The sequence below is a fragment of the Arvicanthis niloticus genome, chromosome 11 (assembly GCF_011762505.2).
Source record: "Arvicanthis niloticus isolate mArvNil1 chromosome 11, mArvNil1.pat.X, whole genome shotgun sequence".
NCBI lineage: Eukaryota > Metazoa > Chordata > Mammalia > Rodentia > Muridae > Arvicanthis > Arvicanthis niloticus.
The window spans coordinates 78,423,849-78,568,027 of record NC_047668.1 but is presented as its reverse complement, the minus strand read 5'-3'; the positions used below and the strand labels follow the sequence as shown (position 1 = coordinate 78,568,027).

At 41.5% G+C, this 144,179-nt stretch overlaps 2 protein-coding genes and 1 long non-coding RNA gene across 5 annotated transcripts; 2 read left to right on the top strand and 1 right to left on the bottom strand.

Moving 5' to 3' along the window:
* The first annotated feature begins 43,762 nt into the window (after nt 1–43,762).
* Msh6 (mutS homolog 6) lies at nt 43,763–60,268 on the top strand. The gene is made up of 10 exons (XM_034514465.2): nt 43,763–44,222; nt 50,164–50,363; nt 53,074–53,243; nt 54,203–56,738; nt 57,917–58,185; nt 58,813–58,930; nt 59,124–59,213; nt 59,557–59,711; nt 59,798–59,997; nt 60,100–60,268. The coding sequence occupies exons 1-10, from the start codon at nt 43,978–43,980 to the stop codon at nt 60,179–60,181; spliced, it is 4,065 nt and encodes a 1,354-aa protein (XP_034370356.1). The 5' UTR covers nt 43,763–43,977; the 3' UTR covers nt 60,182–60,268.
* Fbxo11 (F-box protein 11) lies at nt 60,235–133,721 on the bottom strand. Of its 3 annotated transcripts, none has more exons than XM_034514466.2 (23): nt 133,330–133,721; nt 85,597–85,721; nt 85,409–85,490; nt 84,544–84,688; nt 82,857–82,986; nt 81,679–81,762; nt 81,304–81,436; nt 79,549–79,655; nt 79,355–79,466; nt 79,164–79,270; nt 78,945–79,082; nt 71,832–72,049; nt 70,585–70,670; nt 69,231–69,325; nt 67,143–67,265; nt 66,949–67,034; nt 65,863–65,939; nt 65,636–65,779; nt 63,048–63,158; nt 62,470–62,577; nt 62,201–62,309; nt 61,604–61,702; nt 60,235–61,522 (listed from the first exon to the last, which is right to left on the bottom strand). In XM_034514466.2, the coding sequence occupies exons 1-23, from the start codon at nt 133,577–133,579 to the stop codon at nt 61,393–61,395; spliced, it is 2,799 nt and encodes a 932-aa protein (XP_034370357.2). In that variant the 5' UTR covers nt 133,580–133,721; the 3' UTR covers nt 60,235–61,392. The 3 variants fall into 3 exon arrangements, with proteins under 3 accessions (XP_034370357.2, XP_034370358.2, XP_034370359.1); XM_034514467.2 differs by having other exon boundaries at nt 84,544–84,685; XM_034514468.2 differs by lacking the exon at nt 133,330–133,721 and adding an exon at nt 132,957–133,241.
* On the top strand, nt 133,452–135,560 carry LOC117717180 (uncharacterized). The gene is made up of 4 exons (XR_004607868.2): nt 133,452–133,592; nt 134,238–134,317; nt 134,742–134,831; nt 135,122–135,560. It is a non-coding gene; the product is annotated as an uncharacterized LOC117717180 (long non-coding RNA).
* Nucleotides 135,561–144,179: the final 8,619 nt, after the last annotated feature.

Below are 144,179 nucleotides of genomic sequence, written 5' to 3'. Positions count from 1 at the left end.
CTGTTTCTTCCTTCCCTTTTCAAGGTATAATGAAGGTCCTGAATCATGTTTGAGCCTCTGAGGACCTCCAACTCTTATTTTCTTGCTGGATCCCACCCACACCCCTCACTCCAACCCATGGCCCTCACAGTCATCATCCGTGGTCCATTTATGGGTTTGTAAGTTCTGGGAATGCCCACAGCCAGCAGGAAGCCAGTTCTGACTGCCTTCTGGGTGGATAGAGCTGGGCCTTGGCCCCACTCTGCTCAGGCACTGAGAGACTGTCACCAGCTCATTCCTGACAAAAGTCCAATGTCCTCATCCGGGAAATGGGGTTAGTCAGTACAATCCCTGCACAGAGCAATCCTGTATAACTATAATGAACTGCCATCTGTAAACTCTAATACAACTTGCTTACCTTGATTTTTTTTTTGTGTGACAGAATGGTGTACACAGTACAAATACGGACTTTGGAGGCAGAGAGCTGAGGCTTGTTTGGTTTGGTTGGTTAGTTTGGTCTGGTCTGATTCCATTTAGAGACAAGCTCTCATATAGCTCTGCTGGCTCCAAACCTGTTCAGTCTATTGCTAATGGTGACCTGCATTCCTGACCCTCTGCCTCAACTCCTCAAGTGCTAGGATTACAAGTGTGCACCACCATGCCTGGCAACACAGCATAGGGTTGACGCTCAGCTCTGTAACTTACTGTGTGACTTTCTGCAGATTATCTAGTCTCTCTGGGCCTCAGATTGCTCATCTATAAAATAAGAAATATGCTTGACAGGCCTGTTGCATTATAAAATATGTGAATTCATATAAAGTGTCCTATACAGGATCTCAAATACAGGAAATTTTATAAAAATCTTAATCATTCTTATCTAGCTTGGGGTTTGGGGCTTTAGGGTCCAAGAACCACTGAAGGAAGACCCCCCAACTCAAATAATATGCAAAGGCAAAGAGTGTTTATTCTGTAGAAATTACCAGCATGCAGGGGTCAACCATCAAAACGGTGACAACCCAAGGGGCTCACAGACTTCTTTTATGCAGGGCTAGGAGAATTTTCTAGAAGGGTTAAGTAACCTCTAATACGATTGGTAGGGGCAAAGCAGTGACATTAGTACAATTCTGATTGGTTGCTATGTTAGTTCCATTATTTTTGGTGAGACTGTGAAGATTCTCAGAGACCAGCTCAGCTCTGCTCCTGTTATCTCCTTCAGCTAGATGTCCTAGAAACTGACTCAGTTTCAGACTTACCCTCCCTAAGTCAGGGTAGCCACCGACTAAAGACCCACTGCCAGTGGCTCCCTCTCAGAAGCCCAGTCTGCCTCCCAGGAATACAACTTTTTTATTCCCAAGATATTTGGACCTCTCAGGGTTTGTACAGGTAGCAGTGGCAGATCATAAGGCTTTTGGTGAAGTCAGCAGAGTGGTCAGAACCCCCACTGGGGGGTCAGAGTTCTAATTGAGTGTTCCCCCTGCCAGACAGTGCCTTCATCCCTGGGTCTTAATAAAAGAAATTAATTCCCTAAACAGAAACCAGTAAGGCAATTTCAGGCATATAGTCTGCAGGGATGTGCAGTGACAAAGCAGATCTGTAAGGCACACTCTGGAGAACCCCCAATGCATGCCAGCATGCAGGAATGCCATCAGCCTGGTAACAGACAGATCTTCAAATTAGGTTGGAAAGGTGGGCTGCTAAGGGGAGGGGCATAGTTCTGTATTGTTGAGGCAGGCAGAGTCCCATTCTCTGCCACTCAACACGCCAGCTCCTTGCCAGTGTTCAGCAGGGTGGCAGAGATGGACTCGGTTCTTGCTCAACAGTCTCAGTCACTTCAGAAACATCAAATATTCATGCTGAGAAAGCTCTAGGAAGCTTCTGCAAATGTTTCCCTAGGCAGCAACTTTGCCAGTGCCTGGGATCAGGAAAAATGTCACCTCCTTTGCTTAGGAAGCTGTGCTGAAGAATAGGACACAGCTCTCAGGAGGAGAAGCAGCCTAGAGGCCTCTGGGAAGTGGCTCCCTCTAAAGGGGCTAAAGGGTGGCTCGGCTCAGTGTTACAGGAAGGACCTGCAACCCTCTTAGAGGGCTCTTATGAGGTCTGACATCCATGAGGACCTGGAAGATCTAAAAATGCAAAAGTGGAAGATGAAGTGCCTCCAGGGGAGCTAACCTGTCAGGTGGACCAGAGAAAGATGGGGTCAAGAGTTGGAGAAAGCATACGGAGTCAAATGAGTGGAGTGGTATACCTGAAAAGCCTCCACCTTGGGGATGGAGGCAGGAGAGTATAAGAACTATAAGGTCGTGCTTACCTACAACTAACCAATCAATAAATCAATAAACAAATAAAATTCAAGGCCAAAGCCACAGCTTTAATTCCAGCACTTGAGTCAGGGGGATCTCTATGAGTTCAAGGCCAGCCTGGTTTAGATGGCCATGTATGACCTTGTCTCAAACACACAAACCAACAACAAAAAAGGAAAGATGTTGGACTAGAGTTTACTGTGTGGAAGTTCTATCAGTTTCCTTTTCAGTTGTTTAAACAGTTGTACTAGCCATGAGGATTGGAGAGTCAGAGGGAAAAAAAGATGAAATAGGGCCAGGCAGTGGTGGCGCACGCCTTTAATCCCAGCACTTGGGAGGCAGAGGCAGGCAGATTTCTGAGTTCGAGGCCAGCCTGGTCTACAGAGTGAGTTCCAGGACAGCCAGGACTACACAGAGAAACTCTATATTGAAAAACAAAACAAAAAAAACCCACAAAAAAACAAAGAACAAAAACAAGATGAAATAGGTAGCCCATTTCATCACCAAATAAGGGAATCATTAAAAGCCCCTGGGGCACAATAGGAGCTCAAGGTGATGGATGAGAATAAGATCAAAACAAAAAAGCATCTAAGGTCAGAGCTTCCAACTGTAGCCCTTACAGTAACCTTTGGAGACAAATAGTAGGGTTTGGGCTTTTGTTTTGTTTATTTTGTTTTTACAGTGCTAAGGACTGAGCCCAGTGCCATGGGCATACTGGACAGTGGTTCCCGACTCAGCCACAGGTGCTCTCCCACTCAACCACCTTTCCAGTTGGCTAAACTCAACTTAAAAAAAAATATTTTATAGTATCAGTGTTTGGTCTGCACTCATATCTGCCCACCAGAAGAGGACATTGGATCCCATGGGGCTAGAGTTGTAGACATTTGTGAGCTGCCCTGTGGGTGCTATGAATTGACTGTGGGTCCTCTGGGAGAGCAGCCAGTGCTCTTAACCACTGAGTCATCTCCCAAGTCTTCACTTACATTTTTTACTTGACATGATTTCTAAATTCCTGATGTCCTTTTACTCTAACTTGTTTTGATGATGTTTAACATCTACTGTCTCCTCAAACATTAGTTGAGACCAGCCATGCTTGGAATGATTGGCATCAGACTAACTTTCCTGTCCTGAGCAACTGTTAACCTAGACCAAATGCATAAGGCAACAGGAAGGATTGAACTATGATCCTAGAGAGTAAAAGAACACATGAGGTCAGCTATAGGGACATGCTTAGAGCCATAGGCAAAGAGAGGACTTCAGACACAAATGTAGGCTTGATGAGCTAAGAGGGAGAGAGGAGAGCTTGGAAACACTTAGGAAGTGGTACCTGTAAGACAAAACACCAAAGAGAAGTGATGCAGAGGGGACGTGTCCAGGAGTTCACAGAGAACATTTCTGTCCTTGGCTGGAGGTTGGACTGAGCTTGAGCAAGGCTCTGGTGAGAGACTCCATGAAACTCAGTGCAGAGTTTTTGTGTGGGCCAGAGGTTGAAACAAGGCACCTGAAGGTATATAGATTTCAGTCAGACATGTTGAATATGGCCTAGCCATATTCTTGAGGGGGGAGACCTCAAGAACTCACTTAAGAACCATGAAAGCCATGTGTGGAATTAAGGATCCTGCACCTGAGTAAGGGTCACGACTGATATTAAGGATAGTTAAGGACAGCTGCACTGTTAGACACCTATTCTGTATCTGGTCTATAACCTGTTTTGTGACACTATTACAAGGGGATGTGAAAACATGCTTGTTTGCCTAAGGTAAGGAATTAGCCACAGACTAAAGTTGCCACCAAAATCCACCACCAAAGTCCAACTTGGTGAACCAGTGGGTTTTATTGCAATTACTTACAGGAATATGGGTGCGGGGTTACTTGCAAGAGCAGAAATGACTCAATAGATATGTATGTAACTGAAGTCCATCCCTCATGTGTGTCAGCTCACAAAAGCTGGAAACCTGGAGCATCTTGTACAACCCATAGGCAGCTTGGGATGGTGGAGAGAGCCACTGATCTCTGCTTCTTCTAGAATGTTTGGCTTGTCAGAGCCTCTTCTAGGTAGCTCATCTTATCTGAGAATGTCTTTCAACAGTCCTTACTGCTTATATGCACTTGGAGAGGGAAGTGCCTAGTGGGTCAGTTTTAGGCACTTCCTAAAGCTATTTTGAGTTGTTTACTTGATGGTGAGCTTAAAGAGTATAGTGAGAATTTTAGTTTCTTTAAAAACACAGAAATAGTATTAAGAACATGTTTTTATTTTAATCCTGGGTGTGGGATGTGAGGCTCTTTCACACTGTCCACAGCAGCTGACTATGATTTGCCTCGTGCTCTAGCAGGGGTGTGATTTTGCCTGCTGCAGATAGCTTTTGTGAGTGTGTAACATTTGAAATTCTGGGAACTTTTCGAGGATGTATAAATGCTAGAACCCTGATAGTTGGTGATTGTTTGACTGTATGGCTGGTTGACTAATTGGCTGACTGGTGATTGGTTGATTGGCTGGTTGGATGCTGTTGTGGTTTGTCAAGTAGTTATGTATGAAGAGACAAAAAGAAATTCCATATCCTGATGGTGAAGATCAAACTTGCCCCAAGGAATTCCACAACCCTAATCAGCAGGAAGTAGTTTAATGATATCTTCACCCCCATTCCCCTTTCATCCCCATCCTTTTTCTCTCCTACCTAGTGTTAGAGGGTTGAAAGGATGGATGAAGAGGGGTGGAGAAGGGTCGGGGGAAAAGGGAACCAAAAAGTAGCCAAAAGTCCATCTACAAAAGAGCTCCCTGGCAAGATGGAATGTTTCACCTCCCTTGGAACATTCTGTTGATTCACTTCCTTGTAAACATTGTCTTAAAATATAATGAATCACCAGGTACCCATGTAGCCTGAGGCCCAAGATAGAGGCCAATCATATCAAGAGGGCTACAGTGATACAGTCTCTGGGCTGAAACCAGGCTCACACCTTGCCAAGGAACGTTAGACATGGTATTGGGAGTCAGCAATCAGGCAAGCAGAGAGGAAGCACTGGGTCCAGGAAAACGTCATGTTCCTACAAAGTGCCCCCAGACTCCTCTGCTACCAAGGGTTAACACTGCAGCCACCGCAGAGGAAATAGCTTAGAGGATCTAGGCCAATATCACAGGGATGAGCACAGAATGTTGATTTAGCACTAAGACACAACAAATCAATAACCAACACGGCAGACTTTAAAATGGCTAGAATAATCAGGCCAAGGTGTAAAAGCAGATACAAACACAATGAACAAGCAAATGAGGAATCTCAGCAGAAAAATAGAAATCACAAAAACCAGAGTGGGATAGGGCTTCAAGATAGAGAATGGCAGGCCACTGACTTCAAGGGCTGGCCGACTGATTTCTGACAAAAGAGCAAAACAACCCAAGAGGAAAGGGAAACTTTCCAGCAAGTCCTACAGAATAAGCAGGGGCTAGGGGTATGGGGAGTGGAGCCTGAGTCACTGCCACACACACAAGTTAACTGAGATAGTTCATGAGCCCAAACAGAAAACTAGAACCTTCTATTTTCTAGGAGAAAATCTTCATGATCTTAAACTAGGCAAATATTTCTGAGGCAGAATTTAGATAGAGGTAGCCAGGGGCTAGAGTGACAGTTCCCAGCACTCAGCAGGCAGCTTACAACCTGCAGGGGATATGATGCTTCTGGCCTTCACGGATACCTACAGACATGCAGACTCATACAGACACACACACATAGCCACACACACACACACTTAAAAAATAAAATAAATCTTTTTTGCTTTTGTTTATTTCTTTATTTGTTTGTTTGTTTTAAGAAAGCAATCAGTAACCATAAAGAAAGTTGATAAACTTTAACCTCTGAAAAATTAGAAACTTCTGTTTATCAAATGACATTAATAAAGCAGACATGTGGTACAGCACATGGAGGCAGATGGGTGAGATATCAAAGGTAATATCAGTGATATGGTCAGTTAGAGGTCAGCTTGAACTATGAGACATCTATCACAAAAACGAAACAAAAAACAAAAGAAGAAAAAGAAGATGAGAATAGGGTATACGGTAAACCTTCACCCCACCCCTGTGCTGCTTCCTGTACCTAAGTGTGAACAGCATGGACTAAAAATAAAAAAAATGAAAAAGTCCAGAAATAAGTAATTTATAAGTTTTGTGGTTGTTATTTTCTTGTAGTGCTGGAACTCAGGGCCCAGTACATACTAGGTGGGTGTTCTGCAGTCTATCTATCTGTCTATCTGTCTTTCTTGAGACAGGACTTTAGTTTGGATTTTATTGCTGTGGAGAAACACCATGACCAAGGCAACTCCTGAAAGGGATAACATCTAATTGGGGCTGGCTTACAGTTACAGAGGTTCATCATGGCAGGAAGAATGGCAGCAATCAGACAGACATGGTGCTGAAGAAGGAGCCAAGAACTCTACATCTTGATCTGAAGGCCGCTAAAAGACTCCTGTATCTCACAATGGGCAGAGCTTAAGCTATATATTACCCTCAAAGCCCTACCCCAACGGAGACACACTTCCTTCACAAGACTACACCTCCCAATACTGCCAAACCATATTCAAACCACCACATCATCTTACTCTGTATCTCTGTATCTGTGTTTTTGAGGCTGCCTCAAAATCATCACAGCAACTCTCCTGTCTTAGTCTTCTGGGATCAGACGTGTACCAACATGACCAGCAGGTTGCATAGCTTGAGCTATGAGACATCTATCACAAAAGACATATATCCTTTTGAGACAGGATCTCACCGTATTACCAAAGCTCATTGTAACCTCCTAGATTTAGCAATCCCTCCTCATTTCCTTTGTAGCAGCTGGAAATTCATGGTCACACCACCAGGACCGGCTCAACTTATAAACTGTGAATCGCACTTTTTTGAAGTATTGTGATTCATGTCTCTCTATCCTACTTCATATTGTTCAGAATCCCTCCTGTCTACAGTACAGCATATTTACTGTTGATTACTTAAGCTCTCAAAGGGATCACATGACTATGTTAGCATCACAATGCTTAGGTGCAGATATCTCAGGTAACATATTCAGACACTTAACTTAATGGTAACCCCAAAGTACCAGAGTAGTGATGGTTCAATTGGTTCTGACTAAGTGTAGGTCTGCAACTGCTCAGATGCACCTGGGGAGGTGGAAGGGGAGGGAGTGAGAAGTTTGACTGTGTTTATCCCATGCCACCACCTGAGTGGCTAACGCACCAGGGATGGGAAAGTGCAGTCTGAGATGTGGGAAAGCTGGAGTGGCTCAGGGGTCCCCAGGCCTGCAAAGAGGCCAGGCCATGGAGTTCTCAGACTCTTGGACATACAGGCACTGCTGGGAGTCACAGAAGAGCAGAGAATGGAGTTGGGGGCTTGTGTGTTGGGGCAGCATCTAGTCCAGGCCAGGGGAAAAAGGGGAGCTCCAACTTGTCACAGCAGTGATTGTCCTTAGCTTGTCAGAGGCAGGCTTGGTGAACACAGAGAGGCCATCTACAGGAGAATTAAACTACGGGTCTGTAGTAGAATGCCTTCTCCATGCTCCCCACAGCAAATCTTTATGATAGAGACAGTCCATGGTTCTAAACAGTTTATTGGTTATTCATGGCAGAAAATGGATGTATACTATACCATACAACTTCTCAGAGTAGGCCTGAGATTAAATATCTTTTGCAGGGAGGAATAGCTAGGAAGGGAGCTTTTTGGCTAAGCCCTCCTGGCTTTAGGTACCTCATTAGCATGGGGAATTCTGTTTGGGGCTTACATCACCATAGGACATGTTTCTTATATGTGGGGAGTGTGTTATGTGTTCCAGGCCAAGAGTCTGGGAGGGAGCTGGGAGTCACCTAAGCCTCAGATGTGTGCCCACCAAGTCTCTGAGTCTCAACCTGCTCTACCTTACCAAGTTTCCTGGTATGGTTTTATGTCCCACAACCATGGAAAGCTGCAAAGTACTTTTTTTGTGAGTGAAAAGGTGAAAGTTCCAACTTGATATGGGAAGGGAAAAGTTTGCATGTTCATAAGATCTATGGCAAAGTATTGTTAATCTATGGCTAATTTATAAATTAAAATTTATTGTAGAGCTGAGTATATAGGACGTACACAGATAGATGCAGATACCTCTCAGGTGAGCACACTGTGAGGAAGGATGCTAGTTGGAATGTGCATTAACGGGTTTGCTTTTAAAGAGTTATTTAACTTTTATTTTACATATATGGATGTTTGCCTGTATGTATGTCTATGCACCATGTATATATAGTGCCCACAGAGGCCAGAAGAAGTTATCAGACTTCTTAAGACTTAAATTACAGTTGAGAACTGCCATCTGAACGCTGGACCAAGTCCTCTGAGTCTTCTCTACAGCCTGGGCCCTTGAGAGAAATGTGTTTCCTGTTTCTGTTTCCTGACTGCCTGACTGGCCTCCTGCCCCTTCTGCCTAGCCTTCCTTTCAGGATGGACTCTATCTCCTCTGGGACAGTAAGCCCAAAACAAATCCATTCTCCCCTATTTTACTCTAATAGGAAAATTCTATCACAGCAACAGAATTGTAATTAAAAGAGATGTGCACATGCTGGCTCCAGAGAGCAGGAGCTGTAACTCTGGATGCATATTTAGGTTCTCCTTAATAGTGCAGTGTGAAGTTAGCTGCTGCAGTAGGAGGATAGAGAGCTGTGTGAATGCAGACCGGGTGGACTCATCCTCTCTTAGGTGTAAACAGCCTACACAGACTTCCCTTTACAGGACAGCTTGGAAGAAGCCGATACAATAGGCTTCCAGCAAATGTGTAGAATTCACAGAAATCCAGAGTCCCAAAGAAACCTTATATGCTCTGTCTATGAGCTAAAAAGAAGCAAATCTGAACCCCAGCTCCAAAGGCAGACTAGCGCAACCTGTCCACAGCCTTCCATTTTCCTATCCCCAGATCTTGGGGTTCTACTTCCTTCCCCGAGATCATCTCACTTACTCTCAAAACCTTCAGCTCTTAGTTTTCCTTCCTCCTGCCTGCTGAGAACTACCAAAACATTCACGCTTTGACCAGGCCAGCGAGGTCAGTCAACAGACTTTCCAGGGCAGGAGTGAGGATTAAAAAGAAAAAAGACAGCCGGCAGCGGTGCACACGCCTTTAATCCCAGCACTTGGGAGGCAGAGGCAGGCGGATTTCTGAGTTTGAGGCCAGCCTGGTCTACAGAGTGAGTTCCAGGACAAACTCTTTCTCCCTTGAGTTGCTTTTGTCTGAGTATTTTATCACAGCAAAGGGAAAAAGGTTCTGTGGCTCCTATTTAATCTTCTTTGTATTACATATGAACCAATGGCTATCAAGGAAAACAATTTTAAAAAGAAGAGACAAGGAAATTAGCAGAGTTCTTTGCAGTAGAAAATAAAGATCAACTGATAAGAACAAGCAAGTGTGTTTATACAGAGTTTGCTATACAGGGGATCTCCACCTTCGATTGTGTTTGGCAGTGACTCAAAGGCAGACTGAGAGTGGGGATAAGTTTGTAATATAGAAGAAGGGGCCTAGATGGGTCCTGTTGAGGCAGTTGGCTTGGGGAATGGACAGAAGTCTTACTAGAACTGGAGCAGCCTGTGTGATTGATTCTAAGTTGGAAACAGGTACAAAAGTTGGGGAAGTGGGCTTGGGAAATGCTTAGGTAGCCAAATGCCAGCTTCAAAAGCATGAGAATCTAAATTCAGCTCCACAGAACCCATGTAGAAAACTGACACACTGACAGGTAGCGATAACCTTAGTACTGGGCAGGAAGAGATGGGCAGATTCTTTTCCTCCTACTTGGAGCCATCAGGCATGTCAGCAAAGGCAACTGGTGAGTTCAGAATTCCATGAAACACAGTCTCAAAAACATTAGGAAATAGAGAAAGATGACCAATGTCAATTTTTGGTTTCCATATGCATACATGCGTGTGTGTGTGTGTGTGTGTGTGTGTGTGTGTGTGTGCACGCATGGGTGTACACACACACACACACTTTTAAAAAAACATGGACGCTGCCAGTGTTTAGCCAAGTCTTGATTGCTGTGGGGCAGTTACACCAGGAGCCGTTGTTCAGTTTTCTGAATTTGACCGTTGTAACAGCCTGATTTCCTTAAGTCTGAATCACAATGAGCAATCCTATGTCCTGGGCCAGTTGCTGGTTACTATAATAGTCCATTTCCTGTTCTGCTGTTTGTTTGCTTTGGGTTGTATTTCACATGATTTTAGACTGGGTCTCTTGTGTCCCAAGGCAGCTGCAACTTCCTTTCATGTTAGGGATGACTCTGACCTCCTGTGCCTCAAGCGTCCACTTCCCAAATGCCTTAATAACAGGTGTGTGCCACCATGACCTGCCCAGAAAACATTTTATGTATTGTCTATAGGTTATAGACTCTAACTGCTGCTTTCTTCCTTCTGAAGCATCTCCCTCTACACACAGTAAGTGAAAAAGCAACACAACATTGTCTGGCCATTGTGTGTTTGTATCTAATCTCTCACCTGAACAAGTTTGCTTATGCCTGCACTTAAGATTACATATACAAATGAGTGCGTCCCTTGGCAAGCTTCTCAAGGCTTCTGTGCCTTTGTTTCTCATCTATGGATAGAAGGTTATTAGAGTTTCTACCTTACAGAGTTTCAGAGACATTAATTTCAACATAGAGCCATGGCACACAGTGAATGTCATTCGCTGTATTGTAATTTTCCTCAAAACTTAGAGAGAGCTCCCTCAAGGCAACCTCCTCTCAATGACTTTTGTCCTATTAATTTTTATTTCTATCACAGACTCGGGAACATAGTAGGTGTTCAGCAAACAATCTGGTTAATGAACAAATAAATCATGGAACATCAGAGCTTGAGGGCATTTGATATTCCATTTCAAGGAGAAAGCACTCTCTTTGACTATTTACAAAAACTCAGTAAGACAAATCCAGAGACAAGTTAGCAACAGCAAAAGCCTAAGCTTGTCCCACTTTTTCCACTTTGGAATTCAGTCCCCACCCTATCTTAAGGCTAAGAGAAGTCTTCTTCAAAGCCATCCACCAAAAGAGGCTTTGTCAGGGGTCAGTCTCTGACTCTCAAAGATACCTGGGTATCCTGACTTTGCCAAATTATTCCAATGGTGTCTCCGTTCCGCAGAGTTCCATTGGTTCCCTGTCTTTTGGGAAGCATTGCTGCTGCTGCAGTAGGTCCTATGGAAACCAGTGCCAATGTTTATACTCTGACTCAGTGGTTTTCAAGGCTGCAGTGATTTTTCAAGTTAATGGAAAAATAACAGCAGGGCAAGATGTCTCTGACCAGTTTCCTTGACCTTGACCAAGCCGGACCTGCAGAGAAGTGGGACCCTGGGGCCTGGGAGATGCTTTAAAGCTCCCAATCTCTCGTTGCTCTGCCTGGGAACAGCACTCTGTCCAAAGCCCATGACCCCCAAATTCTTCTTTCCAAAACACTCCCCAGAATGTAGCCCCTGCCTCCAAAACCAGAAAAACAATCTTGCTTCTGTTCCTAGAAGAGCCCACCTCCCTCCAGCCCTCCTTCCTCCTCGGTATTTAGGACCCCATAACTTCTTCCTATAGCTAAAATACTGACTCTCAGACAAAGTCTCATTTTATAGCCCATATTGGTCTGAAATTCACTATATGCATAGCCCAGGTTAGCCTCTTGTGTCAAACCTTTTGCCTCAGGTTCCCAAATACTGGCTTATAGGGGTACACCACCAGAGCCTTCCTGACGTCAGTCTTCTGGTTCATGGGCATGAACCCTTGTCACTTTTCAGTGTACAGCCCTATAGAGTCCCATCGACTGAAGTAAAACACCTCTAACACAGTATCACAGCCATCCACACACAGAAAGGGTTGTTTGTGGTATAGGGTCTTGTTATATAGCAATGGTTGACCTGTGACTCTCTGTCTTCCCTCCCAAGCCTCCCAAGAGCTAAGATTATAGGCATATACCAGCACAGCCAGTCGATACTGTGAATGTTAATGACAGCTCTCTAACGCAGCAAGACTAAGACTGTGGCAAGTGAATTGGCTGTGTTTTCTTGCTTGCTGGGTTAGAAATTGTGTATGCACAGAGGCAGAACTTGTCTTTGACACTGCTGAGGTCCAGAGGATCACAGGCTAGGCTTATGAACCTAGAGGCTTATAACTCTGAGCTTTGAGCATTAGGGGCTTCCATCCCCAGTTTAAAGCTGGAGGCTCATTGCTCTAATGTGACAAGCTGGAGTGTGTTGCTTAGAGTACTAACATGCTGACTAGCACCGTAGCTATTCCGGGCATTTGGCTCTTGTACATCAACATATTAAAGCGAACACTGGCCACCGGGTTCTCCCTGCACCCCTTAGTCTCTACCTGTTATAGGGTATGCTTGGCAAACCCTGCTCTTTACCCTGAATTTCTCCGCCCCAGGGGCTGGGTTTCCCTTCCTCCAGCTCCTCTCGTCTCTACATAACTCAACCATTCTGGCTATGCCAGTCTCTTGGCCCAGGTTGTCCTTGTTGGTCTGAGGCTCCTTTCACCTCTCCTCTACACGCCCCCCTTCCTCACACGGCTCAGCTCAGAGTCCTGTTCTCTCTGGACTCTCCCAGATAGCCTCTGGCTATCCCTTTTATTTACAACGAGCTTTCTTCTCCACCATTCCTGTTGTGTTTTCGAAAATAAAGAGAGAAGGAATATGTTTGGTGGATGTGTTGGGAAAAGGGGTGCTTCTGCGGGCCAATGGTGAGGCATCCCTTCCCCCTGAGGGACCAACCACAAGATGGTAGAGTATAGAATAGGGTTTATTCAGGGCATGGGGAGGGGAGTTGAAAGAAAGGCAGAGAGAGAGAGAGAGAGAGAGAGAGAGAGAGAGAGAGAGAGAGAAAGAGAGAGACCGCAGAAGAGTAGGGAGTAGAGTCTGCCCATAAGCATGTGAAGAGGGAGGGGGAGGGGAATGGGTAGAGAGAGAGTAAAGAGCAGGAGCAAGAGAAAGAGGAGGGGGCAAGCAGCCCCTTTTATAGTGAGTCAGGCACACCTGGCTATTGCCAGGTAACTGTGAGGCAGAGCCTAGACTAAATGCCAACAGTCCCTAGGAACAGTCATGTCCCTCCTTTTTTCTGATCATTCTTCTAGCAACTAGGCCTTTATTATCCTTGTAGTTTGGTAGCCTTTGTTGCTTACAGAATGCTTTGGTCATTCTCTGGAACTCTTGAGATGTGTCATTGTGTCAACAGCTCAGAGGTTTGGGTATCAGAGTACCCATCTCTTGGTAGTTGTTTGATACTCTTAGCCACCTCTTAGTGTTACCACTTTGGGCTTTGGGTACCTGAGTACTCAGATCCTGGGGATCTCCTGGAATTCATCAGCTGCCTCCTCATTGCTGCCACCAGGGCTAGAAGCCCTGGGCCTTTTTTTTTTTTTTTTTTAAATTGTACTTGTTCATTTATTTTTAAAGTGTGTGTGTGTGTGTGTGTGTGTGTGTGTGTGTGTGTGTGTGTGTGAAGGCTAGGCTGATTCCATGAAGCCTTTCAAATGGGCAGTTATGGAGACTAGGCCTAAATCTGTTTCCAAGAGCTGGACAATTCCAGGCAAGTCCAGACCTCAGAAGCTGCCCCACCACCTGCCCTGAGGCAAGGACAATGGGTCAGCAGCAGTTCCCAGACCTCCTCAGCTCACGGTCGGTCGGTCCAGTATCGGAAAGTCCGTAAACATGGACCCAACAGATTAGCATAGAAGTTACTTACCTTGGAATTCCCTAATGTGTTTTAAATCAGGCCTGAGATCTCACTTCGGGATCGCTCTACCTTTAAAGTGGGGAGACCCCAGCATGCTGGACTTCTGCAGAATAAAACACTCTTGCGTTTACATATTATTGAGTACACGGTATCGTTCTTTGACGAATCATGGACCCGTGTGTGTGTGTGTGTGTGTGTGTGTGTGTGTGTGTGTGTGTGGTGTGTAAGTTCTCTTTCTGAGGCCAGAAGAGAGTATCAGAGTCCTGGGAGCTTGAGTTACAGGCAATGATGAGCTACTTTAAGACAGGTGTTGGAAACTGAACTTGGGTCTAGAAGAGCAGCAGGTGCTCGAAGCCATCTCTCCTGGGCTTTTGTTGGCTCTCCATGCAATCTGCTCAGACCGCTGTGCAGCCCAGGACGGGGACCACAGGCTGATCAAAGAATATCCCTTTCTTTATGAGGCCTAGTGCTGCTGTAGAGTGAAAAATTATAAAGACCATTTTACGAAATATGTGTGGACTTTTTCTTTGCCCTTAGACCTGGGCAGAAAAAGTACCAGAATGCGGAACTGAAAATAAGATTTCAGGCCTTCACTGCCACAGGGCACATTCTGGGTGGAGGACATTATCCCTGAATCAGAGGACACTTGCTGGATTACATTCCTCAAGCCTCAGGCAGTAGGCCCACCTGTGGGTGGGAAAAGCCCAAGGCAGGAAGACACATTCCTGACCACAGAGAAAGATGCAAGCCATCTAGGTGGGGCTATAGCCGGAAGAAGTGAAAAATAGTTTACCTGAAATAGTTGGTAATGATCATTTAGGGTAGGTTCCTCTGAAATGTTCCACTGTTCTGGGTTACCCCCCAATCCCCCTTGGTCTTTCCAGTGTTACAACCTGTTGGTCTTCAAACTTTGTAAAGCAACCAATCATGTATAACTGTGGGAAAATTCCTCCCTTTCCCTATAAAAGAAACCCCTCAGCTTGCTGGCCTTTTGTCAAAATTCTGTTCCTTCGTGGATAAGCAGTTTTGACCTTGGCTAGCCAACTCCCCAATAAACCTCTGCTGATTGCATCCAGGTATGGTTTCTTGTGATTCTTGGGTGGTCGTGATTTCCTGAGACTTGAGGAAGGGTCTCCTGAGTTTGGGGGTCTTCACTGCAATACCAGGAGACAACACACAGAGGAGCGGCTTCCCTCACTAACTGTAGAGTGCAAACAGCCTTCTTGCACAGCCAGAGAGGGGCATGGTGTGCTTGTGCAAGGATCATAGTTTCACCAATCACAGAGCAGCAGGTGCACAGCTTCTAGTTCCACCAATGACAAGCCAGGACTGAGCACCAATTACTAGCCTAGAATCTGCCTGAATGCCAGGCTTTGTGCTGAGTCATGGGGAGGTGGCACTCTCCTAGTCCTGAGTAAGAGTAGCTCCAGGGTAAATAGGGCCAGCATGAGTGGGAAGGGCCAGTACTAGAGAGAGGGCACAGCAGTCAAGAGTGTATACTGCTTGCGCAGAGGATAGAGTTTGGTTTCTAGAGCCAACCTGGGCAGCTTGCCTAAGTGGACTCTTCCAAAGCTGGTACAGTTGCCTGGGTGGTCTGTACCTGAAGCAAGGCCTCCTGAAGCAGCAGGTGTTTCAGAGGTAGCCCTGGTTACAGTGGGTAGAATATGGTTTTCAATCTTCAAGGTGTCTGGAAAGTGCTAGAAGCAGGCAGGAAGTGATGGTAGTCTAGCTGGTTACCAGAAGAACTGTGAGTGGTTGACAGGTGTGTGTTCTAAGCAGCCAAGGACAAAGGAAAGGAAAGCTGTCTGTCTGAGAGCCAAGGGGCATAACTCTCTATCTGAAAGACAAGTAAACACTAACTGGTGTCCACAATAAAGATCGACTATATTAGGAATAGAGAGACAGCTTAGCAGTTGAAACAGGAGATAGTGCTCTCATAGAGAGCCTGAGTTTCCTCCCCAGCATCCATGTTAGATGACTCGCAGTCTCCTGTAACTCCTCTTCCAGTAGATCCAAAGCCTTCTTTTCTTTATTCTTTCTTTTTCTTCTCTTCTCTCTTCTCTCCTCTTTTCTTTCTCTCAGTTCTTAGAGACAGGTCTTCACTGTGTAGCCTTGGCTGTCCTCTGCCTCCCAAGTGCTGTGCTGGGATTAAAGGTGTGTCACCACTGCCTGCAATACCTTCTCTGGCATCCTTGAGTACCTGTCTGTATTCAGAGATACATGCTCCCACACAGATACACACAAGAACATAGTTAAAAGATCTATTTTTAAAGCTATTTTTGTCTTATGCATGTGAGTGTTTGGCCTGCAAGTATACCACATGTTAGCATTCTGTCTAAACTCCACCCCCACAGTTATGTGGCAACAGCCAGGTAGGCCTGACCCACTATAAAAGAGGCTGCTTGCCCCCTCCTCTCTCTCTCTCTTGCTCTCTTGATCCCTCTGTCCCCTCACCCTTTCCCCATCTCTCCACATGGTCATGGCCAGCTTCCTCTACTTCTTCTCTTCTCTTCTCTTCTCTTCTCTTCTCTTCTCTTCTCTTCTCTTCTCTTCTCTTCTCTTCTCTTCTCTTATCTCTCTCTCTCTCTCTCTCTCTCTCTCTCTCTCTCTCTCTCTCTCTCTGTATGTGTGTGTGCCTCTCTCTGCGTCTACTACCCTCTTTTTTTTTCCCACGAGACTCGGGAGGAGACAAGTGGGAGCAAGCAGGATGAGAGAGAGAGAGAGAGAGAGAGAGAGAGAGCGCAGAGGGCCCCACGCCCTCTGCAGGCGGCTCTACTACCCTCTTAACTCCCCTCCCCATGCCCTGAATAAACTCTATTCTATATTATACCATCGGGTGACTGGTCCCTCAGGGGGAAGAGATGCCTCAGCATGGCCCCTTCCCTCATACCTCACCACACATCCGTAGAACAGATCCTTGTCTCTTTATCTTTTTATAAATACATTATCACATGCATCGGAAGAAGACATCAGATGCTTTAGAACTAGAGTTATTAGTGGCTTGTGAGCTGTTATGTGGATGCTGGCAACTGAGTCCTCTGCAAGAGCAGCCAGTGCTCTTAACCACTGAGCCACCTCTCCACACCCACTCCCAAAGATCTATTATTAACATTAACATTCTCAACGTCTTCAGTAGTCCTTAACTCCTAGCCAGATAGGTTTGGGACGAGTTCGGTCCTTCTGACTCTTCATCAGCCACAAAACAATCCTTGTGCCAACCTCTCACCCAACCTTGCCCCTGCTAATCAGTGCTCTATACTGATCTCTCCCGTCTTATCCCGCCCCCCAATGTCCTATCAACAGGAAAGCACAGTATAAAACCTGCACTTTCCTTCACTCAGCTTGAGGCATCTGAGATCCATCTGCAAGGTTCTACATACCAATAGTTGCTTCTGTTCCTTTGCTGAGTAGTATTTCAGTATCTGAATGTACCATGCATTATTTATGCTCTAGTTGAGGGACATCTGGGTCATTTCCATATTTGGTCAATTATAAATAAAGCTGCTATAAACATAGATTTCATTTCTCTTGGGTAAACACCTAGGAATGGAAATTTGAGGCTACATGGTAAATGTAACTGTTGAACTATCTTCCAAAAAAGCTGTGTTTTTACACTCCTAGTGATGTAGGGACTTTCCAGTTGCTTCTCATTCCTGCCAGGATTTTTTTAAAAGCTATTCTGATAGGCATGTGGTGGCATCTCATTGTGGTCTCAGTTTGTGTGTCCCTAATTACTAATTATGTTGTTCATATCAGCACGCGCTTATTTCCCCTTGGGAAAGTATTTAATTTTTTCCTCAGCTTCAGAGTCAAGCTTACTTTTTTTGGAATCTGAGGTTTGTGAGGTCTTATGTATTCAGGAATCAATTCTTTTATTACCTATTTTTTGCAAAATTCTTCCAAAGTTTTGTGGCTCATCCTTTCCCATTCTGTCCCCCCTCCCTCCTTCCTCCCCTCCCTTCTGCATATGTACACACATGTGGTTACAAGAGTTGTGTATGCATATTCCATACACTGTGGAGGCCTCCTGTTGGCACGCAGTAGCTTCCTCAGCTGCTTTCCACCTTGTATATTAAAACACAGTCTTTCCTTCCTTCCTTCCTTCCTTCCTTCCTTCCTTCCTTCCTTCCCTCCCTCCCTTCTTTCTCTTCTCCCTTCTTTCATATTCCCCCTTTAGCCCTGGAGTAGCAGCAGTGGACCCTGAGTTTTGTGTGCAATGAGCACACACCCCACACCATCTGAATCATCACAGCCCTACAAGAGACCTTTATTTTTGTTCAAGTTAATTATTTTCTTTTGTGATTTGTATTTTAGTATCTCATTTAAGAAAGCTAGCTTAAACCAAATTCCAAATTCACAAATATTCTCTATTAATAGTTTTACCATGTAATGTTTTATATTGTTTTTATTTTCTTTTGTGTTTGTTGTTTCCCTGTTTTAGCAACATGAGGATTGAACTCAGAGCCTTGTGCTAGGCTCTGCCACTGCACTGCATCCTCAGACCTTTTACATTTATTTTTGCGAACCATTCTAAGTTATTTTATATAGGGTATGGAGCAGAGATTGAGACTTTCTTATATATGATATCTATGAGCAGATCCAGTTCCCTGAAAGAGTATATCTTCTACACTGAGTTATTGTCAAGGCTTTGTCAGACATCAATTGCCCTTATGCATCTGTTTATGAACCTTATTCTACACCAGAGACCAGTAGATTTTTATGTCTCTTCCATACATACTGTAGGTAAGGATACTTGGAGTCACTATATAGCTCAGGCTAGCCTCTAATTCTTCACAATCATCCTGTCACAGCCAGACGGGTAGGATTACAAGTGTGACCCACCACACTTAGTTCTCTACATGTACATTTTAGAATCAGATTGTTTTGGGTTTTGGGTTTTGAAGCTGAGTCTCATGTAGCCCAGAATGGCCTTGAACTCACTATGCTACCAAAGATAACCTTAAACTTCTAATCTTCCTTCAAAGTGTAGGAATTACAGGCTTGTCTCAGCCCAGACTCTTCTCTAAGGTACCCCAATGCTTATAGTGGCTATCAATTGAAATCATGGTATACTACAAAGGTAAGCTTAGCTGGTTACTCCTGTAATCCGAATACTGTAGAAGTTAATGTAGAAGGATCACATGTTTAAGGCTACCCTGATCTACACAGTCAAACCCTATCCAAGAAAAACAAAGGCAGTGCTGGCATAGCGATACGGAAGTGTTGCTGTCTGAGGGTCTTGATCAGGTTGGTCTTCTCTGCTAAAGAATTAAAAGACATAGTGATAGGGACACCAACCCACACACCAAACTTTCAACCCAAAATTTATCTTGTCTACAAGAAATGAAGGGATAGGGGATGGAGCAGAGACTGAGGGAACATCCAACCAATAATCAACCCAACTTGAGACACATCCCAAGGGCAAGCACCAATCTCTAACACTATTAATAATACTCTGTTATGTTTGCAGACAGGAGTCTAGCATGGCTGTCCTCTGAGAGGCTTTATCCAGCAGCTGACTTAGATGGATACAGACACCCACAACCAAACAGTGGATAGGGTTTGGGGACTCTTATGGATGACTAGGGGAAAGGATTGGGGCCCTTAAAGGGGATAGGAACTTCGAGGGAGGACCAACAGAGTCAACTCATCTGGACCCTTGGGCCTCTCAGAGTCTAAACATACACAGGCTGAACGTAGGCCTCCCTACACATATGTAGCTGATGTGCAGCTTGGTTTTCATAGGGGTTCTAAACAACTGGAGTGGGGGCTATCCCAAAAAGCTGTTGTTTGTACATAGGATATGTTCTTCTAGCTGGGCTGTCTTATCTGGTCTCAGTGGGAGAGGAAGCATCTAGCCTTAAAGATATTTGAAGTGCCAGAGTCAAAGGGTGGGGGGGGGGGGTGGCTACCTGCTTAGAGGAGAAGAGGAGGGAGAGGGGGAAGAATTGTGGGAGGGAGTGACCAGGAGGGGGGCAGTAAGCAGGATGTAAAGTGAATAAAGAAAAAAAAAAAAAAGAAAAAGTATTAAAAGGCAAGATAACTCTCAAGCCCCAACAGGCATCAGCAGAGAAAATCTCAAACACAGCAGACATAATCAGTCCATAAAGAAAAGCTTTTAGTAGGGATGAAGAAATACAGCAAGATACACCAAGGCAAGGGCCCTCTACAAAGCAGGAAGGAGACTTTAGTCCTATTTCTCCTGGAGAACTGGGAGTTTAAGAGTATTTAAGGGCTTTCCTCCCAAATTTAGTGTAAATCAGTATTAGGTCTCAATCCCTGGCATACCCAGCCCCCTACCCTAAACTCCAGCACAAGGGCTGGACTCGGCTGCCCTTCCCTATATAATCAGGCCATACTCTGTAACAGGTAGAGACTGAGGGATGCTGGGAGAACCTGGTGGCCAGGTCTATCCATTTTGACATGTTAAATATACATCTCATCCCTCTGTCTCAGCTTTGAGACCTAACAGTCAGTTTGAACACAGACAGAGTGACTGTTAGGTCTGCTTTGATCTGGTTTGAACTAGACCTCTAGTTCAATCAATAAGGGGCCCTACTGGAGAGAATAAAAGCGAAAAGGCCATTTGTTTTAAGCTGCCAGGCTTTAATCTCAGGCCAGCCATCTTGGAAGTTTGCCATGATAATTACCTAGACATGGCCTCTGTCTCTGTCTACCTGTCTCCCCAAATCCTAGCTCTGGTACTTTCTATAACTCAAAGAAGTTACTTGACAGTCCTAAGCTCAACTCTCTGCTCTGTAAAATGGTGGGCATGCAGTATCTGTTTTTAATAGGATTTTGTGTATACTCCACTAACATATTAAGTATGGAACAGGAGCCATTGGTGTAGCTTGGTGATAAAGCACTTGCACAATAGGCAGCAGACACTGGGTTTGGTCCATAGCACCACAAAGAAACAGAAACAACAATAATAAGCACATAACTGGCACATAATAAGCCAGTGATAAATGTCAGTTGTATCATTTTTGTCTTAGTCTTTCTCCTCTCTGAAATCCTATTAAAGCAGGTGCTGGACTGATTTTCCCACTGAACCCTCTAGAGGCTTTGAGGCTTTGAAGCCAGACTGTAGAGTAAAAAATTATAAAGGCCATTTTATGAAATATGTGTAGATTTTTTGCCTTAGACCTGAGCAGGAAAAGTGCAGATTCCAGAACGAGGAACTGAAAATAAGATTTCAGGCCTTCACTTACCTGCAGCACATTCCGGGTGGAGGACATTATTCCCTGAATCAAGCCTCAGGCAGTAGGCCCGCCTATGAGTGGAAAAGGCCCAAGGCAGGAAGGCATTCCTGACCACAGATAAAAGATACAAGCCACCTAGGTGGGGCTATAGCCGGAAGAAGTGAAGATAGTTAATCTGAAATAGTTGGTAAATGACAGGGTGGGACACAGTGACATGGCTATTAACCTTTCAGGGTGGGTTTCTCTGGAATGTTTCACTATTCTTATGTTATGTGTATCCTTGGCAACCCCTCACCCCCTCCCCACTCCCCTGGTTTGTGGTTTTGCTCTTTAAAAGACCCCTTACCCATCTCTCTAGGCCAAACCTTGCTCTTGAGAGAGAGGCTTGTGGTTTGACCGCCAGCCAATTTCCCTAATAAAGCCTCTGCTGATTGCATCTAGGTATGGTTTCTTGTGATCTTTGGGTGGTCATGATTTCCTGAGACTTGAGGAAGGGTCTCCCGAGTATGGGGGTCTTCAAGACCAGCCAACTTATCAAATTGCCATGGCCATCTTGAATGATCAATAGACAGCTACTCTTTGTTTAGCCTCTCCTCTCCATAACCACACTTTATAAACCATGTGCTTTGTGGGCTATGAGGTTTGACTGGTGATAAAGGACTAGGCTGAGCTCTGATTGCTGTGTCCTGTGACACCAGGAACATCTGTGACCTCTGAAACACACAAGCAAGGCTGAACTCTCCTGTTGTACTGGGTATGGAAATGGTTCACCCCACAGTACCAGGGATTATCTGAGAGAATGGCTCCAGTGTCCCAGATCTACCATGTCCTCTGTAGGGAGGCTCGGATTCATCCACCTCCATGAAGTAGCTGAGTGGCAGGGTTGAATTCAATGCTATATACTTTTTTTCCTAAATATTTTAATAATTTGTTTCCAAAATGGCCTAATCCAAGCCCAAATTCTTAGTAAATCCTTGATGTATAGCTCTGTGAGCTTGGAGGTTCAATGCCTACACACAGAGAAAAGGAAGCAATGTCAATATGGAAATCCAGCCTGCCCACGAGAAGCTGCTTTGTCCTTCAGCTCTCAAGCCTCTGTAGAAATCTGTACTGAAAATATGTGTGAACAATAATCTGAGAATCCCAGTGACATATTTTCGACCAACATAAAATCCCCCACCATGCCTTCCAGACTAACCCAAGAGGGCAGTTTGCTTAGTTATATTTTGTTAAGGAAATAAAATGCAAACATTAAACTGCTCACATAATTATTGGTAGACCAATGTCTGTCAAATATATTGCCTCATTAACCCAAAATTGAATGAACAACAATAAGAACAACAAAAGCTGCTGAGATAGCTGAGTTTATTTCAGCAGAGTTTTTCTCAATGCTTAGAAGACAGAAACACCAACTTTGTTGTGAGTGAGTAGTTTTACTTCCATAGGGGAAATATTTCTCATTTAACCCATTTCCATTCTCTTATAAAACAGGAAGACACTTTTGGAAAATAAGAGCATGTGGGAAGCGGCTCCACTCTTGCCATTACAAGGTGGCGCTTGGCATAGGCATTGCTTGAGAGAAAAGACAACTCCATATATGGAGTTGTATGCACTGAGAGGTGTGGCCAATTAGTAGTGACATCGTGGCAGCTGCTGATAGGATTAAGGCAATGCTTATAAGGGGCTGTGGGAGCTGGGGAGAGGAGAGAGAGAGAGAAGAAGCTCGCTGTACAGGGATAGCTGAATAAACCACTTGAAGAAGAACATGGTTGCCATTGCCTTATTCCGAGGGTCGGACATGGGTAGCAATAGCACACGAAAAAATGTGTTGGAAGCTGGGCATTGGTGGCACATGAGTTTAATACCAACACTCTGGAAGCAGAGACAGGTGGATCTCTGAGTTTGAGGCCATCCTGGTCCACATGAGACCCTCTCAAAAAACAAAAACAAAACCAATCTGCTTCTAAAATGTAGGTGAAGAGAGGTTAAGTGTAGTGACTCACGTCTGCAATCCCACTACTCAGGATCTAAAATCACCTAGAAACAAGCCTCTGGGCTTGTCTGTGAGGGTCGTGTAGATTGGGTTAAAGAGTTGGGAAGACCTGCCCATTGTGGGCGGCACCATCCCATGGGCTAAGTTGAACAGAAAGGAGAAAGCCAGAAGAGCACAAGCTTTCATCTTTCTCTTCTTCCTGATTGTAGCTGCCCCAAGCTTTAGTGTCACCCTAGACTGACTGTACCTCAAACTGTGAGCTAAAGAAACACTTTCTTCACTAAGTTGCTTCATCAAGCATTTTGTCACAGCAGGACAAGTGACTAGCACAGCATCTGAGCTCTGGCACCTACTGGACTGAAAAGATGTGGGCAAATCTTCACAGCATAAGAACAGAGCATGAAAAGCATCCTGTGTGTTACTGTAGTCTTCCATTTCCTGGTCTGATTCAGAAAGAAGTGTACTGTCAGCAAAGTGAGTGTGCATTTACAGTGTTCTGAAGATGGAAAGAGTGTGCCTCACAGCAGGGGCCCTGAGCCCAGGGGATTGGGATGGAACCTAACTGGGAACCCACTGAGCCTCTCCATCCTCCTGGAGCCCTATTTCCCTCCAGTTGTGTCTCTGCAGCAACCCACAACCGCCTCTAGTGGAAGGCAATCCTCGTTTTCTCCTGCACAAACTGTTTCTGTCTTCATTCCTTCCCAAGTTATCATTAAGCCAAGGAATCGTCAGGGGAAATAACTGTAATCTCTTAAGGGATGTGCTACAAGCTCCTGAAAGTGATTCAAGTGTGCCCAGGTAATACTTCAGCGCTGAATTAGAGAAAGAAAGAATGAGCTGTTGTAAAGCTCAGTTGTTTAGCATGAACGTGCATCTGTGCACCTCTCCAGCAGCGAGCATGGCAGCAGATGCCTTGCTGACAGTCTCAGCCTCCTGCTCTTCTGGTGAACCATACTCACCTTTGCTCTGAGCAAACTGCTGCTGGCTGAGATGTCACCATTGTGCCAACAATAAGTCACAATGAGGCAGTGAAAATACCAGATCAAACTGAGATAAGGGTTTCAATAATCTGTCTGCTATTAAACAGGCATAAACACAGCAGGCCAGTTCTCAAGGAGAGTAATTCTGCTGAGAAGGAGGTGGGGGGTCCTTTTGTGGCAGTTAAGAAAAGCAACATGGCTTTGTTATGGGACATTTGAGTGGGTAGAATTTGAATAGCTATAAGGAGGGCAGCTCACTATCATATTAAGTGGTGTCTTAGCGTTTCTATTGCTGTGAAGAGACACCATGACCATGGCAACTCTTATAAAGGACCACATTTAATTGGGGCTGGCTTACAGTTTCAGAGGTTCAGTCCATTATCATGGTGGGAACATGGCAGCATCCAGGCAGACATGGTGATGTAGGAGGAGCTGAGAGTTCTGCATCTGGATCTGCAGGCAGCAGGAAGTGACTGTGACATGCTTCTTCCAACAAGGCCACACCTACTCTGACAAGGCCATATCTCCCAAGGCAAAGCCCAACCAACCCCATTTTTGAAGAAACTCCATTTAGTGTGAAACTAGGGGCTAAACTTCAATTCCAGGAAAAAAATCACAAAATCCACCTGTGACAAGCCCTGCCTCTTAGCCACAGCCAGTCAACTAGAATAGCATAACCTAAGACATATAGATAACCTAAGACATCCTGAAGAGAACATAACTTAGGCATCCTGTTCATCAGGTGGTTTTGTCCCCATGTTCAGTTCCTGCAGCTTATGCTAGAACTGCAGTTTTTAAAATACTAACTTGCTGACCCATATGGAAGTTCTCCAAGCTTGCTGTAACTGCAATAAATACCCTACATTCCTAGACTCTAACCCACTGCTTTGGGGACAGAGAGACTTTTCTCTCCAGCTTGTAATAGAGACCCTTATGTGTTTACATCAGACTTGGCTTCTCAGTGGTCTTAGGGTCCCCACCACTTGGGAATGACACTAACAGTACCACTTCCTATGGGCCTGTAGAGTGAAAAATTATAAAGGCCATTTTATGAAATATGTGTAGATTTTTCACCTTACAGAACGTGGAACTGAAAATAAGATTTCAGGCCTTCACATTCCAGGTGAAGGACACTTGCTGGATTACATTCCTCAAGCCTCGCCCAAGGCAGGAAGAAACATTCCTGACCACAGATAAAAGATGCTGCCACTTAGGTGGGGCTATAGCAGGAAGAAGCAAAGATAGTTAATCTGAAATAGTTGGTAAATGGCAGGATAGGACACAATAGCATGGTAAAAACCACATTTTTGAGAAGAATGAGTGTGCAGAGTGATTTCCACACGACTCTAGATCATTTGTGCTAGATTCCTCTGAAATGTTCCACTGTTCTTGGTTACCCCTCCCTTGGTCTTCCCAGTGCTATGTTCAAAATTTGTAAAACAACCATTCATGTGTAACTGCGCAAAAATGCAACCATTCATGTATAACCACGCGAAAATGCAACCATTCATGTATAACCACGCGAAAATGCAACCATTCATGTGTAAGCATGTGAAAATACCTTCCTTCCCCCACCCCATGCTATAAAAGACCCTTTAACCCACCACTCGGGGCCAAAACCTTGCTCTTGGAGCTAAAGAGCTTGTAGTTTTGACCACTGGCTATTTTCCCTAATAAAGCCTCTGCTCATTGCATCCAGGTATGGTTTCTTGTGATCTTTGGGTGGTCACGATTTCCGGAGACTTGAGGAAGGGTCTCCCAAGTATGGGGTCTTCAGGCCAAGCATTCAAACACATGAGTATATGGAGCCATTCCTATTCAAACCAAGGTAGTGAATATTAAAACCCTTTTTGTCCTTCCTCCAGATTGGCCATTTGGGGCAAGGCACCAGGGGCTTTGGGAGTTAGTCTCCAATTGTTTGCATGAGACAATTATACAGGTCAGAGTCAGTGGGCTCCAAGCAATCCATGTCTGCTTGTTAGAGAGTGGAGGATGACGATCATGATTTTTAGCCTTTAAATTTGTCTTTTCATTTGCTGTTGCCTTTATCAAAGGCTCGGGAAGACCTCCTTAGGACAATGGATCCTCCTTAGATCCTTGTTAGGGTTCTTACAGGTGTCAGAAAATCCTGTAAGAAAAATCAGAGATGCAGGGCAGTGGTGGCTTACGCCTTTAATCCCAGCACTTGGGAGGCAGAGGCAGGTGGATTTTTGAGTTTGAGGCCAGCCTGGTCTACAGAGTGAGTTCCAGGACAGCCAGGGCTACACAGAGAAACCCTGTCTTGAAAAAAACAAAAAACAAGAAAGAAAGAAAGAAAGAAAGAAAGAAAGAAAGAAAGAAAGAAAGAAAGAAAGATCAGAGATGATGTTCCTTTGGTGGGGGCAGGCGGCAGGAGTGGGTAGCTGGGCGGGGTGCTCTAAGAGAGGGGCCGGCTCCCTCTTGCATTTCCTGTTCCTGCTTCCAATCTCAATGGCTTTGTTCACTTGCTTTGTTTTTTGTGGCCATCTCCTGTAGATCAGGCCTGGCCTTGAACTTGCTCCTCCCACCCTGCCTTCACTCTGTAAGTGCTTTTAAATTTTCAGGTTCTCTATTTATTCCCACCTCACTGAGATGACTCCTGCACAAAAAATACTCATGGAGTGGAATTTCAACAAACAAAACCTCAACAGCAATAGAGTTCCCTAATGTAGATCCTGCTGGCAGCTGGACTCCATGCTGGTTTTGGGTGTTTTCTTTTTCACTTTTTCCAACTGTTAAGTGGAAACGTACTTGGGGTAGGTCCACCTTTAGTCTAAACAAGTCATAATAGGAAGAACAAAAGAAGCTATGATATTTTCAAGAGAAAAAGAGGTTTGTTTGTTTGTTTGTTTGTTTTTCACAGGGTTTCATGTATCCTCCACTGACCTCAAATTCACTATGCAGCCACCAATGCCCAAATGATGATTCCCTTGCCTCCACCATCCTCGTACTGGGATTCCAGATATGCACCTCAATATCTAGTTTTTAATGCTTTGCTTTCTCCTCTCAAGAACCCAGAATTGAACTGTACACCCCTGGAAGTAATTAATGAGCTCTACGTTCCCAGAGCAATAACAAAGAGTCTGTAGTTCATTAAACTTGCCTGATCTGAGCTAGCAGTTACTGAGACCTGGAAATAACACAAGTCTCTCTGTTACTAACTGGGTTGTTCTGTTTGTCAACTGAAGGGATAAGTTATTGGAGCAAGGAGACAGATTTATTTGAAAACCAACAAACCAAAGATGGAGTCTCTTAGAAGGTGTTCTATTGCTATGACACCATGACCACAGCAACTCTCATAAGGACAAAATTTAATTGGGGCTGGCTTACAGGTTCAGAGGTTCAGTCCATTATCATCATGGCAGCATGCAGGCAGCTGTTGGAGTAGTAGCTGAGAGCCACATCCTGTTATGTAGGGAGAGAGAGAGAGAGAGAGAGAGAGAGAGAGAGAGAGAGAGAGAGAGAGACAGAGACAGAGACAGAGACACTGGGGCTGGCTTGGGCTTTTGAAATCTCAAAACCCAGCTCCAGTGACATACTTCCAACATGATCGAACCTACTAATTCTTCTAATCCTGTCAAATAGTAACCCCTTCCTAGTGACTAAATATGCAATACATGAACCTATGAGGGCCATTCTTATTCAAACTACCACAAAATATATGTTAGGGGATCCAGAGACAGAGAGAGCTTGTATTGGGATGGAAGGGGGAACATGGAAGCAGACATGAAGGACACTTGCTGAGTGGGTCTACACCTTCCACAGCAGACATCCTTTCCTTCCACCAGAATGTCCTGAGATAACAGCTGACCTTTGTTGCCCAAGCCACTCTCTATAATTCTTTAAAAAAACACATCATTTATTTTCCTTCGAGTTAAATGTCATTCTACTTCTAATTAAAAAACGTCACTGCGGAATGCTCAGCCCATTTTCTGGTGTTATTGAAGACCATTACATACATACCAGGTTCTGTAAATCTAGAGAAAATTTACTAATGAGTACATTTTTATCATTTGCGATTGGAGTTTCAGGAGCTTGGGTTCTGGCAGCCCCAGAAAGCTAGGACAAATCCCCTACCCATCATGTCAATTAAAGGAACATGATAGAGAAAACAGACTGAAGAAGTTTATTGTTTGTTTTTGTTATCCTTTTGTTTTATCTCTGTCTTTCCCCGCCCCCACTCTGTCTGTCTGTCTCTCCCCCTGCACTTCTCTCTTATGAGACAGAGTCTCACTATGTAGCTCTGGCTGGCCTAGAATTCACTATCTAGATCAAACTGGCTTCAAAGTCACAAAATATCAATCTGCCTCTACTGCCTAAGTGCTAGGATCAAAAGAGTGTACCACCATGCACATCCAAGGAATAGACAAAAAAAAAAAAGCCCAATGACCCACACATGCATAAACAACACACATACACACAGAGAGAGACACACACACATACATACATACATACACAGAGAGAGAGAGAGAGAGAAAGAGAGAATGAGAATGAAGGGATGTCAGAGGACAACCTGGAGGAATCACCTCTTTCCACCACATGGGTCATCTGGCTTGATGCAAATGCCCCTATCATCTAAGCCATCTAAGCGTTTAGGTTTAAACACAGGATGGATTCTGGCAAGGGTCAAGGTGCAGCACTGAGTAGACCTAGCTGGGCTAGAAGTCACTATCTAGATGAGGCTGGCTTCAAACTCAAAAGATAGACTCTGCCCATCACTGTCTCAGAATGGGTCCTGCAAAAGTGGTCAGACGGTCTTATCTGAGGGACAAGTTAGTTCTTAGGTGATGGTTATTCCTGCCTCCTCTGGGGGTGGGGGGTGGGGGTCTTCCTGCTGGGTTTTGCTTTTCCTTAGAGCCAGGATGACTGCAGGTTTAGGAGCTATCTCAGTGTCCTCTGTTAAGGTAAAGGGAATGGAGACACACGCAGAGATGGTGTCCTGCTTCCGTTGTTGGTGGGCTCACACAGGAAGTCAGGGCTTCTCAACAAAAGCAGCTTCACAGGGGCTGTTTCAAAACCAATACAGAGCAATACTGAACATAGCATTCAGCTTGCTCTCACAGGCGAGGCTGAAGGGCAGAGAGAAAAGCCTGATCTATAGTAGCTATTTCAGTGGGGACTTGATGAGCTCTACCCAGACTAAAGGCCACAGCTTGAGGGTTTGGAGGCCAGAGGTTTGAAGCTGTAGGTTATAAGCATTGTTTCTTTGTTTTTAGTTTATTGTAACTGGGCATGGTTGCACATACCTTTAATCCCAGCCCTTGGGAGGCAAAGGCAGACAGATCCTTGAGTTTAAAGTCAGCCTGGTCTCCAGAGTGAGTTCCAGGTCAGCCAAGGCTACACAGCGAGACCCTGTCTTAAAAACAAAACAAACAAACAAACAACCCCAACAAATATATATTTTTTATTTTGTATGCAAGTGTGTATAACAGAAGTGAGGGGGGGAGATGAAGAATTCAGATGTAACTGTGTCCCTGAGGTTTATATAACAGTCTTACTTCCATACCCCAATTTTGACCTCACATTTCCCTCTGGGAGCAGTGAGATATGGGGGTGCCAGCTACTTCAGTAGGATGGGGTCCCAGGAGCCCAAACTGAAAGATCAAAGCTGAGCTTCAGACGTAGCTGAGTCTCTGGGTTCACGGCCTGGCAAAGGCTGACCCCTGGTGGCTGCACAGGGCCTTGCAGCTGCAGCCTGCTTTGCCCAGCTAGGCTCTTGCAAACCTCTACCAAGAGCTGGTGGTTGTAGGGAAAGAAGACAGTAAGTGAGGCAGGTTCAGAGCCACATGATGATTTTCAAATCTGTCGGCTAGACAAGAGACAAACATCATAAACTCAGATCACTTTGGGGCTGGGATTAGAGCTGCCCAGTGAGGGCACTCTGCAAGAGCAGGAACTGCTAGGAACTGCTAAGCCTCTATAACTTTAATCTTTAAAAGTACAACTATATTATTTTATGTGAATGGGTATTTTGTCTGTATCCATATCTGTGCACCATGTGTGTGCCTGCTGTCTGAGGAGACCAGAAGGAGCCATTGGAGCCCCTAGATTTATAGCTGTTTCTGAGCTGCCGCCACGTAGGTGCTGGGAATTGAACCAAGTAGAGCGCAGCCAGCGCTCTTAACCACAGCACAACCTCTTCAGCTCCATTGTCACTCTTATACAGGGCCTTTCTCTGAGACTTCCAGCACATAGGCTAGGTTACATAACATGAGATGTGCTGCCCCACCCTCAAACCTATAAGACAGAAATTCCCTTTGTGTTGTAGAACTAAATGAAGGGTGTGTCTTTTCCCCTTCAAGACATTAGGCACACTATCTGCAAAGGCCAGCTCTCCTAATAAAGCTTGTTTTGGACTGGACACCTTGCTTTCTCATTTCAGGCTGTATGCAGGTGGGGGATCTGTGCTGGATAGTTTTATGTCAACTTGACACAAGCTATAGTCATCTGAGAAGAAGGAGCCTCAATTGAGAAAATGCCTCCATAAGATGGGGCTTCGTTTTTTTAGTTATTGACCAATGTGGGAGGACCCAGCCCACTGTGAGTGGGGACACTCCTGGGCTTGTGGTCCTGAGTTCTATAGGAAAGCAGGCTGAACAAGCAATGAGGTGTAATCCAGTAAGCAGCAGCATCTTCCATGGCCTCTGCATCTGCTCCTGCCTGCAGGTTCCTGCCTTGTTTGAGCTCCAGTCCTGATCTTTGATGATGAACTGAGATGTGGAAGAGGAAGCCTTTCCTTGCAAGTTGGTTTAGTTGTGGTCTTTTTTTCATAGCTATAATTACTTTAAGACAGGGTTCCAGGTGCTACGTGGTTTGCTGATAAAATGGAGTTCTAGCTTATCAAATTATCAGTTTGTCTGCCTCAGATATACAGCAGCAAGACAAAAAGGAAGGTAGTGGCTATAGGTGTCACTCTAGACCTGGGGCCTCCATTCTGGACTGTTGCCACCAACTCCTAGCTTCCTGCCTGGCCAGAGAAAGCTGTACAGCTAACATCCCCAGGGAGCACTTCACATGGGATGTACACAAAGGGAAATCTCCAAGGTCCAAAGAAATCACCTACCTACTGTCTACAACTCCCACACATATCACCTACCTACTGTCTACAGTCCAATCCTTATGCATCCAGCCAGTGGGTGAATGTTAAATCGCAGAGGCTGCCCCTGTGGAGTGGATCAATCATGCCTTATATCCTATCCATACAGTCCCTAACTGCTAAAACTCTTAGCATGTGACAGCAGCACGGGAGGATGGAACAACAGCATTAGCTTCTGAGAGTACTGCCTGATAGCCTATCTCCTTCACTCCTTAGAGACCCTCACTCTCTAAGCTCAGAAACCTATACACTCTAAGGATTATGAATATAGTAAGTTTCCTTTGTTCTATAGGTTACTGTTGGATCTCCTGGCCTTCCTCCTTCCCCAAGCTACAAGTACCAGGTATTATTAAAGAGTCTGATCACCTGAAGTCCATTTCACCACACTGCTCCCCTGAACCTGGAAAGAATCTTCAATATTGAAAACATCAAGGACTAACTGGTTGTCCACTCTGATACCAATGCTAGGTGATAACTCACATCCGGTGCTTTGGTTTCAATGTTCCCCTCCTCAAATCCATTTGCCGAAGATGTAATCCCTACAACAACAGTATCTGGGAGTAGGCTTTGGGGAAGGTATTGGGTCTTGAGGGTTCTGGCCCCTTAGTGGGTTGATAAAATGAAGCTGACAAATCGGCCAAAGCAGTGTACATCTAGGCAGGAGTATTAGACAAGTCGGTGTGCATCTGCGGGGGGAGTATCAGTCATGAGGTGGTGAGTTCAAGACCAGGATGGGCAACATAACAAAACTCCATCTTAAAAATGGGGACAGAAGGGGCTGGAGAGATGGCTCAGCAGCTAAGAGCACTGACTGCTCTTCCAGAGGTCCTGAGTTCAATTCCCAACAACCACATGGTGGCTCACAACCATCTGTGGTGGGATCCAATGACCTCTTCTGGTATCTGAAGACAGTGACAGTGTACTTACATAGATAGATAGATAGATAGATAGATAGATAGATAGACAGACAGACAGACAGACAGACAGACAGACAGGGCAGATTTAGAATCAGTGGCGTTTGGTTGGTCAATGTAAATGAAGGCACAGTAAAGATATTATTGAAGTGGCTGTTCTGTGAGTATAAAATAGAAAAGAAAAGTTAGTTCCAAACTGCCAAGGTGTGTGTGTGTGTGTGTGTGTGTGTGTGTGTGTGTGTGTGTGTGAAAATCATGCAGGTTATAAATAGAAGTACCTGGTGGGGAGGGAGCCTGTGAACTGGAACAGTCGGGGAGTTTAGGGTAGAGGAGTGGGTAGAATGAAGGCCAAGTGAATAGGGCTGCCCCGACTCTGCTATGCACCATAGGTACATGTCCGTCAATAGAGAGCAAGCTGCCTCATCTGCAGGAGAGAGAGGGAAGTGGCTCTCTGCAGACAGAAACCATTTCACAGGTTCCTCAAGAAGGCTAAAGGTACTACCAACAATTCTATAGTCCACTGTGATCTGAGCCTGACTGTCATCTCTGTACATATGCACCGTGTTTTGGGATTTAGACCTGACAATCAGTATTGGGTCCCCTTCCCTCCCCTTCCCTCCCCTCCCCTCCCCTTCCCTTCCCAATATATTTTGGTGTGGTGCAGTGAAAAGGGATGCCTCAGTGGGCCCATGCTGAGGCATCCCTCCCCCCACAGAAGGTACTCTAAGGGTCCATGATTCACCTGAGATACCCTGGACTCAAATAGTACGTAAACACAAAGTGTGTTTTATTCTGCAGAAGTCCAGCAAGCTGGGGTCTCCTATTACCAAGACAGAGAGACAAGTGAGCTCATAGGCCTGACTTAAAGCACATTGGAATTCCAGAGTAGATGACCTCTATGTTAATCTGTTGGGTCCATCTCTATGGACATTCCATTACTGGGCTGTAGAGACTGGAAACTTGCTACGGAGGTCTGGAAACTGTTACAGAGGAAGTCTGGAAACTGCTGCTGACCCATTGCCCTTGCTTCAGACCAGGAGGCTGGGCAGCTTCTAAGGCCTAGACTTGCCGAGTTCTGAACTGCCAATTTGAAGCCTGTCAGGGCATCAGCCTAGCCTTCTCAGTACAAGCCATACTATGGGTCTGGTATAGAGCAACGTTTATTTGGGGACATGGGAAGGGGACTGAGAAGGGAATAGAGGCAGAGAGAGAAAGGGGACAGAAAAGGGCCTTTACATGCTGAGCCATCTTGCTGGCCCCCAGTCATTCCAGGAGGGAGAAGAGGAGCCTGACCAGAAACACATGAAGGGGGGGGGGAGAGAAAGGGGTCAGAGAGAGAGAGAGAAAAAGGGTCCGAGACACAAAGGGGTCAGAGAGAGAGGGAGGCCAAACGGTCCTTTGTATAGCAAGCCAGGCTTACCTGGCGTTGCTAGGTAACTGTTGGGCAGAGCCTAGAAGGAATGTGTATACTTCCCTCTTCTCTTGTTTTTTTTTTTTCTTTTTCCTCCCCCCTCTTCTTTTTAAATTTTTTGGGACAACTTTCTGATGAGTTATTTCTTTGTCAGTAAAATGAGTTAGTTCAAGCCAAATGAGAATATATAAGCAGGTTTATTTGAAAACTGCTCTCGCCGGGCCGTGGTGGTGCACGCCTTTAATCCCAGCACTTGGGAGGCAGAGGTAAGTGGATTTCTGAGTTCGAGGCCAACCTGGTCTACAGAGTGAGTTCCAGGACAGCCAGGGCTACACAGAGAAACCCTGTCTCGAAAAACCAAAAAAGAAAAAAAAGAAAAAGAAAAAAAGAAAACTGCTCTCGGGCAGGTGAGTTTATTGGTCCCAAGAAACACTGGGGAGGAAGACAGAGAGGAGAAGGAAGAGAAAGAGAAGGAGAAAGAGGAAAAAGAGAAAGCACTCAGGGAAAAAGAGAGAGAGAAAGAGAGAGGAGGAGGAGAAGGAGGAGAAAGGAGAGGAGAGAAGAAAGAAGAGAAAAGGAAGGGAGAAAGGGAGAAGGGGAAACAGAATCAGAGAGAGACCAGAATGTCTGGATTATACAGCAAAGAGCCCCTGGGGGAAGGACAGTCCAACTTCTAGGCTGAAAAGTTTAGGGTGGAGGTGAGTGGGTATGCCAGGTAAGGACTGAGGAATGCTGGGAGAACCTAGAAACCAGGTCTGCTTCCGTATGCAAAATATGCACCTCAGTCCTGTTTCCTGGGTCTGAAACCCAACAGTTCCAACTGTATATCCTGGCTAGTCTAGAACTTGATATGTAGACCTAGAACTCAGAGATCCATCTGCCTCTGTCTCTTGAGTGCTGGGATTAAAGGTGTGGACCTTATATACACACACACACACACACACACGAGAGATAGAGAGAGAGAGAGAGAGAGAGAGAGAGAGAGAGAGAGAGACAGAGAGAGACAAGATAATCTTTAGGAGTCAGTTGTCTCTTCCCATTGTAGGGGGTTCAGGAATTGAAATCAGAATGTCAGGCTTGGCAGCAGACACCCTTACATGCTGAGCTGTCTTGATGGCCACAGTCATTCCATTTTATCTGAGGAATCCCAAGTGTAGGGCCCAGCAACAATTCCTTTTCTTCCCCATTCCTCAGTCTTGAGGGATTTGGGACATTGTATCATTGGGTTGGCTGTTTATTGCTTGACTTAGTACTGGAGTGAGAAAAACATATTTGCTAAATGCTGACTGGACCTTGGGCTAAAACGTAAGTCAGCCTGACCCTCAGACATATTTGGTAATTATAGAAACATTTGCTAGCCTGTATGGTTCTGATTCTGTAACTGCAAGGCTTTCGGCTCTTCCATCAAAGTACTGAAGAGCTCCAAACTCCGGAGACCCTTCCTCAAGTCTCAGGACATTGCGGCCGCCCAAAAATCACAAGAAACCATACCTGGATGCAATCAGCAGAGGTTTATTAGGGAAAGAGCTGGCAGCCAGCAGTCTGACCAGGTACTCTCGATGGAGTCAAGGTCCAACCCTCTCAGCCAGTCCTTGGAGGGTTTTAAAGGGAAAAACCACAAACCAGGGGAGTGGGAAGGGGGGTGAGGGGTTGTCAAGGATACAAAACATGAAAACAGTGGAACAATTCAGAGGTACTCACCCTAAATGATTAACGTCATGTGGAAATCGCCCTGTATTCTTCTCAAAAATGTGGTTTTTACCATGTCATTGTGCCCTATCCTGCCATTTCAGATTACTATCTTTACTTTTTCTGGCTATAGGGCTATAGCCCCACCTCGGTGGTAGCATCTTTATCTGTAGTCAGGAATGTCTTCCTGCCTTGAGCCTCTCCCACCCATAGGAATGGGAGGAATGTCTGCATTTTTCCTGCTCAGGTACTCTTGAGAAAGTGAGTTTTTCTAAGGCGAGAAATCTACACATATTTCATAAAATGGCCTTTATAATTTTTCACTCTACAGTACCATGGTGACATACCTGCCCTGTTCTTATTGAAACTTCATGTCCTGTCAGCTTTAGTGTTGGACTCTAAGATCCAAACCAGGGGACTCGCTCCTGCAAACACACACAGACAGGGGATTTGCTGCAAAAACATGAGGTTTAATAATAACCCAGTGCACTGGGACTCCCTTGATTGCAGGCAAGAGGAACCCTGAGCCAAAGCTGAGAGCAGTTTTTATACAAGGGCATTTTCATCTCTTAAACAATAACCGCAAAGGCTGACCTTAACAGCCATTCCCAGGGTTGGTCTCTAGGTGACTCAGACTTGCACAGTATAACAATGAGTGTCAGCTAGGTGGCTTCCGTTTGCCCAGGTTTACTACATTAAGGGCCCAGCTTCCTGATTACCTCTTATCTTGGGCCCTTCCCCTGGAATGTATGTGTAGGTCTTTGGAATGTGCTCCTCCCAGGATGTGTCCTGGGGCAGTTAATTTTTAAGTTTAAACCAAAACCTGAGATTCTTTTTTATTTTAAGTTTAAACTAAGACCTAAAATTCCTACACTAGCAGCTCTCACTGCTACATCAATGGAGGTATCAAACTTGTGGCTTTTACCTTTAGAAACCTGTGCCATTCCCCCAGCCCTGAGCAGGCCTGAAAGACCTTGTTTACCACAATAGACCAAATAATAGGACTTAGGTGGAGTTACCCACCTTGGCTACGATACAGCCTGCTACAGGAACTTAGAATAACTGCCTGCTGAGCTTGCCTTGAGATATCTCCGGCAGTGACAAAGGAGGGGTTCCTCCACCCATCTCCAGCTGAAGCAAGAAGGGGTTCAGTGGTGGGGCTTTCCCTTTAAATCGAGAGCTGAACATTAAACTTCAAGCCTTGATCAGAATACTTTGTCTTGGCTTCATTTTTTCTCACCCTCTGCCCCTTTCTTCATTTCTAGCCCCCCTTTCAAGGAGAACCTGTAAGGCTCCCACAAAGGGAGGACCTCACCCAAGCCTCAGGAATTCTCAGCCACCCATTAACTCACAAGACACCGAACTTGATGCAATGAGCAAGAGGTATATTTTGATCAACATGTTGAGGTCAAGATCTGTAGCCCACACAGGGGCTGAAGACCCCCAAACTCTGGAGACCCTTACTCAAGTCTCGGGAAATCACAACCACCCAAAAATTGCAAGACACCGTACCTGGATGCAATCAGCAGAGGTTTATTAGGGAGAGTTGGCCGGCCAAGGTCAAACTGCTTACCCACACAGGAGCAGAAATTTGACAAAAGACCAGCAAGCTGAGGGGCTTTTTATAGCACGAGGTGGGGAAAGGGAGGAATTTTCGAGCTGTTACACATGATTGGTAGCTTTACAAATTTTGAACATCAGTAGACTGTAACACTGGGAAGACCTCAGGGTGGGGGGGGAGGGGTAACCAAGAACAGTGGAAAGTTAGCTAGTTCTTGGAACCACCCAGATGACTTGCATCTTTGTGGTCAGGAATGTGTCTTCCTGCTTTGGGCCTTCCCCACCCACAGGAGGGTTTTCTTCCCTGAGGCTTGAGGAATGTTAATCTAGCAAGTGTCCTCTGGCTCAGGGATAATGTATTCTTCCCGGAATGTATCCTGAGTGCTAGGATTAAAGGTGTGCATCACCAAACCTAGCCAAAACACATACACACATACACACACACACACACACACACACACACACACACACACACACACACACGAGGTAGCTTGCATGCAGGATTGCTCAACCTTGCCCTTGCAGGTGGAGTGCTGAACCATATTGGCCCAGAGTTAATGGAGGAAGGATCAAGAAGAGCTTCAACCCCGATACCTCAGATGAGGGTGGCAGGCATTGGCTCCCTTCCCTCTCCCAGTCCAACACCAGAAACTGGTGGTCAGCTGCCTCACCATCAACCACAGCAAGAATTTACTACCCTGACAGGTATCAGGACTCAGTCCTTATCTGATCTTATAAGGTTTTTTACATCACCATCCCCCACAACAACCCCGAGCCTCTAAGTGTGCAGATGAAGTATCTTTTAACACCTGTGCCTGGTCAATTGTACATGGCCACAGAAACCTTGCTGCAGAGACTCTGTCATCTCCCCGGAGACCCTGCTCTCCACCCCAGGGGTATAAACAACCCCTTTCCCACCAGTAAACTTAAACAGTTCTCTGAAACTGTTCTCAGGTTTGTGTATTCTTTGCCTGAGCAACTCACTGCTGGCAGAGCCCTGCATTCCCCACCCCCCCCCCCCGCCCCCAGTGCACAGCAGCTGGCTACGCCACAGGGGCTAGCAGCAGTGAAAAGGGTGTGACCAGGCTGAAACAAAAGTCCACAGCATTTAACAAACTTCAGCTTTAGTGTAGTTCATAAACTGCTCTATATTATTCTAGATTCTCAGGAAAAGGAGGATGGCCTTTGCACTGGCTGGCCTCCTTTTCTGTATATGAAAGCAACAGTAACTCTGTTGGCAGCTAACTGTCCAAAGTTTCCTGCTTCTCAGTTGGCAGAGGCTTCATTCGGACTCCAGAGAACTTCTCTCTTTACATCTTCACGTCTCAGTGCAACAATACACACTATTGTTTTGATGTTTAAAACACGCTAAATAACTTTTTGATGATAACCAGCTTAATTATATAAAATCCTTTTCTTGAATGATATATCATCCATAAATAAATCTCTTATAATAGTGTAAAACTTCTTCTGCAACTTCTGTGGAATCACAGTCCTTATTTTATCATAAAGAGATATCATCCCAGAAATGAGGGATCCCATACATACATAAAATGTATCACATACATGTTATGTGTGTTAAGCTCTAGGTAACCTGTCTAGCCTGCCATTTCATGCTGTTACTAATGTCATAAGGAGATGTTCTCTTGTGCTGTTCCTGCTACTAGGATGTTCTGTGCTTTGGTGTTCTTGGAAATGAATCACAATAGAAGTCAAAAGAACTGCTTTGTATATAGTTAGCCAGAATAAGCTTGGACTCAAACCAACCACCCAGCAGCACTTCCTGTACCCATGTATGAGCTTTTATGGTATTTACCTTTATAAACTTCCCCTGGGATGGACCCCAACATAAGAGAGACACCTGTACTTATTTGGAATAAGACTTGTATTTTGAGTAGTGGTCAAGTAAAGTGTAAGTTCCCAAGACTTCCCTGGGAACTGACATCCTACTTGGCAGAAAAGAGACATGCGCATGAGTAACTGACATCCTAGTTGGCCAGTTAAGACATGGATGTTAGGCAAGGCAAGTCTCCCACCACAGATGAATACCCCATCAATGGGAGCAGAATAAATGTATAACAAAGACACGTTCCTAAGGAAATCCCACATTCCTAAATCCTGATTAGTGGAATAACTTGGCATGGATGTTTGTGGATTTTAGGCTTAAAATCTCTAAAGGATTCTAGCTAGGAGATACAGTTCAGTTTCTGAGTCTGTATTGTGTCCTTGATTGATCAGTCTTGGGATGTGGCATTCAATAAGCTATCCCTGTTTGACTGAGATCAGTGTCTGAGTAGTTTGTGTGGTAATCTTCAGACCCCAACAATGTGTATGAAATATATATGGATACATACAGTATGTGTGTGTGTGTATGTATGTATGGTGTTTGTCTCTGTGTATGTATGTGTCTCTGTGTATATATCTCTCTGTGTATATGTATATATGTTTATATGTATATGTGTGTGTGTGTGTATGTGATATACTTCCTTCAACAAGGCCAAACCTACTCCAACAAGGCCACACCTCCTAATGGTGCCATTCCATGGCCAATTGTATTAGTTAGGGTTTCTGTTGCTGTGAAGAGACATCATGACCAAGGTAACTCTTATAAATGCAAACATTTAATTGGGGTTAGCTTACAGTTTCAGAGGTTCAGTCTAATATCATCATGGCAGGAAGCCTGGCAGCATCCATGCAGACACAATGCTGAAGTCAGCTGAGAGTTCTCTATCTCAATCCAACTGCATCTGAGAGAGACTGTCTTCTGTAAGCAGCTAGGAGGAAGCTCTTCCTCCACATTGGCCAGGGCTGGAGCATAGGAGTCTCAAAGTCCACCCCCACAGTGACACACTTCCTCCAACAAGGGCATACCTCTGAACAGTGTCACTCCCTGGTCTAAGCATATTCAAACCACCACAACAAGTATTCAACACATGAATCTATGGGGCCGTTCCTATTCAAACCACCATACATTCTTACAGGTGTTGGTCCTCACTTGCACCTTGTTTGAGACAAGGTTTCTTGTTCTTGTATTTACATAGATGCAAGCCCTAAACATTTACTAATAACATATCTGTGTAGATGAGAACTCCTGAAAAGAAACTGTGTCTGTAGAACTGATTGATTAGAATTGCTGTACTATGCTGAGATTGGGATGTTATAGGTCCAGAGGCTAATTACTTCATCTTTGCCTAGCTTCAGACTCTGAACAGCCATTTCTTGCCCATCTCTTGTGCTGGAACTTACCTGATAAGCCAGCCTGCCTCCACATTGAGCTTGAAAACAATCTTATAGCAAAGTCAAACTAGGTTCATTCTTATATCTGTTTTTCAACGATTAAGCTGTGCTCCAACTGTTACCTTAACTGCAAAGGATTCTGTACTGCTGTTCCAGGAAATGGCAACCATGAGTTTGTTTCAGGAGATTGTTATGTCCACCTTGTCATGACCTTTTTTTCACAATTCCTTTGTCATGGCCACATTGATATAACCTTGTTTTTATGACTACCCTGTTACAACCAACTTGTCATGCCCACTTTGTGATGCCCATGTTGTGATGACCCTTTGTCATGACTCCTCTGTTGTGAGCATTTTGCCGTATCTCCCTTGTTATGACTCCTTTGCTTTGATTCCCTTGATAGGATCACCTTCTTATGGTCATCTGTTGTTATGACCACCTGTTGGTATGACCACCTCATTATGATCATCATATTACTCTTGTTTCAGGAGATTTTTATGATCAACTTTTATGCCTATGTTCTGGTTCTGTGACCTCTACTTATATGCCTACCAAATCTCCCATTTGGAAACTCCTTACTTCTGAGCTATAAAAACCTTATTCCCCATGTCCAGTGCTGATCTCTTGAAACCCGCCTTAGGGAGAGACAGCCCATGTACAATAAAAAAGCTTTACAAATAAAGCTTACTTTAATTTAGCCATGATTTGGGCCAGTGGCCTTTCTCTTCATGTCTGTGGGATTAACACTAACATTTTGTAACTAATAGATAAAAATCTTTTGGAATCAATTAACTACTTCCACCAACCTAAAAGCAAGATTATTATCAGACAGGCCTAAGGAAAAGCTCCCCTGACCCCTGGGGGTGGAGAGATGACTCAGTGGTTAAGACTGTTCGTTCAGAGGTCCTGAGTTCAATTCCCAGCAACCACATGGTGGCTCACAACCATCTGTAATGGGATCTGATGCCCTCTTCTGGTGCTCATATACATAAAATAAATCTTTTTTCTTTCTTTCTTTCTTTTTTTTTTTTTTTAAAGAAAAGCTCCCCTCATCTCACTGCACCTGACTCTTTGTATTTTAAATTTGTCTTGATTTTTGACTATGTTAAGTAAAAAGATAAAAAAAAAAGTATGAAACTACTTCATGTTGAAACACAGAATTTGGGGTAACCTAAATCTGATTCCCAGGCCGTGGCCACTTAAATGGCTCCAAAGTAAACCATCTCTTATTCCCTGTAAGATGAGAGCTCTATTTTGTCTTGATGTCTGGGACATAAAAATTTCAAGATTTTTTTTCAAACCTTGTAAAGTTTCCTTCCAGAAACAACAGAAGTAGTCACCTTTTTTCAGGCTTTATTTTTATTTATGTGTGTCTTCAGAGGCCAGAAGAGAGTGAGGACGGCGCCCTGTGGAGCTTGAGTTATAGGAGTTGTGAGCTCTCGTACATGGATGCTAAGCACTGAGCTCTCCTCTGTAAGAGCAGCAGCAGGGACTTAATTGTCAAGCTGCCTTCCCTAGAGGTTTGTTTTAAAGTAAGAACATTTCAAGACAGCTGTTGTCACATGCCTCTAGATCTAGGAAAGCTGAGGTCAGCCTAGGCTACACAGCAGGAACTTGATTCAAAACAATACAAGAAAATACAAGGTAAACTGAGAACATATATAAAAGCCTAATTAATGTCAGGAACTGATAGGTCAGAGGGCAGCAGACGCTCACCTACCACAAATATGCAAAGGAAAACCAGGGCTGCCCAAACACAGCAAATCACTGACTCTTTTTTAAAAATTAATGTAGTTACTTATTTATTTTGCCATAGAACCTTACTGCATAACTGTGGCTGGTCTGAAGTCATTATGTAGACCAGGCTGGCCTCTGCCAGGTCCAAAGCACCACTCCCACAGACAGTGCAGGTGACATTGTCCTAAACAGAAGGACTGTTATTGGGTGAACAAGCCTAAAGGTTTCTGTTTACTAGAAGAGCAAATCTTTTAAGGCAGTTTCTCTTCGCCAAGAACCTCCCTTAAGGTTCCTGAAAGGTCAACTACCTCAGGCAATGCCACCTAGTCTAACCTACCAGAATAACAGCCTGTATCAGCTCAGATTCCCCACCCCCACCCCCACCCCCACCCCACTGTCATAAAGTCTGTTTGTTTTCCCAACAGTTTGCTCCTATCTCTGCTCCAAGAGAATGGCCTTAGCAGTTTGATCCCAAATAAATCTTTTTGTCTATGTCTACAGAGTGGTCTATTGTGGGAGTTTCTCTGCGCCATCCCTTATAGCCTCAAACTCACAGAGATCCATCTGCCCTGTCTCCCAAGTGCTGAGATCAAGGGTGTGACCTACCATACCAAGTTTCTTTTGTTTTTAGTTTTTGACGTTTATTTAGACTGGGATGGGTGTGTGTGTGATGTACACGAGTGCCCACCCCAATTGTATGGAGCCCAAGAGTGGAGGTCAAAGGATAATCTACAGGAATCCTTCACAGTGTGATTCCAAGGATAGGATTCAGGCCACCAGGCTTGGCTCCAAAGCACCTTTAAATGCTGAGTTGTCTTTTTACCCTTTTACCAAAGTGAAGGTGTTGCTAGCTAGAGCTAATTCTATACTTACTTAGAGCCGAATTAAGTCTCCCAATCTTTTTTTTCCGTTTTTGATTTAGATTTTTGAGTCGGGGTTTCTCTGTGTAACAGAACCCTAGCTGTCTTAGAACTGTATCCAGGGCTGAACTTGACCTCAGAGAGCCACCGGCCTCTATCCGGAGCCATGGATTTCTTGAATTTGAATAGGAGCTTTAATTTTCTAAAAGTCTGGTAATCAACTTGGCAGGAAGACATTCTGAGGAGAGACACTTGAATCCCTTCCCTGTGGAATTGGAATTTCTCCAGGAATTTCTTGGCGGGGAGGGGTTAGGCAAAGCTTCGAGTTAATCTGAGGAAGAGCTTGGTTTCCGGAGATTTCACACAGATCTGAAACACGTTGAATCACTTTGTACAACAGTCTGGAGCAGAGATGATGGTGGGTCAGATTAACCCTTGCCAAGACCACTCTGGCTCCTATTGCCCTGTTTAAACCTAAACCTCATGCCAGTCCCCAAAAGATGAACTTTGAGGGGGTGGGTCTGAACTTTTTTTTCCTCTTGTGGCCCTTTGAATAAATCTTTCTCTGATTTTTGCTACTGTCTCTTTTATTCAATTATTGAGGATGAGTGGGAGAGTCTAGCTTGTTAGGGTTGCTTAGGGCCCGGGCTTTAACGCTAAACATTACTTTAGCTATCTCAGTTTCTAAAATATAAGAAATTCTGCATATCTATGCCAAAGGGCTCAGATAAGACTGTTAACTGTCCACCTCATATAGTGAGGCATAAACTAGTTGAGGCAGTGACGGGCCAAGGAGAGTTTTGTGCCTAGTTTTGCACTTGGCACTTACAGGTGCCTCTCTGCAAACTGCTCTGCGAACGCCCCGTACGTGGCTTACGGTAACAGTCAATTTCCCAGCTCCATTCAGTCCAACCGCAGGACCGCCCGCAGCGCCAGATGTTTCCGGAGCAGGTTCGATGCGGCTTCCCGCAGGGTTCACCCCGCCGTTCCAGCAGCCGCGCGAGCCACTTCGGTGCAGACCGGGCAAGGTAGGCACCGCGCTCTCAACTGCTTTCCAAAGGCCCCGTTTCAAGGCCCGCCAACCCGAGCTTAAGGGCGGGGCGACGTGGGCACGCCAGGGCACGTCGGAGGCGGGGCCCCGCCTACTGCGCAGGCCGAGACGCCTGCGGATTGGCCGTCGGCCTACGGGCGCTGGGGTCGGACGCGCCTCCCCCGACTTTCCCGCCAGCAGCGGCCGCGCGGTGCGTTCGCTGTCTGTAGGCGCTCGGAGCGGTGGCCCGGTCGGCCGGTCGGTCAGCCTTCATCATGTCGCGACAAAGCACCCTGTACAGCTTCTTCCCCAGGTCCCCGGCGCTCGGCGACACCAAGGAGGCCGGGGCCTCACGCAAAGGCGCTGCCTCCTCCGAAGCCTCTGCTTCCCGCGGCCGGGATGCGGCCTGGAGCGAGGCTGGACCTGGGTCCCGGCCCGCGGCTGTATCCGCCTCGTCGCCGGAGGCAAAGGACCTCAACGGAGGGCCGCGGAGGTCGGCCGCGCCGGCCGTCCCCCCCAGGTAGCCGGCTCGGGGCTAAGGCGGCGCGCGGCGGGCCCGGAAGGAGGGGGACGCTGCTTAGTGCCAGGCGGCGGCGGGAGGAGGGGCGGCCTGCCCGGGAGCCGCGGGGCTGGTGCCTGGGACTCTCCGGGGACTTTGCGAGCGCACTCCCGCCTTGGGGGTGGGGTGGGTCGGGAGGCTCGGGTGCGGAGACACCCTCCCCCGAACTGGCCGGGTCCGGAGTGTGTCCCGCTGTGGTCCCGGGCCCGAGGGGGCGGGGCGGGGAGCTCGTCGCGGTCGTGAGCCTAAGGCGAAGACGCCTGGAAGGAAACTCTTGGGTTGCAGGTGGAAGTTTGTCTGTAGTGTGAGCGGTGTTCCGGTTTGGGACAACACCGTTTTTAATCCACGATTCCGCAGGAAGGAAGAGTGCGGAAGGTTTTTCGCAGTTTGTGGGTATTCGGGGTGGAGGTTTGCTGGGGTTGTACTCGCACTTTCTGAAGCCCTCTTTCTTTTGTTTCAACACATCATATAATGGTGGCCGTTTAAATGAGACTCAAAAAGAATCAGATCAAATCGCTAGCTAATAGTTCTTCGCAGCGATTTCTGATGGGTGTCCTACAGGAAATGTTCAATTTTTCAAAATTTATAATTGTAGGGGCAGCCTCCGTGTGTTGGGGGTGTGGCCGTGTTTTTGTGGTACTGGACCTGGAGCATAGGACTTTGCATGCTGTATGTATCACCAAGCTTTCACATCTAACCTGCAGTTGTGTATTTAAATACCAGAAAAGGTCACTTGAGTAGTCTAGGGTTGGAGGTTATAACTGAGAGCACTTAGAGTGTCCAGGCCTTCTAGAGAATTATTAGTAGGTTCTGCTTGGGGGGGAAATTTATGATTTGGTGGGAAATACATACTTACTTGGATGTGATTGCTTTTGTGGTATCCAAAATAAAGGCACGCACTTACTTTATTGTACCTTATGTAGTTTAATGTATCCTGATTAAAAACTGACTCAAAGCCAGTTCAAGAGTGCAAGTCGATTCCATCCATACTACTAAGTCCAAATAAATGTCTTTGGACCCATCTCCTGGGATTACAGGCTCTGGCCATTTTAGTTTCAGTTGGAACCCCTCCCCAACACACACACACACACACACACACTCAAAATAGTATTAGAAGTTTGTCTAGAGAATTTATTAATATGGCATCCATAACTAGTTTGAATTTGCCATGTCTTGCTTTGTAGACCACATTGGTCTTGAATTACAACCCTGTCCCCAGTGTTTCTGAAACATGCTCCCACTGCTGCCCTGGAATGCTGGAATACAGCCATGCAGCATTTGAACTTCATACTTAGGTGAAAGTGACTTTAAACTCCTTTTTCGCCTCTGAAGTGCTAGGATTACAGGCCTGTGTCTCCATGTCTAGCTTCTTTTTTTCAGAGTCAGTTAAAATGTTTGATGATGGGTTAGTTTTATAGCTAGTAGTTGGTCCCACAAGCACTAAGTGTAACCCAGAGTCTCCCAAATAACCAGGAAGTGCTTTGCTTGTGACTGAGGTGCTATCATGTTTTACTTCTTAAATGCTTTTGAGGTGCCTGAGGTAACAGCAGCTTGCCTTGACTCCACTTTTGTGTCCCCCTAGATCACTCACCCTCACTCACCCAGTAACCATGTGGCCTTGGCAACACTTTCAGGATTGTCACCCTGACCACTGGCCAGATGTAGTAACCAAAGTAATGTTTGCGCAAGCTAAAATACAAAATAGCTAAGAAGGGTAAATAGAAAACACTGCTAAGGTTTGCAAAAAGACAAATAGTACAAAGCTCCTCCGAAATCACCCTGGCCCTGCCTCCTTCAACACTGATTTAATTGTGGTTTTGTGCCCCTGAGCTTCAATACTAAGAAACATTTTGGAGGCCTTAGTATACTCTTGGTCTGGGCATTATTAAAGGACTCTTATGCTCTTAATTGGCTTAAATAACATGGTTGTTGGTAACTATTGTACTTATTAAAGGGTAATACAACCCTTTAATCCCTGCACTTGGGCAGATGGATCTCAGTAAGGTGGAGGCTAGTTTATTTGGAGAGTTCCAGGCTAGCCAATACTACATATTGAGACTATCAAAAAAGTAAAGTTTATTTTGTATTTATGGGTGTTGTGTCTGCATGTATGTCTACACCACAGGTGTGCCTCATACCTATGAATGATAAAAGGGTTACAGATAGGTATAGTCATAGGTATAGATGAAGGGTTACAGATAGTCATGAGCTCCTTCCTATTTGAACCCAGGTCTTCTGGAAGAATAGCCAGTGCTCTTCATCTCCTGATTGATAGTTTGAGATAGTCTCATATATCCTAAGCTCGCCTCAAAACTTGGTGTGTAGCCTCTGATTCCCCTGCTTCTGGATATTCGTTTTGGGTTTTCAAGATAGGGTTTCTCGGTACAGCCCTGGCTGTCCTGGAACTCAGAGATGCACTTGCTTTTGCTGGGATTAAGGGTGTGTCCTGCCAATGCCCAGTGACTTAATTAAAATTTAAAAAGTTGTGGAGTCCAGTATTCTGGCATTTCAGCTTAGGCATCAGGAAGAGCCAATGGGGCATATACAGTAATTTTGGCTCACTTCTTTCTCTCTTTCTCTTTGGTTATAAAGGACACAGTTCAGCAACAGGTAAACACAGAGGTGTATGTTGCCTCCATGTGTGCATGTGTATCCATGTGCATACCTGCTGCCTGAAGGAGGCCAGGGAATGAGCTCAGCCTCTGGAGTTACACACAATTGTAAGCTGCCCTGTGGGTGCAGGGAATTGAACCTGGTTCCTTTGGAAGAATGCCAGAGACTTTTAACTGCTGAGCATCTCTCCAGCCCCATCATCTCTTGACTTTTAAAAATTATCTGTTAGTGTGTATATGAGTGCCTGCATGCTATAGTAGGTTGTGGGAATCAGAAGGCAACTTTTAGTTGGTTCTTACACCAATTGTTGTGGAGATAGAACTCAGGCCAGCTATCCTTTGAATCATCTCCTAGGCCATATCTTGACTTTGGTATCTTTTTAGACAGGGTTTCTCTGTTTAGCCCTGGATGTCCTGGAATGCACCCTGTAGACCCTGTAGTCTCTGGCTCCCAAGCACTGGGATTAAAGGTGTGTGCTACCACACCTGGATGCCTTGATTCTTCTTTAAAGTAATTACATTATTTATGGGTGGGTGGGTGGGTGGGTGGGTATGGGAGATGGGTATGGCTGTGTAAATGATACAGGGTGTGTATGGAGTTCAGGACAATTTGTGAGAGGCACTTTTTACCCGGGTACTTCAATTTGCTGAGCCATCACTCTGGCTTAGTCTGAATTCTCCCTCTCCCTTCCCTCCCTCCTTTTCTTTCTTTCCCTTCCCTTCCTTCCCTTTCCCCCTCTCTCTCTGTCTGTCTCCTTCTCACTCTCACTCTCTTTCCCTCCCTCCTCTCTCTTTCCCTTGTCTGTCTGTCTGTCTGTCTGTCTGTCTGTCTGTCTGTCTTTCATTAAGTAGATCTGCCCCTGTCTTCTAAGTGCTGGGATAGAAGCTGTGCATTCTATCATACAGGGACTGGGGAGACTGGATGGATTGCAAGTATGAGGATTTTAGTTCAATACACAGAAGGAAGCCACCTAAAAAAATAAGCTGGACATGGTGACAGATGTCCTTGGCACTGGGGAGTCGGATCCCTGTTTGGCTAGTCTAACCTATTTGGCAAGTTTTAGGCCAATGAGGGATTATGTCTCAAGACAAAAAAGGTGGCTGGTAACGGAGGAATGATACCTGAGGTTGACCTCTAGTCCCCATACCCTTGTGTTTATATAATTTGCACACCTGCACGCACACAAAGCTAAGCTTTTAGTATTATTAGAAAAATCTTGAGACTGGCAAGATGCTGTATTCGGCAAAGTGGCTGCTGCTAAGCCTGATAACCTGAGCTTGAGTCCTGAAAGCTGCATGATGGAAGGAGAGTTATCCTTTGCCACCACATCCATGCCATAGCACTTAAGTACCCAAACACGTACTAAGGAAAAAGTAAAAAGAAGCCTTATACTTGCATGTATCAAACATCCATTTTATTGTGCCACTCTTGGAAAATACCAGCCAGGCTTGGCCCCATTGACTTCTTTCCCCTGCGGCATAAAAGTCTTGTCTTGGCTGATACACAGGTTAAATAAACCCTGAAAATCCCTCCATGTGGGGAAATATAGCCATTGACATTTAACGGCATAAAGGAGTGCTTAGAAAGCTTGTGTTCTCTTCCCTCTTAAAGATTTAGAGAACTTTGTGGGTGGCACTTGCCTTTAATCCCAGCACTGGAAGACAGGGGCAGGCATCTCTGGTTTGATGCTATCCTTGTGAGTTCCAGAATAGCCAGGACCTCACAGAGAAACTCTGTCTCTAAAAAACAAAACAAAAACCCCCAAACAGAACAAAACAGGATGTAGAAAACTTGTCCTCCAGATGTGATAGGCTTTGTGGTCAAGCAGCTAGAAGGGAATATCTGATAAAATTGAAGGTCAGCCTCTATTTGACCCTGAAGTTGACCCTTGACCCTGTTAGTGTTAAGGACTAGGCCTTACCCTGAAGCCCTGATGTATGGAGAAGGAACTTACTAAATTTTCTTGTCTAAAACCAAGTATTTGGCATGGCCAGTAATATCCTGAGAACAGGGCTTTGGGGAAGCTTTTAGGGTCCTACCTCCTACCGCCGCTGCCCCTCCCCCCCGGGCTATAGTGTTTAATTTGGGAGCAGTTTTGTGTACCTGTACAATTGTGTGGCTGTCTGAGTTGTACAGGTACAGCTTCTTAATGGTGACCCATGAAGTGAGCCTGAGGTGTTCATGAACTATTGTGCTGGTCCTTCTAAACGGGGGTAGGTGTGGGGGGAGGCAGTATAAGAAGATGGTGCTCATATTACAATTGTAGTCTAAAAGTAATTTTTCCCCTATTTGAGTGGGTATGGTAGCCATACTATGCCCATGTTAGGCAAGTGCTGTCCCATTGACTTGTCCCCAAAAGAGTGTGTATTTGCACATAGACACATTTTTGATAGATCTTGTAATTAATCAAAGATAGCCTTAAGAATAATCATCGAATTCCTCCTGCTTTTTGTGTGCCATGGCGCCACGTTGGCGATGTTATTTTCTGAAGCAATTACTACGTCGTGATTGAGCCTAAGGCAGTTGACTTGAACTGACTACTCCAGAAATGTCTTGAGTATTCTTGCCGTAGGAGTGTGCTTAATGTTGTAAGGTGCTGAGAAAAACTTTTGAGTGAACCCAGAGAATACTGCTATTGTTATTTAGTGCACTTGGGCAGGAGTAGTTGTTAGTGGTTTTTCTATTATGGACAGGGTTCTTGTATGTCTGGTTCTGAGTTCTGTTTCCTTTCTCTTCCTTTCCTCAGAGACAACCCACAAAAACTGAATCAAGTTTTGTGAAGAATAAGCCTTTGAAAACATTTTCATAGGCATGTGTACTCAAGTGTTAGGCACTTGTTAAGAGGAGAGACAGCTTTGGATATACAGCTGGAACAACTCCAGGCTAAATTTAATGGATCAGATAATATAATTAGCAAGCTAATAATCATGACTTCAGATCTTGTGGATTCTGATATGTGCTGATATGTAGGTATGACTCATACTGTGTAAGTCTGTTTTGTGACTGACAGGATACAATTTGAATTTTGCCATTTTAAGACCAAGAAACAGTTGTTCATCAAGTACTAGTTTATTGTTGGCTTGTTACATAAGCACTGTCTGAGCTTGCTCATGTCACTAGAAAGTTCCTGGAGCCTTCTTCTGATTTGCCAGAAGCCTCCAAAGGAGACTTACTTAATGACTTCCCTAAAACTGTTTATTTGTGGTTAATTGCCATTGAAGTAAGGTAGCCAGATATTAACTGGTGTGTGTATGTTTTTTTGTTTTTTTTTTTTTTTTTTTTCCAACAGTTCTTGTGACTTCTCACCAGGTGATCTGGTTTGGGCTAAGATGGAAGGTTACCCCTGGTGGCCTTGCCTGGTTTATAATCATCCCTTTGATGGAACATTCATCCGGAAGAAAGGAAAATCTGTCCGTGTTCATGTACAGTTTTTTGATGACAGTCCAACAAGGGGCTGGGTTAGCAAAAGGATGTTAAAGCCATATACAGGTAAAAAATAAACAGGGATGGGGTGATTCATGAAATTGTGTGTGTGTTTCCTTAGCAAATTGCAGGGATAGCGGTTGTAAGGTTTCTTACATGCTAAAGAGGCAAGATGCAGCTGGTTTTGGCTACTTTGTTTTGTATGGAAATTTTATTTTTGTCCTTTGACTTACAGCAGTTAAAGCCCATTAAGGAAAATTGGTCTCTTGATTGGGAGTTAGGTAACTGTGCTATGAAACTGAGAGATGAGAAGTGTAAAGAGTTAAATAGCTCTATTTTGAAGTATGTAGGTGACATGAACAGTGACGTTCTCTGTCATAGTTCTGTCATTATCTCATAGCCTCCAAAATTGTAACCTATGAATATATTTGAGTTGTGTTTCACATCAGAACTCTGGTACTTTAATGCTTTTTATAAGCCCAGCTTTATCTGCACAGACACTGATGGTACTGCATATTTAGCCTCACATTAGCCAAGAGCATCCTGTCTCTTGTGTTACATGTAACATATGCACACTATAATTGCAGGATAGAACACACATTGGGTATGAACAAGGCCACATCCCTTATTCCCAGACAGCCTAGGCTAGTGTGTTGAACTCTGTGATATGGAACACAACAGGGTCAGTTTCCCAGAACTCTTCTTAAGAATCATACCTTTTGGTTAGTGTGCTTGTCCTGCAAAAGGTACATTCACTGAAATATCATGAATGGAAAAAGAACCAGGAATTTTATTATACTCTTTACTTACCTGCTGTTTAATCTTGGTGAATGATGCTGTCACTCATATATAATATGACCTCTTATGGCATCTGATGATAAATGAGTTCTTCAGGATTAAGTTTAACATTTTAAAACTGCCTGGGCAAAATAAGAGGTCAGGAAAATATTTATATTGTCACTGTGTATGTGAAATGTTGTATCTTGGTCTTTAAAATTCTATCCTCTGTTTTTTAAAGTTCCCATTTATTGGGCTGAAGGTATAGTTTGGTGATAGAGCTCTTGCCCAGAATGTGCACAAGTGCAAGACCTTGTTTTTTCACTTTCAGTGCAGAGTGGGGAGTTGGGGATTGGGGATGGGGGGCACTGGTAGGCAAATTGGGGAGAGAGGACAGGACACACCCACTCCCCTTGGCTACCCCTGGCTATCTTCCATATTATGTTGACTAGGCTAGTTTCAAACTGACAAGAGAGTCACTTGCCTCTTCTTATATTCCAGAGTGCTGAGATTAAAGGGGTGAAGCCTTTTTTTTTTTTTTTTACTGTTTGAGACTAAATTGTATAGGCTACCTTAAGCTCATGTTGTAGTCTAGGCTGGCTTTGACATTTTTTGTTATCATGTTTTTGAGTCAGCGTTTTCATGTAGCCCTGGTGGAAGTTGAAATAATGCATGTTTTAATGCATTAGCCAAGAGCATGGATGGAGGGAAAGGCCTCTTGTTCAAATTCTGTCTTGTAGTTATTGGGTCAAGTGTTTCTGAGGAGAGTGGGTGTGGTGTGCTGTGGTGTGTAATGATAAATGCTTGTTGCATGTTGCAGCCTTTGCTCTTTAGAGAGATGAGAGGTTGTACCTTCAGTTTGTTCTAGATGCTCCATAAAAGTAGTTTCGCTGAAATTTAGGTAGTCCTGTTAGTTTTCTTATACAAAAAGAAGGCCATATAATACTTTTGGATCTGTTTAATTTAGACATTTGGCTTCTTTTTTTTCCAGTTATGGTTATATTTGGGCAGAAGAATATATCAGAGAGACTTCTATTTCTAGTCTCTTAGAAAAAAAAAAGTTTTTTTTTTTTTAATTATCTTTTTTAATGTGTATGAGTGCTCTATCTGCGTGTATACCTGCTTGCTAGAGGGCATCAGAACTCATTGCAGAGCCACCATGTGGTTGCTGGGAATTGAACTCAGGACCTCTAGAAGAGCAGTTAATGCTCTTAACTGCTGAGCCATCTCTCTAACCCCAAGAAATAGTTTTTAATTTGATACTATGCTTTTGAATAGAAAGATGTATTCTCACTTACGATGTTGATGAGAAACGAGTGAGGGGATTGGTCCCTGGCCATGTACAAGATAGCCAGCCATCACATTACATTCACATAAAATAATTTTTAAATGAAAATGAGTTTTCTTTTAAAGCAGGGGTCTTTGAAATGTTGCCTTTGTATTATTAGGAGGAAAACATTTTTTTTTAAATAATAGGCCCCTTGTTAAATTTGTTTTTTGTTGTTGTTTTTTCCTGAGACAGGATTTTATGTAGCCCAGGCTAGACTTGATCTCTTTGTAGCTGAATATGGCTTGAGATCCTGATTCTCCTGTCTCTCCCAAGTGCTAGAGATTATATTTAGTATTACCACTCCTGTTCAACATAGTGCTGGGGCTAGAACCCAGGGCCTATGCGTGTTCAGCAGGCACTCTACTGAGTTACATTCCTAGCCTGGTTATTCAGTTGGGACAATTTTAAAAGAGTTCCTAAACTACACTTGTATCTGCTTTGAGGTTTTTCATACCTTAACCCATGATTCTGAGACATTAGAAGAAAGACGACCTTGGATGACTAAACGGCAAATTCAAACCAATAAAATTGTCACTGCTACCTTTTCCTTGATCAGCTTTTGATCTATGCATATGAAAAAATGGGGCATTAAAAATGATTGTAACTTATTGTTCATGTTGTAAATTGGCCAACTCTTCAGCCACCTGGTTCTTATAAGTATATTTCTAGGTTCAAAGTCAAAGGAAGCCCAGAAGGGAGGTCATTTCTACAGTTCAAAATCTGAAATACTCAGAGCAATGCAACGTGCGGACGAGGCCTTAAGTAAAGACAAGGTTAAGAGACTTGAGCTGGCAGTGTGTGATGAGCCTTCAGAGCCAGAAGAGGAGGAAGAGACAGAGGTCAGTCATTCCATTCCCTTGGGGGGTGACGGGAGAAAATGGTGTGTATGTGATGAAGTAAGAGAAAATAAAAAATAGTAATTTTACGTGAGGTACCTGAAGCTGGCCTCAAGCTTAGTCTTCTTGCCTTCTGCCTTTCAAATGTTGGGATTACAGGCTGTTACACATGTTGTCTCCCAGTTCAGGAGATTGAACCCAGGGACTCAAGCGTGTTAAGCAAATGCTCTTCCACTTTGCCCACCCACGCCCTTAGGAAAGTGCTACTTTTTTTTTTACTTGAGACAGGGTATCACTGAGTTGCTCGGGCCGGCCTAGAACTCTGCCCATAAGTAGTTGTGATCTTTCATACCACGTTCAGTTATATTTAAAGTTAGGCTAAATTGAAATCTCTTTAGGAAAGAAGTTTCTCAAGGTGTGTGACATTGACGCACATGGGTGAGATTGTACAGGGCTCATGTAGCACATGCTGGCCGTGAATTCAACAAGCAAATCTCATGCTTTTGCCACCTAAGGGCTGGAGTTAGAGGTGTATGTCAACACTCCTGGTTTATGAATTGCTGAGGATCAAACCTAGGATCAACTGGGCTTCATCTCTACTGTATACTGACCTTAAAATACTACAGTGGTCTTTATGCCTCAGTTTCTCGAGTGCTGGGGTTACAGGCCTGAGTCACAATGTCTGGGTTTCACAGATGTAGTTACCAAATCTTGCTTTTTTTTTTTTGGTTTTGTGAGACAGGGTTTCTCTGTGTAGCTCTGGCTGTCCTGGAACTCACTCTGTAGACCAGGCTGGCCTCGAACTCAGAAATCCACCTGCCTCTGCCTCCCAAGTGCTGGGATTAAAGGCATGCGCCACCACTGCCCGGCTGTTTTTATTTACTTATTTACTTTATTGGTGGCACCAGAGATTGAACTAAAGGCCTGTTTTATATTTACAAAACCCTTTGTTTGTCTGGCAGGTGCCTGAGGCTTATTTATCTGATAAGAGTGAAGAGGATAATCAGAATGAGAGTGAAGAAGAAGCACAGGCCAATGTTCAGGGGCCTAGGCGAAGCAGCCGGCAAGTCAAAAAGCGAAGGGTCATCTCAGACTCTGAGAGTGACATTGGTGGCTCTGATGTAGAATTCAAGCCAGACAGTAAGCAAGAAGGAAGCAGTGACGAAGTGAGCAGTGGAGTTGGAGACAGCGATAGTGAAGACCTGGGTACCTTTGGCAAAGGTGCCCCAAAGCGGAAGAGAACAGTGGCTGCTCATGGTGGACTTAAAAGAAAAAGTTTGAAGAAGGAAACAGGCTCAGCCAAACGAGCAACTCGAATTCTGTCAGAAACCAAGAGTACCTTGAGTGCTTTCTCTGCCCCTCAGAATTCTGACTCCCAAACCCATGTCAGTGGAGGAGGTAACGACAGCAGTGGACCTACTATTTGGTATCACGAAACTTTAGAATGGCTTAAGCCAGAAAAGAGAAGAGATGAGCACAGGAGACGACCTGATCACCCTGATTTTAATTCCTCCACACTGTATGTGCCTGAAGATTTCCTCAACTCTTGTACTCCAGGGATGAGGAAGTGGTGGCAGATCAAGTCTCAGAACTTTGATCTTGTCATCTTTTATAAGGTGGGGAAGTTTTATGAATTGTATCACATGGATGCTGTTATTGGAGTCAATGAGCTGGGGCTGATATTCATGAAGGGCAACTGGGCCCATTCTGGTTTTCCAGAGATTGCATTTGGCCGATTCTCAGATTCCTTGGTGCAGAAGGGCTATAAGGTAGCACGAGTGGAACAGACTGAGACTCCAGAAATGATGGAGGCACGGTGTCGGAAGATGGCACACGTATCTAAGTTTGATAGAGTGGTGAGAAGGGAGATTTGTAGGATCATTACCAAGGGCACACAGACCTACAGTGTGCTGGATGGTGATCCCTCTGAGAACTACAGTAGGTATCTTCTTAGCTTCAAAGAGAAGGAGGAAGATTCTTCTGGTCACACTCGTATATATGGTGTCTGCTTTGTTGACACTTCACTGGGCAAGTTTTTCATAGGCCAGTTTTCGGATGACCGCCACTGTTCCAGGTTTAGGACTCTGGTGGCACACTATCCTCCAGTAGAAATTGTGTTTGAGAAAGGAAATCTCTCAACAGAAACCAAAACGGTCCTGAAGGGCTCACTGTCATCTTGTCTTCAGGAAGGTCTCATACCAGGTTCCCAATTTTGGGATGCCACTAAGACTTTGCGAACACTCCTTGAAGGAGGGTATTTTGCTGGAACTGAAGACAGTAGTGCAATGCTGCCCCCAGTGCTTAAAGGTATGACCTCGGAGTCAGATTCTGTTGGGTTGACACCAGGAGAGGAGAGGGAATTGGCTCTCTCTGCTCTAGGTGGTTGTGTCTTCTACCTCAAGAAATGCCTAATTGATCAGGAGCTTCTCTCAATGTCTAATTTTGAAGAGTATTTCCCCCTGGATTCTGACTTGGTCAGCACAGTAAAACCTGGTGCTGTCTTTACTAGCACCAGTCAGCGAATGGTGCTAGATGCAGTGACATTAAACAACCTGGAGATTTTCCTGAATGGGACGAATGGCTCCACTGAAGGGACTCTGCTAGAGAGGCTAGATACTTGCCATACCCCCTTTGGCAAGCGGCTCTTAAAACAGTGGCTTTGTGCCCCGCTTTGCAGCCCTTCTGCTATTAGTGACCGTTTAGATGCTGTAGAAGATCTGATGGCTGTGCCTGACAAAGTCACTGAAGTTGCAGACCTCCTAAAGAAACTCCCAGATCTTGAGAGGCTACTGAGTAAGATTCACAATGTTGGGTCTCCCCTAAAAAGCCAGAACCATCCAGACAGCAGGGCTATAATGTACGAAGAAACGACATACAGCAAAAAAAAGATTATTGATTTTCTTTCCGCTCTAGAAGGATTCAAAGTAATGCGTAAAATTACAGGGCTTATGGAAGATGTTGCTGATGGTTTCAAGTCTAAAACCCTTAAGCAGGTTGTTACTCTACAGACAAAAAGTCCTAAAGGCCGTTTTCCTGATCTGACCACAGAACTGAACCGATGGGATACAGCTTTTGACCATGAGAAAGCTCGGAAGACTGGACTCATTACTCCAAAAGCAGGGTTTGACTCTGATTATGACCAAGCACTTGCTGATATAAAAGAGAATGAACAGAGCCTCCTGGAGTACTTAGACAAACAGCGCAGTCGGATTGGCTGCAAGAGCATAGTCTACTGGGGAATTGGAAGGAACCGTTACCAGTTAGAAATTCCAGACAATTTTGCTACCCGTAATCTACCTGAAGAATATGAGTTGAAATCTACTAAAAAGGGCTGTAAACGATATTGGACCAAAACGATTGAGAAGAAATTATCCAATCTTATAAATGCTGAAGAACGTAGGGACACATCTTTAAAGGACTGCATGCGGCGTCTGTTCTATAACTTTGATAAAAAGTACAAGGACTGGCAGTCTGCTGTAGAGTGCACTGCAGTGTTGGGTAAGGCTTTAGTAACCCTTTGTGTCTCAGCTATACATCTCTAAACCTAACTATATTTAATATGGGTGTGTGCATCAAACTGACTACATTGCACAAAACAATTTAAGTAACTAAAACATTGACATTTTACAGTCTTGGAATAGTTCTGAATTTTATCATTGAAGGAAGATTTATTTTAAAGTTTCTTTTTAAAAACCTTTACTGGTAGTAGGTTTATTCCCTGATTTGTTTAAGAATCTCTAGCCCAAGCTGTCCTTGAACTCCTGGCAATTCTCCTGCCTCAGATCCCCAAGTACTAGGATTACTTAAGAGGACTGGGCTACTATTTCCTAGCTTTTGGAGCTTTGTGCATGCTGGGCTGTTTAAACACTGCCGCTGAGCCAAATTCTTTTATAAGAGTAAATTTGGTTTTATTCTTTGTAGTTCTTCCTTTTGTATTTGTTCGAGTCAAATTTGCATGGATATAATTTGGGGGCACTTTATGTGAGCCCTTTGCCTTTATTAGTGTACTTATAATTTGGTTATCTTTAAATATCAAGACTAGTGCCATTTGGGCTTTGTTGGTGCAAGGGATTGAACAGTGTTGGGGATAAATGTAGTGCTTCAAGCATAGGCTCTACCGTGCAGCTAAAGCCCTGGATGATCACATGGAGGTCTGTATCAGAGCTCTCATCTAGTCAGTGAGCAGATGCACTACAGAGTAGAAGCACAAGGTGCTCTAAACTGGCCCATTCGTCTGGTTCCCTAGCTCCTTTTAATGTCATTGTCAATCAGATGAACTGCTTTGAAAAATTACAGTGAAGACATGGAAAACAGGCCAATAAGCTTGTTTTCAGTCACAGCATTTTGTTATTCTGAGACTGTGGCCTTAGCTGGCCTGGAGCTCACACAGATGCCGCCTCGGCTTTCCAAGTGCTGGGTTAAACATGTGTGCTATCATGCTGGCACCAGCAGCACTTTAAGATAAAACAGAATAATGTTGCTTTTTTGTGTGTTGGGAGGTTGGGCATGCAGTGGTCTCTCCAACATCCTAGGGATTGAACTTGGGTCACTGGGCTTGCTGGCAAAGCACCTTTGGTCTGCTGGTCAGTTTTTTAAAAGACATAGAAGCAGGCACAGGTAGTGGGTATAATAAGTTTACCCAACAAAATGATTCATTTTGTATCCTCTTTTGACAGATGTTCTACTGTGCCTGGCTAACTATAGTCAAGGAGGAGATGGTCCTATGTGTCGCCCAGTAATTCTGTTACCAGGAGAAGATACACATCCCTTCTTAGAGCTTAAAGGGTCACGACATCCCTGCATTACAAAGACTTTTTTTGGAGACGATTTTATTCCTAATGACATTCTAATAGGCTGTGAGGAAGAAGCAGAGGAAAATGGCAAAGCCTATTGTGTGCTTGTGACTGGACCGAATATGGGGGGCAAATCTACACTCATAAGACAGGTGATTTATTCTTCACATTCTATTAATTAGAAAGTAATTGTAAGATGAAGGGCAAATGATACATGATCTAGTCCATTTTTCAGAGAGCAGAGTCACATAAGAGAAGCAAAAGGAGAATCTCCTTATATAATTAAGCTAATGTTAAGGAAAACTGCTCAGTGCTAGAAAACACATGATTATCATGAGAACCCTGAGACCAACAAAGGAGGGTATGGAGGTTTTAGAATAAAATTAGCGATAATGATAATGGTGCCAGGGATTGAGCCCAGGCCATTTTTTACTGCTAAGCTACATACCACCAGCTATACTGTCCTCCCCCAGTACTACTGTTAAAATTAAGACTTGTTTTAATGTTCCCTGATGTGGTCTTTTAGAAGAAACAAGGCACCATTTTGACAAACTTATCTAATTTGCTAACAAAATTGGCCGTATTATATATTTTTTTTTTCAAACAAGTATGGGGGTTATGTAAGATCCAGGATTCGTTCCAGGCATTTGTAGTAGTTATAGCCCAGAGAGGTCTTCGTTAGCTAGGCTTTACTTGTATGGATTCTTGAATCACATGTGTATTGTGTACAGATAGGTTTTTAAATACCAATCATAATACCTTTCCTCCCATCTTCACAGGCTGGTCTGTTAGCTGTAATGGCGCAGATGGGTTGTTATGTACCTGCTGAGAAGTGTAGGCTCACACCAGTTGATAGAGTGTTTACTAGACTTGGTGCCTCAGATAGAATAATGTCAGGTGAGTTGCTTTTTCCTCCACATCTAAGGCAAAGATAAAGATAATCTGCCTTTTGTTTTAAACTTGTTATTGTAATTCCTATTGTAATATTGTAATTCCTGTTATGTTCCTGTTACAGCTAAAGCATACATGTTTTGTAGTTTAATTGTTGCTCATATTCAAACAGGATATAATCAGTTGTTTCTTTTTATAGGGGAAAGTACATTTTTTGTTGAGTTGAGTGAAACTGCTAGCATACTTAGGCATGCAACAGAACATTCTTTGGTGCTTGTGGATGAATTAGGTAAGACAGGTTTTTGTTTGAATGCCATTAGAGTGGAAAACCTATGTCCCCAATAGCTAGCTATTGACTGTGTTTTCCCCCTCTCTGGCTGGCTGTCCTGGGATTTCCTGTCTTGTCTGGTCGGCAAGAGCTCTCTCCCCTTCCCATTCCTATATATGCTCATCAAGAGCATGGGAGGGAGGCATTTGGACCTCCTGCCCTTTCTTTTATTTTTAACCTGTTACAGCTAAAGCTCTTTCCCCATGTACTGGGGACCTGTTGCATGGTGCCACTGAGTGTTCCCATTCTGCCCTTCTGTACCTGAATTGTAGGTGTTTATTAACATTTAATTTCACTTCCACAGGAAGAGGTACAGCAACTTTTGATGGGACAGCAATAGCCAATGCGGTTGTTAAAGAACTTGCTGAAACCATAAAGTGTCGTACACTGTTTTCTACACACTATCATTCATTAGTAGAAGATTATTCTAAAAATGTTTGTGTGCGCCTAGGACATATGGTATGTGGAATAAACCAGGTATATTTTTTTCTATTGGCAGAAGGTAAACGGTAGAACTGTGATAAATGAACTCTTCTTTCTTGAAGGCATGCATGGTGGAAAATGAATGTGAGGACCCCAGCCAGGAGACTATCACTTTCCTCTATAAATTCATTAAGGGAGCTTGTCCTAAGAGCTATGGCTTTAATGCAGCAAGGCTTGCTAATCTTCCAGAGGAGGTTATTCAGAAGGGACACAGAAAAGCAAGAGAATTTGAGAGGATGAATCAGTCACTACGCCTATTTCGGTAATTATATCATTATAATCTTCTTATAGCTGCCTTGGAAGGCAGAGACAAAATGAAATGAAAAATGAAATAATTTTTTTTCTTTCTTTTTTTTTTTTTAAGGGAAATTTGTCTTGCTAGTGAAAAGCCAACTATAAACAGTGAAGCTATCCATAGGTTGCTGGCTTTGATTAATGAACTGTAGACTACATTGGAAGCTGAGTTGACTTTTGAAAAAGGTGGTGAATTCAGACAACATTATGATCTAATAAACTTTATTTTTTAAAAATGACCATTTTTTCCATTTTCTTTCTAGGAAATTAAACCCTTTTAATTCTTACCTACCTTCTACATAATGGTTATTGAGTACTCCACAATATATTAAGTCTAGATGGTATGGTACATGCATACACTTTCAGGCTGTTTATACCCACTGTCACCAATACACATAAATGGGGGGGGGGGGGGGCGGCGCTATGAAACTGTATAGAGCTGTATATACTGGTCTCAGCTTAATGCAGGAAATTGCTGTAATTTCCAGCTGTTTTGTCTAAACTGTTCAAATAAAAACTATGAACAGAGTTCATACAGGGCTGTTTTGAAGAGACTTTCACAAAACTGAGATACAAGAATACCTTTGTTTACAGTGCATCCCTTCCTAGGAAGTCTCATGAAAACACTCACTTTTTCTAGGGGTGATTTTTGAATGCTGCACAGGAAAGGGAAGGAAATAATAGTCTTAACTTTTCTTAAAGGATACCAGAAACATTGCTGGATATAATTTAAGATTAGTGTTTTTCTCTTTCATAGAAAGAACGTACATACTGGGACATGAGTACAGTTACAGCAAGTCTAGGTGTGCTAACAAAACAGGGCACATTCAAGTACAATAAGATTTGCTTGAAATTAAAAACAAACTATATGAGATTAAAGCATTAAAATCATATTCTCAATCTGAATACATGTTAAAAAAAAATCAATGCAGAAGTGCTAGCTCACATTTTTACCATATTACAAAAAGCAATTGGTACCCATGTCCATAAAGGCAGCAACAAAGCTGCTTGTCTATTTGAAGATTCCTACTGCAAATCAGACTGCATTCAATGCTAGCTGTCAAAACACCAGCTTTTTCAGAAGTTGGTATCTGTACAAAATTGCAGCTTATTTCTTTACTTCTGTCCCTTCAAAAAGTCTTTACACAGTAATGCTAAAATACCCAGCTTTGAGATCCTGAGTCATTATATTGCCACTTTCTTTTTGGTAGCTTGAGCTTCATAGTGTCAACTGACCTTGTGTATCCATTTTTTTTTTTTTTTCCAGTACAGTCTCTTTCTGTAGCATGGGCAAGTATTTTATCTTCCAAAAGATGTTTTAAGTTATGTTAGAATGGCAGGACTGTTTCTTTAGGGAAGGAATTCAATTGTGCTGCAACGTATTAGATTCTATAGGTGGAGCAGAGTCATATAATGTGTCTGTATCGTGTGTAGGCTCACCAGCTAATGTACAGGGATTGGACAGTGTTCCAGCACCACAGTCACAGAAAAACCTAAAGCAAAATGAAAATCCAAGAATTAGCAAAGTGAAGGGAAGTAACTGGGTAACAAGCGATACGCATACTACTACGTACCTATCATGTCTAATGAACTCTACATCGTGTCCCTGATGGCACTTCTTAATGCAGTTCACACATATGGCATTTCGATCTGTGGTGTTACAAGTATGACATCTAAAAAGCAAAAATCTTGGATTATTGAACTTGTCAGGAATTCACAGCACTGCATTTTATTACTTTATGATTTTATTTGTTTATTTATTTATTTAGTGGCTGTGAAAGGGAACTATAGTTTTTATCTGCTCAGGAAAATCTGGGTTGTAAATACAGGCAGCCATGCCTTTGGTCCCAGCACTTGAGAAGCAGAGACAGATGGATTTCTCTGAGTTCAAGGCCAGCCTGGTCTATTTATATAGCAAGTTACAGGACCACACAGGAGGACTTTGTCTCAAATAGTTCTATCATTTTGGGGGTGAAAAGAGTCAGAACTAAAGGGCTTGAAAATTATATATATAAAAATAATTTGATTACATCCCCCACCCCCGGTATTTAGTCTTTGATTCTAGAGCTCAGTGCAGACAATAGAACCAAAGATGTGGTTACTCAATGACAATTTAAAGGAATCACTAACTTCCACTTTTCTATATTCAACTTAGTAATTTAGAAATATACCTGTAGAAGTCATGCATGGGATAGCTGGTATAACTTGATATTTTATATAAACATTGTCCTCTACTAACAGCCTTTTCTATGGCATCTTGATTGTTCATTATTTTGTTATCTGTAAAAACAAAAAAGTATTTTCAATAGCTAGCCGAGGATACAGTTGTATGTAAGAATAGAAATCGATTTTCCTTGTATAAAATATTGCACTTAAGTTGGAAAGTGACAGAAGGAACCATGTTTCATGGTCACTAAAGAACTTAAAAAGAACAACATACCTTTCATTGTCACATTAACACCAGATGCTAAAAATAAGCCTCCGAAGCGGTTGTTAAAGATCTGATTGCCTTCTAGTGTTGCTGTTGCATGGTTTGTAATTTCAATGCCTGAAGTGAGATTTACAAATAAGCAGATGCACATCACTTTATACCATTCTCAAACTCTCTCCAAGCTGGGGCTTTTACATGTTTGCTAACTAGCTAAAAAATAAACTGCAAGTATTTTGATCAACAATATTCAGTTTTGACTGCTGACATTCTATACAGTCAGACAGGAGAAGTAAACTAGGGGGATTTTTAAAAACTTACTGGAAAGTGCAACAGATGGAATGAGACTGGAATAAAGGATAAAGCTAAGTATAAAGGGGAAACTACCCAGAAGTATGCTGAAATCGTATAATTCCAAGTGGTTATTTACAATAATGAAAATATTTCTTGTTTTTTCCTTTTAACATCTAGAAGTTGTCAGAGGACTCATTTATCTGTATTTCCATCTAACCACAAACTTACTCTAGTTCATGTTCAAACTCTAGTTCATGTTATAGGTTGTAAAACAAGCCAGATAAAGAAATACAAACCTGCAGCAAATCCGTCAAATATTCTGTTTTTTCTTAAGACTGGATGACTATTAGTGCTGATAAGAACACCTGCTTGAGCGTTCCTGAAAATATCATTTTCTTCAAGGAGACCTACAATTAAAATAGTTAGATTAAAGTTAGTATACATAGCAGATATTGTTGAACCAGGGTCTCATTATGCAGCCTAGGCTGGCCTGAGTGCTGATAATCTCTTGGTCACAGGATGCACTGCCATGCCTAGTGCATGCAGTGAGTTCTGCTAGGCCCTTTTATTTAGCTTCTTGTTTCTCACTGCATTATAAGTTGGTCCTTTAGTTCAGAAGGTTTTAGTAATTTGCAGAACTATGACCATTTTCCTTATTTCTGTCTCCTTTCATCTGAATCTCTTATATTCAGTCTTTGAGGGTTTTAAAAATCAATTTGTATCTAAAGTCTTAAAAGTATTCTAGTTTATAGACAACCTGTTTTTAGGTGCTGAAGTATTGGCTCAGTGGTTAGAGCATTGGCTAGTTTTCCAGGGGGGCTTGGGTTTGATTCCCAGCACTACTTGGTGGCTTACAACACGTTTAACTCCAGTTTTAGGGGATCCAAAGCTCTCTTCAGCCCTCTGTAAGTATTAGGCATGCAAAGTGTTACACAGACTTTAATAAAAATAACAATAATGAATAAAACCACTACTGCCTGTTTTTAGTATCGTAAACATTTTACTTGGGTGTAGACATTTCAGTAAACATCTGACCTCAGGCAATTCTGGACATTGCTCACTGCAATGTTCTCTCTCTCATCCTCTTGCATGGTAAGAACCAATAGACAACTGAGCACCAGCCCCAACACAGTCCCATCTATTTATTTTCCATGCATGTTTGTGCACCATAGGCAAGCCAGAGTCTAAAAGAGGGCATTAGGATTCCCTGGGACTGGAGTTAGGTAAGACTGTAAGCTATCATACAGATGCTAGTACTTGAACTCAGGTCCTGTGCATGAACAGATTAGCACCACTGAACCATTTCTACTGCTCCATTCCCTCCCTTTAGGCATTCAACCATTTCCTTGTAACTATAAATAACTTCTTGCCTACCTTATAGCAAGTCCCTGCTTCTAACCAGCTTACTTGCTTGTCTTCCTCATTCTCATGCACACATGAATTCAGGTATGCATGTATGGAGGTCTCTGGCTACTTTGTGAGACATGGGGACTAAATTCAGGTCCTCAGGCCTGTGCACAGGCACCTCTATACACTGATCTAGCTCATGGTCCTCTAATGCAATTAGGACAGCTAAAACCCCTGACTGCACATCGAAAACCTTGCCCAGCTTCAGCTTTGTTAGCCTCTTACACGTTTCTAAACATTTTCAGTTTCCTTCACATTCTATTAACAACGTGCCATTCCATTTTAATTGTAGATTTTATGGATGTCACACTGTTTTATTCACTGTTTAGTTATCTCTACCATAGTGTTGGTACAGAGATGGTCTACCAGCTATTAAAAAATAAATAATAGGCAAACCATTATACTTGGAAAGCCCCCTACCAGTTGACTATCTAGGGACATATCCAAAGTTATTTTATTGTAGATATTTCAATACCCTGCAATGAAAACCACGCCCTTTGTACTTTGTCTTGGAGTGGTGGGGGACGGGGAGCAGTCTCACACTGAGCCCAGATTGGCTTTACACCCACACCACTTCCCCAACTTTTTTTTTGGGGGGGGGGGGAGTTCGAGACAGGGTTTCTCTGTGTACCCCTGGCTGTCCTGGAACTCACTCTGTAGACCAGGCTGGCCTCGAACTCAGAAATCTGCCTGCCTCTGCCTCCCAAGTGCTGGGATTAAAGGCGTGCGCCACCACCGCCCGGCCACTTCTCCAACTTCAAGCTTCCAGGTACTGACATTAGGTGTGAACCTCTACACTTGAGGTATCCTCACTATATTTTGTAAAGACTATGAGCTATGTTACTTAGCTTTTATTATTAAAAATCTAACCTCTTTGAGAGTTTCCATAACTGATTGAATCATCACTGTTCTGAGGTGGTAAATTATTTCAAGTATTGATAGTTCTTCATGTGTGATAATACAGAGTCTTGGGTTGCTGACACAGTAGCAGCTGTGCTTTGCTCTCGGCACTGTCTCCCAATCTATGAAAGATAATCACTGTGGGCTAATGCCTTAAGGCAGACTGGGTGGGCTTTATGGACCAGGATCAAGTTGGCTATGTTTAGTTCTCTAACAGTTACAGAATCAACACTTGTTTGCTACAGAGTTGCATGTGTTTACACAACCATTAATTCATCACATCTTCTGTAACTTGATTTTAATGTTAATTAGAGTAGTGAAAGAACCAGAGTAAGGTGTTACTCTGCCTTCAAAATGCTTTCCTGACAACTGACAGAAGATGGAAACAATAAATATATTCATTTGTCTGATTCTAGGCACTCATTTCCTTTAAACTATCTAAGGATGCTAGTGATATGATATGGACAAAGTTTCAAATACATCTGTAAATTTTAGTTGGTGATATCACTGATCATTATTAAAGGCATAGAAGAGCAACACAAAACTGGGTTTTTCACTAATGCAAAATTAATGATACCTCGACCCCCATTAAATATACAGATGCCACCATCTCTTCCATCATGGATTTTATTTCTTCTTAGCGTAGGATTACTATCTGTTTTAATCCAGACTCCAGCCATTGCATTGTCAAATATTTCATTGTCTTCTATACAGCCTAGACCTAAAATGTAAAATTTAGGTATTATTTAGAAGGCGTATTCCTAAAGTTTATTAACATAGAAAAAATTAATGGGTTAAACATACCAGAATTATAAACTAGAATTCCACCATTCTGTCCTCCCCAAATTTTGTTGCGTCTAATTTTGGGGTTGCTTCCAGTCCTATGGGTGAGAAAGAAATCAATACCATTTCAATCACTCCCATTTGTATATCATCTTTTACAACAACAAGCCACACTCATGGAAGAACTACATAGGGCCAGTGAGATGGCTCAGCACTTGATAACATGGCTGATGACCCGAACTCACATGTTAGAAGAAATGAGTTAAAGCTGTTCTCTGAACTTGACATCTGTACCTTTGTACACATACCTGCCCACGTGCATACACAAAACAAAAACTCTTAAGAAATGAACGAGTACTTAAAAGTCTGATTAATCCTGTTTTCCCCACAGAACCACACTTTGTATCATTTTGCTATAGATTATGTATAGAGCCGCTATAAGCTACGTTAAACAACTTTACATCTCTTCTCATATAGGAAGTTACATGTTGAATTTATAATCATTAAGACTCTGAGGATTCCTGGGCCAGGTTTGGTGAGTGGTATATCCCTTTAATCCCAGAATCTGGGATGCAGATCTCTCGATTTGAAATCAGCATGGTCTAAATAGAGATCCAGTCTCAAAGAACAAGTCAAAAACCCTTCTCCCCCAAAACTTAGAATTCCATAAAATATTTAAGAGTAGATCTAAATAGTCATTCATGCTATAGACATGGTACTAGTGTACATATTTAATTCCAGCATTGAAACTGTGGAAGCCGAGTCTAAGTCAGATCTCTGTGAGTTCCAAGCCAGCCTGGGCTACATAAGTAACTTAAAAAGTTTGTTTACTAACTACAGCATAAAAACAGAAGTTTCCATTTTAAAGAATGCCAATGACCATGCCAGGAATAGGGTAAGGGTAGGTAGCCACTGAACTACTCTGGCCCACACAAGAGTGAACTGAGCTCTTCTGGCATATATCATTAACACTTGAATAAGAAAAGCTACCCGTGCAAAGAGAAATGAATACACAAAACAGACTGATTGCCCATTAAATACACCATTTTTATAGTCTGCATACTCTTAAGTCTTTCTCAAAAGCAGGCCAAGTAAGAAAGCACTTACCGTATCTGAACCCCTGAATACATATGATTGTAGATGTCATTATCTTCTAGAACACCGTGTCCATTGTCGTAGAAGTAAACACCAACCTACATTTGAAGGGAAAGAAAAGAACTCTTTCATGTCATACTTTTTTAAAAAAAAAAAAAAATAATAAAGTATTACCGATTCAAAGAAGACCAAGTAAGCAATCTTGCCTGCTTGCCACTGTGTATCCGGTTTCTTCTTAGAACTGGCGTGCTGCCAGTTGTCACCCAGACGCCAGCCAGAGTGTTGCTGTAAACTTCATTCTCTTCTATTACGCCTTGTCCCTTTTCATGCTGAATACAAGTTAAAACTGGTTACTGTACATGTTGTCCTAGCAAATAGTCTTTACGTGTACTCCTTCCTCAAACAGTTCTGCCAACAGCTATAGTGTTTGGGTTTTTGTTTTTTTTTTCCTAAGGAAATGGTAAGGAAATGATGACAACTTTCTTCTTTTCTAGTGTTGGTAACTGAACCTAGGACTCGTGAATTAGGAATATGCTCAACTACTAAGCATATTCCTTCCAACATTGTCTTCTCTCCTGGTCTTCAAGTGCTCAGCTATTCTGCAGGCCTTTCCCTGCTCTTTACTAAGGATGGTGCAGGACCTAAACTGCCCTTCCCCCCTTTAAGACAGCCTCACAGTGTAGTTGGGGCAGGTTGGAACAAGTTAGGTAGACCAGGCTGATCTCAGAGACCTGCCTGCCTCTGTCTTCTGAGTGCAGCACTACACCCGGGCCAATTTTGAGTTTCCTTAGTTCTTTCATTTTTTTAGACAGGCTGACCTCCAACTTCTGACCCTCCTAACTCTTCCTAAATTGGGGTCACATACCGTCATAACATTTATTTTAAGGTAGCTTTTACTTGAGTTTAATCTTCTAAAGTTTTTAAAATACCCATTGTATAGTTCTGTACTTTAAATACATCACACTAAGAGAAGAAGCATTTTTTTTAAAGCTAAGGAACACTTCTTAAATGTGTAAACATTAAAAATGTTTCATTTAGCAAAGTTATTAAAACTTTTGTTGTGAAACCACTCCAAAATAATAAGGTCTCAATATCAATTTTTTTTACCACATTCAGAAAAAAATTTAAGATCGAGGTTGCTGTTTCATTTTAAGGTTTTGAGAGCTTTTGGGGGTGGCAGTGGTGGTTATGGTTTATACATTGCTTTTATAGAATTCCAGATTCACAAAGTAGTCACACTGACAAAATTCCAGTGTGACAACACAAAGCAGATACCAAGTCCAGTAAGTAAGCCTTTAAGGGTAGCTGAGATGGCTGAGCACGCGCAGGCTTGGCTCTGAGCTTCAGGACTTGACTGTGATGCCTGAGACCCACATGGTAGAAGGAAAGAACTGATTCCCAGAAGAAGTTTTCTGACCTCCACACTGAGAGGTGGTGTGCATTGCCCTACCCACAAACACACATTTAAAGAGGTTCTATCTCTTATACCCCAAAGTACTCAGCTACTTTACATATCAGAACTAGAAATCATTTATATGTTCAAAGGAAGACTAACACTAGTATTTAGTCTACACACTAATTCATAATCTAGAAGTTTATAATATAATCTTGTCATGTGTTTCTGTTTTCAAGTCAAGCTCATTATGCAGCCAGGCTAGCTCGCCTCAAGTCTGTTCTTCTCCCTGTGGTCATTGATCACTGCAGGGACCCTCCTGAGTACATCCTCAACAGCTACCACATCTTTTTTTTTTTTTTTTTTTTTTTTACAGTGGGTTCTGGACCACCATGCCTGTATGGCAAGCGCACTGCCAACGAAGCCACCATGCAGCCCAGATCCATGCTGGAATCCTGGCCCTTCCTATCTAGTTACCCTACCTCTTTTTATAACAGAAGGAAGAGTCAGGAGTTTAACAGATATTTTAATATAAGGCTTGAACATGAGAATTAAGAGAAACAGGTGCTTAAGAAAGATACCGCCAAGATCATGCATATAAGTTTTTTAATAAGTCACTTTCTGTAGTTTCTCCTTCCTTCCCTCCCATTTCTTGAAGACAGGTCTTATGTTGTCCAGGGTAACCTTGAATCTGCTTATACAGCCTATGATGACACTTGGAACTTCTGATCCTCCTGCCTCTTCCAAATCCTGGGATTATAGGCTTGGGCCACAAGGCCTGGTTTAAGTGGTGGTGGGAACTGAATCTACCCCAGATAAGCACTCTACCAACAAGACACATCCCTCGCCTTGGGCCTTGATTTTCATGCAGGAGCTTACGTTATTACATTCATTAACTTACCACATAAATCCCACCATGTTGTCCATCATGAATTTTGTTATGTCGAACAATAGGACAACTGTTTGTCCTAATCTGAATTCCTGCTAACGCATTACCTATTTAAAAATAAAGTTTACAAAGCCAATGTTTAGAACCTAGTAGCATGGAGTAATTTTACATCAGGCAGTAGTAGCAATTCATGTACCACAATTTTAGTGTTACAAGACACAGTTAAGAGGACTAGAGTATAAGCAGATGTAGAAACACTGTGAGCAGATTAACAGAGATCAAGCTAGGCTGTCAAATGTCCTATTTGTTTCCAATATGACTTAGAGCCAGTGTTTTAGCCTCTTCATGCCTGTTTTCTGATTAACAACTAGAGATATTAGTGTCTATCTCATGGAACTGATGTGAATACCATGTGTCCAGTACATCAGTTTGCTAAATTAAAGCTTTAGTAAGGGGTACTTCCCTTATTTACTGAGCTCAAAGTAGACTGAATTTCAACCAACATTATTAGATATTTAGTGAATGCAAGAAAAATCAAACACAGTCCTTAGGTCTAGGGTCTCATTTACATTTTCCTGAGATATTTGGGATAATACCTTGTATACATAGCATTGCATAAATGTTTATGTATCAAAGAATAATCTTTGAAATTTTGTATTCTTAAGTTTTACCACTGTGCTATGTATTATGTTCTCATGAATGTTTGTGGATTGTGGACTCATGGGCACCCTAGAACTGGAGTTACAGATGGTTGTGGGTGCTCGGACTTGAACCTGGGTCATCTCAACCCCTAAGCCATCTTCTAGCCCTTTATTGAAGCTTTTAAAAGAACTAGATCACTTCTCTCATTTAGATAATTTCAAAACAGAGTACTGTTAACATCAAGAAATTAGGCTAGTCTTACTGTTGTGTTTTCCCCGCCTCCCCAAAAAGCAAGAGCCACAGATCTGCACAATCCCTGGGCTGTGGGCCACAAAGTGACTGTGTGAGCAAACAGAGGCACCTCAGCAAACACACCATGTTTATGTGGCATACGATCCAAAAGGTATGTGATTCCATGCTCTAGTGTGCTATAGAACTGATCAAGGTCTCCAAGAATAAGCAGGTACTCAAGTTCATCAAGCAGGGGTGTGGGGATACACCCAGAGGAAGCAAGAGGAGCTGAGCAATGTACAGGTAGCTATGAGAAAAGGAGAGGCCAAGGACTGAGCATGCCCCACCTGTCTCCTCATTCAGTAATCTCTATGTGTCGCATTTATATGCAGGCGCGCACGCGCACACGCACACGCGCACACACACACACACACACAGAGGAAAAAAGGACAGGCTAATGTGTAAGTTTTACACAACAAAATCATATGCTTACCATAAATGTCATTTCCTTCTATAAGGCCCCGTCCATCACCAAAGATATAAACCCCTCCTTGATTTCCATTAAATATAGAATTCCCCCTATAATGTGAAACAATTTTTAAAAATCATATACTTAATAAAGCTTATTTTACCATCTGTGGTAATATGAAAATCATTTAGCTTCTTTGGGCTTAAAAGTTTCTTAACTTGCAAAATGATTAGACATTTCTAAATTCGCTTTTAGTCTGTTCAAGCACTAAGGCTTTGAAAAAAAAACAAACCACCTATTACCTAAAATGAAAAAGCATTTATTTACGTCTACTTTTGCAATACTGAACTAATACAGAGACCTGGCTAGTACTGGGCAAGCTCTGAGCTATGTCTTCAGATCCTGACTAATATTCTTTTTGCTGTTTTAATTTTGTTTTGTTTTGTTTTTTTAAAGAGTCTCACTATACAAGACCAGGCTGGCTTCACACTTGTGGGGTTCCTCCACCCTCTGACTCCCAAGTGATAGGAATACAGGTATTTGCTATCACTCCCAACTTCAAAATAGTATTTCAAACATTACCTTGAAACACTTAAAACCATTTCTTTAGTTGGCTTAGAAACATATAATGAAAGTTTGTAATACATTTTCATAAAGCTAACAGATAACTTGACAATTAAAACTAAATCAGCTGAGCATGGTAGTGTATGCCTTTAATCCCAGCACTCAAGATGCAAAGGCCAAACAATCTGTTCGAGGCCAAACAGATAACAAAGACCAGGTACCCCATTAAAACAAAACAATGAGCAACACAGCATTTTTAGTTGCTCATAAAAGAACAGAACAACATTTAAAAAGTGTAATAATTATTCTCATTTAGATGCATTCAGAAAAACCCATTTTACAGCAATCAGATGTTTAGTGTGTGTGTGTGTGTGTGTGTGTGTGTGTGTGTGTGTGTGTGTACTGTGCAGTTGTTTTTATTACTTTTTTTTTTTATAGATTTTATGTGTTTTGCCTGCTTTTATTTATGTCTGTGTGTAGGTGTTGAATCTCCTGGTGGTAGGGTTATAGACAATGTGAGCTACCATGTGCGTGCTGAGAATTGAACCCGGGTCCTCTGAAAGAGCAGCCAATGCTGTTAACCACCATTTCTCCAGCCTCACACACACAAAAATATTTTAAGAGCTAATGTTCAGTATCTTCACTTTTCTCGGAAGTAAAAACAAAAACAAAAACAAACCAACCTGTATTTGTAATTATGCAAATACCTTATTGTTGGGTCACTATTTGAGGTAATCCATACGCCTGCGAAGTTGTTTGCATAGATTTTATTCTCTATAAATTGTCCTCTTCCTTTCTCATGGACATATATTCCTCCCGTCTGCCCATGGTGAATCTCACATCGGACCACTGTGGGATTAGCATAGGCTTTTACCTCAAAGCCTGCTATCCTGTTTCTGTGTATGTTGCAACTTTCAAAGTAGCCCTGAAAAAAGTTAAGATCTGTATGTAAAGGCTACTTTCTAAATAGAAATGAAACAAAACAAAACAAAACAAAACAAAAAAAAAACAAAAAAAAAAAGACATTAAAGCTCAAATGATAATACAGAAACAATACAAATCTTTTTTCTTTTTTCGAGACCGGGTTTCTCTGTATAGCCTAGGTTGCTCTGGGTCTCACGCTGCAGACCAAGTTAGCCTGAAACTCAGAGACCTGCTTGCGTCTGCCTCTGCCTCTGCCAGGATTAAAGGCATGTGCCACCACTGCCCAGCAAATTTTCTAGTTACTATAAATGCAATCAAAAGTAGGAAAAAAAAAAAAAACCATATAAAGTTGTACTCAACAAATGTAATTATGTACTTAAAATGTATTATCCTTTACCAAAGAGCTGAAGTCATTAAAAAAAAAAATACATGTTGATTGTCTTTATAAATACCAACAAACTGGGGCTGAAAAGATGGCTCAATAGCTAAGAGCGCTTGCTGTTCTTGCAGAGAACTTAGGCTTGGTTCCCAGCCTACTTCAGTGTGGCTCAGCACCTACTGAGTGGCTCACAATCATGTCTTTAACTCAAGTTCCAGGAGAGCCAATAATGTGTTCTGGCCTCTGTGGGCACCAAGCATGCATTTGGTACATACATGCATGCATACAAACAAACAAACAAAACACTTATACAACCAACTGCAACAGATTGGTTGGAGGGTGGGAAAAATAAAATGCCTACAATTGATCCTCAAACGATCCTCAAGAGCAGAAAAAAAGAAAAAGAAAAATAGTTCCAATCGATCAACTTGTAAAAGATGACCTACAGTTAGGCACAATAAGCACGACACACAGGCCTAGATGCTCTGGAGGCTGATGCAGGAGGATTACATCAGCAGCAGTTCCAGCTAGCTGGCACCACAGAGGCTTAGTTTCAAAACAGTATTGATGAACAAAACACTGACCTACAGACAACCGAAAAGTATGGTGGCTTATGACACTAGCACCTGGAAAACAAAGGAGAGGCAGAGGCAGGAGAATGGAGAGTTCAAGGCCAGCCTTGGCTATATAAGATGCTTGAAATCATCCTGGGTTATGAGAGATCCTGTCTTAAAAAAAAATTAGAAATAAACCAAGGTTCATTCATCCTAACCCAAGAAACTAGACACATTTTGCTTTAAAATATAGTGTAAAGAACTATATCTATTTTGTTAAGATATAACTCCAGTATAAATGTAAAATGATTCAGTAAAGCCAAACTGTAATATGAATTTATATTCATTGTATACCACTTTGTAATATAAAACTATAAAACCTCTTATAAGTTTTATGTAGTCATCTTTATTAATTACCACAAAGTAGGAAGTACAAGGGACTCATCATGAAACAAACCTTTCCAAATTAAAGAAAGAGCCTAAACATGCTGGTGTGTGTTTGTATTGCAGACCGCAGAAGAAGACAGGAGGGGTCTTAAGTTCAAGGCGAGCCTATGCTACATAGTAGAACCTCAACTTTAGTAAAATTGGAGGAAGAAAAAAAAAGGAGTATTCTCATTGAAATCAATGTCCATCACCCAAGTTATAAATTAACTTACAAAGCACCTGCCAAATGTTGCATACTCTGAATAAAGAGCAGAATAAGTTAACGTTACCACAGAATGTCCTAGAGTGTAATTCTCAAGTAACAAATGTCACTAAGTCAAGCAGAGGATCTTCTATTGAAGTTAAACAGATATCTGGCTTGTCTTTCTGAAACTCCCATTGGCAGTTATTAAGATTTAGGGTAGGGTTGGAGAGATGGCTCAGCAGCTCAGAGCACTGGCTGGTCTTCCAGAGAACCCAGATTCGATTCCCAGAACCAACAAAGTACTCACAACTGTCAACAAATGTAATACCCTCTCTTCTGGATGCCAAGGGCACTACATCCACATAGTACAGACATACATGTAGGCGAACACACACATTATATGAAAATGAAGTGGGGAAACAGACTTGTGGGACATGAGCTGTTGATAACTATTTATAGGTAGGGGCCTCTTATGTGTGCACTAAAACCAACCCAACCCAAAAAATACCAGAACACACCTCTTCCCCAAACCAAATCAAATCTGTGTTTAGAGGCAAGGTCTCTGGAAAGTGACTAGGACTAGAAAGGATCACCAATTGGAGCTTCTGAGACTGAATACAGGCTGTTTGCTTAGAAGACCAGGGTAAAAACACTCGCACTCTTTTTCAGCCCATGTTATGCTCTAGGTCATTTTGGATTTCTTTTCACAAAACAGCTGTTATCAAATGCAGCAACTTCATCCTATACCAGAACCATAAGTCAAAATCAGCTTCCTCTCCACTAGCCTGTGATAACTATTCTACCAACAACAAAGAACAGGCTAACACAAATAGTACAAATGGGCAAACAGGACAGGACAGTATGGAATACTTTATCAAAGGAGAATTTGGAGACATTTTTATGCAGCCCTGGCTGGCCTGGAACTATAAGATGGTAAATGTTTTCAACATTTACAAAAGAATTTCTAGGGCTGGAGAGAGAACTCATCCATTGAGAGCACAAACTATTCTTGCAGAGAACAAGCATTCAATTCTCAGCACACATATGGTTCATAACCATGTGTAACTCCTGTTTCAGAGGATGATGCCCTCTTGTGGTACTATGTGTGCATGTGCATAAACACACACACACACACACAAAGGAGGCAAAACACCTATGCACACTAAGAAAAGGCTAGGCATGTCAGTGTACAACCTTAAACCCAGCACTCAGGACATAGAAGCAGGCAGACCTTTGTGAGTTTAAGGGTCAGTCTGATCTGCATTGTAATTTCCATGCTAGTCAGCACTACATTGTGAGATTTCATCTGAAAAAGAATCTCCCAAAAAATTTATGAGTGATGGGATGAAGCTAGTTGAAAAGTTTATTTATTTCTTTATTTTTTAAAAAATAGGGTACTCAAACATACAACTAACAATAACAAACTCTGAAGTTGTAGCATAACTTTTCATTTATTTATGTCTCTTATTTTCTTTTAAACCATAGTTTTTAAAAGAAACATTTTTTTTTAAATCCCATTTGGGTGTTTCTCTACATCACATTAAGTAAGTACATGTATGTGTATGAGCAAATAAACACTTATCTGTACACAAGTGTAGGCTACCATGTTTTCCTCTATGTGATTCACCTCATTTTTTACAAATGTGTTTTGAATCATGTGTTATCAGTGTAGGTGTTCTTGGGTCTCTCTGGAGCTGTAGTTATAGATGAGCATGAGCCACTGGGAGCCTGTGAGGAGGATGTATTCCTACCCTCTGAGGTGGCTTTCTCTCCAGCCCTCTTCCACCTTATCTTTTGAGACAGGGTCTCTCATTGAGCCTTGAGCACACTGATTTGACTAGATAAACTGACCAATTGGCTTCTGGTATTACCTCTGACCTCCTTAGATCTGGGATTACAGGTAAGTAACATAACACCCAGTGTTTTAGATGGGTTCTGGGGATCCAAACTCAGGTTCTCATGCCTGTGAGGCATCCATTACACACAACGAACTACCTCCCAGCCCTTAAAATCTTTTATGATTCATTTTAGGATTATAGGAATTTAAATTCTAGGAACATAGTATACACAGAAAAAGATAACTTTAAAAAACTGACCAATAAATATGAATGTTTTTAAAGATAAATAATAGACAAGTGTGTAGTTTTAGTGTTTATTTTGCTATTCTTTGTAGTTCTAGAGAAAAGCAAAATTTTAGAAAGGCAGTCCTGAGTGAAGGACATGACTTCCAGTAATGACGTGCCACCAGGGGACAAGCTGGAGTAATGCTGGACTGGACGAGCACAGCTCTAACAGATTCTCAGCACTGTGTCACAGCGCAGCACAGCGCAGCAGCAAACCCACAAGACACGCTGGACGAGCACAGCTCTAACAGATTCTCAGCACTGTGTCACAGCACAGCGCAGCACAGCAGCAAACCCACAAGACACGACAGGCCAAACAGACACTTCTTTCTCTCCTTTTCCCTCACTGATTTGTAATTTGCTAGAAATCCTTTCATTAACCTTAAATGGAACTGTCAATCTACTAACACTGTGTTGAGGTTTTTTTTTTAAATGCTGTTATAAGTACCTCACTGGTACAAATAGGAATAAGTATGCTCTAATTGTATTTTGAGAGAAAAGTTCTACTTTAACAGGAAGAGTGATATGTAGGAGGAGCTAAGTGGGAAGGAGTACTGAGAGGAAGAGATGGAGTAAGGAGAGAAGATGAAGGAGAGGAGAAGCTAGGCGATGAGAGAGAGAAAGAGAGAGGGGGCATGGAGGCAGATGTTCACATGTCTCCACCAGTCAAAGATAGTTTTTATATCTAGGTTGGGTATTGGGTTACACTTCTGATCAAGCATTATCAAACTTATAAATCCTTTGATTAACATTTTAAAAAAATGTATAAAAGCAAAAAAGGAAAGGGGGGACATGGGACAGGGGTTTTCTAGGGAGGGGAAATGGGGAAAGGGAATGGCATCTTAAATGTAAATAAAATATAAAATAAAAATTTAAAAAATGCTGTTATAGTACTTGTAAAGCCTAATCTGTGGACACATACCTATGGGGTGTGAGACAGAAGAGCAAACGACTAAAGTGACTTTACTAACTAAGCGTAGGTACTTCATAATGAAGACTTGGTAGTCAGGCTACAATTACCTTTGTGCATCTAATCATTTGTGAATGCTATAAAAGTATTCATAAATGATACTTGAATTGTATATAACATCTGATTACAGCCTAAAGAAAACACAGGCAGAAACACAGAATGTAGAGTTTTATTTAGGACTTATTACCAATAAGTGTCTCCAACAGAGAACAACTTTTTTGTCTTTTTTCAAGACAATTTTGTCTTATGTATGTGAGCACACTGTCGCTGTCTTCAGACCAGAACAGGGCATGAGATTCTATATCAGAAGGTCGTGAGCCACCATGTGGTTGCTGGGAATTGAACTCAGGACCTCTGGAAGAATACTCTTAACAACTGAGCCATCTCTCCAGCCCCAAAACAACTTTTTTTTTTTTTTGGTTTTTCGAGACAGGGTTTCTCTGTGTAGCCCTGGCTGTCCTGGCACTCACTCTGTAGACCAGGCTGGCCTTGAACTCAAAAATCCGCCTGCCTCTGCCTCCCAAGTGCTGGGATTAAAGGCATGCGCCACCACCACCCGGCCCAAAACAACTTCTTAACAGTCTTATTTCAATATGCTTCTAATAATTATCTAGACTCCCTCTCATCTGCCAGTAAAAGAGCTCTATTATTCAGTAAATATGGCCCCCATCTCTTGCTCAGCTATGAAGGTTGGTCTTGAGTTTGTGGTCTGGAAAGCTTCTCCTTCCTGCATGCTGACATTATAGGAGTCAGCAGTGCGCCTTCCCTCTATTCTGTTCATCTACACAGACAAAACCATAGTCTGAACATTAGGTGTACTGGTTTCTCAGGTTACAGGACTCAGACTGGCTACGCTAATGTAGGAACTCGGCCTCTGACCTAAACTCTTTAGATCTAAGCAACATCTGAAAGAAAGACGGTATTCATCATGGTTTAGTTCATCTGAGATCTATATTGTTCTTTGCCGTGGACCCGCTGCGGTCAGGCAGTATAACTAAGACCACAGAGGTCAGCTCTCCTCACAGTCCTATTTGTCAGCACGTTTTCCCATGTCTCTGATGCCTACAACATAAAATGTTGGCAAATGTTGTGTGAGGACTAGAAAATTACCTCAAGGGAAATCAGATACTAAGTCAAAAAAAAAATCTAAATGATATCTATCTATCTATCTATCTATCTATCTATCTATCTATCAATCAATCAATCAATCAAACAGAGTCTTTTGTGTAGTCCTGACTTGTCTGGAACTTGCTATATGGCCCACATTGGTCTCAGACTTGTGGTGATAACTCTTGCCTCCACTGTGTTGGGATTACAGGCATGTGCATTTATCACTATTAACACTATTTTGGAATAATGACCTTAGAGAACTCTAAAAGTTTAGAAAATTATGTAAAATAAACAGCCAAATCAGGTGCTCAATAATCTCTGCCTGTTAAAGGACGGCTTGGTAGTTTTGTCGTGTTTCCTTAGTACTGATTTAATATATCCGAGGTTGGCCTTGATTCTGTACCTTCTTGCCTCTACCTAGCAAGGTTGGGATTATAGACTGTTTTAATATACCCGAGGTTGGCCTTGATTCTGTACCTCCTCGCCTCTACCTAGCAAGGTTGGGATTATAGGATATTGGCATATGGTCACACAACTGTAAGGCGAAATAAAACGGAAATCAAATTAACAATGAGAGGCTGGATAGAACACTTGCCTACTGTTTTCCAGGTCTGAGGCTTGACTTTTCAACACTGCTCCCTACCAACAAAACAAAACAAAACACAAAAGAACAAACAAAAAAACCCCTCAGCAATTGAGACTATTATTTGCAAAGTATAAACACTACAGATAGATAAGCTGTATTAGACTCACTATAGTGCTAAGTAAAAGTGCTTTTTTTTTTTTTTTTTTTTTTTGCCTCATTTTTGGAAATTCTTATTGTACCAGCTATGGAAATAGAAATAGACACAGACACACAGACACATATCCTTTCCCCATGAGATTTCTACATACATTCAGACATGAGAAGTATTGGGTCAGACTTCAAAGATCATTATCAATTCGATGAATTCTACCATAAACATTTTACTGGATATGATGCTTTGGGCATGTGAATTCATAGAACAAATACTATAGGACTTAAAAATATAGTAATAACTCTTCAATTCAGATAAACTGATACAAAATAACACTGAAGTATGAAATGTGAATTGGCAGAGCCAGCTTTTATCACAAGACTAAATCTTACCATGCCATGATCAAATGTGAACACACCAACATCACGTCCATGATGAATGTGATTCCGTCTAATAATTGGATTTCCATGATTTTTAACCCAAATCCCAGCTAATGCATTATTAGAAATTTCATTATCTTCATATATTCCCTACGAAAATGAGAAATAAACATTAGTGTAGCTTCAAATATATTAATAAAAAGTAGTAAAAAAAAAGTCCAAATTAAGTACCTGGGCATGATCTGTTATATAAAGTCCCACATTTTCACAGTCACTGATGTTACAATGCTTGATAGTGGGACATGCTCCCTGACCACTGACACATACTGCAGAACCAACTGTAAGAAAAGTATTCATTAGAAAGCCTACTAAGGAACAAGATGGTGGGTCCACTGTACACGAAACATAAAGAAAGCACGAACCTGTGCATGTGCTTCGGATGATACAGTGATCAATAATAGGGCTGCAGTTGACTGTGATCTCTAAGCAGTGGTGTGCGTTGTGATGCTGAGCAGATTTGTCATCAGGGTTGAACTGAAAAGTAGAAATTTTATTTGAAATAACAACTACTGAATTGCCTAATTCAAAAGGTATTTCACAATGCAAATGTTCTTACTCTTATTGTCATATATCCAACGTAAGCATCTTCAGAGCCTTCCATAAAAACAAAAGTGGAATCTCTAGTGTTTTCAATGATAACCTTGTCTGCAACTTTCCCAGGTGCTGTAGAAGACATTTGAAATATATAAACTTTATTCTATTCAGTCAGTGAGGTATTTATAAAGAGAGGATTTCTATCCTCCCCCCTCCCCCTACCCCCCCCCCCCAAAAAAAAAGGATAGGGCTCAAGATGGCCTCAAATTTGAGATCCTCCCAATTCCTCTTCCCCAGTGCCAGGCCCACATCACCATGTCCAGCTGAGAGGGGCATTTAAAGTAGTAGTGAGTACTGGACTGGAGGCAGCTCAGTGCTTAAGAGTGCTTCCTGCTCTTCCAGAGGACCTGATTTCAATTCCCAGCTCCCACACCATGTGGCTCAGAACTGCCTCTGACTCTAGCATCGCACACACATGCATACATTAAAAAGAAATCAATGTTAAGTAGTAGGACTAACTTTTTGTTATCTATGTTTCATCAGTATCTATGACAAATAATCATATCTACTGGGAATATTGTTTATTAACACTGCACACAAACTCAAAGTAGAGTAATACTTCTAATAAAAGTCAACTATAAATAGTATTAATATCAAATGCATATTAGGAAGTAACAGTTGTGGCTAGAGAGATGGTTCAGTGGTTAAGACCACTGGCTGTTCTTCCAGAGGTTCCGAGTTCAACTCCCAGCAACCACATGGTGGCTCAAAACCATCTGTAATAAGATCTGATGCCCTCTTCTGGCACATGGATGTACATACAAACAGAGCATTCATATACATAAAAAAAAAAAAAACAAAAAACAAAACAAAAAATCTATCGGCCTATGGGGAGTGATCTCTTTATTTATATTAATTTTCAATAGGACACCCATTTTTAAAGTTGTAAATTTAAACTTAAAAGAAGCAAAAATTTTCTCTTGTTTTTGGGGAATGCTGGCACTGGGGCTTGAACAGGCCCTCAGACATGCTAGACTAACAATGTACTTTCAATCCCACTCCTCCTCTGTATGACAGAGATGGGGAAAGGAGCAGAGAGGCAGTAAATGCAAATTTCATCAGTAAATAATATTGCTAGCTACCTTTAAGGTAGTCTGTTTAATGTATTCTCAAAAAATTCAAATATGGAATCAATTCTTGAGATAACTTACCAATATTTAATAACTATCTCATTGCATTTAATGTTAGAAACGTGACTTTGTAAAAAAGCACATAGAAGTTATTAAAGTCATCTTTAAAGACACGGGCAGAGATAGAAAGCTGACCTCTGCAAGCACTAGGCAAGCACATGGTGCACATATATACAAACATAGAGGAACACATGAAATAAAACAAACAAATCTAAGAAACAAAAGCATTAGTGCAAGGGAGAGCACTTGGTGGTAGAATGCTTGTATAGTAAATATACAAGGTCCCTGCAACACAAAAAACAAAACCAAAGAACCCAGCATGCTTGTTTTCAAAGAAAAATAACATAATCTATTTTTCTTGCGTAACTGAAGGCATTTGGAGAAACCAGTCACATCAAAAACCACGTGCATCTCTAACTGTTTCTGCTTTCATTTCTCTTATATAAAGTAATCAAAGTATCTCCACTGCTATGGTTTCCTATCAGTAAGGTATTAGCAAACTCCAACCAGATTTTAAGCCACTAACACTAAAAAAAGACCCAATATGTAGATAAACTAAGTGCTAAAATTCTAACAATAGTTTATACCTGCACCAATCATAGTGATTGGAGATTCAATATATATCCATTCATCAGTATATATTCCAGAATGAACAAAGATAAGCCCATCAAAATGTGCTTCTTGTACTCCACCAAGGGCATCTTCAATAGTATCATAATACTAGAAAAAATAAAATAAAAATGTCAGTCCAGAACAGTTGCTATGATACAGAACAAAGTAGTTACTGTCTAACATCATAAAAATACAAATGACAAGACTAGATGTGTTCACAGAAGTACAGGATAATGTCACATAACAATGACAAGGGAAACAAGGAGGAAGAGGTCAACAAAGACACATTTTATTTGAAAAACAGTGTAACAAAACCCAATATGCCAATCACAAAATAAAAACAAACATACCAACATATTTTCTCTTCCTTTGTATCTTGCAGGATTACTATAGAAATGTTCCGCAAATCCCGGCTTTACATGTGCACCTTTATACTAAGATGTCAAAAACAAGACAAAACATTGTCTACTGTCATAGAAACACTGTATTTTTAAATCAGTGTACCAAAGTGTAACATTCATTAAATATAAAACAATTCACAAGTCTTCCAACTAATTTCCAGTCATACAGTACAATGAAGAAATGTATTCATTACCATACAGTAGGACAGCAGACTTTCAGTTTACCACTACTATCAGTTTGGGCCACAGAATTCTTTGACATCGGAGCTGTCCCATGAAGTGGAGGGGTTCAGTAGTATCTGTGGCCCCTGCCAAACTTAATACTAAAGGTAAGTGCCCTCTTCTGCTTTGTTGTCAAACAAGTACCTCAAGAATGTCCACCTTCTGACATTTGAGAAAGCAAGATCACCCCTAGCTGAGAACCACTCAAACTGATGGACTAGAACAAAGTTCAACTATGAAAGGCATGGTACACGTCTACAATCCCAGCACAAGTGGGGGTACAGACAAGTGGGTCTTTGAGTTGTAGGCCAGCCAGAACTACACAGTGAAACCTTGTTTAAAAAAAGAAGAGAAAGAAGAAGAGGAGGAGGAGGAGAAGGAGGAGTAGGCAGTGGCTATATGTAGAATTTTTAAATTACTAAAACCTCCTCGTTTATGTACAAATTTAAACAGATCCACTGGAATCATTACTCTCCATGCTACTGGTGCTCCTTACATGTTTCTTTTCTTTAACACAGTCTTATGATGTGACAGAGGCTGGCCTTCAGCTTGTGTATGGTCTTCTTGCCCAAGTCCTCCGTGCTGGGATTACCGGTATGTGCCACTGTGTCCGCAACTTATACTCACTCTAGTCTTGGATATGCTTATTTAACAAAAAGCTTTAATTTACGTATAGTTGTGTGTGGTTATGTGTATGTGAGTGCAGTTGACCAGGAGAAGGACATTGGATGCCCTGGAGCTAGAGTTATAGGAAGCTATGTGGGTACTGGGATCTAAACTCAGGTCCTTTAGAAGAATAGGACATGCTCTTAACCTCTGAGCCATCTCTCTCTGGATTACTTCATTTATTTTTTTAAAAAAATGTATCAACAAATACATAAGTCTATATTTTCTGTATTTCATACCAACTGTTGAAAACTCTCTTTCCATGGATTTGGATGTTCATATTCTTCTGGATTAATCTGGTAGAATTTACCAGGTTCAGGATGCATCAGAGGCCGGGTATATTCAAATACTTCCATATATAATCGTTTCCTGAGGGGGAAAAAAGAATCGAAGAGATCCTTATAAAATATCCTCTAGATTAATAAAATATTAAATATAAGTTAACTGAATGACCAAAATTTCAATAAGGATAGCCAAATTAAATACCATAATACAGAAATTAATTAATGTACTAGTTCCTCAGATGGCACTGGCGGTGCAGGGTCTTCTCTGTTGCCCAGGCTGGCTCTAAACTCCTGGACTCAAGAAAGCTTCCTTCCTGCCTTACCCTTCTGAGTAGCTGGGACCAGATATGTACCAGTATGGAGAGAAAATATCTTCTTTTTCCCTTGCAGACAGGATCTCACTATGCAGTCTTGGCTGTCTTTGAGCTCATTCTGTAGACCAAGCAGCCTTGAAATAACAAAGATTCATGCACCTACCTGTGCCTCCCAAGTACTGGGAGTAAAGGTGTGTGGCACTATACTCAGATGACGAGATTTTTTTTTTTTAATTACTAATTTTAAAAATGTGGGCAGTGGTGACACCTCTTTAATCCCAGCACTTGGAAGGCAGAGGAAGGCAGATCCAGACTCAAGGCCAGCTAGGTCTACAGAGTGAAGTTTCAGGACAGCCTGGGATACACACAGGAAAACTCTCCCTCAATCAAACAAACAAACAAACAATAAAAAATTTAAAAATTAAAAAAATGTGTGTTCTGCACCAAATATATATGCACCAAATATGTGCTGTGCCTGCAGAGACTTGAAAAGATACTGGAACCCTACAGCTGGTTGTGCTGGTCAGCATTAGACCAGTAAATGCTTTTAACCATTGACTAGCCTCTCCAGCCCAGAAAACAGATTCTCGACATACAAAAAGTGTGTAGTCTCACTATGTAGCATGGGCTGGCCTGTAACTCTTTGTAGAGCAAGCTGGCCTTGAACTCTGCATGCCTCTGCTGGGGATGGATTAAAGGTGTGTGCTACCACACCCAACTAGCTCTGCTTTTAAAAATGAGGCAGCACTCTCTGGAGAAGCCTATATTAACATCTTCTATATTAACATATCTTCACCTGACTCTTCTTCGGTAAGGCTACATCCATGCTCCTGGCATGTCCTACTTTCCTCTGAGCATCTCTGTCTTCATACAGACACAGGCTATATTGAAATATCTTTGTTAAACCCCAACTCTGCTTCATAAAAACAAAAAACAAAATGTAAAACGAACTGAGTTGGGAGCAGTAGCCTACAGCAGCATCCTAAGTTCAAACAGGAGAGTCAATAGTTTAAGGGCAGCCTGAGCTACAGTCATTTTAAGGCCAGCCTGTGCTGCATTCTGTCTTCAATACTCTACCTGACTCCATAAATAAAAGGAGTTTTTCACAAATCACTTGGCCATTATAAACTTGTAAATGACAGAAATAATTCCTGGTTTACAATATTTCTTGGATTAACAGGTTCTCCACATATATGATAACCAGACAACAGGATTTTTAAGGATTTTAATTACTTAGTTGTAACTAGAAGCCCACATTTCCGCTTCTTCCCTGAAGTTTTGGCATCACATACCATCCTTCAAGGTAACAAGGAGTAGGTCTCACTCACCATAAAATGGGATCATTAGCAAGTTCACTGAAGCGTTTACATACACAGGCAGCTCTACAAAGATCTTGTTCCAGCAAGTAAGAGAATATTTTTAAAACTACTTCATCTGGTAGCTTCTCCTGAAGATATTGTTCAGCAGGTGCTGCTAAAAGAGATAACAGACAGAATATATGAGTCATTTAACAGGAATGACTTCCTCACTAAAGAAATTATTTTATCTAACAAACAGCTTGTATCTTTACTGATATATATTCCTTTTATCTTACATATGTGTTCACACACACACAAACACACACACAGCTGGTCTTGAACTCACGCTATAACTTCTTTTCCTAGCCTCCAGCCCTTTAGCCTCCCAAGTAGTTAGGGTTACGGCTATACCACTTGGCTTGGCCTGGCCTGGCCCCTCCTCCCTCCCCCTCTCCCCCTCCCTCCCCCCAATCTATATACTTCTATATAAAAATAAGACAGAGGCTTGACAGATAGCTCAGCATTTAAGTCTGTACTGGTCTTGCAGGCCATTTTTGCAGATCACATACACATAATTAAAAATAAAACTAAATTTTAAAATAAGTTAAAGAGGGAAAGATAAAGGCTCTAAAGTACTTTTAATAGTAACTACTCAATATATTCAAATATTTAATTTTCAGTTTCAGTTACCACCACCACCACCACCACCACAATAGAGTCTTAGGTGGCCCTGACTGTCCTGAAACTCTCTAGACCAGGATGGCCTTGAACTCAGAGATGCCCTGCCTCTGACTCCTGAATGTTAGGATTAAAGGCACGTGTCACTATGCCTAGGCTCAAATATAAACTTTTAAAACTCATTTTGCCTTATTTCTTGACTTCCCATTTAAAATACCTGATAGATCTTGTGACTTTCCAGACACTCTTGCACGTTTTGCTCGATGACCAAAGTTTTCTGTAGTTGAAGTAGAGGCACCCTTCAAAACCAAGAAGAACACTTAGCAATCAAGTATTTCTACTGTATGTAATTTTCAAAAATTGTGACCCATTTTTTCATTACAAGAACAATTACAATTAACTAACCTCCATACTGCTCTTTGTAGGACACGCTGTTCTTTTTGGCAAAAGAGTTTTTCTACGAAGTTGGTATGGACTATTTTGTGCACCAGGACCTGATTCTTCTGCAACCATATCTGCAGGAACTTCATCTGTAAAAGATAAAAGAAAAATGGTGTCTATCTTTTTACTAAAATCTCCATCTGGCAAGAGAAGGGAAGAACAGAATTTTGTATGGAATCCAGCCAGTTGGATGACTATCTGAAAGATAGTCCACATCTTATAGAACATGGAAAAACTAGAAAAAGGGGGGGGAGGGGTGAAGAGATGTCTCATTACAGAGAAGAGCAGGACAGAGCAGAGTGAGGTGAGCCAAGCTGACAAGCAAGCTGTCCCACTGCAAAGCCATGTGGAGGCTCACCCATGCAGAGGGACGGCTCAGTTCTGTGTACTAGGCACCAACTGGGGAAAATGTACCCATAAAGGGTGGTCTGAGAGATGGCGCTAGAGATAAAGAGCGTGAGAGAAATTTGAAACAGGGAGGCAAAGAGAGTGGCCTCGGGCTGAGCAGGAAGAGTCACACAGCTGAGGTGACAGCAGAGATGGGTTACACATATAGATTAAAATGAAGCCAAGTAAGTATACAGGGTGCTGGAAACACAGGGTGTTTTCTGTCCAAGAAAACAGCTGTAAATATATATATATAAACAAACAAAAAAATAAAACAAACCAAACAAACAAAAAACCAGAAAGCACCAATACACATTTTGACATTGAGCCTGGAATTAAAGGTATAAAGTGTGAAGTTACGATTTTCAGCCACAGATAAGAAATGTAGATGTAAATTCTTAAGGGTGCTTATCAGCGTCAGTTCTCTCCACATCTAAGAACACAAAGCTTCCCAAAATAATGAGCGTGGCTAGCAGTGGGATCCTGCTTCTGAATAACATTTTCTTTTCTTTTCTTTTTTTTTCCCCACGAGACTCTGGAGACAAGCAGGAGCGAGCGGGATTCGAACCCACGGGTCAGAGAGAGAGAGCGTAGAGGGGCCCGCGCCCTCTGCAGGCGGACGCCTTACGGGCTGCGCCACCGCCGGTTCACTAACATTTTCTATAAAAGGAAATTTTCATACTTGGAGAAATGGCAGATCCCAGGGCGGTAGGGCAGGAAAGTACAAAATAAACCTAGAATATCTTGTGGCAGAAAGAAAGTGCTATAAATAAATAAATAAATAAATAAATAAGCGAGTGAGGTTGAAAAGGCAAAATTATGCTAGCGCATCAAATAAAGCAAACCAAGGTATAGTCCAGAAACCAGCACCATGTAAATTCACTGAGAAGTGTAACAAGTAAGGTATATAGTTACCTGCCCACAAATTAGGAGGAGAAACAGAATAAATGCCAACTGTGTTATGAGCTCAAAGTTAACATCAATAATAGACAAACTGAAACTGCACCACCTGACAGCAGAAAACAGCATTTCTACAAAATTCCTGACAAAGACGGACAACATGAATCAATTATGAAGAATCAAACAAATCTATTAGAGCACAAACGTTGTTCTCTAGGATTTGAAGAGAGACGGTGAGACTAAATGCAACCTCTGCTGTGGCTCCCTTGAAAAGAACACTCCCGCCTCCCACCACCCCAGCATGTGAAAAATCTAGAAACCTGGAGTAGAAAACCAGATGTATGAGTGTTGTTAACCACATGGCTCTTTAGGAGACGCTTTTGTTTGTAGGGTACACACAATCACATACCAGGAAGTAAAAGGCAACTTAGCTCTTGCCTTTAATGTCAACACTGGGGGGGGGGGGGGGTAGAGGCAGGGGCTCTGTGAGTGCAGGCCAGCCTGGTCTACAGAGCAAGTTTCAGGACAGCCAGGGCAACACAGAGAAACCCTGTCTTTAAAAAAAAAAAAAAGAAAAAAAAAAAAAAAAAAAAGAAAAAAACCACACACATTAAAAACCCAAACAAACAAGCAAGGAGAGACAGAGACAGAGACAGAGAGACACTGTTCATTGCTCTCTAGAAGGCTGTATGGCAAGCTGTCACTTAGCTGTCCCATTTCTGACAACTGATCCTACACCCATGCCCACACATGTGAAAAATCAGTAGTACATATCAAGACATTCATTGCAGTAGGTACACTACTACAGAATAACCACCAAAATAACGGTGGTCAACCAGGAACTATTTTGTGGCTGTTACAAAATATAAAGCAATTCTATACAGTGTGAAAAAGAACTACTTCCAATATAAAGGTTAGTAAACAAATCAGGGCTGAGAATTATAGCTTAGTAAGAGTGCCTATTATGTATAAAGCCCAAACTGCAAAACACAGACAAAGAAATCAATCAAACAAATAAAAACCCTATATATATATCTATATATGTAACTTGTTTAGAGGACACATATACACATACACTCTCCATAGTTTAGGGAGTCAATCTGAAGAGGCTCTTTGTGTTAGTTAGGGCTTTACTGCTATGGACAGACAACATGACCAAGGCAACTCTTATAAAGACAACATTTAATTGGGGCTGGCTTAGAGGTTCAGTGGTTCAGTCCATTATCATCAAGGTGGGAGAACGGCAGTGCCCAGGCAGGCATGGTGTAGGAGGAGCTGAGAGTTCGACATCTTGTTCCAAAGGCAAACAGGAGAACATAGCTTCCAGGCAGCTAGGACAAGGGTCTGAAAACCCACACAGTGACACACCTACTCTCAACAAGCCCACACCTACTCCAACCTCCTAACAGTGCCACTCCCTGGGTCAAGCTTATATAAACCATCACAGTCTTATTCGCTAACAAAAAGATGGGATCACTAGAGAGATGGCTCAGTGGTTAAGAACTCTGGCAGCTCTTCCAGAGGACACAGGCCGGGCAGTGGTGGCACACACCTTTAATCCCAGCACTTGGGAGGCAGAGGCAGGCGGATTTCTGAGTTCGAGGCCAGCCTGGTCTACAGAGTTAGTTCCAGGACAGCCAGGGCTACACAGAGAAACCCTGTCTCGAAAAAACAAAAACAAACAAACAACAACAAAAAAAAACCCAAAAACCAAAACCAAAAACAACAAAAAAACCCCAAACAAACAAAAAAAAGCTTCATCATGCTTTACTCCTTCTTTAACCTCTTAAAATGTTATTTTTTATTTATGTTTTATTTATTTATTTTTGTTTCTTATTGTATGTGAATTCACAGGCCAAGTTCCGGAGTTATCTCTTCTCAGGTTTGTGCAGCAAGTCTCTTACCCATGAGCTGCTTCACCCATCTTATTATTGTATAAACACTGTACATCATCTTTAAGATTTTTCTATCATTGAGGATTTTTTCATGAGTATTTGACTAGTAGGTACTTTTTCTAGTCACTATGTACAATTAGGAATGTTTTAATTTCTTTTCTATCTAAGCTGTTTTTAAAAGTACCAATGTCACACTTTTTTAAAAATAATTTTATGTGTCCAAATGTATGTGAACCATGTGTGTCTGTGGGAGTCACAAGTGGGCTTCGGATCCTATGGAACTGGAGAGAAGGCTGTGTGAGCTTGGAATTGAACCCAGGTCCTCTTCAAGAGAAACAAGTATGTTTAACCACTGAGCCACCTCTTCAAGCCTCAATGCCACACTTCATGTCCCCATGTATGTACTGAGGTTCAGCCTGAGACCCATATCACATATAACCAGGGCCACACAGCACTGTCTACTCACTGATTTTGATTTCCAGAACCCCTGACTTGCTTCTTTATTTCTTAGGGTTTAGCTACAATTCTGCTATTTCACTCTAGTATGTTTGCAGTGTGTGTACACACTGGACTGTATTTCTACCAGCTTAGTCATGCTTACAGTAATTCTTAACACTCCAACGTACAGTATATCCAATGTGTTATTCAAACCTCCCCTTCCTGCACTTTGCCTGTTAATGAGGCAGCCAGCCAGCCATCGACCCCAGAGTTTGCCCTCACTGTCAGCACAGAAAGCATTAAAGACTTACAAGAAGCTAAGGAGGAAGCTTTTTAGTCATCAGTGAATTATCTGTATTTTGCCTCTGAAGGGGGGAGCAGCACATCTTTCTTTCCTGCTGCAGTTTTGCTGGTCTAAGGTGACCACTACAGGCTCATGTCAATGACTGCTCAGAGAGAGAAACTCTTTGATAGAATTAGAAGGATCAGGAGGTGTGGCCTTGTTGGAGGAAGTGTGTCACTGGGGGTGGGCTTTGAGGATTCAGAAGCAGAAGCCACACCCACTGACTATCTCTCTGCTTATAGATCAGAATGTAGCTCTCAGCTGATTCTCCAGCACAGCACTTGCCTGCCACCATGCTCTCCACCATGATGATACTGGGTTAAGCCTCTGAAACCATAGCCAGCCACAATTAAATTTTTTCTTTCATAAGAGCTGCCTTGGTCTTGGTGTTTCTTCACAGCAATAGAGCAGTGACTAAGACAATAACCTTAACTGTTTTGACCTTTGCTGTCATATTTTAACAGAATTACAACCAGGTTATAAACAAGGCAAGAGCCTTGTTTCACTGTTTCAGCTCAGTGCCTATTAAAGACTCAGTAAATGTTGATTCCTCTCTATAGAGAATTGCTTCACTTCCATAACTAATGAGAACTATATTTACTTAACAAATCAAATGATATTAGCTAAAAAGAAATAAAAGAAACTGACTTAACTTTTCCTACCTCCAAATTTATAATTTTTTAACAATTGTTTTTTGTTCTCTCTGAAATTATAGAGAAGTATTCTCCAAGACAGCTCTGGCATTCAGATGCAGTAAAAATATGATTTATTATATAAATAACCAGAATAATAAATAAAGCCAATGGTCAATGGTAGCTTCCAAAATACTAACTGACTAATTCAATCAGGGCTTTGCTAGGTAACCTACACACACACACACACACACACACACACACTCACTCTCTCTCTCACACACACACACACACACAGGAGTGCGCAAGAACAGCAACAAGTTATGCAATTTAACAGAAATCTATATATACATATGTAATATACACACATATAACCAAAAATTATTTACATTTCTAGACTTTACTTCAAACATATAATATATACACACACTACAATTTTCATTATGAATTGGAACCACTAGGGCAAGGAGGGCCTTAATAAACAGGTTTCTTAATTTAAAAGTAAATATTTAAGGACTTTATATTTATAATTAAGTAGCAATGAAAATGTATTAGGATACAAGTAACAATCTGGTATCTATCTAGCATAAGGGTAGAATATCTTGACTTTTTATACATACATACATACATACATACACACATTTGTAACCATCTAAAGGGTTTGCAGAATACGGTTTATGGAAATTCACAGAAGTTATCCCTTCCACACACAAAGACTATCTATATTCCAAATTACTTACCAGAGACACAAATCAGACTGAAAATAGTCATGTCTGTGCTGGTTAACAACTGTATGTTTAGAAACAACTCCAAGTATTACAGTGCAAAGAACTAGTACCTGACAACTGTTTCTGACCTTTTCCCAATAAAAAATACTCATGAATAAACTGATATAAAGACAACACTTATTTTAAACTTCCTTTTTTTTAACCTAAAGCAGAGGTATTTTAAGATAGAGAATCCAAAAGTAAGTATTTTAAATCTGCTTTTGAAAAGCAGATTTGACCTGATATACAATGTGTAATCAGATCATTCTGGTTATATTTACAAAATTTCAAAATTTAACCATTCATAAGTACAATGCTATATATATAATACTCTGCTATAATATATTTGTTTATATAAACAGGTCTGTTAAATTTTCACCATCACATATCTGTAAGGATTAACTTAATCCTTCAAAAAAATACATATTTTTTGTAAAAGTCAAAATTACCAAGTGCCTTCAAAGAACATCCATTCCAGAACTGATTAAACTTTGTAGTTTTAACTTGAAAAGTAAAACCATCTCCCTCTCCCCTTCTCCCTACTTCACCTGCCTCTCTCTGGGTTTCTGAGATAGGGTTTCTCTGTGTAGTCCTGGATGTCTTCTAACTCAGTGACCCTCCTACCTCTGCCTCCTGAGAACTTGCTGAGATTAAAGGCATGCACCACCATGTCCAGCAACTTGCATAAGTTTTAATTATTTCCAAGTTCAATCTGAGATTAGCTAGTTAAAAGGGTAATTAAAAAGCAGTGCTATACATCTGTGTAGCAGGTGATATGACCGGAGCGTCAAATTTACCATAATAACCACTAACCCAAATCAACAATCTTAACTTTAGACTAAGATTTGAGGAAGTCAATTAAATGCTGATTATCTTCACCTGTAGCCCTCACTGTAACTACATTTTCAAACTTCCACCACAAAATTATTCAGGAGACTAAAACCTGTAAAAGCTGAAACAGGACCGTGAGTGCTCTAGTGAGGTCTGGGAGCTGTCACCAACGTGGAAAGGGACACACAACACAGCTTAGGAAACAGCACAGCCTGCCTCCACAGTTCTATTTTCACATAAAATGTAGAAAATTCCAAAAATGTCTTTTACTGATTTATATTTACTGGAGAAAGAATAACCAAGATCAGGAAATTATGAGGCACAAGATGTGAATAAGGCTTTCTTATACTTTTCTTTAAAATTAAGATTATTAGGTAAGGGTGTCTGTTTGGTATGTAGTTACCTACTGAGGTCAGAAAAGGGTGGAGGATCCCCTCAAACTGGAGGTACAGGTGGTTATGAAGGATATGGTTGCAAGGAACAGAACTCAGATCCTCTGCATTAGCAGCAAATGACTGCTGAGCCATCTGTCTGGATCCTATTTTATTTTTACAAGCATTAAATATTTAACTGAGGCTGGAGATGGTTTGGCAGTTAAGAGTACTTGTTCATACACTGGACCCAAATCCAATTCCCAGCACCCACACAGCAGCTCACAAGCATCTGTAACTCCAGTTACTCCCTTTGGCCTCCTCAGGGACCAGACATACAACTGATGTACAGACACATATGCAGGCACATCACCTAGACTATATACATGAGAAAAGATAACTGCCAATGCCTCTTCCCCATCTGTTCTCTTTCTTCCAATAAAGTAGTTGTCTATAGTTAACTATAACCACAGTACAATGTCTAGTAATGTTTCTAAACAAAACAAAACAAAAACTAAACCCCAAAATACCAGTTTCACCTAACAAAGCAGTCATAATTGTATAAATCAATTTATGACCAACTAAGGTTTTATAGGTTGAATTGCTAACTAAGGCACTAAATACAAACTGTATTAAGTATTATGAAGTACATGTGTCGCTAGTAGTACACTTTAGAGGCTTGTAGAAAAATACAATGCAATGGGGCACAAAAGAAAATCAGTATTAACTGGAGATAGTTCAGTACAATGTAAAGATGTAAGTTCTAGAAAGACTGGCCTTTGTTTATAATCTGGTATTAGTCCTGCTCTGTTCAGAAATTTCTTTTGTGTTTGTGTGTGTGCACACATATGGAAGATATACAGTAATGGCCTCTCTTTTTCAAACTGTTTAAAACATTTTGACAGTGTCTCCCTGACTTTGGAGCTCAGTGGCTGGCCAGTAAGCTGCCGGGGTCTCTCTGTCTGCTTACAGACCCATGCTGCTGGGCCTAGTTGATTTCCATGGATACTGAAGACCTGAATTAGGTACTTTACCAACTGAGGCATCTCCTGACCTCAGTTTCTCATTCTTAAACTTGAACTCTACTTACTAATTTTCCCTTTGTCTACAAATGGAAATAACTAAGTAGACCAGCAAGTTGGCTCAGTAGATGACAGTGTTTACTGGCTGATAATCTGAATTCTTTTAATGCTCAGAGCCCATGGAGGAAGAACTATGAAAAGATGTCCTGACCTCTTACACTTACACACACACACACATACACACACACACACACACACACACTACATTTTTTAAAATGGAGATGTGTCAGGGCTGGAGAGATGTCTCAGAAGCTAAGAGTACTGTCTACTCTTCCAGAGGTCCTGACGTCAATTCCCAGCAACCACATGATTCATAACCATCTATAATGAGACCCAGTACCCTCTTCTAGCATGAAGGCGTACATGCAAGCAGAACACTGTACACAAATCTTTTAAAATTTTTTGAGATGTGTCATGTTTACATATTTTAGTAATTACTATCCAACTGATAATCGTGCCTGGTAAAAAACAACATCTTAATATTAGCTACTTTTATAATCGAGGTGGGACACTGAAAACTACAAAAATAAATAGAAAATTTATTTCAAATCCCAGGTAAAGGATTTTTTAAATATTACCCCATATAATATCTGGAAAATCCTATGGGACAGAAATAATGATTACAAAATACATCTATCTCATGGTAAGTCTCAAAGAGCAAAAATTACAGAATTAAATTCATAAATGACAAGGGCTGACTGACTACAGGTAAAAACAAATACTGTCTCCTTTAACTACAGGTAGTCATCTTGGGAGGCTGTGAAATAGCCAACAATGTAAGGCATTTGGTAAAGCTGTAAAAAGGCCAACAACTTGCCAGTTAGTGTGATTATTTTTTTTTTTAACTATAAAACAAAGAACAACTGTCACTATAGACATCAAAGCAACGGCTTTCACTGATGGTCACAAAGGAAGTAAGGCTCTTCATTAAACTATCAAACACAAGGGAAGGTACAATAAAAAACATTGCAGACATACAGACTTAACTCAGCCAAACTAAGTAATAAATACAGACATAAGATGAAGACAGGATCCATCAAGCAATGTAGTCATGTAAAGAAGCAAGGAGAAAAGAAGCCCCAAGATAAAGAGTAGCCACTCTATCTTTGAAGAATCAGGCAATTTTTTTCAAGACTAATAGAAGGATAAAAGCAGCACAAAGTACAACACAGAACAACCCACTGGTACTGAAGAAGGCTCAGAGGTCAAACACACAGGCTGCTCTGCAAGGACCTGGGTTCAATTTCCAGCACCCACACAGCAGTTCAGAAATGCCATAACTCTGATCCCAAGGGATCTCGTGCCTCGTACTGGCCTCTGAGGTCACCAGGTACGCCAGTAGTGCAAAGATATACATGGAGGCAAAACATCTATACACATTAAATTATTTTATTTTAAAATAAAGGCAACAACAGTCCATCAAAATAACTAAGAACAATCTCTTTTGAGTGGCCAGAGATAGAGTAATACTATGTACTGGAGAAGGAAATACACTTCTGGTACGTATTTACCATTACAAAGTTATTACATACATTCATATTCTTAATAAGGTGAACACAAGTATATTTTCAACTTCTACGCTCAACGCACACAGAAATCACTGAACAACTTGAACAGTTTGCACACATCACCAATATAGACATCCTTAACCTTGATAATGCAAATGCACAACTTAATCCAGGACAGTGTTTCAGTGAAAAGTAAGGACTATAATGTCATCATTATGTTAAAGACAGGATCTACAGTTATCAACCACAAAGGCTTAAGGAAATTAAGTTGATCACCACAGTAAAACTCAATAGACAATATCTAACAGTAACACAGAAACGACTGGAAAAGCTCTGAATGGCCAAATTCATCTACTTTACTCAAAACCTACCACTTGGAGCCATCTCTTTATGCACAAGTCTTTCAATTAAGACAATTATGCCTAATAGTACATGCAATTTTCTAAAGATCATGCTGCTATATTTGTGGTTGAAATGACTTATATAAAAGAAGCTATACATAAGCATATGCTGTCATAGAAGAGATGTGAGGGCGATTAGGAGTTAAAGCTACATAGCTGGGAGTTGAGACCTAGCCTGAGGTAAATGAAGACCCTGTTTCAAAGCTTTGGAGAGATGACTCAGCTAAGTTAAGAACACTTGTTGGTCCTGCAGACTAGCTGGGTTCAATTCTCAGAAGCTACATGATGGTTCACAGCCATCGGTATTCCAGTTTCAGTGCACTTCTTCCGCTCTCTCTGGGCACCAAACAAGCACATGGTACACATACCTACATCTACACAACACACACATAAACGTAATTATAATTAAATCAATTTTTAAAATTAAACAAAACAAAAAAAAAAAAAAAAACAATCCTGTTTTGGGGTTGAGGAAAAGGTGTTAAGAAATAAATGCAGTTTAGAATAATGGGGTAAGTAGGTGTTCATTAGAATGGACAACAGTGGAGCTTTACAGGTAAGAAACAAACCTATGTAAGATGAAAAACTAGACGTTCAAAGACAAGAAGAGGCATAAATACATGACTGGAGGTACGGGGACCAATGAGCCTCCTTTTTCATGGAGATTCCAAAAGCAAAGTCTTCAGGAACTTAAAGGCACTGGTTGAATATTCAAAACCAGAAGAGGCAAGAATACAAAAATATTTGTATGCAAGTCTATAGTCTCTGTCAGATGGGAGACAGAAATCAAGGCAGATAAAATCAATTTTGCGCTTATATGGGCAAAAATATGAAATAATGTATTTTAATCTACTTACAAGTTTTATCCAAAGTAAATGGAACTCACATTACAGAACAGCAGATGGCGCCAAAATGTCATTTAAAATACTGTTTTGGGGTTACTATAAATGAATACAATTAACTGAAACTGAAGGTGGGACCCAGGACCCATCAGGGTAAAACTGAAGAATGTAAGTTAGAAGAATAAAATATTAAAATTTCATGTGATACTGTTATTTTAAGAGAGACCCACATTAGACAGTCTGCCTGTCGCCTAAGTGCTGGGATGCTCTTTTTCTTAATGTCCACCAACAGTATAGAATCTCTCTTTTCTAATAAATCAACAAAATAAAACATCTACATCTATTTTTTAAAGTAAACAGACACTTAATGGGAGACTTTGTGTTGTTCTCCCCAATAATAAAGAATATAGGGGTTAAAACGTTAGGTTGAACAGAAGTCAGTATTGTTTCTGTTTCTTGGTGTTATGGGATTTCTGAGCACTTAATTCCAAATAATTACAGTATTTTCTGGATAGGCAAGAGGTTTAGAGTTAAAGGCACTTGCTGGGCAAGACTGGCAAACTCAGATCTTCTCAGTTTGGTTCCTATATTTATTTATTATACGTACACACAAACCCACGCACTTGTCCTCATACACACATTTAAAAACTTCTACCACTGTTCCAATTGGTTAGCTCCTGCCAGAAACCACATAACCAGGATATTAAAAACTGACCATTTCACACTGATAGCTAGCTAATGTAAACGTCAATTATCAATATTATGAAGATTTTAATCCTTATCCTTAATTAAAAATTTTACCCTGGAATCCAACCAACATTAATCAAAACTTTAGCCTTGGGGTCAACAAGACAGCTCAGTGGATAAAACGCTGCACAAGCATAGAGGATCTCGATACCTGGAATCCATGTAAAGGTGGCAGGAGAGATCCAGCTTCAGAAAGTTGTGCATTCTCTGACGGCCACTGGTACCACGGCACCACCTCCCACCCACACACTAAAAACAGAAAAAGCTACGACAAACAATAACCACAAAGTTACTTCGCTCCACTGGAGAAATGAGGGGTTCCCCACCCCATTTTTTAAGCTTGAGACTGGGAAATATGGATTGCCTCAAACTCAGGCGCACGCTGGGGGCCTGCAGACGGTAAAAGCATCAGATTAGCCACTGCAACTGACCTCACACACTCACTATACCACCACAGGGTAGGTGAGCCAAGCCCAGCCCAGGCAGCAGCTGTCTATTTTACAGACAGAGGGGAGGAGGAGGAGGTGTGAGATGGCTGAATCAAAACCAGGTGAGTGCGGCTCTGGGCCAGACTGTGGGAATCATCTCAGCTCCCCGAGGGCGGAAAACTAGACTGCCATGCTGACAAACTGACAAGGGCAAAGCTGCAACTGTGGAAAATCAGAAAGAAAACTGGCTGTATGAGATTTTTCTTATGTTTAAAAACTGGATCAGATTCCATTTATACCCAAAAGTACCTTGAGTTTTGAAAAAGCTCACCTGTTTTTTTTTTTTTTTTTCCGCTAATGTATGCTTTCCTCTTTTTATATATTCAGTCCTTAAGATAGAAAACAAGGAGTAATAACACGGATCCAAGGTATTAAAGAAATTAGGCAACTTAGGAAAATGTGGAGAACTAAGAGGAAGAGTGAAAATCAAAACCTAGTGTACAGGGCAGAGAATAACAAGTCAAGGCCAAATCTCAAAACATGCACAATGTAGAAGTCTTTCTTTGGACCCTACCATAACAGCAATTGTCACAGTATCAGACACACTACTGCTAATTAACAACTAAGACAATTCTAAAACAACTGTTCCCAAGACTTTACATTAGTTTCGAATATAAGATTTTTTGCCGCATTCGAGTCTGTGTCAATGTATGAAATAAAATCGAAACTAAGATTTTAGTGACTCTGCTCTTGTTATATTAGCTCAGTAAGAAGAACTGTCAAACTACAGAGCAGACAATAGTGGCCAGGCCAGCAGAGGCATGGCTGTAACCCCCAGAACGTCAGTAGTCAGAGAATGAGGCAGGAGAAGAGCAAGGTCTCAAAGTAAGCCTGGGCTATAACACAGTGAAAACTCACCTTAAAAACAAAACAAAATAAAACAACTCCCCCCAATAAGCTAATTATTAAATAAGAATTCTAGTTAAGCCTCTTTTTAGGGGAGGGGTGTCCTGAAATAATCAGTCACGGGTTTTATAGAAGAAATTCTAATTCAAGGCTGGCAGATAACACAGCAAATAAAATATATTTTATTTTGTAGTTAAATAGCTCATTTATATGGGTCTGAAACAATTTAGTTACAGAACACTACGGTGTTCTCTATACACTCAGATCATGAAGGCATCAGCTTAGCAGGATGTCCTAAATATGATTTATAAGTGGCTTTACTGTGATTTATAAGTGACTTTTATAAGTGATTTATAAGTGGCTTTTACAAGAAGTGTAAGTTAAAGATTTTATTTAAAGTTCCATTATTCCTATTAAACCTAACTGGAGTTATAGTACAAACCTTTTCAAAAGTAAAGACTAATTTTTAAGAAGAAATACAGCATCCTCCACACAAAGGTAAATCTAAAACAAGACTTACAGTTTTGTTTGCTATTTAAATAAATAATTAACAAACAACGGTCTAGGTATATTTGCTGGAATCTTAAGCTAACCTCTATTAAAAAGTTATCAATTTGAACATGTTTACAAAAACATGTGAATATAATTTGATTGTTACTCAGTTTATAATACCAAACTAATTATAGTAAATAGAATCCATAAAAACTATTCCTATTCATAAAATAAGTTAGTTGGATACTAGGTGTGTTAGCATGTGCTTATAACCTCAGCACTTGAGGCATAGGCAAGCAGATCACTATGAATCTGAGGCCGACCTGTCACACCAGGCCATGACAGTGAGACCCTTTTACAAAAATAAAATCGAAGCACAAAAAAATAGCGTGTAATTTATAAATAAAAGTGGCTTCTGTCAAGATTGAGTATAGATCCATAAAGGCTAGGTAAATAACTAGTCTATTCAGTAGGTCAATGGCAGATTAGTGATTTTAACACATAAGAATGGAGGATGGACATAGAAGAAGCACGACTTTGGGATTTAATTTTGTTTTTCAGATCCTAGTATGAATCCTCATGTTGTTCTATTAATCTCTACTTGCTATCTGAAACCAGAACACACTTTCTACCTGTTTTTGCAAAGTGTTTTTTAAGGGAAAGTAACACATGATGAGATATCTAAGTGAAAAAAACACCCGTGTACTTTATAGTTTCATGTCAATTTCCCTAACTATAAATGAACACAAGCATACAGCTCTCATTGTACATATGAACCACCATACTATCAGTAAGAAATGTGAAAACAAAACATGCACAAGTGTGGCAATGACTGCTGTGGTGTGACAGACCTCACGTAGGAGGTGAAGAGCATCTAGAAACCCTCCGTGCTACTGAGCAGACTAGGTCCTATGACCTCTAGGACACATTCTTAAGACAAAGAATGCCCTCCTCATTGTTTCCTGCTAGACGGAGACATGGAGGTGTATAGATAATTTGCAACATAAAATTCACATTTAACAGAGTGGAGTGGACTGATGAAACAGGAACCTAGGCCTCATAACGGAGTTTTCATACCAAATGTAGGTGCTGACTTATCTCCAATTCTTCATCCGAGAGGGAAACCTCTTCCCTTTCCTCTGCCCTTCTGTATATGTGATGCACGCCTGTATGTATACACACAGAGCCCAGAGGGTCAAGGTTGGATGTCCTGCTCTATTGTTCTCCACCTTGTTTTCAGAGTTTTTTTCCCCCATGTGCATGTGCTTGTGGGTGGGCGCATATGTGGGAGGTACGAGCAGAGAGGACACTGGATTCCCTGGAGCTGGAGTCAGAGACAACTGTGAGCTGTCTGCTGAGAACCAAACTTTAGACTTCTAAAAAAGCAGCAAGCACTCTTAACTGCTGAGCTATCTCCGCATCTCAAGCTCTCACTGAAATCTGGAGGTCATCAATAGACCCAGAGATTCCCCCATCTCTGTCCGTCTTCCAGGTGCCATCAGGCTTTCTGTGTGGACACTGGGACTCACGCACTATTCTTCCAAGTCCCTGAATCTTTTCAAAACTTGTTGGGATGGAGGGATCATTACCAATTTGACAGATCTATTTTAAAGATAGCTTTAAATTATGTGTACATGTATATTTGTGTGTAAAACTGCATTTTTTGCAGAGTTTAAAAACCGTATCTCCCGGGGCTGAAGTTACAGGCACTTATTTTGAGTCACTTTATGTGGATGCTGTTGTCCTTTGCAAGAGCAGTAAACTGATGAGCCACTTCAGCCCCAAATTAATTCTAATGAATAGTTACACAGAGTCAAAGAATTCCCTCTGTTCGTATACAAACTGTTCAAACAGACTGTACTTAACATAGTGGGACTCATCTGTAGCCTCCCTGAACCCACTCTTCACAACTATAAGATCGCAGCAAAATACCATGTACTGGAACTACTTGTGAGGACTGAATATAAAAAAAGAGGAAAGCATACATTAGCCAAAAAAAAAAAAAAAAAAAAAAAAAAAAAAAAAAAAAAAAAAAAAAAAGGTAAAAAGTATTAACTGGGAAACAAATCAAGATGGTCATTTTAAAAGCTAGAAACAAGACCTAGAGAGATAGGTCAATGGTAAAGAGAACTTGCTGCTCTTGCAAGCATCCAAGTTTAGCTCCCAGTGCCCACAGGGCAGCCCACACCCATCTGTAACTACACTTCCAGGGGATCCCTCTGGCCTCTGGATGATGCGCACACATATAAGCAAGCAAATGCTCCTTAACACTGTTAATTACTAGCTGAGGGGCAAAACAAGAAACCTCTGAAAACCTCATATTGAACACTTAACGATTATACTAGAAATGACAAACACATGTTTATTTACATCTCTTCAGTCAGAAATACTCATGCAGGCCAATGACAGTGGACAGGTGAAGGGCAACAGCAGCAAAATGTGTCTTTAAATGGCAGTGATACTGTCCTGTGTGCCCAAGGAAGCCCTAAGGCACAGCAACTTAGATGAAATGTCTCCTGATGATCCTAACTCCTGCTGTATCCCCCATCCCCAGCTGCCCATGTGACTCAATGGGGAATTCTCTTCAGTTGACAGCAGAAAACTAGGCTTGCTTTTACAGGCTGTTTCTGTATAATATATAGGAACCACTTCCAGATGGATAGACATACGTAGTATTGCAACTCCATTCTTGGCACCACTGAAGGGCAGTGATAAGGAACATAGCCAGATATATACAATTACATACCAATCCAAAAACTGTGGTCAGTGGTTGGTCAGGAATTTGATATGCAACTCAAAGTTGGGAATGAAGAAATCTGGAGAAGAGGTATATGGTTAACCTGAGTGAGCAAGCCCCAAGATGTTTGTGTTAACATATAAATAAATACCCACCAAAGGTGGCATCAGGAGAGAAGGATTTTAATAAATACTCAAGTGATGGCCTTCCCTGGTAGTGACCAATGGACTCATAAATAAAGTATCCATAAAAGTAGCAAGCATAGAGGTTATATCTGGGCTCAAAGGGGAGAAGGAATGCTCGTTTCACTGTGGGTGCCGCTGAGTGTCTGTCAGCAGTGGAGACCAATATTTAGTCTGGCATGGCACTGTTGCCTAAGGTGGAAGGTTGATGTCACTGGAGCATTTTCATAATAGAAGAGCAGCATCTTATCTGCCAGACACACAACCTCGCAAACGCTTGTGAAATTCACTGAATACATATACTTCATAGAATAGTAGTCTTTCAGTGTTGTAGAGATGGTTCAGGGTAAGAGCACTGGCTACTCTTCCAGAGGACCTGGGTCCAATTCCCAGCTCACAACTGTTTGTTACTCCACTTCTAGAGGATCTGGTACCTTTACAAGACATATATACATGGAAAATGCCAACGCATATAGAATAAAAATATATAAATCTAGGCCAGGCGGTGGTAGCGCACACCTTTAATCCCAGCACTTGGGAGGCAGAAGCAGGCAGATTTCTGAGTTCGAGGCCAGCCTGGTCTACATAGTGAGTTCCAGGACAGCCAGGGCTACACAGAGAAACCCTGTCTCGAAAAAACAAACAAAAAAACCCCAAGGATTATTTACGAGGATTATCTCTAATACAGCATGCCAAGTATGGTAGTGTATGCCTTAAATCTCAGCAATCAGGAAGCAAAGGCAGGTGGATTTCTGTGAGCTGGAGGACAGCCAGAGATTATATATATATGATTTAAGAAAATAAATTTGGGCCGGGCGGTGGTGGCGCACGCCTTTAATCCCAGCACTTGGGAGGCAGAGACAGGCGGATTTCTGAGTTCGAGGCCAGCCTGGTCTACAGAGTGAGTACCAGGACAGCCAGGACTAAACAGAGAAACCCTGTCTCGAAAAACCAAAAAAAAAAAAAAAAAAGAAGAAGAAGAAGAAGAAGAAAAGAAAAGAAAAGAAAAGAAATGAAATTTGGGTACCAAGTTGAAAGGGGGTAGAGTTGTAATGGCTAATTTTATGTATCAGTTTGGAGAGTGTCTTGGGATAAAATAAAAATTTAAACCAGCAAACTACTGAGTAAATAAATAGCTCTTCATAGTGCTGAATGGAGCTCATTTCAGTAGCTAAAGATTTGAATGGAACCAAAAGATCTATAGCCTCCAAACTTCATCTGTACCATCAACTTTTCTGGGTCTCAAGCCTGCTAGACCACACACAAAATTTTATTTTTTTATATTATTATTATTATTATTTTTGTTTTTTCGAGACGGGGTTTCTCTGTGTAGCCCTGGCTGTCCTGGAACTAACTCTGTAGACCAGGCTGGCCTCGAACTCAGAAATCCACCTGCCTCTGCCTCCCAAGTGCTGGGATTAAAGGCGTGCGCCACCACCGCCCGGCCACAGAAAATTTTAAATGCCATAGACCACATAACTACATGAGCCAGTTTCTTAGTAATAAATACATGTATTAATATATATATGCTTGGTAATAATAGAAACAAAAATACAGAAGCAGATAAATACTTGTTGAGTTGAACAGTGATTCACAAGATTATAAAACAATGTTACTATAAATGTGTTCATGGAGAAGTTAGTCTATTACTTATTTTTCTCATTACCATGACCAACCCCCCCTCAAAAAAACAAAAACAAACAAAAAAAACAACCAACAGAAAAACTTTAAAAAAAAAAAAAAACTTATGGGGGGAAAAAGATTTATTTTAGCTTGTGACTTCAGAGGTTATAATCCATAATGGTAGGGAAACTATAGTGAAATATCTCTGTGGCAGATGGTTGCTCGTCATGTCTGATAAAAGCTAGACCAAAACCAGGGCTAGGCTATACCTTCACACAGCCCAGTTCCACTTTCAAAAAGCTCCACACCCTTTCAAAATAGTACCACAGACTAAGAACTGAGCACCCAATAAATACATAAGCCTGTAGGAGAAATTTCAGATTCAAAGCATTACTTTTCACAGAAAGTATGCCATACTGACATTTAAGTTTAGTACTAGAGTTTCTAAAGAACTATTTTCATTTTTACATTTCTCTCTAGTTTTATATTTGTGTGTATACATTTTTGTGAGGAAGTCAGGACAATCTGCAAGATTCCCTTCTTTCCTTCTACCACCTAGGGATCTAACATGGCAACAGGCTTGGCAACAGGTGCCATTGCCCAGTGAGCCATCTTGCTTACCCCTGTTTTATGCCACAACTACTGTATTAATAGCTATAACCCCTTTTAATGTGACTGGGGTGCCTTGATAACTTGGAAACAATTCTAAGTATTGAAATAAAAAAAAAAAGCTTGCTACCACAGAGTAATAAAACAGGGTCATAACTAAGGTTCAGTATAAACACTGGCAAATTTACCACTTTCCTTGTAGGCTTTACTGGGAGGAAGTTACAGGGATGCTGCCAACTGACTCCAGGGCTGTGTGGATGATGGCAAATGCTCTAACACTGAGCTATAGCCTCAGATCTCACTTTGTGTCTAAGCATGTCATCCTTGGGAAGACACTTCTAGAAAACTAGTATTTAAACAGTGCTTGATAACTAGAGGAGTCTACTGGAGTAGGGCTTGGAGATAAGGTGTCGCCGCTAAGGGTGTTTTCCTGTATAATAGGAACCAAGCTGTATTCATGGACATTTGGGAGGGCACAAAATGGGTGTTTGTCACCCAAGAAACTCGAGTGCAGAGTCAAAGAAGAATTTAAAAGATAACCCTTTGAGACATGGCATCTATAAGCTACATGTCATGGTAGTTAAAAAAAAAAATAGCTAAAATCTTCTGAAGAGAAATTGTGCTAACCTGCTGATGATATGAAGAGTTAGTTATCTGTAGTAATTAAAGACCTCATTTCTGGGATGGAAGTTTGGGTTTAGAGGGGGCAGCAAATGAAAAGTTGTTAGAATGGGGTAAACACACCGCCCATCTCTCAGAAACTTTGCTGTAGTTGATTTGCAAAAAGATACAAGGAAACAGGGGCTGGAGAGATGGCTCAGTGGTTAAGAGAGCTGACTGCTCTTCCAGAGGTCCTGAGTTCAATTCCCAGCAACCACATGGTGGCTCACAACCTTCTGTAATGGGAATCCGATGCCCTGTTCTGGTCTGTCTGAATACAGTGACAGTGTACTCATATACGTAAAATAAACAATTCTTTAAAAAAAAAAAAAAAGATACAAGGAAACACTAACCCTTTTTAAATATTATTTATTTAATGGATATGAATACACTGTTGCTGTCTTTAGACACACCAGAAGAGGGCATCAGATCCCATTACAGATGGTAATGCAAGAGCAGCCAGTGTTCTTGACAGCCGTCTGTAGCACCGAAAGCTCAGCCTATCACACTATCTGAAGTTATATGATTTTACTTTTTTTAAACACAGTTTTTAATCTCACAATTCCATATGAACATCTTTGATTTATAGTCCCAGTCTCCTGGAGGCAGAGGTAGAGGGATCATGAGGCCAGACCAGGGTTACATACTAAGCCTAAAGAAAAAAAAGAGAGATTTATAAATAATAAAAGGTATACTGTGAATTTTAGTGATCTTATTTTTCCTATATGTTGAAATGCCTTGCTATTTAATTACAAAAACTTGGTCATTATTCATACTATGCAGGAAAATGACTAATATAAAAAACTAAGAATGATTAGAATCTTCTAAAAAGAAAATCTGATAAGGAATATCCAATAGTAAAACAGTAATATTAGTTTTTTTCATTGCATTGTTCAAATATTGCAACTTCCTTCCAAAGAGATACAAAAGAAATTGAGGGACACACAAGTCAGTAAAATGCAACAAAAGAAATAGCACTCTAGGCCTGAGTTTTTGGTAGCCATTTGTCACATGTGACTTTATATTTAAATCAGTTAAAATGAAGTTTAAAGTTGTACTCCTCAGCCATGCTGGCTGACTGCATTTGAGGTAGTTATATAGAAGGACATAGCAGGCATTTTCCCCCCGTGTTACTGTGTTAAGTAAGATGTACAGATAGGGAAGGTTTTTACTGTAGAAACCTTTCTGCTTTTTATATGAGGTATCAGATATATCTCAGACTGGCCTCCACTTGCTGTGTAGTTAAAGATGAACTTGAACTCCAGATCTCTCTTCCTTTCTAGTTTTGGGACTGCAGGTGTATCCCACCATGCCCATTATACGTGGTACTACTGGGCATCACACAGGGCTTCTTCATGCTTGCTAAGTGAGCATTTTACCATAACTGAGTTGAATTTGCAATCCTCATATCAAATTTTATTGGATACTGCTACTCTATACTCTGATGTTGATAACAGTAAGGTCAGTTGTGTAAGTGAAATCTCAGCCTATAATTCTGGTTTTTAAAAAAACTTACTGTTTGAGAATTTCATACATAAAGTGTATTTTGGGCATTCTTTTGCAAATTCTCTTTTGCAAATTCTTTCAATTTGTTTGAAAATTTATATGTATACAATGTATGAGATCACAACATACATAATTAATGTGTTTTAATCAAATCTATACCCTTCAACACATCTCACAGCACTCTCATATATTACTCAGGCTTTATTTTTTTTGTTTTCATACAAGCAAACAGTGCATGTTGATCATTTGCACATTCAATACTTTTTGACATACCCCAGGAATCCTAAATGTCTCCTTCCCACTCTCCCTAGGAACCCCAACATTCCCTTTCCCCTACAGGCTAGAAGTCTTTTCTTTGTTTTTTGAGACAGGGTTTCTTTGTAGCCTGGCTGTTCTGGACCAGGCTGGCCTCAGACTCAGACCTGTCTTTGCCTCCAGAGTGCTGGAATTAAAGAAAGGTACATGCCATTGTTCCTGGTTTATGAGTCTTAATATTATATCCTATATGAATTTTTTTGAGACAGAGTCTTACTATGAACTCGGATCTGAAATTAAATTCTAGAATTAAAGGCTCACACCACCACACCCAGTCCATATAATATGTTTCTAAGAATAAAAATAATCTAGTTAGTTATTCAGAAATATTTACAACATAGAACATTAAAAAAGCATAAAACACATTTTAATAAAAACACAGAAAAGATGTTCTTTCACTTTTTATGTTTATGTGAAAAGCTTTACTTAGTACAAGAGACATACTGTGTTTAAATCCTTACTACTAATTTTCTTACAGCCAAGTATGGTGACACATACCTATAATCTCGGTCTCCAGGACAAGGCAGCTAGACTGAGTTTGAGGCCAGTCTGGGCTACAGAGTTGGTATCTTGTTTCAGAGAAGATAAAAGAGGGAAAAATTCAAGATGTTGTTATTTGTCTATAAAATGAGAGAAAGCTTTCCCTGCGGAGGCTCATTTGCACACAGGTAGGTAGTAAGTGATGTGCTGTGGGCTTAGTGTGTGAGGAGCAGCAGGAAGGGGGCAGCAGTCGGAAGCTGACCAGCTGTACTAACAAGGTAGAGAAGTATTGTCAGTCACAATTAGTGGACTAGCAATGTGTACTTAAGAGTTCCAGGAAGGGTCCTTTATAAAAAATACAAGTTACAAGTTGTAGCTGGAAAGTTGGCTCAGTGTATAAGAGTACTAGCTACTGCTGCCAGAGGACCTGGGTTCAGTTCCCAGCACTGCACAATTCACAACCCTCTGTAATTCCAGTTCTAGGGGTGTGTATCTTTGTTTCCTCCTGCTATCTCTCTGTCTCTCTGTCTCTCTCTCTGTCTCTCTCTCTGTCTCTCTCTCTCTCTCTCTCTCACACACACACACACACACACACACACACACACACACACACACACACAATCACTCTGGAAGTAAAAAAGGTGTAACAAATTTAGTGTGCCCAGGAAAGTTGAAAGTAAGCTTGTATGGAAGCTACAGGGAACAACTCAAATCTGTCAAAGAATCCCAGAAAGATGATTTAGAGGTACGAGTCTGGGTCCATAGCAGGAGTAAGACCTAGAGTATGGTAGGTAAGACTTTGATAGGCATAGGTTTGTTTCTAACTGTCAAGGCAGAGCTGGGGAAAGATTATGGGAAGTAGCTAATACATTGGCTCTTGTTTTTCTTTTAAGCCCAAAATGATGGCTTACACCTTTGATTTGTTCGTTCAAGCTTTGAGCAAGTAAGTTTCTTAGAATTAATTATCCCCTAATGATAGGGCACTTGAGGGTGTTTCTAACCTTCTACTACTACAAACCATGCTACAAAATAATCTGCTTATATATGTCATGTGGCAGATGTGTAAGTTAAGTTTTAGGAAAGATTATCTGCTGGGTCAAATATTGAATATTATCTTACTTGTAGAAAGTATTGTTCAAATGATACCCACGGGCACTACTGCAAGTTATATTCTTACAGGAGTATATCACAGCCTCACTACAGCATGGAGCTCAGCAGGATCTGCCTTTTTATAGGTGGCTTGTTTCACTTAGCAAAACATCTTTAAGCTTTATTCGTGGTGTGTGACATGCTTTTTATGTACCCCATTTCCACCACAACCAGCAAAACAGTCATCCAACCTTTATGTTTCTAATAAGTAAACTATAACATTGTGACTTTAATTTCCTCTTCTGTGAATAAGGCTGGTAACTTCTCATAGAAAATTACATCTAGGTGGTTTTTAAGTCTAAGAACTACCTATTTGAATTATTACCCACTTCTGGAGAGGTGCTCTGCTAGAAAGAAATATATAATTTACGTCTGTTTTATTCACTTTCAATTCTAGTTTTACGATGCAAATATATATTTGCTACAAATCCAAACATACTGAAGAACCCAACAGTAACCATTCTGCTTTTTACAAATATAATTAATTGAGATATTCAGTACAAATATATTCGTACACCAACTGCATACATTAGGCAAACCTTCTACAACTGAGCTAAATAAGCATCTGCTCAATAATTGGGTTTTTTTTGTTTTGTTTTGTTTTGTTTTTGTTTTTAAATTTGGAGATAGTGTCTTGCTTTGTAACCCAGGCTGACATGGAACTCACAGCAATCATGAGCTGTTTTCACTATACCATGATACTCAACAACTGTACCTGCCCTTTTATGAGTGAGTGGCTTGTTTCACTCAGCCTAACTTCTTCAAGCTTTATTCACAGTGTATCACTTGTTTCTTAAAAGGCTGGGAGGCTCAATATTCCACCATATACACACCACATTTTCCTTATCCAGACAGGCATTTATTTGACTTTGGTTTTTGTTCTTTTGATGAGACTCTTACCACCCTGGCCCTGTAGTTTTTCAATCCTCCTGCCTCTGCCTTCCAAGTGCTGAGATTGCAATATGTCTTTAAAATAGTGCTTTTTAATTTTCTTATTATTGTGTATATATATAAACAATAGGTTGGGGAGCATGTAAAGAAGTGGACAACTGTGGAATCTGTTCTCTCCTTCTACCTTATGTGGGATCTGGGAATCAAGCTTGGTTCATAAGGTTTGCATAGCAAGCACCTATGAAGCTATCTCAACAGGGCAAGAATTTTTTTTAATGTAGTAAACTGTATCAAATAACTTATTACTTCTTATTTGAATTGGTTTGTTTAATGGTCCTGGGAATATTACCAGAGTCTTGTGCACGTTAAAAAGTTACTCTACAACTATACTAAAATTATAAAAAGACATCTTCAACATTATTCTTTTAAAATGTATTTTATGCACAAGTATTTAGTCTGCTAAATTCATACTTTAGTATTTATTGATCCATGCAGAATATGTTAACAAAATTTTTTTCTTATATACTTTAAAACTGGCATGTCTACTATTTAAAATTAATCTATAAAATTTCCTCACTGAGAACTGCTATTTTCAATGTTACTTTACCATACCAAAAAAAACAAAAACAACAACAACAACAAAAAAAACAATATGTTTTCTCACTTACTCAAGTACCAAAATTGCCTAATAACACATTTCTTAGAAAAAATCCTAGTGAGGTGATTCAGAAATGTAAAGGGAACTTTCAGAACAAAAATATATGTTTTCTTTAATACAGTAAAAAAAATTAAATCTAAAATCTAGTGACAGAATTAAAATCTAGTGAAAGAAAATGCAATGGTACATAGAACAAAACATAGCAGTCTTAAGATCAAACGAACATGCCTCATCATCAAGAAAGAAAAAAATAAAGGGCCTAATCTGAGGTTAGCGCACTGGTAGAACACTTGGCTAGCATGCTGGAAGGCCTGAATTCAGACTTCTTGCTGAAAAACTGAAATAGAATAAATAAATAGTGGCCTTAATTCACCTTAAGAGAAATATTCTGGGGTTATTTTTTCCAAGCAAAACTAGTTGTGCACACATTATCATGGAAATCAGTCAGTCACGTGCAGAACCACTAGGTCACAGTCTTATATGGCACAGGACTGACTATAATTTCCATAATTTAACTATTTGTTTATTCACCACTTATTTTACAAGAACAATGTTGATTGAAAATGTCCCACATCCTCCCACTGGCTTAACAGCATTTAATTGTGGTATCTTTAAAGTTTCTTTTATATGTTCATTCTTCCACTGACCCAAATTTATTACTTGACTTGCGTCTTTATCCTTCTGGTTATTTGTTATTCTGATGAGGCAGTGAGACTATTCTGCATTCTTTCTGTGTAATGTAGGCCCGCCTTGAACTTGGGATCCTCTTACTCTAGACTCCAGAAGAGCTGGGCTATAGGTCTGTGTTTTACTAGTTTTACCATTTCTGGGTTACTAAGTTACATCCATCAACATGTTCTGACAAGATCAGGCACCTTCAGGATTACAGGGCTGTGGCTGTCACTCTCTCCATGATGGCTTCTGTACTTAAGTCCTTAGGAGTGGATCTACACTCAATACTTGCCACCAAAGCTTCTCTCCAGATGTCTGCCGTTGGTTTGCCTTGCACTTCCTCAAAACGGTCCATACAGTGTTCTCTGAGTTCCTTGTGTGATTTCAAGAACAGTATGGCTGGCCATGAGAAATCTTTAGCTCCTACACTACTCCTGTAATAAATGTAGCTCTACTATGCAGTCTAATTTCAATACCTTATAAATTACCTGGGCAGACTGTGGGGATGTGGCTGTTCACCTATCATAGGATGATCATTTTTCTTTGTACAGACAGTCCTTAATGTATCTACTTCAGTCAGTTAGCTTCTCTTACCAGTCATCCTGCTGTACTGTCTTGGTTTTATCTATAGAAGCTCTAATTATAAGTCCTTGATCTACTATATTTTCTATCACTTTTATTTTCTGTTTTGTTTTTTTGAGATAGGGTTGCATGCAGCCAAGATGGCATCAGACCCTGCCTCTCACGCTGGGATCACAAGGGTCACACTTCATACAGAGATCTGATCATCTACCTCACTGGACATCTTTTTTTCCGGTCCTGTCTCACAGCCAGTGCTGTCCTAGAACTCACTAACAGTCCAGACTGGCCTCAAACTTACAACCTTCCTTCTTTATAACCTAACAGTGAAAACAGGCATACTGAAATTATAGGAAGGACCATCATCCATCTTTTCTTCTTTTAACTCTCCCTCTTTCCCCTCTGAAACATGGTCTCCTAGAGCTCAAGCTGATCTTAACTGAAACTCACTGTGAAACTAAGAATGATGTTGAACTCACAGTCCTCCAGGCCTCCAGCTCCCACATCCTACAATTACAGCGTGTGCCACCAAGCCTGCTTCTCACTTCTTACAGGCGTGTGCCACCAAGCCTGCTTCTCACTTCTTACAGGCGTGTGCCACCAAGCCTGCTTCTCACTTCTTACAGGCGTGTGCCACCAAGCCTGCTTCTCACTTCTTACAGGCGTGTGCCACCAAGCCTGCTTCTCACTTCTTACAGGCGTGTGCCACCAAGCCTGCCTCTCATTCTTATCTATTCTCACATCTGTCTTCCTTCGAATTTCCTGTGAAATTCTGGATTTTTTCCTTTTCAAGTTCTTTTCTGAATTTTCTCAATTCATATTCCATCTCCTGTTAGTTTACCACCTTTTCCCTAAGTTCCTATATTTCTAATTTGGGATCATCTTTTACAGAAACGTTTACAGCTTTTCCAACTACCAGTACAGCTGTGTACACCTATAATCCTAGCTCTTGTGAGACAAAGACCAGAGGACCACTTCAAGTTTGAGGATATCCTGGTTTAATAAATGAGTTCGAAGATATCTAAGGTATACAGTAAGAGACTCTGTCTCAAAACTCAAATGGGGTGGGGGTGGTGGTGCAGGAGAGACCATACATGGTAGGTAGCTTACACATCTAATTCTAGTTTGATAGGCCAAGGTATGAGGACCACCACAAATTCTAGGCTAGCCTGGGCTATAAAGTGTGACCTTCAATTAAACATTCTCATTCATTCATTCATTTATTCATTCATTCATTCTCATTCTCTCTCTGTCTGTCTCTCTCCCTCCCTCCCTCCCTCCCTCCCTCTCTAATGTGTCCTTTTGTGCTTTGGTTAAGTTTTTGCTACCATGACTGCTTTTTCTTTTTAGCAGAATGCACTGTCGAGTGACTAGGCAGGACAGGTGTCCCAGTGCTGAGACCTCCCGATGGCGGAGACCAGCTGTTTCTGACATGTGACTGTGTATGCTTCAGCACTGCTCTACCTTCTCCTCCTTCTTAGATGAAACTAGATACTTCTGCCATGGACTCTCTCATTGCAGATGACTTCACCACGAGCTCCTCCCTTCAGTAAGCACAGGTGGTCTGCCCTTCTCAGATGCTTCTGATAGCCTTAAGTAATCATAATCTTTCATTTCACTGAAAATGAAGGTCAAAGGTTTTTTTTCCTTATTCTTTCTTTTTTATAGTTTCTAGAGGAAAAAAGACACAGGCAAAGGCAGCTGCTTTTTGTTCGAAAAGACTGTTAACAGTGAATGTTTCATTTGTCAATGCTGGTTTTGGAGAGACAGAGACTCTCAATGCTGAAATTGACAGCACTTTTCTTTTGGTTTTTCTCTATGACACAACTTTAAAACACAGTAAAAGTAATGGCGACTCACCTGTCTAGTAGTGATTAATATACATATAAAGTGTTATGCACCCCTTAAGAACCATTTTCAAAAAAAGGTACATATGCATATATATTTCTAGTGGATAAATAACAATAAAAATAAACATTACAATATAATGTCTAATAGACACAGTTTTTACATATTTCTATATTTTATTTGCTTTCACCTAATGAAATTTCTTTAGTTTGCTAAATTGTTGCTATTTTTTAACTTTTAAACATTCTGAATTAAAAAAAATTATAAGGCTGAGATTTATTACTTATTATTTTCTCTTTCTTTCAGAAAAAGTCAGGTAACTGCAGCACAATCGGTGATTAACTTTATGTAACCAAAAGGGCTATGCTTCTTAGAAATATTTTAAGACCTTCTATATGAGAGGCAATCATTACTGGTATAGTATAATATAGTTAATTAAAACTTCATCCAGGCTGTTTAATCAGAAAGACATGATTTCTAATCTACTAACATTTCCTAAACTTCTGTTTGTCGTATGTAAACTATATGAATTATCTGTTTAATGAGGACTATTACTAAGGGCATTAAAACCAAAGGGCATTCAGTGCTTCCCTAGAACAGTGACCAATAAAATAACAATTATTATTATTATTATTGCTATAAATTGTATTTGTTATCATTATTAGAAATATTTTACATTGTTTTCCATGTGTCAAGTTAAGTAACTGGAACATAATAAATGCTTCCAAAAAATCCTGTCATGCTTAAAATAAATTATAGTTTCTATTGTGTATTACAAGTTCATGGATTAATACTACACACTTTTAAACAAGAAAATTGTGCTTCATTTAAATATTTAGCAAGTTTAACTGTCAAACAGCATTAGTGTCTGGAAATCTTTGTCTGAAGTGCTTGGGATAAGAGGGTGGCTCCCCCCACATCAATTGTTTTGAGACAAAGGTCTCTAGCTAGCATCAAACTCACTAGAGGTAGAGGCTGGTCTTTAGGATGGTTCTGAATGCCAGCTTCTCCTGTCTTCATGTACCATGGTCTAGGATTACAACCCTGTACCACTACAATCACCAGGTACTTCTGACTTCTATCTGCCTGGATTACCTACTCAACATTGCTAAACCAAAACCCACAATTCAAAATGTCCAGAAATCTGAAGAGTGCTAAATTAAAAATGTGCTAAATTAAAAAGTTTGAGTTCAGAGCATTCTGGACTTTAGCATTTAGGATCATATAAGACAGTAAACAAAATATTACTATACAAAACATTGCAAAATATTTACTGATAATCCATCACTCCTTGTGGATCCATAAATTGGCCTTTCCAGTAAGGGTGGGAAGGTAAGTGCCTGAGGCAGTGATATGGGTAGCTACTAAGGCAGCATAGGAAGCCAGGTGTGGAGGCACACACCTTTAATCCCAACACTCAGGATGTAGAGGCAGAAGGATCTCTATGAGCGCAAGGCTACCCTCATCTATATAGGGTAAGTTCCAGGACAGCAGGAGCTACACAGAGAAACCATATCTTGGAAAACAAAGCAAAATAAAACAAAAAATTACTTGACAGAAATGGTAGCCTATAACCCCAGCATTTGGGAAGTAGAGACCAGGGATCATCCTAAGCCCACTGTCCCGCCAAACTAAAACAACCTACAACAAACAAATCTATCCACTTTCGCTGAACATCTCTGGAAATCATTTCAACCCCAGTTGTTCCATACGTATTTCATGTACTCATTCATTCAATAACATTTCATCTTTCCATTAATGGGAATTATAAATTGCACAATAAACAAATCTGGCAATTTTTACCAAACTTTAAAAATGCAAATCCCTCCAAACTCATCCAAACACAGTCATCAAATGTATACTTTCGGTATATCAACTACACCTCAAGAAAACCTAAATGGAGTGCAAAAAAGAATTATTATCCTTTTGACCCAATGACATGAATTTATGAGTCTAGTTCCTGAAATTGTGACATAAACATGCAAAGATACTAGCATAAGGTTAATTGCTACAGTTCGATAAAGGCAAAATTAAAAATAAAGTATCAATCAATAGAAAACTATTCCAACAAATTAAGTGTATTTACATAGCAATTATAAAAAATCATGAATGATGGATAGAGACAAATATTCAGGATATCTTAACCAAAAAACAAAACTTAAATCACAAAGTAATTCTTGTATATGCTGTGGTTTCTTTCTGATTAAAAAGGTGATTATACACATTCAAATCAAAATGTGGAATCCTCCATGAAGACTCTTGAGTACTGAGAGCAGAAGCACGCACCACCGCACCCAACTGACACTACTTTTATTTTTTTATTTATTTGTATTAGTTTTGTTTTTTGAGACAGGTGTCCTTGACCCCAGTATGTAGCTGAGGATGAATTGAGCTTGGGGTTCTCTTGCCCTACCTCCCATGTTAAGGTATGTTCACCATGCCTATTTTATGTGATGCTGGATAGCAACTGCAGGTCTGAGCAAGTGCTAGGCAGGCAGATACTCTGTAACAGAGCTACATACCTAGCCCAAGACATTTAAAAAACTCTGCAAGCTGACGTTGTCACGTGTGTGCTTGCTTGTTGGGGCTCTCGCTCCAGCCTTACTACAGCCCATATCTGTTATACTTAGTTCTCTCTAGATACGTTTCTAAGATTCTACTTTCTTTGCTTGTACACATCAAACAATATCTGTCTTAACAAAAACAAATTGGGGCTGGAGAGATGGCTCAATGATTAAGAGCACTGGCTACTCTTCCAAAGGACCCAAGTTCAATTCCTAGAACCCACATGGCAGCTCACAACTGTTAGTAATACCTGTTCCAGGGAATTAGACACCCTTATACAGACATACATGCAAGCAAAACACTAATGTACATAAAATAAAAATAAAGAATAAAAAAAAAGTTACTTTGATTTCTTGGTTTTTTTTTCAAATTTGTTATCTATAAACATACTAAAAATATTTAGTAGTGTAAATTAGTAATTCTATCAACAAAGCTGGGTCCAGAGAAAAATAGAAGGAATAAAATCTCAGTATCTACAGCAAATGGCTGGCATTATTTTTGTAAGCTTACAACTTTCCTAAGACCACTTTTAGAAGTTTCCTACAACTGATGAAACACAAAATATAACCGTTCTATAAAAACTTTATTTAAATTTGTTTTTATTGCTCCTTTGGCTATGGAAGGAAGGAAGGAAGGAAGGAAGGAAGGAAGGAAGGAAGGAAGGAAGGAAGGAAGGAAGCCAGCCAGCCAGCCAGCCCTCTCCCACGTCTAAAAACACATCAGTAACCTTTATTCCTTTTCTTTTTGACAGGGTATCATAATGCAGACCTGGCTGGCCTTGACCTCACAGAGATGAGGCCTCATGTGTGTTCCACTGTGTCCAGCTACTTAAGGCTTGTTTTTCTTTTTTTAACTTAATGTTTTAATTGATTATTTGGAAATTTCATCTATGCATATTCCAATCACATTCACCTCCCAGTCTGCCAGACCCTTAAATATAACCTTTTCTGGGTTTCTCTGTGTATCCCTGGCTGTCCTGGAACTTGCTAAACTAGCCTGGCCTTGAACTCAAGAGATCCAACTGCCTCTGTCTGGTGTTAGCCACCATGTCCTATTACTTAAGTTTTTAAATGGTATTAATTATCAAATCTAGTACTTGAGCATGCTAAGAAGTCTATCACTAAGCTACATGCCAGTTCATTAACCTTTAAGACAAACATCTTTCTCTTCTTCTGATAGGTGTCTAGCATAAACAGGTAAGTGCTTGTTTTCTCTTGGTCTAGGTTTATAAGAATCCTGTAAGATGATCAGATAATTGAATAGATAAATCAATTAAAAATCTAGTGACTAACTGTATTTCAAAGACTCTTACTGTTTTGAAAACAATTACTCCCAAACATTAGCTCTCACACACCAAAAATAAGAGGGTAGGGGATGGAGACAGCTCAGTGGGTTAGAAGTGCTTTCTATGCGACAAAAATGAGGACCTCGGGTTTGTATTTCCAAAACCCACATAAAACACCTAGGCCTAGTCCTGGAAGCTTCTAGCCTCCATATAGTTTATTCTAGGTCTACAATGCTTTTAGCCTCTGAGACTTGCTGCTAAATAAGCTCATCCTTTCTTGTTTTGTTTTTTGTTTTTTTTTTCCTCCTGGGCTCTAACAGGCTGGTTCAACTCACGTGTTCTGGCTCAAACTTCTTGACCGATTCAATCTGGCTTTTCTCTGGGCCTCTTCTGAAATCTGTTTTAATCTTCTGGCTCCTTCTCATTCTCTGGCTTGTTCTGTCTTTCTTCTGTGTATAGCTTATTCTCTCTTCAACTTGTCTCTGTACAACTGTCTGATAAAACTGCCTCCTCTCTCTGCACTGACCCTCAAGTAGCTTCCCTTTCCTCTCCTCATGAGAGTTGGGCATATCCTATTCTGTCAAATCTTTCTCTGATTTGTCACTTGCTGACACTCAATTAGACATCACTTTCAAACATGGGTGCTTCCTTCTACAAACTAACTTTATCTTCATTGTTAGGGTTTAAAGGTGTGTGTACAAAGGACTGAGCCACAACAGAATTTTTTTTTCCAGTTAAATAGCAATCTCAAGGTTCAGTGTGATCAAATACCCTGCAAAAGTTCAACAAGAAACACTGACTCAAATGAGGTGGAGGATGGCAAGAAGCAACATCCCAGACTGCTCTCTAACAACCTCACACATGCCTACATTCATGCACACATCATAGATACAAATCTTTTAAGAACTGATGATGGAACAATTTCTTTTATCAATTTATTTCAACATTTCATTATTTTTTTTTTAGGGCCAAACCCACTTTTATGAAAAGCACCAAACAGTCTCCAATCTATACCACTGGTAGTTAAGAGAAGAGCCAATTACTGTAACAAAAACAAATTTTCCTTTCAAACCATTCCATTTACTTAGACACTAAGTGTTTGCCTATGTGCTACCATAATCTAATTGATACATGAAGATTTCTATGCTACACTCTGGTTTACTCTGGAAAGAGTTGCCTGTTCAACAATCTAGATTTTAATCTTTAAATCTGAACTAGGTTTTATCCAGTCCCTAAGCACAATAACTTTAGCCAATTGTCACTGTAAAGTTACTGTGGTTATACCAAAACCGTTAACAATTAATAAATTTAAGTGTACTGAGAAAAAGTTTTAAACTTTTTTCTAATTTCAAAAGAATTACATTGAGGATTACATTATTAACCAAGTAGTGACTTCATATCATAATCAAAAACACTGCCCAGGTGCTATGGTACACTCAAAAGGCATAAAGGCAGAAGGATCTTTTTGAGTTCTAGGCCAGCATGGTCTACAAAGGAGTTTCACAATCAGATCCAGCTATATAGAGAGAACCTGTCTCAAAAACAAAACAAAACCTACTAAACCACAACTTTCTAACTAGTTTCTTCTATTTGGTCACAATCACTTAATGTGAGCTTTGTTGTTGTTTTGACCTGTGCAGACAATTCACAGATCTCCATGAAACTTTATGTCTGTTGATATACACACACTACTTGAAAAAATAAATAAAGGGCTGGAGAGATGGCTCGGCAGTTATAAGAGCACTAACTGTTCTTCTAGAGGTCCTGAGTTCAATTCCCAGTAACCATATGGTGGCTCACAACCTTCTATAATGGGATCTGATGCTCTCTTCTGGTCTGTCTGAAGACAGCAATGGTGTACTCATATACATAAAATAAATACATCTTTTTTGTTTTGTTTTTTCGAGACAGGGTTTCTTTCTCTGTGTAGTCCTGGCTGTCCTGGAACTCAGAGATCTGCCTGCCTCTGCCTCCCAAGTGCTGGGGAATAAAGGCGTGTGCTACCACTGCCCAGCTAAATAAATAAATCTTTAAAAAAAAGAAAGAAAGAAAGAAAGAAAGAAAGAAAGAAAGAAAGAAAGAAAGAAAGAAAGAAAGAAGAAAAAGAGAAAGAAGAACAACAACAAAAACCATCCTAACTTCTTACCTAGTTTCTCATCCAAACCTTTCCGACATTTACCAACTCAGGAAGGCTGCTTCCAGTCTCTATCTCCCTGTTAAAACATGCATACAATAGAGATGCCAATTTTTATGGCCATCTAAAATCAGACTTTTAAAGTCATTCAAGCTCCTGACATCCAGTTTTTCCCAACTTAGTTTTTCAATTCTCAGAGATTCCAGATAAGGTTTCAAATCATAACTCAGAAATAGAGTATAGGTTTCCTGTAAAATCAGAAAGCTCCATAAAGGCACCCTGGGAGCTAACTACTACTTCACCTATGAGAAACCTTCTAGTGTTGATTTATCTCTGCAGTTGAGAGCTGTTTAGACTCTAGCAACATACAATTTAATTAAACCCATCTTCCTACTGTAGCAGAATTTCCCCCCAATTAATTTAAATATTAATACAAGAAACCTGTGATTGGACAGGAAAAGGGGAGGCAGAGCTACAAGTTTCAAAGAAAGAGACAGGGACAGGAAGAGAAGGAATACAGAGGAAGAGCAAGATGATCCGGATTCCAAATGGCTTTCAATAGCCACAGGTAGCTATGAATATATCATAAAAGGATAAATTAGGATAACTTGTCTAATCTAGGTGAGCAGCTTGTATCATTATCAACTGGCTCTGAAATTATTGTGTGGGCATCTTGTGAATTGAGAATTTATTGATATATAAATCTGACGGATTAATTATAAGCTTCAAGAGTTTTGATTTGCCGGGCGGTGGTGGCGCACGCCTTTAATCCCAGCACTTGGGAGGCAGGCAGAGGCAGGCGGATTTCTGAGTTCGAGACCAGCCTGGTCTACAGAGTGAGTTCCAGGACAGCCAGGACTACACAAAGAAACCCTGTCTCAAAAAAACAAAAAAATGATTTACTGGGTTAAGGGGATTTGTGACAACTGGCCGCAGGGGGTAGATGGTTGAGAAGGTAGAAGTGGCTCTGAGGCAGGCAAACCAGAGCTGGGAAGACCACCGACTGGGGCTAGGCAAGAGATGGCTAGCGCGAGACTGCCCACCTGGGCAGAAAGTAGCTGTGTATAGTGCGGGATGGTGCCTTTTTCTTTTTTTAAATTATTATTTCCCATACATCCTACCTTTAATTCCTAGATAAGGGCAAAGAAGTTGTAATAAAAGGACACCACCACGACAATAAAATGAGTGAACCAACTCTGTAGCTGCATCCTTAGGATAGTAACTTTGGCGGGGGGGGGGGGGGGGGGTGTTAAGACAGGGTTTCTCTGTATAGCCCAGGCTTCCCTGGAACTAGAGATCCTCCTTCCTCTGCCTCCCAAGTGCTGGGATTAAAGGCATGCGCCACCACTGCCCAGAGAGGGTAGTAACTTTTAAAAACAACGTACAAAAAAAAAAAAAAAAAAAAAAAAAAAAAAAAAAAAAACCACCCTGAAATTTGTTAGGTTACATGGTGGTGGTGGTGGTGGTGGTGGTGGTGGTGGTGGTGGTGGTGGTGGTGAACAACTCTGATTCCCAGCACTTGTGAGAGGCAGAAGCAGGTAGATCTCTGAGGCCAGCCTAGTCTACAGACTGAGTTCCAGGACAAACACAAAAACCCTGTTTCAAACAAACAATGCAGATGATAAGGAAAGGAAGGTAGCAATCTTCTCTAATCTGCACAGGAAAGACAACCTCAACATAGACTGGCAAATACTAACAGCAGACTTAAAATACCAAACTTCTCCTCTTCCTTCAGAATCTGAGGTACCATGTCATCCATTTCAAGCAAGCAGCTCCTTAACAAAGCCTGGCCTGTCATTCTCAGGGGACATCTGTATCTTAAGAAACACAAGCTGAGAAGTCACTTGAGCACAGCTTTTACTTGAGAACTTACCAAGGATGCTCATTTTCAACCTTTTCTATATGTTAGGAATGATACAGTCAAAGACTAGAAAACAAATAGCAAAATATGCCTCATGTACTCTGTCAAAGTTTACAATTCTTTAAAAAAAATGTTTTTAAAGCATTTATTTATTTCATGTATATGGGTCCTTTGCTTACATGTATGTCTTTGCACATTGTGCATGTCTGGTGCCCAGAGGCCAGAGTAGGTATCTGATCCCCTAGAATTGGAGTTACAGATGGATGAGCCACCGTTTTGAGTGCCGAAAATCAAACCCAGGGCACCTCTGGAAAAACAGCCAGTGTTCCTAACCACTGAACCATTACTTCAGCCCCAAGTTTTTATAATTAGTATATAAAGACTATAAGACAATAAAGAGCAATTAAGAATGAGCAGAAAACCAGAGAATAGTTTTTTTGCTAGGTGTGACAAAGCACACCTTTAATCCCAGCACTAACTAGGAAAGCAGGCAGATCTCTATGAGCCCAACCACTGTTATCTATATAGGGAATACCAGGTCAACCAGGGCCACCTTGGGTTTTTTTAAAAAAACAAACAAACAAACAAACAATCTCTCGGTTCTCACTATACAGTCCACGTTAGCCTGGAACTCAATTCTTCTGTGCCTAGGCTGCTGGTCTTGAACTCATAATCCTCCTGTCTCTACATGTGGCACCTGTCCAATGCAAGATACTTTAAAGCCATTAAAAAGGATAAGCTTAAAAGGACTCAGATGCTTACACGTAGAAAGAAAAATACTTTGGACCACTTCAGTAGCTTTAGTCCTTGAATACTCAAAAATTACATGTCCAAGTCTGAAACATTTAAAAATTCCTAAATATGAAAAGATGTCTTCCTTGAAATCAGTTAACCTGTAATTGATGAGGGAATCATGAAGAATATTTATTTTCATGGGTAAAATTGAACTCAAGACTAATGAGATACATCTCCAATTCTCTTTTCAAAGTTTTATTTTTAGACAGAAACTCCCTAAATTGCCCAGACTGACCTTAAATTTATAATCCTCCTGTCTCAGTGTCCTGAATAGATGAGATTTCAGGCGCTGATAGGTAAATTTTGAAGTACTGACAATATTACTTCTTATGGGCTAGAAAGATAGCTTAGTGGGTAAAAGTACTTGCTATATCATTGTGAAGGTCTGAGTTCCAATTCCCAGAATCCACGTGAAAGCTGGACAAGTACCCAGAACATCTGGAATCCCAGCATTCCTGCAGGAAAATGGAGGTGGAGACAAGCCAGTCCCCAACGCTTGCAAGCCACCTAGTTTGGACAAATGGGAAAACAACAAAAGAAAGACACTATCTCAAACAAGGTGGGAGGTGAGGACTGACACCCAGGAATGTCCTCTGACCTCCACACATATGCTATAGCATGCATGCACCCACACTCACACACAAAAGTGCACATGTATGGAGACACTTAGAAAGTAGACACAGTGGTGCACATGTTAAACCCCAGCTACTTAAGTAGGACTGCTTGAGCCCAAGAGGTCATGGGTAAGCCAGGTTCATACTGATCCCTGACCCGCGATAATGATGGTGATGATGATAGTGATGGTGGTATGGTGATGGTGATGGAGGAGTAGGAGGAAGGAAAGAAAAGGGTGGTGGGGAACAAGCACAAATGCTATATGCACATGTCTATGGCATAACCTAGGCATAAAACCCTACTTAATACTAACATGACTATCTGCAAAAATGAAAACAGAGGACATGGCAGTTTCTTCCATTATTTGTTGGGATTATTTGCCCCAAATTGAAATGTCAAAGTAAGCCAGGTAGTGGTGGCCTTTAATCCCAGCACTTGGGAGGCAGAGGCAGGCGGATTTCTGAGTTCGAGGCCAGCCTGGTCTACAGAGTGAGTTCCAGGACAACCAGGGCTACACAGAGAAACCCTATCTCGAAAAACCAAAAACAACAACAACAACAAGTCAAATAGTGACATAATCATGAGAAACCAGGTTCACATGTCTTCAAAGTGTCCTATCTTTCGTTTCTTGTAAATTTCTTTGGGTAAATACAGTAATATATGTTGATATAAAACTCAAAAAGATCGTGGACATGTGTGCACTAAATTATACACCTATAGTGCTCAATGACATCTAAACATAAAGACAATGTCTATGTGCATCTCAAAGTTCAAGTGTAAACCGCATGGGTAAGTTGTAGCATATTTAAACAATGTAATACTGTATAAGCATGAACAAGCTCACGTCACAGTCCACTGACACGGATGAGGGCCACAATTACTAAAGGCAAGTGGACAGGAGAAGGAGTGCACACAGGTGATTTTGTTTACATAAAGTTAAAAACATGTGCAACTCATTCAAGGGACTGAAGGAAAGAGCTGAGAGCAGTAACAGAGGGCTTAAGGGACTTCCAGGTTGCCTACAATGTATGTCTTGGTCTATGTGTTGGTTACACAGTTCCATGAATACTTTGATTGCAAACCTTATTTAGCAAAAATCACTTCTGTAATGTATACACACACTTGTGTGTATAAAACAAACTCTATGATCCAAATGTCCTTCACTGATTCTAATGACTCATCCATATGTACTACACTTCAACCTTTTCCAAATCTACGTCAGTCCTAATCCTCAAACCAAAACCAGAGAGGGAACCCTAAGAAACTTGAAGTCAGAAGTACATTAGGAAAAGCCGTGTGCAGAATGTGCTGCTTGCAAAAAACTTTTCTGCTTTCCCCTCCCCCAAGTCACCGAATTTCACTTTCTTCTTTAACCTGGGCCTAAAATATTAAAGTTCTCAGTACTTAAGATTCTTAAAAACGCAAATGCCTTCAGAGCATTATCAGTCATCCACACACAACTGTAAAGTGTAATTTAGTGGCTATGTTAACATATACCTAATTTTGTAAAAAGAAATAAACATTTACAGAATTTCTTATACTATAAAATCAATTTGTTAAAACATTTCAAAAACAGTCTTTTATTTCCACCTCAAACAAGTCTCTGATCTTTCTTAGTTGGAAGGTGCAAGGTCGTTAAGACTCCTACTCCTTATTCGTAAGAGAGATTGACCTTATCTTTCCTTTTTTTTTTTTTTTTTTGCATTTTTGGAAGACAGGGTTTCTCTGCGTAGCCCTGGCTGTCCTCAAACTCACTCTGTAGACCAGGCTGTCCTAGAACTCAAAGATTCTGCTCCTGCCTCCTGAGTGTTCAGCTCCTGCACCACCACACTCAGCTTAACCTCACCTTTTAAAGTGGGTCTTATGTTTTGTTTTCTCTCTCTTTTCAAAAAGGTGTATGGCCAGTCATGTGGGAAGAAATAAATTACTAGTGACATGTATATACTAATTCTGTCCACCTCAAAATATAGCAAGTGAGGAGCCAGGGAGATGGCTCAGGTGTTAAAAACACTTGTTGCTCTTTTAAAGGATCAGGATTCAGCTCCCAGTACCACATGACAGCTTACAACTCCAGTTTCAGGTGATCCAACACTTTCTTCTGGCCTCCTTGGGAAACACGTATGCAGACAGTACACACATACACAAACATGTAAACCTTCATACACACAAAATAAAAATAAACTTTAAAAAAAGTGAGTAAAAAGATTTTATATTCTTCCTTTAAGAATTAATTTTTCTTTTATTATTATTATGTGTATTGGTGTTTTGCCTGAATATATGTTTGTATACCACATGCATGCATGATGGCCTGGGAGACTAGAAGAATGTATTAGATACCCTGGAACCTGAGTTACAGATAGTTGTGAACCACTGTATATGCATCTCTGTGTGTGTACACTGGGAACTGAACTCAGGTCCTCTGGAGGAACAGCCAGTGCTCTTAACCACTGAGCCATCTCTCCAGCTCCAGATTATAGATTCTTAAAAACAACATGTTCCTATATGTATGCAATATGTTATATATATATATGTATATATAAAATAGGTACAAGATTTAAATCAATTATTATGCATAAAAATAAATTTTCATAACTTCTGAACTCCAAGCAAAAAGCCATCCACACCCAAGCAGAGTTGGAGAACTAGCAGACGTATACAATTCAACTCAGATGGTTAAGCTACTAAAGAAGTAACACCAAGGGCTGAACCACATTGGTGGCCAGTTAATTCCAGACCAGAGGAAAACCTTCAACATAGATTTTGCCACAATCCAACTCAACCATCTGGAAAACAAGTGTTGGTTCAATCAGGAGAAAGTAAAACTAAGATTAACATTATTGAAAAATAATTTAAAGCACAAGTTGTTTTATTTTGTTTTGTTTTGTTTTGTTTTTTTTGTCCTAGAACTCACTCAGTAGACCAGGCTGGCCTCGAACTCAGAAATCCACCTGCCTCTGCCTCCCAAGTGCTGGGATTAAAGGCGTGCACCACCACTGCCTGGCTAAAGCACAAGTTCTTAACTTTATTTCTACTCAAATGTTTACACTTGAAAAAAACAAAAAAAACAAAAAACAAAAAACCAACTGTAGTCTGGGCTAGAGAGGAGGCTCCACAGTTAAGATAACCTGATGTTCTTACAGAGAGAGGACCCTGAGTTAGAGTCCCAGGAGCTCAAACGCATTCACAGATGCACACAAGGTGCAGATACATGCATGCAGCAAAACTTTTATACAAATAAAAAAGAAAAATGTAATATTTTGTTATTACCCACCTACAACCATGAACTAAAATGACTTACCATCCTTTACTCTTAAGTTATGAGTAATTCAGAGCAAATCTACCCTTCTTTGTACAATAGTTGCTAGTGTTATTATCAACATGCTAGGAAAAAACAAAACCACTGTGGTGTTCAATCAGAGCAGAGCCTTCCTAACTAGTTACAAGTGAGGTGAAACTATGATCAGGCTATTTGGAAAATGTGAAGTCACATGACTCTTTAATGGTACCAAACTAATGTACCCATCTCCAAAAGCAGATTAACTTGGATAAAGATCAAATCTGCTGCATGGGCTAGGTTAATCTCAACTTTGAATATGATGCAGACATTCAACCAAACATGTTCTGGCACCTCTCTTTATATGGAGTCAGTGACATAAATCAATTTAGATATTCTTTTTTTGCTACTTTTTATGCATAGAAATTGTTGTTTTGTTGAAAAGGAATAAAATGTACTTTTCCAGACTTGCTGAATGATTAAATGATAGTATGATTAACGTGGCTGCCATAGGTCAGTGTACAGCAGAGAGTAAATGTTTATGGATCAATACCTATTTCTTGCTTCCTACTAAAAAAAAAATAAAATAAACAACAAAACAAACAAAGCCAACCAGGTCCTGGAGAGACAGCTCAGTGGTTAAGAACACTTGCTGCTCTCTCTGAGAGTTCGATTTCCAGCACCCATATCAGGAGGTTTACAACTGGCTGTTAAATCCACCTCAAAGAGACCTAAACTTCTGGGCTCAGTGAGAACCTCCAGTCATGTGCACACATCTACATGCAAATACAGATCTAAAAGCAATAATAATACCAGCTAAAAATTAATTCGATGCACTATTTAAGATAAAGTATTTACAATTAAAAATCAGTGTTACTGGGGCTGGAGAGATGGCTCAATGGTTAAGAGCGCTTTCTGCTCTTGCAGAGGACCCACGTTCGATGTCCAGCACCCACACTGTGACCCACAACCATCTTTAACTTTAATTCTAGGAGATCCAATGCCCTCTTTTGACCTTCATGGGCACCAAGCAAACACAAACATACATACAGGCAAAACATGTGTAAAATATATCTATTTTCTTTAAAAAACAAAATCCAGAATAGCTTTAAAAAAAAATACCAGTGTTGTTGCACTAACACCAAGTCATTTAGATCAAAACATATGACTCTTCCAAAGTCTTTAAGGTCTCATGGACACTTACTTTTCCAGGTTTAATTTTGGGCACAACTGATCAGAACCCCCTCCCCCGCCCCTCTTTTAAGTTTCCAAGAGCTGTCATTACTGAACAATTACCAGAAGCTAGGTTGTCTGCATCTTTTTATTACACTTCTGTATAGTCTAAGTGCTCATCTCTCTTCAAAGACTTTAGGACTTTATTTAAGTACAGCATCACACCTTCTAACAGCTAGGTTCTTAGCATTATACTGCCTATCTGCCACACCTTTATATCTGTGTCCATGATTTTGTTTCCAGTGGACAACAAATGCAATTTGGGGAGGACCACCTTGCCACCAATCTCATATTCTAATATGCATTATTTAGAATATATGCAAGCTAAAAAGTAAGTGAAAAATCCGAATGCTTCAGAGATAGGTACAACAGTATCTATACAAAATAAGAGTCCCTTATTAGTAACACAGAAACAGGAAGTCAATATCTTATACTGGAATAACCCAGAGGCTGATTATTTTCCTTCCTTCTTTGTTTTCTGTTTTGTTATTAAAAAGACATGGTGTCACTATAACTCTGGCTGGCCTGGAACCCCAAGATCACCCTGCCTCTGCTTTCTGAACATTAAAGGCATACAATACCATGCAAGGACCTAAGATATTTACAGCATTAAGAAAAAAAATTAAGTCCCCAAATGACTAGCCTACATAAGTTCCGTGTTAGGTTCTCTATTAGCTCTGGCTATCTCAAAAACAGGACAGACAGAACTGTTTGAAGGGAAGTTGCATCTAGACGGCAAAGCTGTCATGTATGCAAGCCCGTTCTTCACAGTCCCGTAAGACAGTGTTACAAGTTGCACAGCACCTGTACTACAGTGAGTAATCCAGAGACCACTTGCTGTCTAAGGCAGGACATATACCAGTTACATGCAGATTTGGTACAAGGACTTTAGGACCCAGATTTTGGTATAGGGTTTTAGAGGTAGGCCCCCTCCTCCCCCAGGACACTCCAGGATGAGACCTGAACTCTGCCAAATCTAAGGTATGGAAGGCAGACCCTCACTATTAAGAGAGCATATGATGGTGGTTCTTGCCTTTCCTTGGCTTTCCCAAAATTTCAAGGAGTATCGAAAGAAAGGAAAGGAGAGGAGAGGAGAGGAGAGGAAAAAGTAAAGAAAAAATGAAAAGAAAAGGAGGGGAAAAGGAAGGAGAGGGGAAGGAAAGAAAAAAGGAAAAGAAAAAGGAAAGGGGGAAAAAAGGAAGCACGAACCAACAAACCAAAAACAAAACAGTACCACAATGACAGTCTTGAGGCATTACCAGCAGAACTTACTACTACATAACAGAGCCTGCACTATCAAGAGACATGTTAGGTAATACTGTATGCACTAAATTATTCCAACAAGTTTAAAAATGCCTAAAGTCCACAGTCATATGGACTTTTCATTCCACAAGTATGAAAATAAAGACTAAATTTTTGTACTATGAAATCATTTCAGATCATAAATAGCAACCTCTATTAGTATATGGCATTAGAACATTTGAATACCTTATAGTTAAATTTTCAGGCCTAGGAAGAATGGTGGTTTGATCCCAGCACTCAGGAGGTGGAGGCAGGCAGACTCTGAGTTTGAGGCCAGATTGGTATACAGAGTGAGTTCCAGGCCAAGGTTAGAAACTCTGCCTCAGAAAAACAAACAAACAAACAAATATTAAAAAAATAGCACCTAAAACAGTCATGTTCTTTTCCCACATATAAGAAATTCTCCTTACTTTCAGAAATTTCTATGTAAATAATATTTACCTAACTCAGATTCTCTTATTACAATGACATCATGATGAAGAAGCTATGAAGAGTGGTAATGGATTCCAAGCAGAATTCAGTAAGTGACAGCACATCCAAAAAAGACACACTGAGAGCTGGATGGATGGCTCAGTGGCAAAGAGCACATATTCTTCTTGAAGAAGACCTGAGATCTATTCCCAGCATCAGGAAGTTCACAACTACCTGTTTTTCTAACTCCAGGTGACATGACACTCCCCTGGCCTTATACACCACAGACACATGAACAGCCAAATAAATAAAAATATTTATTAAAAAGGGAATTTAATTTTAAACTGTACATACGTATTAACTATTTTTTGAGTCTTGCTTTGTAGCCCAGGCTAGCCTACAAATCATGATCCTGTGTCTGCCTCCCAACAGCTGAGATTATAATGGTCAATCATATTTAGTTTAAAAAAAAAAAGCATCTAAAAAAAAATTACTGGTTAACCAGGTATGTTGGTTTGAATTAGAAAGCCTCCCACAGGCTCATGTTTGAATGCTTGGTCTTTGTTGGTGGAACTGTTTATGGGAATAGGAAGTAGGGTCTTGTTGGAGGAAATATGTCACGGGTCCTAGCTTTGAGGTTTGAAAATCCCACACCATTCCCAGTTTCTCTGACTGGTGTTTGTTGAACAAGATGTAAGCACTCAGCTACTTACTGTTCTACTTGCCTGCTGCAATATTACCCACCATGACTGTCATGGACTCTAACCCTCTGAAACTGTAAGCCCCAAATAAACTCTTTTATAAGTTGCCTTGACCATCATGACTTATCACAGCAACAGACAAGAAACTAAGAAGCCAGGGATGGTAGCACACACCCTTAATCCCAGTGCTTGAGAGCAGAGGCGGACAGCTATCTGTGAGTTCCAGGCCTGCCAGGACTATGTAGTGGCACCTTATTAAAAAAAAAAAAAAAAAAAAAAAGGCCTAGGGAGATGGCTCACCTCTTAGAACCCAAGTTCTAAACCCAGCACCCATGTCAAGGGTGCTCATAACTACCTGTACCTACTCCTAAGGATCTGATACCTTCTTCTGCACTCATACATGTACATAACCCATATACAGACAAATATACATTCTCTCTTTCTCTCTCTCACACACACACACACAGAGAGAGAGAGAGAGAGAGAAGGGAGTAATAAAAGAACGAAAAGAAAAAGGCCCTACTGGTTACAATATCTATAGCACATCTGAAGTTTTTTTTTCCCTATATTTCTAGAAAGTAAAAGAGTAAAAACATAAATCCTAAGAATAAAGAGACTGAATTCTATGAGACAGGTTACAAAAGCTAAATCCTTTTAGAATTTAGAATATCCATGTATAACCAAAGGAAATGAATTCAGTATGTTAAAACTACACTGCCTTGTTTACTGTTCTTAACAGTCAGGAAATGGAAACAACTCAAAAACCTATCAATTGATGAAGAAAAGGGAAATACACACATTTTTTAGGTAGAAAAATCAACGAATTCTGTCATTTTATGATGTTAAGTGAAAAAAGCCAAGCACAGAAAGACAAATGGATATGTGGAACTTCAAACGTTGATCTCATTGATGCTGGAAACACAATTAGTGATACCACATGTTGAGGAAAGTTGACGTGAAGGATGAGGGAAGGTGGGTCAGCACAGTGTTAAAGTTTAAAGAAAAGAACTAAGTACTGTTATAGTAGGGTGACGCCAGAAAACAATTAAGTATTATATACGTCAAAAAGGCTACAAGAAAGGATTCTGCATGTTTTTAATCAAAAAGAAATTATACATATTCAAGGAGAGACATGCCTTACTCTGATCTGAACTTTACACATGATGTATCCACGTACTAAAACAAAGTACCCATAAATATGTACATTAAAGACATAAGATATAGCCACCAGGCTTGGCAGTGCATGTCTTTAGTCCCAACACTCCAGAGACAGCAGCAAGTAGGTCTCTGTAAGCAGGAGGCCAGCCTGGTCTACACAGTGAGTCCCATGCCAGTCAGAGCTACAAAACCTTGTCTCTAAGTAAGTAAATAAATAAAATATATGAACAAAACAAAATCCAACCCAAATATTTTCCAATTTTATTAAATCATGGAATATATTATCCAATTGTGACTACATAAAACACAATTTTTTTTCTTCTAGTTTCTAGTAGTATGTGAAATCTCAAAGTAAAAACTTTCAGACTAAAACAAAAATCCTGTGTTAGTGTGCAGTTCTAAACCATCACAGATTGCATGAGAATTTCCCCAGAAGCACTTGGGCATCTTCTCCCAGTGTAGCCTCATAGAAATCCTCTAGGTAAGTGGCACAGAATTCTGCTAAGATCCCGCCCAAGTTTCTACTGTACTTCAAACCCTGGTTACTACATAGAGGGGAAAAATGTGTGTATGTGTACAAACAGAGAAATGCACATTATTTGTAGACAAATATTCAATACCATTGCCAAACATCTTTTATTCTAATTAACTTATGGATAAAGAGACAACTAAAAAAATCTGAAATAATTTTTGTTTGAAAATTATAAGTCTTTACCGTATTATAATTAAAAAGCTTAAAATACAAGTTCATAAAGTCTATTTTATACACAGATTGAACTACATTTGTCTAAAAATTGCAATTCTCACTTTGACATACTACCTGAAGAGTTATCTAAACCATTACATAACTCGAACCAAGACTAATATAGGAATTACATATTTATCAAGACTTAAAAAAAAAATAACCACAAACACATTAGTTTTAGTTCCTTAACTTCCTTATAAAACCATTTAAAATCTTATTATTCATTTATTTAATGTGTGTATGTGTAGGATGGTGTATAAAGTCAGAAAATCACCTAAGGGAGTTGGTTCTCTCCTTCCACCACATGGATCTCAGGGATAGAACACTCAGAGACAGGTCATTAGGCTTGGTGACAAGCGCTTTTACCCACTGAACCAGCTTGCTGCCCCCTTGTAAGAATATTGCAGTATACTCATAAACAAGTATTAATAATAGAATTTTCTCAAACTAAAAACACACTATATACCCTCTAAAACTTTTGAGAGAAAAGCTACCTTTAGGTGGCTCCAATCCATATATGAAATGTACATTTAAAAATGTAGTAAGAATGCTAATCTTTTAAAGAATATTCTTCCACAAGCCTAGCAAAATCTTCATTATTTTATTCTTAATTCATTTTAATGTTTATTCATTTTTAAGGCCATTTAGTTGCCCTTGGAAAGATTCACACTATTCTCCCTAAAGGCTAATCAGCAAGTTCTTATCCGATCTGTGCCAACACTGAACCTCCAGAACAGTTCTACTAGCTACTATAGAGCAACAACCCTAGAGTGCACATTACTTGCCAGTGGGTAAGTACATAATGAAACCACAATTCAAGAACATCTTTGTCAGCTTTTGAACAACAATTTAAAAAAAAAAAAAAAAAAACTGACACTCTGTCATGTGACTATCAATGATGAAGATGCAAGCAGAAATAGACTCTGGTAACTAATAATTTAGAATAAATGAAGAAAATGCCCAGGGTCTACCTCAAGTAGAGTGGGAATCATAGCAAGTGGTGAAACAGGAATGCAGAATAAACACTTAAAAATACACAATGGGAATGAATTGAGTTTGACTGACACTTTGGATGATCTGCTTCTAACAATCAGAACATCTTAAAAAGACTTACTAAGAGGACAGAATCCTTAGCACTAAACACTTCATTAACATTTCAATTTTGCTTGTTTTCCCTGTGTCAATTCTACAAAACCTGGTAATCTGAACGAACACGGGACAACTCCGGTACATCTAAGTGAAAGGTAACATGAGAAAATTAACTTGTCAAAAATTGGCACATGTATCAAAGAATCATTAAAACATTTTTACCAACCATGTTGCAAAAGACCTCTAGCTGGTTTGAAACATCTCTCAAATAACATACAGCCAACTACTTTCTCAAACACTATTGTAACAGTGACTAATGCAAACCTTTTAAACTGTTTTTCTAACTATTTCCTCCATCTGATAAATATTTTGATCACATACAGTTAAAGAATTACAATTTTTAAAATTATACTTAACAGGCAGTCTCCTTAATCAAAGGAGGTGTGACAACCAACGCAACGCATGTAAAAATTAGCCTTAATCCGCCAACCAAAACACGCAAAATGTCTCCTAACAGTTCTCCTTAAAACAACCATACACAAAATACCGTGCTGACTTACACTCTCTGCTGCAAGCAGCTCATTAATAAAGAGACTAGTTATGTTTGGAGATCAAGGTGCAACACTCTCATCTCACAAACCTCTCCACATAAGCACATTATCCAAGCAAAAACGAACATTATTTTTTGCTAAAGCAAGAATCCAACCCCAGGGAGCCTCAGCCCTTAGACAATGGTGGTTACCAGACAGCGCAGCACAGTTGGGTCCAAATGACACATTTCACTAGGCCTTGGTCACAACACACACGCGCGCGCGCGCGCGTGTCTACATACAGATACACACACGATCCCAAGGGGCCCGTTCTACGGCAGGGGTGCTCAAACCCACCCGGAGATAGAGGGGAGCACCGTAGCGTAGTGGGGAGGAGAAGGGGGGACAACACAGCGGAAGGGTAACTGCACTGCACACAAGGGAGGGGGCTGGAAATGGCCGATATCTATATCTATTTATTTAAAGGTATTGATTTAACGGGTTCTTTCCCGGGGTTCTGTAACTAAAGGCAAACTGCGCAGCAAAGATCTTGAGGTTGGGAGAGGGATCGCTGCTCCCCCTGCCCCGTGACCTGGAGGAGGGCACACAAGTTCCCTAGCCGCGCCGCGGACCACTCGGGCGCTCCTCTCCCCCTCCTCCAGGGCAAGGGGGAACCCACAGAGAAGGGGAAAACAAGTTCCCCGGCCAGCCTCACCGCCCTACGCTGCCAGCCGTCCCCCCACCTACCACGAGAAAGGGGGAGCCCAGACCGAGCCAGGCGGCAGAAAGGGGGGAAATCCCACCCTCTGCCCGCCCCCGGCCGCGAACAGTCTCCCGTGGGGTGGGTGAGCCAGCCGGGAAGCCCCAAGGAGGGGTGGGGACCGAGGGTGCCGGCCCCGAAACCAAACAAAGCGCGGCCTGAGCCGCAGCCCGGGCGAATCGCGCAGCCGCGGCTTTTCCTGCCGACCAGGCCGGGCCCGGCCCGGCCCAGGCGAACACTGCGGCACGGTGGGACCCGCCTCCGCTCGGCCTCCGTCTCCCACCCCGGGCGCGCCGCCGCCGCCGCCCCCGCCCGGCCTCCCGCCCGCCCGGTGCGGCCGGGCCCCGAGCGCGGCCTTACCCCTCTCGCCGGCGTTGTTCCGATCCTGAGGCGGAGGCGGCGGTGGCGGCGGCGGGGGCTGCTGCTGCGGTGGCGGCGGGGGCTGCTGCTGCTGCTGCTGCTGCTGGGGCGGCTGCGGCGGCGGCTGCTGCTGCTGCTGGGGCGGCTGCGGCGGCGGCTGCTGCGGGGGCTGCTGCTGCTGTTGCTGCTGCACCGGGCGCGGCCGCGACACTCGCCTGGGTCTCCGGTTGGCGGCTCGGACGGAGTTCATTTGCCGGGCTGAGGTGGCGGCGTTGGCGGAGGGACACACACACACTCACGCGCACACGCACCGCGAGCTCCGGGGCTGGGGAAGGGGGTGGGGAGCGGGAAGGAGCGGGGCGGCCGGGGACGCGGGGACGAGGGCCCGGGCCGGGCGTGAGCCCCCCGGGTCCGCGGGGAGGCTGGGGTACAACCGGAGCTCGAGCGAGGCCCGCCGGCCGGGCCTGGCGCACGGGCAAGGCCGAGGCCGCCGGGCGGGGCGGCCGCGAGGGACGCAGACAGAAAGACGGGCCGGGCAAGAGAAAGAAAGAAAGGGCGTCCGTCCGCCTGGGGAGCCCGAGGCGAAGCGCGGCGGCGGCGGCCGAGCAGACGAGCCGGGCCCGCCGACTCCCGAGCGGCGTCTCCGGCGGCGGGGGGAGTGGGCGGGCGGGCGATCTCGGAGAGGGCGAGCGGGGCGGGAGCGCGCGGGGGGCGCCCGGCTCCTCCGTTCCTCTTCCTCCCCCCACACCCCCTGAAAGAGCGCCCTGCGAGCAATTTTCTCTTTCTTCGGCCTCTTCTCTCTCCTCCGCCCCCCCCCTCGGCGAAGGGGAAATGAGTGTAAAGGGAGGAGATAGGGGCAAAAGGAGGCGTCGTTGTTCCTCCTCCTTAAAGGAACCTTTCCTCCTCAGCCCCAGCGCCGCCGCCGCCGCTGCTGCTGCTCCGTGGCAGGAGGAGCCATTGACACCGTCGGAGCCTCCACTCCAGTCCAGTGGGTCCCTCCCCGCCTTGGGGCTGGCCGGGGGGCGCGGGGGAGGGCCGCGGAGCGGCGGGGGAGGGGAGGGAGGGGCGGGGACAGGGGGCGTGGATTCCGGCCCGGCTTGACCAATGGGAAGCGCCCTACAGTCTCGGAGCCAATGGCGTCTCCTCTCTTATCGCGAAGCCCCTTCCTCCAACGCCCTGTTTCCTCTCTCGGGTTTCCTCCTTCCCTGGCGGAGGAGGAGGAAAAGAGGAAAGGGGGAGTACGGCGGGGCGGGTGATAATGGGGAGGTATCAGGGCATATAATGGAGCTAGGGGTAGGCGAAGGAGCGGCAGTGCGTAGCGAAGGTTCTAGGAGAGGAGGTGCTCGGAAGAAAGGGCGGGGGCTGCTGATGTAATTGGGAGAAGTGATTAATCCTGCATTTTGCCGTTTCAGCCTCCCTCCACCCCAACCTTCACCTGGTTTTCTTAAACCGAACTTGGAGTGAGGGACTCGGTCTTTGGTAACTCCGGATTTCTGTGCTCGGTAGGTTCAAACTCTCAACTGTAGGGAGCGCTACAAGCTCTGTGCCCTTTAGTCCAGCTGAGGGTATTTGCAAACCTTAAGAAATCTGCTTTGACTCAGCTTAGAACTTGAGTTTGGAGTCGGTTCCGGCTTTTGTCACTCAAACTTTCAGAATGTTTTAGATCTTTAACCAGTTTGTTTGCTTTGGTTTTTGGAAAAGTGGTCTACATAATGTCCCGGAAGAAATAAAGTAAAAATGGGCAGAGGTTGTAATTGACCATTTTTTTGTTTTTTGATTTTTTTTTTATTAGATCCCACGAAGTCAACAAAGATAAACCCCAAAGAGGAATTTTCTTTTATATCTGTATCTGGTTCCCTTAGCACAATCTCTCCCCAAGGAAAATGTGTTTCTATTCCCTGGCCGCCGTCATGATGACTGAAGATGTACTCTGCTCACTACTCATTATTACATAGCTGGTAGTTTACCTCTGGATTCCCTCATTTTCGGAGCTTTCAGTGACTTTCTACTTGAATTTCACTGATTGCTTTCTAGGCTTAAGATAGATAAAACATTACAAAGCTTCAGAAAAGATCGAAAGGGAGAAAAGTGAATTCTAGGAGAAGCACAAGGAGAGGTAAGCCGGTATTGTGCTATGTGATCCCCAGATATCTTATGTGACTTCAGGCAAATTACCCTTCTGGATGTTAGACATCTGCCATTTAAATAAAACTTTATCCTACGGTGTACAATTGCTGTTTTTCTTTTCTTTTTTTCTCTTTTGGTCATGTGATTTTTGAGATGCTTTATTTTTGATCAGGAAAATAAATAAAGACTGGGGTAATTTTTTTCAAAGACTCATAAGCTTTTTAAAACCTATATGTGAAGACAGCTATTTGAAAGACATCCTGAGGGGCTAGAAAGATGGCTCATCCCTTAAGAGGTCTGGCTGTCCTTCCAGAGGTCTCACTTCATCCCAGCAACCACATGGTAGCTCACAACCATCTAGAACTCCAATTCCAGGGCATCTGTCACCCTCTTCTGGCCTCTGCAAGCACCAGGCATGCACTTGGTGCACAGACTTGCATGCAGGCAAAACTCACACATAAACTTTAAAAAATTGTTTTATTAAAACAACAATAGCCGGGCGGTGGTGGTGCATGCCTTTAATCCCAGCACTTGGGAGGCAGAGGCAGGTGGATTTCTGAGTTCGAGGCCAGCCTGGTCTACAGAGTGAGTGCCAGGACAGCCAGGACTACACAGAGAAACCCTGTCTCGAAAAAATAAATAAATAAATAAATAAATAAATAAATAAATAAATAAAACAACTTGAGTCATGCATGAGTAGCTCATGCCTATATTGACAGACTTCTGAAGGCCGAAGCAGAAGGATGGCAAGTTCTAGGCTATCCTGAACTGCATAACAAGACCCCATCCCCAAATAAATACAAAAATAAATAATATTAAAAATGTTATGGTTGTTAACTGGGTGAAAATAAACATTTGTGGTTGGGCTGAATAAACATTGAGGGAAGAGTTTTAAAAGTCTGAAAAATAGGATATTATAATTGTGTCCATAATTCTAATTACATTAAAATTTTTTAGCTGGGTAGTAGTGGCATATGCCTTTAATCCCAGTACACAGGAGGCACAAGCCCATAATTTCTCTGAGTTTGAGGCAAGCCTGGTATACGGAGCTAGTTCTAGGACAGCCAAGGTTAAACAGAAACCATATCTTGAAAAGCAAAAAAAAAAAAAAAAAAAAAAAAAAAATTCTACTCAAATACATATTGGTTATTTTGATGTAGCCATGATTTTTAATTTTGGTGTGGTAGGATTGAAGATTTATTCATAGAAATAAGTGCAGATGCATAAAGAAACCAGCTTATTTTTCTCTAATTTTTTATTACATTTTTATTTATTGTGTGTGTGTACATGTGTATTGTGTGGACACGTGTGCAATGGCATGGATCTGGAGGCCAAAGGACAACTTACAGGAAGAGTGGGTTCTTTCCTGCCATGTGGGTTCAGAAGGCCAAATTCATCTCTATTTTTCATAGTTTTTAGTCCCAGGGCCACACTCCTCAATCTTCTACATAACTACCATCTTTCAGAGTTTGTTTCACAATTTGCTTATTCCAAAGTATGTTTAGGGTTTAGGTTTATGTACGTTATAGAGGATGACTTTTGCATATCCTAGATTTCTGAACCAACTATAACATTTATCTGGCCAATAAGGGTAACATGCTGTATTTCTAACATAGCATTTCTCGTTTTATAACATTTTGCTAATACATAAAAATAAGTGTTTTAAGAAACGAAACATCCCTCCTTCCTTCTAAACAGAGTCTACTATGTGGTCTTAGATAACCTGGCCCTCACTATATAGACCAGGCTGCTCTTGAACTCACAAAAATCCATCTACTTCTGTCTCCCAAATATTAAAGGCATCTGCCAGCCCAGGAACTGTCTTTTTTAATAAACACAGTGACTAAGGAGTAGGGGAGTTTACTTGTCAGGAGGAAACGAGGCTAAGCCACAAATGTCTTCCCTTGTGGTGGTGTTCTCTAGTATGGCCCTTTTTTATGCTCAGGAGTGAGCATAAAAAAAAGGTAAAACTAGTCATTTCTATTCTTTTGAGGTACTATGTAATTTCCTTTTATTGTAATTCATTTTGAGGTATTTGTCACCTTTCTCCCCTCCCCCACAGTACTTTGTACTGAACTCAAGTCTCCAAGGGTCAGATCATCTTCAGGGTACTTTGTCTTCTCACTGAAATGCACCATCACTTCTGGACTTCCTGAATACCCCATGTAGGCCTACATGAGGCTGGGTCCTTGCTTTACCCTCACTGGACCACCATCTGCCGGTCTCTATGTCAGCTGGAACATGCTTTGAGGCTGAAAGAGACACTCAAAGAGCCTCAGCCTTTTGACAGGCATGCCCAGAAAAACAGCCCTCATCTTAGGCTCTTGAGCTTCTCCCTATGGTACGTGTATCTGTCTGTCAGCTTCCTACTCCCAACTTTTCTTCCCACTAGGATAGTGCATGGGAAGTAGGCCAGGCCTTCCCTGGCCCCTTTCTTCTTCCTCCTAGGCTGCAAAGGATGGATTTTTTTTTTTTTTTTTTTTTTTGAAACATTCCTTATTTACTACATTCTTTTTTTCTTTTCTTTTTGGAGATATAATCTATGTTGTGGTTCAGGCTGGCCTTGAACTTCTGTCCTTCCTGCCTTCACCCCTGCAGTCCTGAGGCCACAGGCCCCTCCTCCTTGAGATGCATCTGCAGTGCTCTGTTCCTTAGATGAAATGTGAAAGAGAAATTAGTTTAACAATAATGGATCTTTTGAGAGATTTTTTTTTTAAATATCCTATTTCCATGTCACTGGTTTAGACATATTTTTAGTTTAGTTCATGAACTTAAGTCTTGTTTGTACAACAGTGTTCAGAGACATCTTAAAATTGTGGAGTTTTTAGGGTGGGCTTTGGCCATTTAATCTCATATCTGTATTTAGCAGACTGCAAAATGAGACAAGAGATGACAAAACCATATCCCGTTAACTACTTAGTAACAAAGCCTGCCAGTCCAACAGCCTTTCCATTCACAGGTATTACAGACATGGAATGTTTCTGGGGAAAGCCCAAAACATTCCAGAGGGTTTTCATCCACCACCAGATCCACGTCCATTAGCAAGTGATCCCGACAGCTGCCACAGCAATTGTAAATGATCTGCGTATGGTGGCTCACAACTGTAATTCCAACACTCAAGAAGCTGAGGCAGAAGGATTGCTGTGAGTTTAAGACCATCATGAGCTACACACTGATTTCCAGGACAGTCTGAACTACAGAGAGATAGAACCTGTTTTGTGTTTGTATGTGGGGCTGGGCAGGAATGTTGTGCCCACCTAGCGTGCACACACAAGCCTGAGGAAGACTTCGGGTGGACAGACTTCAACTGTGCGCTATTCCTTTGAGGCAGGGTCTCTCCCAGCTCCTGGAGCTAGGCTGGAGGCCAGCAAACCCTAGTGCTCTGGCTGCTATGTCTACCTCTCATAGCACAAGAGTCACATGTACATGTGGACCCAGATATTTACATGGATGCTGAGAGTCAAACTCTGGTTTCATTTTGTTCAGCAAACACTCTTTCCTATTGAGCCAAACCCCTTGGGGGTTTTTGTTTGTTTGCTTGGTTGGTTGGTTGATTTTTCTTTTGTTTTCCAGAAGAAGTTGTTAGGTGATGGAAAGTAGAAGAAAAAGTAAAGGAGATTTTCATTTGGGGCATCAGTCTTCCAGAAGTACTTGAGTAACACTTAGGATAATTTCAGAGGACTGAATTCCCTCAGGGTTTGCTCTGTCTTCAAGAACATTTGTGTTTGTTTTTCTCAACTAATTACTAGTGTTTAACAGGTTAGTGTACTTAAAATTATTTGCTTAAGAAACCTATCACAATAGGAGTGTAGAAAATAAGCTCCTTAATCATTTTAATACCTGGCAGGTGATATTTACTGTAATTTTTAAAATTATAATTTCTGCCATTTTAAAGATTCAGCTTCTTTCCCTGTCAGCCACCATCTAGTCCCAAGCCATCAGCACTCAGCCAGTTACATAAGCCGCCCAAAGCCTCTCACTCCTTTTATGTCACTTAAGAAATTAGTTTGATCTGAATATAGTTCCCCTACAGGAATAACCAGCTCTGTTTAAAATACCCATGTTAGAGTATGAATGGCTTATCTCACTAAGCTACACAAAGTCATTCTTTAGTACAAGCTCTGATAATACTTTATCAGGTAGTGAAAATTAACTCAAAACCAAGAATTTAAATGTATGTCTACACGGGAAGGCCTGGTAACCACGATCCAGTGATTCTAATACAAGACGTCATTTTTAAAGAATTGCAGAGTAACTTTAATAGAATAATACAATACAAGAAATTAATTATGCTCAAGATTTGGGGTGCATTGTGGTTGATAACTATACAGCTTTATATTTTGCTTTTAAAGGGAGAACCCAGTTTCTAAATGTTGAGAAGACTAGACCAAAGTCCTTGAATATGTTGAGTATGTCCCATGGAGGCCTGGGCAACGCCAGAAGCAGGGGTAGTTGTGAGGGAGAACCCCCACCAGGAAGTGTAGTCAATGGATGAATGGCCTTGGGCAAATTCCTTGGCCTTTGTGGGCCTTGTGGGCCATTTTTACACCTGCAAAATGGGTGTGGGGCATTGATAACATTCTTATTTTGAAAGACTGTCAGAGGACTAAATAAGTTAGTGTGTATAAAATGCTTAAACCAGTACCTGCTGCAGAGACTTGGCCTATGTTAGCCTCCATACCACCTCATACTCCAGGTTGGCCGTTATTGTCATTGCTGCTGGTGAGTTTATGTCACACATTATGTGGTGAATGTTAAGACTACATATACCTGGGGAGGGAGGGAGCAGGTGTATTCTTGTAAGGAAATGTGCTTAGCAAACAAATGCTGTGAGAATTTTTTTAAGATATAAGAAAAATTCGGGGCAGTGGTGGTGCACGCCTTTAATCCCAGCACTTGGGAGGCAGAGGCAGGTGGATTTCTGAGTTCGAGGCCAGCCTGGTCTACAGAGTGAGTTCCAGGACAGCCAGGGCTATACAGAGAAACCCTGTCTCAGAAAAAAAAAAAGAAAAAAAGAAAAAGAAAAAAGAAAAAAAAAAAAAAACAAGATATAAGAAAAACACAAAAGAGGCAGGGCAACTCTAGGCATGAGCCATACATGACTTGAAACTGGTGGGAGGAGCCTCCTAGTAAGGGTTTCTCCACTAGAGCAATGCCTGAATGTTGGATCCTGTAGATAAAGGGTGAGCTGCCTAGGACGAGTGGAAGCAGTAGGTCAAGAAGCAGAAAGGGCTAAGGGGGAGGGGTAGCAGTTGAAGGTTTATTAGTGTTAGAGGAGGAACTGGGCCAACCTAAGTAGCAGGTCAGAATTTAAATACTTATTCCAGCAAGGCGGCACTCAGGAGGCAGAGGCAAACCAAGGCTTCATAGCAAAACCCTGTTTCAAAAAAGAAAAGAAAAAGAGAAAGGAAGGAAGAATGGAGGAGGGAGGAGAGGGAAACCACAGTTAAGCCCCATTGAGAACAGTTGTGATAGAAAGAAAAGGGACAGGAGAACAAAAGGGGCAGAAATGAGTGCCCGTGGTGGGCAGGTCCCTGAAGAGCAGGAGGCTCTGACAGCCGAAAGGACCAGGCTGCTTGGAGAGGAGCTCATGTCAGAGGCCATGCTAGCCCCACTGTGTTCCTGAGATTATGGCCTTTTGAAGCAATAGCCAGCTTCAGAGTTAGGAATCTGTGCATCCAGACTGTAGGAAAGAAGGCCTTGGAAGCAAGGTTAATACAGAGTTCTAGAAAAGAAAACAGCCGTGACAGCCATACCATGAAGTTTAAAAAGTCTCCAGTTCTTTCTGGAAATGGACAAAGCCCAGAAAAATCAGCTGTAAGGCTGTAAGAATGAACTGTAGAGTTGACTACTGTACATGTGGAGTTCTGGGGTCATGTGTGGGAGAAGTCGTGTCATTGGGCAAAAACTAGCCCTAAGTTCAACATTGTACTTCCAGGCCAGAAACACCTGTCTGAAAAGGGAAAAGAAAAATAAGCATTCAAGATATGGAGAGGATTCTAAGAGAAAAAAAGGTTGCTAGGGAATGAGCTAGTCACCGAAGTGCTACCACCAAAACCTCGAGACCATAAGAACTGACTTCATGCCAATTCCTGATTTCTGGCAAAGAAGAGAGAATTGCTCTCAGACCAGTCAGAATAATTAGCTATTGATCTTCAGATGGATGAAGAGACGTAGATCTTTAGAAGGAAAAAAAAAAGATATTTTGAAGTTTTTTCTTGGTTTTTATTTTTATTATATATCTACACACACATATAAACTATATATAAACCATATATCTATATCTATCTATCTATCTATCTATCTATCTATCTATCTATCTATCTATCGGTCTATACCTTAGGCCTTTGCCACTGTTTTTCAGGAGGGAAGAATTTGGAGCTGTGGTCCAGTGGGAGAAGAATGAGGATATTGTTTTAAATGTGTTATGGTTTGAATGTGAAATGGTTTAAACACTTGGTCTCCAGCTGGAGCTGCTGTTGTAGAAGAATTAGTGGACGTTTAAGAGGGGGGTCTGGATGGAAGCATTAGGTCAGTAGATGTGAGCCTTAAAGATTTACAGCCTGGCCCTACTGCCTGTCTGCTAGGTTCTTTCTGAGTGCACAATCAGTGTGCCTAGCTGCCTAGTGCTTCACCCACCAAACAAAAATGTAATGGACTAATTTGTTTGGCAGAGACAAATTGAAGGCAGGGGAGCATTCAGGCTGTGTCATGATTACTGCTCCTGCTCGTACCCAGGTCTACACAGAAAGAGCAGAAAGATGAGACTGGTGTGCAATTTGGCAAGGAAGGAGAATGAGAAAATTTAAAGTTGCAGACGAGGGTCCATGAGACAGCACTGAGGGGCTGCCAAGCCTGACAACCTGAATTTAATCTCCAGAACCTACATGGTAAGCGGGAGACGTGACTTCTGCAAGTTGTCCTCTGAACTCCATGCATGCACCACCGCATGCAAGTGCATGTCTTTTGTTTAGTTTCCATTGCCAAGATAAAACACTGTGAGCAGGGGCTAAAAGATGGCTTAGCAGTGAAGAGCTCTGGCCATTCTTCCACAGGACCCAGGTTCAATCCCCATCAACCACATGGTAGCTCATAACTATCTGCAACTTTCGTTCCAGGGGATCTGATACCCTCACACAGATATACATGCAGGTGAAACATCAGTGTGTATAAAAAGTAAAATAAAATAAATACACTTTAAAAACCTACTGTAGCTGATACTTCTACATCATAATCTATATCAAGGAAAGTAGGGGCAGGAACTCGGCAGGAACCTGAAGGCAGGGATTGAGTGATGCAGAGACCATGGAGGTGTGCTGTCACTGGCTTGTTCCTCAGGGCTTGCTCAGCCTGCTTCCTTATACCATCCAGGACCACCAACCCAGGATGTCATCACAATATCAATATCCAATATTAATGTCCTCCAATATCAATCATCAATCAAGACAATACTCTATAGACTTGTCTACAGGCCAGTCTTATGGAGGCATTTTCTCAATTAAGATTTCCTCTTCCCAGATATGTCTTGCTTTGGGTCAAGTTGACAAGATTGGGTCAAGTTGACAAAATAGAAACACAATGTGTGTGTGTGTGTGTGTGTGTGTGTGTAAAAACAATAAAAATAAAGTTGCAGACAAGGTGGATGCAGACACAGATATATTTATTGAAGAGGTAATACTGTCATAGAGAAAGCTAGTGCTTTATACTGGGACAGGAAGATGGGTGCACTGTGGGCAAGACTCCACCTGTACAGAAAAGTTCTGGCTTATAGAAATACAAGTATATGTGAAAAGGGGGGTTGAACTAAGAATACTGCTGAAAGGATTCCATGGTCCAAAAAGGCCACCTATGGATGTGTTTGCTTAGATTCAGCCACCAAGGCATAGAGCAGCCACAGAGCAGCCACTATAGCTGTGCCCAGGGGGTTAGGCTGTGTCTCAAGCTGGCTGCAGGACTCAGCCCACCGTTTACATGGTCCTGGTTTTTCGCGCATTAAATATGCCCAAGTGAGGAGTCATGGAGACTCATGCCAACATTTCAGAAAACCAATGAGGCCAGGCAGTACACACATTGTAAGGTTTAAATTCTCTGAAAGGTCCTGACAGACCAATACATAGAGCTGGAAAGGTGAAGTCTAACTTTCAGTTGTGGTCCCAGGATGTTGGAGATGCTGGGACTGTGGGTCATCTGCCAAGGAAAGCTTGAGGCAGAGCTGAACAGCCTTGAATGGTCACATGTGCTGAAGGCAGCAGATCTGGAGGGCTGGGATGGCCAAAGCCACTGGGGCCCTGGGAACTCGATGTTAGGCTCACTGTTTTCCTTCTGGACGTCAGTCTTGCTTTGCTCTGACATTAACTTGCTATGTCCTTGTTCCTCCCTCTTGGAATGGAATGATTATACCATGCCATGTGTATTAAAAGTTTGTAACTTTTGTTTTGGGGTCACACAGCTAAGAGATTACCTTGAATATTGGAAGAGACTCGGATTTTGGATTGTTGAAGTGTTGGGATGGGGCCAGAGAGATGGCTTTCAAGGTAAGAACTTGGAACTCACATGACACAAGGAGAAAATTCGACTCCGACAAACTCTCAGACTTCATGTGTTCTCTCTCTCTCTCTCTCTCTCTCTCTCTCTCTCTCTCTCTCATATACACACATGTGATAAAGAAATAAATAAAACATAATCAAATTTTTAAAATGATTATACAGGAACTTAAACATTGG

What these genes read in the sequence shown, in the direction of transcription:
- Msh6 (XM_034514465.2), top strand. Translation starts at nt 43,978, where the DNA reads ATGTCGCGACAAAGCACCCTGTACAGCTTCTTCCCCAGGTCCCCGGCG. An exon ending in GATGTTAAAGCCATATACAG is followed by an intron (nt 50,364 to 53,073) that starts GTAAAAAATAAA and finishes GTATATTTCTAG; the next exon opens with GTTCAAAGTCAAAGGAAGCC. An exon ending in CAGTCACTACGCCTATTTCG is followed by an intron (nt 59,998 to 60,099) that starts GTAATTATATCA and finishes TTTTTTTTTAAG; the next exon opens with GGAAATTTGTCTTGCTAGTG.
- Fbxo11 (XM_034514466.2), bottom strand. Translation starts at nt 133,579, where the DNA reads ATGAACTCCGTCCGAGCCGCCAACCGGAGACCCAGGCGAGTGTCGCGG. An exon ending in CTACAAAGAGCAGTATGGAG is followed by an intron (nt 85,491 to 85,596) that starts GTTAGTTAATTG and finishes TTGGTTTTGAAG; the next exon opens with GGTGCCTCTACTTCAACTAC. An exon ending in TTGGATATATGACAATAAGA is followed by an intron (nt 79,467 to 79,548) that starts GTAAGAACATTT and finishes TCTACTTTTCAG; the next exon opens with TTCAACCCTGATGACAAATC.